The 109,401-nt window shown below is 52.5% G+C and overlaps 5 protein-coding genes and 1 long non-coding RNA gene across 18 annotated transcripts; 2 read left to right on the top strand and 4 right to left on the bottom strand.

Moving 5' to 3' along the window:
- Positions 1–1,270: 1,270 nt before the first annotated feature.
- Positions 1,271–73,075, top strand: ANK1 (ankyrin 1). Of its 9 annotated transcripts, none has more exons than XM_077191803.1 (44): positions 1,271–2,228; positions 33,143–33,244; positions 36,209–36,307; positions 37,677–37,775; positions 38,465–38,563; positions 39,060–39,245; positions 39,361–39,459; positions 40,742–40,840; positions 41,121–41,219; positions 43,629–43,826; positions 44,303–44,401; positions 44,740–44,838; positions 45,089–45,187; positions 46,071–46,268; positions 46,426–46,524; positions 46,608–46,706; positions 49,657–49,854; positions 50,083–50,181; positions 50,611–50,709; positions 51,275–51,373; positions 51,466–51,558; positions 53,046–53,118; positions 53,509–53,532; positions 54,390–54,489; positions 54,768–54,915; positions 55,099–55,196; positions 55,667–55,891; positions 56,251–56,405; positions 56,882–57,093; positions 57,204–57,408; positions 57,569–57,665; positions 58,431–58,659; positions 59,265–59,390; positions 59,472–59,591; positions 59,787–59,871; positions 60,110–60,184; positions 60,616–60,747; positions 61,545–61,691; positions 63,303–63,855; positions 65,643–65,901; positions 67,633–67,716; positions 68,236–68,403; positions 68,648–68,771; positions 70,901–73,075. In XM_077191803.1, the coding sequence occupies exons 1-43, from the start codon at positions 2,103–2,105 to the stop codon at positions 68,744–68,746; spliced, it is 5,901 nt and encodes a 1,966-aa protein (XP_077047918.1). In that variant the 5' UTR covers positions 1,271–2,102; the 3' UTR covers positions 68,747–68,771; positions 70,901–73,075. The 9 variants fall into 9 exon arrangements, 8 of the variants coding, with proteins under 8 accessions (XP_077047918.1, XP_077047919.1, XP_077047921.1 ...); XM_054650606.2 differs by lacking the exon at positions 1,271–2,228 and adding an exon at positions 25,261–25,378; XM_077191804.1 differs by lacking the exon at positions 53,509–53,532.
- On the bottom strand, positions 19,087–26,395 carry LOC129131649 (uncharacterized). 4 transcript variants are annotated; one of them, XR_013185639.1, is made up of 4 exons: positions 25,586–26,395; positions 24,121–25,406; positions 22,531–22,757; positions 19,087–22,171 (listed from the first exon to the last, which is right to left on the bottom strand). It is a non-coding gene; the product is annotated as an uncharacterized LOC129131649 (long non-coding RNA). The 4 variants fall into 4 exon arrangements; XR_013185638.1 differs by having other exon boundaries at positions 19,087–22,151; XR_013185637.1 differs by adding an exon at positions 22,843–22,951 and having other exon boundaries at positions 19,087–22,757; positions 25,586–26,393.
- Positions 73,076–73,120: 45 nt separating the features above from the next.
- On the top strand, positions 73,121–76,893 carry NKX6-3 (NK6 homeobox 3). Its single transcript, XM_054650619.2, has 3 exons — positions 73,121–74,760; positions 75,957–76,126; positions 76,195–76,893. The coding sequence occupies exons 1-3, from the start codon at positions 74,379–74,381 to the stop codon at positions 76,423–76,425; spliced, it is 783 nt and encodes a 260-aa protein (XP_054506594.1). The 5' UTR covers positions 73,121–74,378; the 3' UTR covers positions 76,426–76,893.
- A 3,248-nt stretch (positions 76,894–80,141) lies between these two features.
- GPAT4 (glycerol-3-phosphate acyltransferase 4) lies at positions 80,142–89,329 on the bottom strand. The gene is made up of 13 exons (XM_077191812.1): positions 89,210–89,329; positions 86,863–87,825; positions 84,262–84,331; positions 83,661–83,958; positions 83,502–83,576; positions 82,965–83,054; positions 82,760–82,853; positions 82,209–82,324; positions 81,927–81,982; positions 81,520–81,605; positions 81,187–81,315; positions 81,031–81,110; positions 80,142–80,503 (listed from the first exon to the last, which is right to left on the bottom strand). The coding sequence occupies exons 2-13, from the start codon at positions 87,025–87,027 to the stop codon at positions 80,395–80,397; spliced, it is 1,368 nt and encodes a 455-aa protein (XP_077047927.1). The 5' UTR covers positions 87,028–87,825; positions 89,210–89,329; the 3' UTR covers positions 80,142–80,394.
- Positions 89,330–89,442: 113 nt separating this feature from the next.
- Positions 89,443–96,925, bottom strand: GINS4 (GINS complex subunit 4). Of its 2 annotated transcripts, XM_054650618.2 has the most exons (8): positions 96,774–96,925; positions 96,599–96,685; positions 95,565–95,678; positions 95,056–95,153; positions 94,657–94,745; positions 94,235–94,325; positions 94,044–94,148; positions 90,630–90,767 (listed from the first exon to the last, which is right to left on the bottom strand). In XM_054650618.2, exons 1-7 carry the CDS (start codon positions 96,918–96,920, stop codon positions 94,052–94,054), a joined length of 723 nt encoding a protein of 240 aa, XP_054506593.2. In that variant the 5' UTR covers positions 96,921–96,925; the 3' UTR covers positions 90,630–90,767; positions 94,044–94,051. The 2 variants fall into 2 exon arrangements, with proteins under 2 accessions (XP_054506592.1, XP_054506593.2); XM_054650617.2 differs by lacking the exons at positions 94,235–94,325; positions 94,657–94,745; positions 95,056–95,153; ... (1 more) ...; positions 96,599–96,685; positions 96,774–96,925 and having other exon boundaries at positions 89,443–90,767.
- Positions 96,926–97,919: 994 nt separating this feature from the next.
- On the bottom strand, positions 97,920–104,154 carry GOLGA7 (golgin A7). The gene is made up of 5 exons (XM_054650621.2): positions 103,935–104,154; positions 102,555–102,707; positions 101,722–101,823; positions 100,421–100,484; positions 97,920–99,165 (listed from the first exon to the last, which is right to left on the bottom strand). The coding sequence occupies exons 1-4, from the start codon at positions 104,043–104,045 to the stop codon at positions 100,437–100,439; spliced, it is 414 nt and encodes a 137-aa protein (XP_054506596.1). The 5' UTR covers positions 104,046–104,154; the 3' UTR covers positions 97,920–99,165; positions 100,421–100,436.
- Between the last annotated feature and the right edge of the window lie 5,247 nt (positions 104,155–109,401).

Genomic DNA, 109,401 nt, shown 5'->3' with positions numbered 1-109,401 from the left:
TCATTAGGACCTTCTCTATATTGTCAGTCATCATATTCTTTAAAAACTGTATAATGTGCCAGGTTTTTTCCCTGATTTTAGCACACTCCTTGGTCAATGGGCGGAGCAACAGAACTGGGGGAACTTCAAAGGGAAAAGAAACAAAAGGGGAAAAAATGCAAGAAAACTTACTCTAGCAAAAAAAAGTGTGTGCACAATTCAGTTTGCATCTCAGCTTCTCTCCAGTCTAAATAACCTATGACTGTTGTGTAGCTGCTGAGGAATTGGCATTAATCCCTGCTTTACCATCTTTTATCACAAAGGGACCACGACTGCCCAGAATTTGGGGAGCTGGTTGCAGAAAAGTGCAGCATTTGCAGAGTCCCACCTGTTTTCCCGTGGGTGCTTTGCCCGTGGGTTTGCACCTTGGCAATGTTTTATCCAAGGGACAGGAACTGGGCTGGTAAAGGCAGGGATGCTCAGGAATGCCTGAACAGATCAGCACTCTTGGCTGCAGGTGATGGTGTTTGCACCTTGGCAATGTTTTATCCAAGGGACAGGAACTGGGCTGGTAAAGGCAGGGATGCTCAGGAATGCCTGAACAGATCAGCACATTTGGCTGCAGGTGATGGTGTTTGCACCTTGGCCATGTTTTTATCCAAGGGACAGGAATTGGGCTGATAAAGGCAGGGATGCTCAGGAATGCCTGAACAGATCAGCACACTTGGCTGCAGGTGATGGTGCTTGCACCTTGGCAATGTTTTTTCCAAGGAACTGGGCTGGTAAAGGCAGGGATGCTCAGGAATGCCTGAACAGATCAGCACATTTGGCTGCAAGTGATGGTGCTTGCACCTTGGCAATGTTTTATCCAAGGGACAGGAACTGGGCTGATAAAGGCAGGGCTGCTCCAGAGCACACTTTGCTGCAGGTGATGCTGTGTTCCCCCACCCCAAAAACCCCATCCTGGTTTTATCCCGCTCCCCTCACACACTGGTGCCTTGTGCAGGAGCCAAAGTCACTCCTCCAGGCCTCCAGCATGGAATTGTTTGTGCTTTTGGAAAAGAGCAGCAGGAGGAATGCAGGGCTCTATGTAGGGAAGGCATGGCTGACTCTGGGAGTCTCTAGGTGCCCTCAGAGAGGATTTGAGCTCTGGTGGTGCCTGGGCAGGCAGGAGCTGGCAGCCTGGCTTTACTTTGCTGCTGCTGCTGTGTACAGAGCAGACTGAACCCTTCATTTCTGCCTCCTGCTCACGGCTGAGATCCCTCCCCTCCTCTTGCTGCTCAGTCAGCGGGGAGATGCGAGGAGGGAAGGAAGGATGCTGCTGAGCTGCACTTTGCTCCAGTACTTGGCACATCCTTTGCAGTATCTGCTGTTCTCTGAGCAGGGATGCTGCCTGCCTGCCTGCTGAGCAATGCAGCCATTCCCCACTGCTCCCTTTGCAGGAAGATGGAATCGTAACCGGGAGAGTGAGTGAGTGATGCGGCTGCTGCTGCTGCACAGAGACTGACTGGGAGGAAGAGAATTGGAGAGACTGGAATATGTGCCTGCCTCAGCAGGCACTGCAGTGGAAAAGCCCCTGACTGAATAGATGCAGCTTGCTGCTCTTTAGGCATTGCTACAGAGAACTCGGGAGTCGGATGAAATGCATCGGCCTCCTTTTTCACCGCTTCTCTATTGTCATCATGCATTAATTGCTGGGAGTTATTTTCCTTCCTGTGGCTGACTGCCTGCATCTTTTTTTCCTACTGCAGGAGAAGCAGTGAGGGAGAGAGCACAACAACACCAGCCCAGCGTCCTGTCCCACAAGAAGGCTCCTTCCTGCGGGATGTGCCAGCACAGTCAGGGGCTGCTGCAATGGTGCAGAGAACCTCTGGAACACCTGGATTTGGGGTTACCCATGGCTTATAAAGTGGTCCCAGCTTGCATCTAGCAACTACCTGGAGACATTGGCTGTCCTTTGGGGCTTACTGACTGCTTTCAATTTTCCTCCCATCCCTGCTTTCACACTCATCCGGGTCGACAGCATTTGAGCGAGGGGAACGCGCTCCCTCGGCCAGGAATCGGAGGGTGCTGCAAGGAAAGTGCAGGTGTGAGCTCTGGAGGGGACTGCAGTCTGACCAGCCATGGCTCAAGCAGCTAAACAGCTGAAGAAAATCAAAGACATCGAGGCTCAGGCTCTGCAGGAGCAGAAGGAGAAGGAAGAATCCAACCGCAAGCGCAGGAACCGCTCTCGGGACCGGAAGAAAAAGGTCGGTGGTGCTGGGGTGAGCAGCCCTGCAGGCTGTGCCTGTGCTGAGCAGGGACTGTGTCTGTGTCTGGGGGCACTGGGGTGGGCACAGAACGGCAGAGGGGCAGCCTGGTCCCTGTGGTGTGCACGCAGCACACGAAACAGCCTGAGCTGGAACAGCACAACACATCAAGCACAGGACAACTTTTGGGAGCAGAAATCTGCTGTTTACCCTGACGGCTTGCGGGGAGCTGGGGGGAGAGAGGGAGGGAGCACAGATCTAAAAAAACCTAATCAGGGGTAAGGGAACTGAGGGCTTTATCAAGGCAGCTTGATAGACTCACTCAGCCCAGTAACAGATTTGATCTCTGAGATAAAAATGCTGTTTTCTGGTTTCCCTTCAGTTTCCCGCAATTGCTTTTTGTGTTCAGGGCTTAGGAACAAGAGACCCCCACCCCTTTTTCTAGTGAAGGACTCATTTTGTTGCCCACTCCATCCCTTGCTTAGCCTGCACCAGAATATTGAAAGCAGGGCACAGCAGACTCCTGACAGAGGAGGCATTTCAGTGCAGAGCTCCGTGGGTTCTGCTGCTCCTGGGGGAGGCTGCACCTGTGCATGGGACAGGGGTCATCCTCCCCTGCTGGCAGCAGGTGAGGGGAGCCAGGGACAGCAAAGAGGAGTCTGTCCCTTCTGCTGGTACCAGCATGCTGCTGCCTGGGGTCTGCCAGCTGTTTTGAGCTCTAGATCCTCTCTGAAAAGTCACTGGCAGTTTTTTTTTCCCCTTGCTGCCAGCTTCCTGCACGAGTGGGCATGTTGTTGCTAAGATAGCTTTGCTGCCCCTTGAAGACCTCTTGAACCTGACTGTTCTTGTCTCAGCATGGTCTGAGGGTTTATGTGCTATGCACCAGTGCAGAAAGGCAGCGAGGGGAGAGGTGAAACCAAGGATAATCGAGGATCTCTCTGACAGGAGCTTGTGATGCAGGAATTCTTAGGTGGGCTTCTCCTCTGCCTTTAAGTGCTGGAGATTTCCATGTGCCCCTGTGGGCAGGAGCCTCACAGCTGAGCTCTGCTGTTGGAGATCTTTGCAAGCTGGGCCCTGAGAGCACTGAGGAGAGCCCTGCTCCTCTTAAAGCTGGGCCAGCACAGCCTGGAGAGCTCTGTGACCACAGAGAGGGAGTCCCTGGGGGGACATGAGTGGGCACATCAGGACAGATGTGAGGTCTGCAGGCAGCAGCTGGGGGTTGAATGTGGGGCTCATTCAGCTGCCCCACTGTCGTGCCAGAGCCTCCTCCTCCTCCTCCTCCTCCTCCTCCAGTGATAATTGCTCAGTGCTTGCAGGTCCATGGCTGCTCCCTGCAGGGCCTCTCGCACTGGAAGCTGATGGAGCAGCTTGCCTGAGGGCTTTAAAGGGGGTCCCATGTGAGGAGCCACCTCATCAGGACATTTTTCTGGTGTCTCCTGTTAGCCCTGCCCCAAAGCCTCCGTGTCTCCAGTGCCAGTGTTTTCCCTGTGCACTCTCCTTGGGGCCAAGCAGAGGCCTGCCAGGGTGTTCTGGGATCTCTCACCCTGCTCTGCTGCAGTTCTGGGGCTTTGGTTTGGGTTTGGTCAGTGCCTCTTGGTGCCCTGTGAGCTGCGTGGGGCTCGTGCCGTGCCCATGCCCAGGGCCCTTGCAGTGTTTTGTTGGGATGTACTGGAACCACTGAGATGCCACTGGCTCCTTCCTCTGTTCCTCCTCTTCCTCCTGTTCCCCTGCCAGTGCCTGCCAGCTCTATCTTGCTGTGTGCACACACTCAGGCTCTGGTGTTTGCACCAGGGCAGGGTGTCACTGATACCTGGTTGAGCCCACCAAGAGATGAAAGTTAGCAGAGGCATGACTTAGGATCCAGGGCAGCCTTAGGGTGACACAAAGCAGGGGAGATGGCCAGAGGGAAGGAGATGATGGCCTCAGGAAGAAATATCCTCTCATCCCATCCCATGTTATATCCTCAGTTTAGTATCCACTGGCATTCCCTGGAATTTTTGTGTGGTTGTATGTGTCCCATGAAGTGCATGGTTGCATCCTGCAAGAACCTTGTGTTCTGTGATACCTGGAGGCAGTGAGTTCTGTTATTTAATGCTGTGTTGCCCCAAACCCTCCTCCTTGGACCGTGATTGTGTTTGTTGCTTTCCAGTTTCCGCAGCAATTTCTTGGGTTTTGTGTTAAGTGCCTGTGATGATAACCTGATTGACCTTGTTCTGTCCATTTCTGTGCTCTCTCCCTCTTGTTTGTCTCCTGGCACAAGCACAGTCCAGCTGTATAACCTTGTCATTCTCCAACGTTCCCTGCACCCAGCCTTTGCAACTGAGGATGATGACAGTTGAGTTTTCATTTGCCTGCATCAGGGATTTAAGGAATGGCTCCTTGTCCCTCACCAGGCTCCCTGACCTGCCCAGGAACAGGGCAGAGGGACATGGGACAGCCAGGCCTGTCCTGAAGTGTTCCTGCTCTGCAGAGTGCCTGGAGGTTGTCTCAATCTTAGGACGACCCCAGAGACCAAGTTTTCAATAGTTCTGTGTGTTCCCACATTTAATGCAGCCGTGAGGACTCACCAGGGCCATGGCATGGTGTGTTTGTGACTTCTGATAGAGAGCAGATGTGAGCAAAAGAGGGTGTGAGTTAACACAAGATCGCTGCTATCAGAGAATGTGCCAAGCATCACCCGGGCTGGCTCCTTGCTGTGCCTGCTGCAGGATCCTGGCTTCAAATCTCCCTGTGTTTTCTTTAGAGGGGCAGTTTAGGGGGCACCAGAACCATCCTGTCACTGCTGCAGGGCTGCACGTGGAGTTTCTGGTGTGGCCATGCACTGACAGGGAAGCAGGGATTGATAGGAGCAATATCTGGGCTTTGGATGCAGCTAAATGTCTCCTTTTTGTGGTTTTGAGAGGCAGTCGCAGACAAGAATGCTCCCTTCCTTTCCCTGCAGATGTGGGAAGGCCACCTCAGCAGGAAGGCCTCCCTGGGAAGCCATGGAGATCACGTCAAAGACAGCCCTGGCTTTGCCAGGGTCGGTGGGCAGCAGCAAAATCCACTGGAAAAGTGGAAAAGTGGAAAAGTGGTGTCCTGACACTGTTTGTGAGGCAGCTCTGTAGCTTGTTATGTGAACAGTTATTGAGATCTCTTTGAGTTGCATGTGACTGTTGTAGTTAAGACAGAAAATGGACCAAATCCCCTGCCAGGAATTCTGGCAGCATTGGCAGAGCTCCCCAAATGGGCTGTTAGAAAGGGCCCACACTGGGGCCCAGAGCCCTTTGTCTCACACACACACTTTCAAGCAACTTGCAGCTGTTCCAGGTGGTCCAAAATTGATGAACTGATGGCATTGTAATCTGACACACTTTGACTGAGACTAATAAATAAAAGTTATGAAAATCTGAATCTGTGAAAATCTGAAGTGCACTTATCCTGGGACTAAATTCAACCAAATATTTCATCAAGCATAACCAGGGGCAGGCACCTTCCTCTGCCTCTCTACAGAGGTGCAGACTCCAGCTGCACTTCTCAGTGGACACACAGGAGGCTGGAACCTCTAAAATGTCTTTGACAAGAGTGCAAATAGCAGGAGGCCTTCAGCACCAGCAGCAGGGCCAGTATTGTCCAAAGAACTCATCAGGTGCACGTGTCAGAGCACACTCGGGCTGTGTGCAGCATAACTGGGGCTGCAGCATTGAATAACAATCCAGCCAAAAGCTTGAAGGGAAATTCTTGTGATGATTCCTATCAGGGTTTAAATTATTAGTATGAAAGATGTGATACATCCCCTCAGTACATTCAGAGCAAACTTTGCTTGGGAACAAGTCTGCCTGAATTTACCACTTTTCTTCTTCTTCTTCTTCTTCTTCTTCTTCTTCTTCTTCTTCTTCTTCTTCTTCTTCTTCTTCTTCTTCTTCTTCTTCTTTCTTTTCTTTTCTTTTCTTTTCTTTTCTTTTCTTTTCTTTTCTTTTCTTTTCTTTTCTTTTCTTTTCTTTTCTTTTCTTTTCTTTTCTTTTCTTTTCTTTTCTTTTCTTTTCTTTTCTTTTCTTTTCTTTTCTTTTCTTTTCTTTTCTTTTCTTTTCCTTTTCCTTTTCCTTTCCTTTCCTTTCCTTTCCTTTCCTTTCCTTTCCTTTCCTTTCCTTTCCTTTCCTTTCCTTTCCTTTCCTTTCCTTTCCTTTCCTTTCCTTTCCTTTCCTTTCCTTTCCTTTCCTTTCCTTTCCTTTCCTTTCCTTTCCTTTCCTTTCCTTTCCTTTCCTTTCCTTTCCTTTCCTTTCCTTTCCTTTCCTTTCCTTTCCTTTCCTTTCTTTTCTTTTTTTCTTTTTTTTTTCTGTAAGGGGGGCAGGGAAGGTACAATAAGGAACAAAACTCTTTTCTCTTTCTGCTTCTCTCTACTTTCTTTGTCTTGCAAGTGTTCAAGGGTGAGACAGTCTCTTGTTATGGATTTGTAGAGCATCTCCCACAGTGCATTCTTGAGCCGTAAGTGATTCCTGACAAGAAACTCCCTGCATAAAACTCCTTGGCTTTTTTCTAGTTGATAATTTCCTGAGAACAGCACGCAGATCAGCCTGAGGGCTCCTGGATCTCCACATTACAGTCTGACACCCATCCTCAGTGCTGTATATGCAGCAGGGAAATGTTTTAGTGCTCACACTGAAACACATCCTGCCAGGAGAGCTTGGGAGGGTGCTTTGGGGAATGAGACAAGGCTTTTGTGAGAGTGGGTTTGGATTTTGTGGGGAAGTGAGAGCAAGGTGTTTCCATTTGGCAGAGAGCTCGCTCTTCCTCCAGCTGGAGTGAAATGGTGGGGAAGAGCTAAGGACAGACAGAGGATCAAGTGACCCCCTTCCTATACTCAAGCATGGATAAGGGATAAGTTTGGGTGATTAAAAGGCTGATAACAGCTGTCAGAAGAATCTCTGAGCTGAGGTGTGTGAGGCAGAGGCAGCGCTGAGCTAACTGGGGCGACGTGGAGGATGCTGAGGAGAATGTTTTACGTGGATTAATTTTTCCCTCCTTTGGAAGCTGGGGAAATGTGGTAACTAGAACAAGTCAGGCAGGGTTTGGAGCAGCAGCCACAAACTCAATCAGACAGAGGAGCAATTACAGATGATTCCTTGGAAGGACAGTCACACAGGCGTGCAGGGTGACTGCGCTTGTGCTTTTTGTGTGACAAGCAAAAGAGGTCACAGTCACTCAATGACTGTGCACTGATAGGGTGTATCAGGGTGGTCTGAGCTTAGGATTCTGAGACAGAAAATCAAGACACCTCTGCCAGAATTATGCAATAAGCACATGAGAAACTGGGGTGAGAAATCGCTGCTGGAGCGCTGCCAAGGAGCAGCCACTGGGTTTGTTCTGTCTGCATCCTTTCAAATGGCTGTTCCTGTGCAGCAGCCTTCAGCTTGCTCTGGGTTTGGAGAGGATGCAGAGAAAAGAGTGATGGAGACAGAAGGAGGGCAGAGGATTCCAGCAGACCCAGCTGCAGATGGCTCAGAACATCCCAGGGATAACTGGACTTCTGAGCCCCGCTGTGTCCTGCTCCCATGGACGGTCACTGAACCATCACTGGATTGCTGAGATTCCTGCTTTCAGTGGCTGTAGGTGCTGCCAGAGATGTGGCATGGCTGGCTGTCAGCCCCCAGGGTCTTCACTAGCTGCTGGAGGTGTGCTGGATCTTACCTGGAGCTCAGCAGCAGGAGAAAGGACCTTGCTAGAGCACAAGAGCTGCTTTGTCTCCTTTCCCCAGGATGGGGGGATAAACAGGAGCACAATATGGGCATCTGGATGTGAGGGATGTGGGGCAGGAGCAGAACCCACTGCTGCAGGGGTTTGCTGGTGGGAGAAAGCACTGGGGGGATGTTGGTGCTGTTCTGCACTGCTGCTCTGCAGGCTCTTAAATTATTCAGGTTCTAACAGCATCTGTATGTGCTTGGTGAGCCCTCTGTGCTGAAATGAGGTGAGCAGCCTCTGAAGCCTTGTAGCATTCAGAAATCTGGCTCAGGAGCAAGTTCTTTCAAGCTGTGCCCTGTCCCCTGGCCAGGACATCTGCCCCAGGAGGGCAATGGCTGAATGCAGGGATGAGCCCTGCCCGGAGCAGATGCTTGCAGGAGGGTGAGCACAAAAGGCAGTGCCTTCACAAAAATCCTGCATGTGACAGCCTGCTGGGCTTAGTCTGTCCAGCACAGGAAGCCACCTGCAGTGTGGTGAAGCTGAGGTAGGTCTGAGCTCAAAGGAAAGCAGATTTACAGAGTGCTAGAACTGGAAGTTTATTCTGAATTATGCTAGTTTGTTTTAATTGTCTAAGTGTGTCAGGGTTGTTCAGAAATGCAAACTCTCTGTCGTGGTCTGGGAAGGTGTGGCATCACCAGTGGTGTGGTGTCGCAGACATCTTTCATGAAAAATCCTTTCTTAGGATTTTTCCTTGTGAGAAGCTGCAGTTTTCAGCAACCAAAGTAAACAATGGTTATCTGCTGCTGTGGAATGCAACAGGTGATTGGTCTCCTGTGGGTGTTTGGATTTCTTGACCACTCATGGCAGAGCTGGCTCTTGCTTTGTCTGAGACACAGATCTTTGTTATTCATTCCTTTTCTATTCTTAGCTTAGCTAGCTGCTGAAGAAACCTTTCCTTTCTATTGCTTTTTAGTATAGTCTAATGTAACATATATCATAAAATAATAAATCAAGCCTTCTGATCATGGAGTCAACATTCTCGTCTCTTCTTCACCCTGAAAACCCTTGTGACCACAGTCACAGTGTGGTGGTAGGATGGATCAAGGATGGTGGAGATTTCTGGGTTCCCTGGCCTATTTACATCGTTCTTGCAGTCCTCACCTCCAGCTCTCAAAGTACCACGAGGGTAGGTTCTGAAAGCCTTAGTTCTGGATTGAATAGACCAGGCCTGTCAAAACTTTCCATGAGTAGAGGGCAGCTTCCTAGGTGGAGGGAAGTTCCTGACACCTTCTCTCCCTAAGGGCACTTCTCAGCATGACAGAACCGTCTGAAAATTCACATTTTCTTTCACAGATGATTATGTCATGTTTTGAGCCCCAACTCTGCAAGCAGCAGCAAAAAAAATTTCAAGCTCCCTTCCTATTTGCAGACCAGATTTTGCTGACTGGGTGAAACTTTAGGCCAGAGCCTTACATCTCTGTGTAGGGGCTGCAAGTGCAGGGGACAGTGATAAATCTGTGGCTTCAAAATGTTGCATCCCCAGTGAAAAATCTACAGCAGAGACAAAGCAGCAGGTATTCACTGAAGTGTCTTGGGAGGAGGAAGGAGAGAACACGGCAGCAGGAGAGCATTCAGGAAACAGATGAGGTTTCTATATTTGTGCAGAGATGAGGAAGGAGGGAGAGAGTGTGTGTGCATGTGTGTGTGTGTGTGGCCAGGCCACCAGGAGGATGCCTGTGTAAAAGAAAAGGTTCTCCAGCAAGGGAGCAAGCAGAAGTGAAGGCTGTGGTCTGTTGTATTTGCAGGGAATGCCTGCCAAAGGCAGGAATGATGCATCTGGCTCCATGTTCTCAGAAGGCTAATTATTACTTTATAGTACTATATTATATTAGAGAATACTAAACTAAGCTAAAGAATACAGAAAGGATACTTACACAATGCTAAAAAGATAACAATGAAAACTCGTGACTCTTTCCAGAGTCTTGACACAGCTTGGCCCTGATTGGCCAAAGAGTCAAAACAATTCACTTGAAACCAATGAAACAATCACAAACAATCTCCAAACACATTCCAAAGGAACGAAACACAGGAGAAGCAAATGAGATAAGGATTGTTTTCCTTTTCTCTGAGGCTTCTCATCTTCCCAGGAGAACAATCCTGGGTGAAGGGATTTTCCAGAGAGTGTGAATGCCACCATGGTCTGTCACTCCCCTGTGCTGACTTTGCAGGCTTTGTAGGGTGCATTCGTGTGCCTAAGTTGGAACCTTTAAATGGGAAATGCAGAGAGCAGCACACTGAAACCCTTTGCAGAATATAGACTATCTTTGATTTTTAACCAGTGTGATAGTCTCTGCAAAGGAATATTAAATATTGTCACCTTCTTACAGTGGTTAGAAGTTTAGTTGGAATGATGCCAATTTGTTTTCATTGTCTGAGTGTGTCAGGGTTGTTCAGAAATGTTACCATGGTCTGGAAAAGTGTAACATCACCAGTGGTATGATGGTAGGATGACCTTCTTACAGTGCCATTTCTCCAGCAAACTGAGGTGTCCAGACACTCTGCAGGAAATTCAATGTATTGAGTCCATTCATGATGCCATGCTTGGAATGAGGAGCATTGTGCCCTTTCCAGGACTTGCTGATTACAACACCAAAGAAGAAGATAAATCCTGTGAGATCAATACAGTTTGGTGGGTGTGACAGGTGTGGGGTGAGTGAAACACGAGTTCAGCTTTAACAAAATACTTGCCTGTGTACCAAGCTCTTCATTACATTGATCTGAATATGGAGGAGAAGAGTGAAGGGTCCTTCTTTGGTCTGCCTGGAAATCAGCTGTACCTTGCTGATGACTGAAGTGTGAGCTTTTACTGTGTGCTATAACCATAAACATAAATGTCTTGTAGGTTCTCACACTGCTGTTTGAATCAATAACATTCTCCTGTAAATGCTTTCCATGGCTTTGATTACAGTAGTAACTATTGTGTCCTTAAATAAGATGCTAAACTTCAACAATCCAGTTTTCTCGACTTGTGAATCTCTTCATGGAGTTTCTCTTCTTTTGGAGTGATTTTTTATTTATTTCCCTTCTCTATTTCCCTTGTGGTGAATGAAAGTACTCGGACTGACCATGGACTATAGGGAGGTGGTGGTGTACTAGAGAGTTCTGAGAAAGGTAAATCTTACTGAGTTGGCTTTTGATGTTAAAGCTGTCTTTACTGCAGTGGGGAGTTTTATAGTTCTTCCCATCTTTAATGCTGAAAGAGAATTTGTGTCTGTGGAACACTGGCTTGGCTTGGGCAGAGGGAGGGGGTTCAGTGCTAGGAGATGCCTGCATGGGATCAGCATTTGTCCTGAAGGCTTTCATTTCCTCTGCTTTTTCAGCCGAGTTCTTCAGCTCTTTTCCTGGCAGAATCCTCTCAGCTCACAGTGACAGCAGTGGGTTTGGTCCAAGCAAGAATTGCTCAGTGGAGCATGGCATGGCAGCTCTCCCTACACGCAGCTTGGCCGTGCCACTGCTCTGATGCAGAGCAATGTGCTCCTGCTAAAGAGCAGCACCATGGTCAGCAGGGAGGGCTGGGAGGGCTGGGAGGGAAAAATCCTTCTCATCAGCCTGCTGTCAAATGGCTGAGGAGCTGAGATTGCTGCAAGAGGAGCTGCAGAATCACGGGGCAAAAGTATAAAATATCTGTTGCCCACTGTGAGCGTGTTCACAGGGGTGTGAGGATGAGGGAAGAGACGAGGATCTGACCCCATGTTTCTGATTTATTATTTTATTGGATATATTCTATTAAAACTATACTAAAAGAATAGAAGAAAGGATTTCATCAGAAGGCTGGCTAAGAATAGAAAAAGAAAGAATGATAACAAAGGTTTGTGGCTCAGACTCTCTGTCCGAGCCAGCTGGACTGTGATTGGCCATTAATTAGAAACAACCACATGAGCCCAATCCCAGATCCACCTGTTGCATTCCACAGCAGCAGATAACCATTGGTTACATTTCGTTCCTGAGGCCTCTCAGCTTCTCAGGAGCAAAAATCCTAAAGAAAGGATTTTCCATACAAGATGTCTGTGGCAGCCCACCAGGACTATATCAGCAAAACTGCTTCCCAAAACTTTTAAATTGTCCCTGCCAGAGGTGAGATGTGCTTCTCAGACCTGTCAGGGAAGTCCTCTAGGGCCAGCAGCAGTTCAAGAATGCATAGCAAACACCTTCTCTCCATTTAAAAGGTGAGGCAGCAGCATTTGCTGTCTCCTGCCAACGTTTCACAGGGAGCAGCAGCTCTGGCCTGCAGGGCTGTGTGTGCTGTGGCACCACCATCATTTTCTGCACAGGGTCAATGAGGGACACCCATTCTGCCTTTCCTCTATAGCCAGATACTGTGGGTAAATTGCAGATATTTGTGTGGCACCTCCATCATTTTCTGCACAGGGTCAATGAGGGACACCCATTCTGCCTTTCCTGCGTAGCCAGACACTGTGGGTAAATTGCAGATATTTGGGAAGAGGAGCTGACATCTTTCACTAATTCACTTTGCTTTAAAGTCATGCCTTAGAGCCAAGAAAGCTGTGAAGACACTTGGAGCAGCTGATTGGGATGCTCTGTTCACAGCTGCAATAATGATGCAACTTCCTCATGAAAATGGGAGATAAGGTGCATCACTGAGAAGGGGCATTGCACACTGAGAGCTTCAGTCTGAACAGACTTTTTCTTTGCATTGGTGGCGTGGTTTTTGTCTGGTTTTTTTAGGAATAAATGCAGCATTTTGCCTGGAGAAGGTGCACTGTAATAAGACATGAACCTGTAGTTTGTTCTTGACAGTAAAAACGTATTGAAAAACACTGAGAAAAAAATAAAGAGAGACAGATCAGAAAAGGATGACGCTTCAAAGTTTCCTTTATTGTTCTTTGGAGATTTCTGGGGGGGGAAAAAAAAACCAAACACCACAAATGAAGCACGTAAGATGATTTTTGTCCTCTTTCTGGAGCTGCAGCTGCTGCAGTCAGCTCCCCACCCTCAAGCTGTCTGCTGTTTGCTGCCAAGATTTGCCAGCAGGTTGCTGGGATAATATTAGGCCTTTTTAATGACCAAAAAAAGTGCCTGGAAAACAGATATATATATAATTTTTGCATTTACATTAAAAGAGGTATGTGACATGCCAGAGATCTGATTGGGAGGTGCCAAGAAACGACAAAGAATCAAGGAATCTCTCTAAGTGCCCAACCATGAATACAAGGACCTGATTTTGGCTATGTTTTTAAAGACCAGCATCCACAAACATGCATGCAAGCGTGTTTGGAGGGTGTTATGTCCCTGAAGAGGCACTGAGGAATACAAGGACCTGATTTTGGCTATGTTTTTAAAGACCAGCATCCACAAACATGCATGCAAGCATGTTTAGAGAGTGTTATGTCTCTGGAGAGGCACTGAGGAATACAAGGACCTGATTTTGGCTATGTTTTTAAAGACCAGCATCCACAAACATGCATGCAAACATGTTTGGAGGGTGTTATGTCTCTGAAGAGGCACTGAGGAATACAAGGACCTGATTTTGGCTATGTTTTTAAAGACCAGCATCCACAAACATGCATGCAAACATGTTTGGAGGGTGTTATGTCCCTGAAGAGGCACTGAGGAATACAAGGACCTGATTTTGGCTATGTTTTTAAAGACCAGCATCCACAAACATGCATGCAAGCGTGTTTGGAGGGTGTTATGTCCCTGAAGAGGCACTGAGGGCTGCAGTAACTGGGAGGACAGAGTGAAATGCTGGAGGCTCCCAGCAGGGCCATGTTCCAAGCCATGGCCAGCAGGTAACCCAGCCCAGCAGCTGTGAAAGAGCCGGGGCTCTCACACATCTGCCACATCCTGGCCAAAATGGTTTCTCAGCCTCTGCCTGCTGGCAGGTGAAAATGGCTCGTCTTTTCTGCTGAAAAGAACTTGAAGAAGTCAAAAGAGGAAATTATAGGATTTTTTTACTGTTTGATTCCATTCCTAGACAAGCACAGCCTTAGTAGTCCCTGTAAAGCAGATACTTAGGCTCCCTCAAGAAGTTAAGAGGAGGAATTCTAAAGTCTTATGTTGAACTGCTTTTCTGAGCCTGATATCCAGCGTCCTCTATAGTTGCTGTCAAAGATGCTATGACACTTTTCACAATAAAGTGTTTGTGTGCATGGACTGACCCTTCTGCTCAGCAAAAATCCCTCTTAGATAATTACATTCTGCTTCTTTCAAGCCATTCGTTTCCCCAGCTCCTCGAGCTGCTGGAGGCTGCCTCCTCTTAGTCTGTGCATGGGATCCCTCCTTTAGCAAGAGGGGGAAAGAATACAAGGAAACTTTGCAGCTGCAGAGTGGGCTGAATCTTAAAATGCAAGTGCCAGGAATGACAAAGTGCAGGACACACTTTGGCCATGTGGAAGAGAGACTACATAGGAAGTAGTAGTTCCCTCCTTCAGGTTCCTGTGTTTCATGTTGTAAAGCAAATTCTGTCAGAAGTCTGGCATAAAAAATGTCTCAGATGTTTCAAATCTTTCTCTCTGCCCCTGCACTTGGCTTGTACTGAACCACCCTGACCTGGCAGCTCAGTGAGGCAGGGTCAGTTTAAAAGTGTAATAGCAGTGACCACCCTGAACAGGGAATGATGAGCATTGACTCCATGGTTGCAGAAGGCTGATCAGACACTTTATTGTTACTGCACTATACCATAATACACTGTATTATATGAAAAACTGATCAAACTCTTTATTGTTACTGCACCATACCATAATACACTGTATTATATGTAAAACTGATCAAACTCTTTATTGTTACTGCACCATACCTTAATACACTGTATTATATGTAAAACTGATCAAACTCTTCATTGTTTCTACACTATCCCATTATACACTATACTACATGAAAAACTGATCACTTTATTGTTACTACACTGTATTATATGAAAAAACTGATCAAACTCTTGATTGTTACTACACCATACCATAATACACTGTATTATATGAAAAATTGATCAAACTCTTTATTGTTACTACACTATCCCATATTACACTATACTTAATGAAAAACTGATCACTTTAATGTTACTACACTTTACTACATGAAAAAACTGATCAAACTCTTGATTGTTACTACACCATACCATAATACACTGTATTATATGAAAAATTGATCAAACTCTTGATCACTATCCCATACTACACTATACTACATGAAAAATTGATCACTTTATTGTTACTATATTATACTACATGAAAAACTGATCAAACTCTTTATTGTTACTACACCATCCCATACTACACTATACTACATGAAAAACTGATCAAACTCTTTATCATTACCACACTATGCCATACTACATGAAAAACTGATCAAACACTTTATTGTCACTACATTATACTACATGAAAAACTGATCAAACTCTTTATTATTACCACACTATCCCATACTACATGAAAAACTAAACTAAGCAAACACTTTATTGTTACTACACTATACCATAATACACTATACTTAATGAAAAGCTGATCAAACTCTTTATTTTTACTACCCTATCCCATAATACACTATACTTAATGAAAAATTGATCCAAAACTTTATTGTTACTGCACTTTACTACATGAAAAACTGACCAAAGTCTTTATTATTACCACACTATCCCATACTACATGAAAAACTGATCAAACATTTTATTATTACTAAACTCTCTCATACTACACTATATTACATGAAAAACTGATCAAACTCTTTATTGTTACTACACCATCCCATCCTACACTACACTACATGGAAAAACCCTTCACCCTTGCCAGACCCACGTGGATCCAGTTGGTCAATGAACCAAAACACCATCACCAGAGCCCAATTAAGAAAGGACCTTTTGGTAACCAATGTCCATAACGTGCACATTCCACAGGTGCAGAGATTGAGATAAGAATTGTTTTTCTCACAGCTTCCCAGGAGAATCCTAGGACAGCTATGTGCCTCTCTCTGCTCAGAGGATCTGTGATTACCACAGGAAAGCATTTCCTGGCACTGACAGCACTGTTTTTTTGCAAATCCTCAGGGAATCATAGTGCTAAATGCTACAAGAGTGTTAATTTTGTAAGGTAAGCCATTGTGCAGTCACAGGCTCGGAGGTGTCCTTGCCATGCACGGGATCTCTGTGTGCTGCTGGAGAGGGGATCAGACCAACAGCTCCTCCTGTGCTTGGCACAACTCGTGTGTCACATGGAATTCAACCTTTCTGCTGTGATGCAGTGGGAGATGGGGGCCAGGCTGTGCTGCCTCTAACTTGGCTCTGCTGGCTGGTTCTGGCTGTTCATGCCCTCCTGGATTCCTTATTCTGGCTGTTCAACCCCTTCTGGATTCCCTGTTCTGGCTGTTCAATCCCTCCTGGATTCCTTATTCTGGCTGATCATCCCCTCCTGGATTCCTTATTCTGGCTGTCCATCCCCTCCTGGGTTCCTTATTCTGGCTGTCCATCCCCTCCTGGATTCCCTGTTAGTGTCCATCCCCTCCTGGATTCCTTATTCTGGCTGTCCATCCCCTCCTGGATTCCCTCTTCTGGTTCATGCACTCCTGGATTCTTTATTCTGGCTGTTCATGCCCTCCTGGATTCCTTATTCTGGCTGTTCAATCCCTCCTGAATTCCTTATTCTGGCTGTCCATCCCCTCCAGGATTCCTTATTCTGGCTGTCCATCCCCTCCTGGATTCCCTGTTCTGGTTCATGCCCTCCTGGATTCCTTATTTTGGCTGTTCAATCCCTCCTGGATTCCCCTCCTGGATTCCTTATTCTGGCTGTTCAATCCCTCCTGGATTCCCCTCCTGGATTCCCCTCCTGGATTCCCTGTTCTGGCTGTTCAACCCCTCCTGGATTCCCTGTTCTGGTTCATGCACTCTTGGATTCCTTATTCTGGCTGTTCAATCCCTCCTGGATTCCCTATTCTGGCTGTCCATCCCCTCCTGGATTCCCTGTCCTGGTCCATCCCCTCCTGGATTCCCTGTTAGTGTCCATTCCTTCCTGGATTCCCTGTTCTGGTCCATCCCCTCCTGGATTCCCTGTTCTGGCTGTTCAATCCCTCCTGGATTCCCTGTTAGTGTCCATCACCTCCTGGATTCCCTGTTAGTGTCCATCCCTTCCTGGATTCCCCTCCTGGATTCCCTGTTCTGGCTCTGGGGCCAGCACTCTCGTGGTGCTCAGCTCCCAGCACTGATAAAATGGAGAACCAGCATCCTGGTTTTCATCACTTGGGGGGGGGAAGGAGGATTGTTTTTTTATTAATAACCCAAATTACCCTGTGAAATGGCACTTGTCTGATGTTAAATATTAAACTCCCTTAAGTGGGTGAGCTGGGCACAGGAGCAGCAGTGTGCTGGTAGTGATGGGCTGTGGAGGAAGATGAAGTGCTGCTGGACAGCATTAATTCTTCCTCCCTGGAGAGCCTTCCATCCTCAGGGCAGCCAGGTGCTCTTGCACGCAGCTCCCCGCCTTCCAAATGGCATTTTTCACACTTTCAACATTTTGCACGCTTTGAGCAGATCTGAACATCAAAGGCTGGTGGATCCTGGCTCTGGCGTTGCCATGGCAACAGCAGCTGAGAGGATTTGGATGTTTCTGGGATGGGATTTTGCTGCTGGGTGTGTTGGGCACAGTGGGGCTGCTCTGCCCACATCGGTGGCGCTGTGGGAGGGGATGCTCTGGCCCAGCCCAGGAGCACTCTGGTGCAGAATTTGGGTCTGAGCTGCTCACCTCAGCTCCCTCCAGCCTGGGAGAGGAGAATGGAGCCCTTCTTCCCATGCTATGGCACATGTGGAAGTAGGTCAGCTCAATTATACCCTCAGATATTCTCATTTCTCTCCGTTGGCTCTCAAGGGAGCGGAGCATTGAGCTTTGCTACAAGCATTGACTCTGTAGGAGCCCAAAACTGCTTCAGTGAGCCTGTTCAGGTGTCTCTTCTTCACTGAGCCTGTTCAGGTGTCTCTTGTACCCCTCTACAGCTCCAGATGTGCTGGACACTGGATTTTCAGGAGTGAACATGAAGCCCCAGGGCTGCTCCACTCACATCAGTGGTGATGTGGGAGGGGATGCTCTGGCCCAGCCCAGGAGCACTCTGGTGCATAATTTGGGTCTGAGCTGCTCACCTCAGCTCCCTCCAGCCTGGGAGAGGAGAAGGGAGCCCTTTCTTCCCATGCTATGGCACATGTGGAAGTAGGTCAGCTCAATTACACCCTCAGATATTCTCATTTCTCTCCTTTGGCTCTCAAGGGAGTGGAGCATTGAGCCTTGCTACAAGCATTGACTCTGTAGGAGCCCAAAACTGCTTCAGTTTTGGGTTTTCTTTGGGATATTGGCTTGGGATAGTGGCTGTCCTTGGGATGTGGCTTCAGGTGCCTCTTCCACCCCCCTGCAGCTCCAGATGTGCTGGACACTGTGGATTTTCAGGAGTGAACATGAAGCCCCAGGGCTGCTCCACTCACATCAGTGGTGATGTGGGAGGGGATGCTCTGGCCCAGCCCAGGAGGACTGGGGTGCAAAATCTGTGGCTGAGCTGCTCACCTCAGCTCCCTCCAGTCTGGGAGAGGAGAATGGAGCCCTTTCTTCCTATGTGGAAGTAGGTCAGCTCAATTATACCCTCAGTTATTCTCATTTCTCTCTAAGCATTGAGCTTTGCTACAAGCATTGACCCTGTAGGAGCCCAAAACTGCTTCAGTTTTGGGTTATCTTTGGGATATTGGCTTGGGATAGTGGCTGTCCTTGGGATGTGGCTTCAGGTGCCTCTTCCAGCCCCCTGCAGTTCCAGATGTGCTGGATGCAGTGGATTTTCAGGAGTGAGCATCAAGCTGAACACTGTGAAAATATAATATTGATCTGTCTGGGTACAGCAGCACAGTCAAGGAATCAAAACACCATCACCAGGGTCCAATTAAGAAACCACCTTTGGGTAAAAAAAAATCAGTCAAGGGGCTGCTGTTGACCCTCACAGTGAGTCTGTCAAGCTGTGTGTCCTGGGCAAAATGCCTCATCCTCCTCCTCCTCCTTGTGTGCTGTAAAATGGGAATTCATTGCTGTTCTGTGAACATTTCTCATTTGGGTGACTCTAGCAATATCTGCTGGGGGAAACAGGTAAGTGTTAAGGAACTGCCTGAGACCTTGGTTTTTGGGGTTTTTTTTTTTTGAGGTGTTTTCATGAAAATGGAAAGAGCTTTGGGAATTAAAAGCTGTTCATTTATTAGACTCGTATGTATTATTTTTCACATGTGATTTATTGGGACATGCACATGGCAGGTGTCCTTTGGGGGGTGGGAGGGTGGGGTGTGTGTGCAGACAGGCTCTGAGACAGATTGGGGGTTTGATGCAGGGAATCAGATAATTCTGAGCACCCAATTCCTTGTGCTGTCACAGCAATAGACAGAGCTCAGACTTGTGATCTCAGTGCTGCTGGCCACTGCATACTAAAGGAGAAAATATTTTGTCAGACTGCCTGAACATGACAGAGCAAGAACATTTGGGTGGTATTTAGGCACAGTGCAGACCTCAGATGATGCTGGCAAGGGGGATATTTACAGACATGAACAGAATGGGGCTAATGGGAACGTGCCTTGAGCTGTTTGATTTTCCAGCATCAGCCTCATTCCATGGTTATGACAATGGGGAGATGCCACCAGCTCACATCCCAGGCAGCAGACACAGAACTCAATGTTACAACTCACTTTATAAGTTTTTTGACCAATCCCACAAAGCAAAAGCACATTGACAGTAGTTCCATCCAACCACTATAAGCACAGGTACCTTTGGTTAAACAATGCTTGCTTATTTCAAATACAATCCCTGCTTGTGAGCCTTCAAACACAATGCACAGAGCTCCATTATTAAGCTTAGAACTTCCTAATATCTCTCTAGATAAACTTTTCTGTAGCTTAGGGAGTTATTCTAGACAAGCATTAATACACAGACCATTGTTCTATTTGCCCTTGCTTTCCTACAGTTTAAATAATTTTTCTGCTGCCCAATCTCATGGCTGCTGCTCAGCTCTAATCACAGTTCTGCTGTCTCTGAGGCCTTTTGCAGCTTTCCCAAACCCTCTGATTTTGTGGATTCCCACACTCAGAGACTGGCTGGCTGAGAATAAAGGTACACTGAAACTGTGGGGCAAGACCTGAGCTCTGCTCTCTGCCTTGATGCTCGGGGGCAGAGCAGATTCCTATTCCATCTGCCTGCCAGGTGGGGACATCTTTCCTCACAGGAGGTCAGTCTCTGCTGCCTCCAGGCATGCACTGCAGCCAAATGATGGAAATCTCTGGGTTTTGAGGCTCCCAAACAGGCAAAACGTTCAGGCCTCTCTCTGTTATCAATAGACTTGCAGTCGCAGCAGGAGCAGTGGATTCAACAGGATCAATAGCTGGGGTGGATTAAGTGCAGCCTGGGAAGAGTCTTGTTACATCTTTCAGATGGTGCCTGTCTGAATGAAAGCTGAAATCTGCACCGTGAGCAGTAATTAAGAAGTGATTTGCCCTTGGCCCATATTGTGGGCATAAAGCCAAATTCTGAGTTCCCAGACCTGGGAATTTTCAGGTTCAGGCTGAGTTAGGTGATGTTTTTGCTCTCAGAACTGCCTAGTCTCTAAGAGGGGTCAAACAGTGAGTGCTAATCCTGTGGGTGAGATGTGTTCTGGCCCACTGGATAAGAGAGCTGGATGCAGAGGTTGTTGAGCACCTTTATCTGTGCAGAAATCTTCTTTGCAGCCAGGATAGCACAGCACTAAGCTGCAGCATAAACAATGGGACGTGAATATTCCCTTCCTTTGGGAGCTTTGCAGCTCTTTCACGGCTTCACTCTGAGAATCTGACTTTCTGAAGAAGCATAAATAAGGTAAATCAGTGTGATGAGATTTTCAGTTGTGTTGCCTGGCTTGTTCAAATGATGAGCAAAAAGAACACTTGATAAGTGGTGGTAAGATGCCAGAGAGGCACATGCTATGAAACTCTGCTCTGTATGAGTGCAGGGAGGGGCAAAAACCTGCTGAAACCTCTTGGTTTGGGGCTCAGATAATTCTGAGATAATTCTCAGATAATTTAATTCTGCAAGAATTAAATTGTGGTTGTGCTGGTACAAGGCTGCTGTCTCTTGGAGCAGGAGAGCAGTCTGCTTCCTCTCCAAAACCATGCCTTTGGAGGCAACAGTGCACAGTTCAAGGAACACAACCTCAAGAAGATCTATTCAATTTGTATTTCTGGATTTCCTTTGGGAATCTCAGATTAAATACTTCTGAGCTGATAAATGACCACTAAATGGCTTCTTAGATCAGGACCATGACAGGAAGAGATTCCTAATAGCTGCTGAGCCTTGCAGAGGGTTTCTTTTCCACTGGCTTTCTTTTCTTTCATGCAGAGGGTTTCTTTCCACTGGGTTTCTTTTCATTTGTTCTTCTGTGTGCCAGTTTTTAAACTGATTTGGAGAGATTTGGCTTCCCCGTCGTCCCTCCAACAACAAAGGAGATGGAGAGGCAGCTGGAGAGCAGGGGCTGGGATATTTGTGTGCAGCAAATCCTTGTCTCCCTCCCACCACATCACATTGTACAACTCCTCAGATGGAAAGGTGAAGAGCAGGGGTCAGTGTTGACCCCTCATTGGCCCATGGCTGATGGTTCCAGCACGTTGGAAGCTGAGCACCAGTGGCACCCAGGGACTTGCTGTGACGTGAAATCACAAATCACCACGCCAGGAGCCACCAACAGCACAGGAAAGCCAAGCCTCAGCTCTGGGATGTTCTGAGGGCTGCCTGCTCTGAGCTGCAGCATCTCTCCCAGCTCTGCAGAGCATCCTTACCCACTTATTTATGCCTGCACCACTGCTGCTCTCTCCCAACAGGAGGAAGTGGCCTGACAGCATCTCTGCTTTGCTGTGTACCTGCTGTTATCCATGGCTGGGCGGCAGCAGCAGAATTGCTGAACATTTAAATTATTCAGCTTCTGTTGTTGACTCAGCTTTAAAGCCACATTGATGTTTCCTGAGATAATAGCTTGCTGACTGGAACCTGGGAGCCTGGCTGCTCCTGGGAGCCTCTGCAGGGGCACAGGGAGTGTTTTCCTCTCTAAGGAGAGAGGGGACGAGCTGGAGTAAGGTGAACCTGTGTGTATCCATGTCCTTGCACCAGGAGAGTGTGCAAGAGCTCAGGAGGGAGCAGCTCCCTTCAGTAGCTGCAGCCTGGCCTCATTTCTCATTTCTCATTTCTCAAGTGGCTGAGTTCAGGAGGCGCTGTGCTTCCTTCCCTGGGCAAAGGCACATGCAGCTTCCACAAAATATGAAAGCCCATTTTTATGCTATGTACCTTTTCAAGCCCATTTTTGTTATTTACTTTTAAAAGCCCATTGTTATATTATTTACTTTTTCAAGCCCATTGTTATGTTATTTACTTTTCAAGCCCATTTTTATGTTATTTACTTTTAAAAGCCCATTGTTGTATTATTTACTTTTTCAAGCCCATTTTTATATTATTTACTTTTAAAAGCCCATTTTTATGTTATTTACTTTTAAAAGCCCATTTTTATGTTATTTACTTTTAAAAGCCCATTGTTATGTTATTTACTTTTCCAAGCCCATTTTTATACTTTATTTACTTTTTCAAGCCCATTTTTACACGTTATTTACTTTTCTCCAAGGCGATGTGCCCAAGGTTCTCTGCTGCACACATTCCACCCCTCATTCCCTTTAAATGAGAGGAAGAACAGCTGAGGACAGCCTGGCTGGTTCTGGGCAGCCACTTCTCTGGTTACATGGCAGATACCAAAACCCAGGAAGGAGCCTTGCATTCCTTCACAGCTACATCATCACACAGCTGAGGAGTTTCTCCAAAGGTCAGAGGCAGAACTGTGTATCTTGGAAAAATAAAGAAAAAAAAGGCTCTTTTTAGCTGAAGGATTGGGCTCTGCTTTCTAAATCTCCGACAAAGCTTCTCCTCACCCCTGGCTCTGTCTGCAGCTGCTGCTGGAGTTCAATGTTTTCATCTCAGGTGTGAACCTGGAATGCAGCAGCACTGAGGCACTGGGGATGCTGAGCCTGGTCCCAGGAGCTGGCTCAGCACAGCAGAGGGAGAAATTAATTTTCATGTGGGTATGATAAGTATTATAGCATCCAAGGAACAGCACCTAAGAGAATACTGGAACCCTGGCTTGCAAAAAAATCCCTAAAGCCCACTGGGGTGCCCAGAGGTTGTTATTTGGTATTTTCACTGGAATTCTTGGTCACTTCTTCTCTATGTGAATTTGCTCTTTTTTAGACCATATTCCTGTTTTTTCTAGTGTGAATGATGTCCCTTTGCAGAGCCCCAGTTGAGCTCTGTGTTAGCTTTTGTGAGGCACTGTAGACAGTGGCTCTGTAGGTTCAGAGCAGCAGCACTTTTAGGGCCAATGCAGAGTGCCAGGCAGGCAGCAGTGGCAGTGCCCATCCTTTTGGCAACAAACATTTGAGCTCTACCTGAACTGAAGGTGGAGGCTGTTCTATTTCAAATATTAGAGGGAATCTAGACTGTCAATGGAGTGCTGAATGACTCTGGACAAAGGGAAGCTGTTTTCCCTAGACTGAGGTAAGGACTCTGCTTTGCTCTAATGCTAAACTTGGTCTTTGCTCAGTACAAAAATCTCAATTTCTATGTAATGCAAAGCATTTTGCCATCCTGACATGGTCTATTGATCTCCTTTTCCTGCCTCTCAGTTTATATAAGCTTTTCTGGTGGTGGGCTGGGCTGTTTTATAGGAATTCCCTAGAGAGATAACAGCTCTGGCAGAGCAGTTGTTTCTTTCTCCAAGCTGCAGATTCTAAAGCTGTATTTATCCCTACACTCCCCAGGCCTTTCCAGGTGTGATCATCTCATGGCTGTGCATTCACTGGTTTGACCCCAGGGCCTGGCTGGAAACACTTTGTGTGGTATTTTTGGGGTCCCCAGGACAAAGGAAGGAATTGATGAATCTGACTGCGTGTCCTTAGATGGCTAATTTATTATTATATTATATTATATTATATTATATTATATTATATTATATTATATTATATTATATTATATTATATTATGCTATACTAAACTATACAAAAGAATAGAAGAAGGATACAGACAAAAGGCTACAAAGAATAATGAAAAAGGCTACACAATAATGAAAACTCGTGATTCTCTCCAGAGTCCTGACAGAGCCTGACTGTGATTGATCATTAAGTTAAACAATTAAATTAAATTAAACAACTCACATGTTGGATAAACAATCTCCAGACCACATTCCAAAGCAGCAAAACACAGGAGAAGTAAATCAGATAATATTGTTTTCATTTTTCTCTTAAACAATTCACATGTTGGATGAACAATCTTCAAACCACATTCCAAAGCAGCAAAACATAGGAGAAGCAAATGAGATAATTATTGTTTTCATTTTCCTCTGAGGCTCCTCAGTTTCCCAGGAGAAGAAATCCTGGGCAAAGGGATTTTTCAGTGACCCACCTTGGCCTTCTTGAGCCTGTAAGTGGCAAAAGGTGAACGGTAGCTGGAAATAGAACCCAAGCTGTGTGGCTCCCCTGCAGTCCTTTGCCAGGCTGGCCCAAATTTAGCACCTGGAGCCAAGATGGAGCATCTGGAGCAAAGCAAGAGGGGTGAGCCCTGCCAGGCAGGCCATGGCTGCCCTGCAGGGTCACCCCAGGCTGGAGCACAAGGAAAGGGTGGGACGGGAGTGATCTCCAGGAGCTCTGATCCTCTGGACAACTGGTGTGACTCCCTTGCGTGTCTTTCAGAGAGGGCATGCACCAACCACTGTGGACCCCTTGCCTTCTTGCTGCAAGCAAGGATCTCCTGAAGGGATGCTGGAGCAGGAGTCTGCTGTGCAGGTAGAAGGGGGGAAGGGGCGCGTTCATTGTGTTGCAGTGGGCCCTAGGCCCTGCAGAGAGCCTGGAGCTGCTGTCACCAGACCTCATCTGCCACTTCAGTTCCATCTCGGTGTCCTCCATGTGGGACTGTGCCCAGCCAAGCTCTGCAGGGACCTGTGAGAAACCTCAGGTCTTCTGCCCGCTGTCTCCAGCCCAGCACAGACCGAGAGACAGCGCGGCTCTGGCCACAGAGCTTTCATTTTGCTTCCTATTGCTGAAGTTTCATCTTCCCTGGAACGATCTGAGGAGCAGAGTTCATGCACATGGGCTCCTCAGACGTGTTTATGAAGTCTGGCTCAGGCATGACTCTCACTAAACACTGCCCAGCCTGGCAGCTCTCCCCAGGTCCTGACGTAGGATGAGCCATAATCTCCAGACTCCAGACAGGAGCTTCCTTGTTGTGCTGCCGTGCAGTCAGGTGTGTGAGTGGTGATAGGGTGCGAGTCCAGCTGCTGATAAACCTCTTCCAGCCCGCTCATGCTTGGTTTTGGCTGCAGCACTGAGCACTGGTGGGTTGATGAGAGCTGCAGAGTGGCTGTCCAGGGTGAGCTGACCTTCTCCTGCAGTGATGACATGCATGCATTGCCTGAGGGTGAGTACCTGGGCATGGTCAGGGCTTCCTGAAAAGAGGAGAGGAATCAGCTCAGCTGCTTTACATGAGGGAGTTTAGGTATATTCTGGCTGGTAATATGAACTTCACTCCAGAGATAATGCCTCTTCTCCCCAAAGAGCTGCTGCTAAATGCACCTCAGACCAGCAGGAAAGGTTTGCTGCCCTTCTGAGGTCATTGGTAACTTACCTAAGACCATCCTTGGAGCCAGTGGCAGTGCCTGGCATGGAAACCAGGTCCCTCTGTGCTGTATTTGCCTTGTCCTCCTCACCACTGCTTTACTGGGAGAAGGGAGGTGCCCCAGGCGATGTTTTCTTTGCAGTATTGTGATGGTAAATGTTGATTCCTGTGTGGTCACCTTCCTGCCCTGGGACAGGTGCACAGGATGATGTTTCTGTCTCAGCACAGTGCTGTGCTGGCTCTGCTGTGGAGCAGGTGGCTGTGCTGCAAAGGCTTTGCTTGCATGTCCTCACCAGGGATCTGCTGGCAGGGATTTATTACCGGGCCTGTGCTTCTGGTGCTTTTCTGTCAGTGCTTTCTGCCCTGCATGGCTTCCAGAGGCTGCATCCCAAGCAAGCCTGGCTTGAGGCTCAGGACAGTAAATCTATGGTAGCCACAGCACGGGGGTGTCACCCTGGTTTTTTAAGATTTTCTGAGCCTTCTGATGTTGACATTCTTGTAGTGAACTTTCTCCACACTTTCTGTAAATAACTCATTGTTTTGCATTCCTTTATAGAGGAGGAGAAAGTTGATGGACTCTTGGTTTGCCCAGTGCCATTGGAGAGGTGGCACTGTCACCCTCCAATCCACTGCCACTTTTGGAAATCTATAAATGTTGGAGTCAGAAAGCAAACTCCCCTTTTTCTTCACCTTGAGAGCAGCAGTGTGTGTGCTCGTGTTGTTTCATGTCCTACAGTGACACAGGGGCTGTACTGTGACACCCCCCAGCATGCAGATCCCTGCAGAAAACCCCTTCTCAGCACTTTTGTGCATGCAGGGAAAGCAGGTGTGGACCAGTCCTGCTGGAGGAGAGGTAGGGAATGAACAGGGAATGAGTCAGAGCAGACTGCAGAAATCAGGAGCAGCTGATAAGCACCACAAGGAAGGAAAAGGAATCCTCTGCACAGGGCCCCAGGGCAGATCCTGATGGTGTCATCTGGGCTCCAGCACCTCACCTGAGCATGAGGGCACTGCCAGAGCCCACGCCAGGCAGAGGCAGCTCCAGGAGCTGTGTCTTAGTCCCAGGCTGACCTCAGGCACATCTCTGCTCCCCCCTTGCACTGTCAGCGTGCTGGAGCCCTCTCAGCTCCCCAGTGTTTATTGCACAGACCTGCCTGAGCCGTGTCATGGTCCAAAAAAGGCATCAGGAAAGCAGGAGAGACAAAGCTCTGCTGCTGCACCTCTTGGCAGCTGTAAATGTTGTTGTGTTATTAGCAGAGGTGTAGTGCCTGAGCAAAGAGCTCTCATGTATTGTCTTCAGTCACAGTCTATATATTTTTTGATGAGGTAAAAATAGCTTTTCTTTTTCAGGATATGCAGAGAGCAGAGGCTCCTGCTAACATCAAAGGAGAGTGACAGCTTTCCCCTGGGTGTGCGTGGCCTCAGCTGGCAGGAGCAGTAGCTCTGTTAATTCTTGCCTCTATGTGAAAGGAAAAATGTGAAAGGAAAAATGTGAAAGGAAAAATGTTCTGGTCTCCTTCTCCTGTCCAGCTCTCTGGACCAGCCTCTGTTTCACTCTCCACTGCTGCTAGAGACCCAGCACTGCACTTCAGAGGGAAAGTGATAGTTTGCAAATGACGGAACAAGATCTCGAGCGTGTTCCTTAGCAAATCCATTAGGCAGGTGCTGCAGGCTCTCACAGAGCAGGGATCCTTATCACAAACATCAGCCTGCTGGGCAGGGGCATCTCCTCGCTGCCCTGCTGCGTGCAGATTAAGCTGTTTGTGATATCTGCCCTGCTCACAGTCCTGGACCTGTTCCAGCTGAAGCAGGGGCAAAGGGGACCCGTGAGCAGGGCAGGAAGGAGTCAAATGGCAATGCAGATGTCTGTGGCTGAAAATGCTCAGCAGGGGCTGAGTTAACCTTTACCCTGAGCTGCACCAGCAGTGACAGCCCAGAACTGCCTCTCCTGCTCAGAGTGCACAAAAATGGCCTTTCCAAAAGCTCATTGCTCATGATTATGTAATGGTGGGGGACTGTGCATGGTGGAGAGGCCGGTCTGATGCTGGCACTGGAAAGCTTGCCCTCTCTTCAGCACTGGAAAAGTGCTAATTGACAGGTTGCTTCCCTTCCCACCAACCTGCCAGGGGCCTTCCCTCCCTCCTCCTTGTGCTTTGGGGTTTCTCCTTTGCCAGTTGTGTCAAGTCCTTCTCCAGCTCTATCCTTTGCACGGGAATGCAAACAGACCTTTCACTTCCTGCACGCTCTGATTCCCCCGCTGCAAGAGGGTTGAGCTCCCCTTTGCATCCTGCTCTGGGGATCTCTGCTGGGTGCAGCAGCCACCAACCCTCTTGGGGCTGCTGTGAAACCCCCACTAAGCAGAGATAAGCATGGACAAGGGGTTTACTCAGGCTGGTGCATGAAATGAGGACAAACTCACCTGGCAGATGCCTTCCAGAGATGGCTTCTTGTGCCTTGACTCTCATCATGGCTCCTATTAAGATCTGCACACCTGTGCTAAATCACGTGGGCGGAGGTGAGGGTGATGGCAGAATGGAACTTGGACGTGTGGATTTACCTGTCTTGAATCATTTGGGTAGGGGTGAGGATGATGAAAGAATAGAATTTAAGCATCTGGGTTTATCCTTTCACCAGATGAATTTTTCCAATGCTTTTTGCTTTTCTCTTTCTTCTGGGTTTGCAGTCTCTGCCTGTTCTCTGAGTCCTGCTGGCTGCCTGCCTGAGGCTTTGCTGCTGTGGCCTCTCTGGAGATGCTGTGTTCTGCTGAATGCTGCCTTCCACTCAGAAGGCAGAAACCTGCCAGTAGGTTTTGTTTCTGCTGCAGGGCCCAGTTTCTGTTAATACAGGAGAGAAAGTTCCTGCAAGAGAGACAGCATGGCTTCTGTTCCTGAGCACCTGGAGTTCACTCTCCTCTCTTCCCTGATTATCCTATGGACTCCCTAGGTGTTATCCCTAACTGCTCTTAATCTTAGCAGCTCCTTTAGTGTGTTTTGAGGACTGACAAATTCTTCTCATCTGGTGAGAAAGGACTGAGGTTATCACCTGCAGAATTGTGTAGTTGGTATCTGCGAGGCTGAGAGTTCCAAATGAGCATTGGCTCCAGAGACATCCCCAGGCTGGACAGTTCCTTAAGACTAAACCACTACACTGATGTGAGGTTTTGGGTGTTTCTGCTGGAAATAATGCCTCAAAGGTGAGGGTCATGCCCACTGTTGGGCACAAGCCCACGTGAGTAAGGAAATGTCCAAGCAAGTGGCAAAGGCTGCTGCCCTTGGCAAGGGTTTCTGACACATCCTCAGCTGGCAGTGCTGCCTTTGGGTTCCAGGACACTGGCATTAGGAACTGGGTGACCTCTGAGATGTGAGCTGGGCCTTTCCCCAGCATCTAGACAGGATGCCCACAGCAATACATGGCTCAGTGCCAGGGTTAAGGTTTGCATCTCACTGCCAGCCCTGCCTTTTTGGCTGTTGGTGACTGTGTGCTGCCCAGAATTCTGGTGATTCCTTGCTGGGCCTCCTGTCTGCTGCTCCATGAGCCTGAAGGGACAAGTGGGCAGACAGGGTAAGGAGGGCAATGCAGCAGGATGTGTGTGTGCCTGGAGCAGTGTGGGGAGCTGCTTCTTGGCTGTCTCTGTGTCCCAGAAAACACTGTGAGATCATCACCAGCCCCTGAACTCATTCGTGCTTGGAAATCATCGACACACAGCATTTAACAGCTCACACAGAGTGGGCTCCTGCCAAGTGTGGCCACCTTGAATGCTGAGACCCTCCCTTCTGTTATCAGTGATGAGCAGCAGGAGCTTGTGGGAGCTCCTCCCTGGGTGTGAGTGAGGCCCTGCTAGAGGAGATTAGAGCAGGAGCTGACTGTGACCAGACACACAGCAGGCTTACAAACCTCTGAGTGCAGCCTTGAGATCCACCCTGAGCCTCTGGTTTGACTTCTCCTTTGCTTTGTAGCCTTGGCCATGGCTACAATGCAATGGGCTCGTGTGGTTCCAGGCTAATTATTGCTGGGAGAGAAGGAGGATCTGGGCAAAGGGGCAGGAGAAGCCTCTCCTCAGGGCCAGGAGAGGGTGTCATGAGAATAAATTGACTCTGAAACCAGGACAGAGGGAAAGGGAAAATTCAGATTGCCAGCAGACTAGGGGAGATTTTTCCTGAAGGAAAAGAAAGGGAAGGAGGGTAGAAGCACAGTCTGATGTGCTGTCCCAAGTCTTTGACTTTAGAATGTCTTGGAGCACTTAACAAAGCCCTGATCTGAGGCTTCTCTCTTGTAGAATTGCTGGCAGCAGCCTCCTGACCCTTCACAGCTTGGCTGTCTGCAAGTCTGTGGAGCACAATGCCTGTGTTTAGGGTTTAGCAGAACCCGAGAGTGCAAGAGGTACACAGCAGCAAGTGAGGCGGCTCATTCTCTCCCCTGGAATATCCCCTTCCTGGAAAATGGCTGGGAAGGCGAAGGAGAACGGAAAGAAACTCTGCAAAGGAGAGGCAGCAGAGGCAGTTTCTGCATCTGGAAGCACAGGGGCACTCACACAGGGAGGGAGGGAGTGTGTGCAGGAGGCGCCGGCCGTGCTGAGCTTTGCGCCCGTCACTGGGTGGTGACACCGTGTGTCTGTGCCTGGGTGAGCTGGGCTGCTGCTGCCTGGCACCTGTGTGTGCATCTCCTTGTGCTCACGGGCTCTCTGCACTCCCTGCTGTCCCTCTTGCTGAAATCTGGGAGGTGGCAGTGACCCAGCCTGTGCTTCCATTTCCTGGGGAGCAGCTGCCCTGTGGGCAGGCAGACATCAGAAAGGAGGACAACGCGACTGTGGATCTGCTTTTCCCACTTGAGCTGAGCTGTTCCATCCTCTCTGTTGGAATGGACTGCTGGTGTCTGATGCCCTGCACCTCTCTGTGCATCTCTGGAAGGTACATGCTGAGCATGGGCAGCAAAAGGCAGCGCCTCTGACACGCCCCAGCCTTGGCATCTTCTCCAAGGCCTGGGCCCAGCATCCAGAGGGGTGGAGGGAACCCCAAGCCCTCTCCTCTGGGGCAGGAGTTACCTGTGGGCCTATCTGTGGGGCTGCTTTTCCTCTGCTGAGGTGGTACCTGCAGCTCTGACCCCCTCCCTGCTCTTGGCAGCAGCCACATTTGCTTTCCGGAGGTGGCTTGGTATTAAATATCCTGTCTGACACAATAATGGAGAGAAAATGAACAAATTCCATTAGCACTTGGCGATCCCTGCAGGGTCTGCATTGGACAGAGGACGGAGCCTGTATTTTTAGATAGAATGCAATGTAACTTACTGGCTCTCTCAAAGCTGGGGAGTAGATAACCAAGGAGGGAGAGAGGGGACACCAGGCTCAGGTTTCAGCTGAAGTGCCGGGCTATGGCAGCACGAAAGGGCAGGTCCGGTCCAGACGTGGCTGTGAGTACTCAACACACTTCTCCCCCATGCCCACAGACACCTCTGCTTTGCTTTTCTGCTCGCTTTCTGCTTGTAGTCTCTGCTGCTGGGCGTGCTGGGGCTTTGGGAGCCCCTTGGCTGCAGGGCCACGTAGAGTTTTAGCATTTAATCTTCAGAGCTCCATGTGTGTCCCACGGATGACAGAGCCTGGCTGAGCTGTGCTTTGATTTTCCGAGGGTTTGCTGCCTTGTCCTCGATCCTGACCTGAGAAGCAGAGGCTTCTAGCAGTGTCTGGAGCTGGAAAAGCTCTTTGCATTCAGCCTGTTGCTTGAAGCTGTCAGTGTTTCCTCACTGGAGCCCAGACAGCACGCAGAGCTCAGGGCGTGAATGTGCATTTCTGAGCACAGCGCTGCTGCTGCTGCTGCTGCCTCCTTGCAGCTCTGTGCGCTCAGAGCCCAGAGGTGCTGTCCCTCCTGTGCACTCACAGCCCTCCAAAGGCACAGCTCTGCTGGGAACCTGGGGGCTCTGCTCTGAGCTGGGAGCAGGCAGAGCCAGCTGGCGCGGGAGGTGATGAGCTCAGCACGTGGCTGTGGGCACGGTGCTGCTGCCCTCCAGCACTGTCCTTGTGACCCAGGGGCTGCCCCACAGGGCCCGTGGCACCTGGCCACCCTGCTGGCGGCCTGGCCTGAGCTCTGTGCCTGGCACAGCAGGGCCAGGCCACCCTCCCTGTGAGCATTCCCTGTACAGCAGGAGCAGGGCATGGCTGCCTTTCTCCATGGTGGGAGCGTCAGGCAGAAAGGAGGAGCTGGGGGAGGCAGATGGAGGAGGCCAGAAGGCATCTGAGCTGTGCTGCTCCAAAGCCCCAATTCAAACATCTGAGAGTGCAAAGAGAAGGGAAGAGAGCAGCCCTGAACCACTGTGGTGCATCATCCTCCCTCATATGCTTCCAGTGCTTTTGGCTCTGGCTGTGGTGCTCCCAGCTCCTGCCCAGGAGCTTCCTAGCCCTGGATGCTCCTCTGCAACCAGGCTGTGGGCAATCAGGATGGGCTGGGGGAGCCGATGGAGGAGGCCAGAAGGCATCTGAGCTGTGCTGCTCCAAAGCCCCAATTCAAACATCTGAGAGTGCAAAGAGAAGGGAAGAGAGCAGCCCTGAGCCTCTCCTAATTTGGATTGTCAGCATCATCCTCCCTACTGTGCCTCCAGTGCTTTTGGCTCTGGCTGTGGTGCTCCCAGCTCCTGCCCAGGAGCTTCCCAACCCTGGATGCTCCTCTGCAGCCAGGCTGTGGGCAATCAGGGCAGCTTTGGGGTGGCAGAACAGAAGCTCCCCTAGCACAGGAGGTCCCGCGGTCAGTCCTGATGTACGTGGTGGTGCAAGAGGGGCTCTGATTTTCTCTTGGAGCTGTGGACAGAGCAGTGTGTCCTGCAGCCCTGCCATGGATCTGGAGGCTCTGGGCTGCAGAGATCCCTTTGGGCTGGCCCCAGCAGGCACAGTCCAGTTTCCAGCTGGAGCTCCCAGACTCACAGACCCACATCACTGCATTTCCACCCCGTTCTCCAGCTTCCAGTGAGCCATGCCATTGTCTCCATTTGCTGCCTCACACTGCTAAGTAGTGGTGCTGAAAGTGTTGCTGTGCCTTGCCTGGGCTGGCTGTGGTGTAGCAGGGAAGCACTGCCAAAAAAACAGTGTTGGGGAAGCACTGCCAAAAAAGAGAGTTGTGGCTTCCCCAGCTGGGAGGAGCTCAGCTGGGGCTGTGTCCCTGCTGCTGGTGCCCAAGCTCACCTCTGTTGCTGCTCAGTGCCTTCTGGAGGAGGGTAGGGGTGGGCTCATGCAGCTCCATCAGTGTGGCCCAGGCTACAGGGGGGTTTCCTGGGCCAAGGGAGGCTGCCATGGTGGCAGGAGCTCCCTCCATGCTGTCCCCATAGTGTGACAGGACAGCCTTCAGACCTTCTGCCCCATCATCTGGATGCTCTTCATTTTAAGTGCAGCTCCCAGCCCTTCTTTCTCCTGTCTGGTTTGGGGCACCTCAGCCTGTCCCACTGTGACTTTCCTGGCCTCTGCCTTTGCTGCCTGGTCTGTGTAGTTGTGTTCTCTGCAGCTGAGTGAAGAGTTGAGCCAGTGCTGGTGGTGGGGGAGAACAAGGGGGCTCTGAGTTTCATGCTTTTTTCTTTTTTGTCTCCAAGGCTGATGCTGCAACCAGTTTCTTGAGAGCTGCAAGATCTGGGAACCTGGACAAAGCCTTGGATCACCTCAGGAATGGGGTAGATATTAACACCTGTAACCAGGTAGGTGGAACACACAGGGCTTCTGATCTATCTCTAGTTCAGGGAACACGTGCCTGAGCAGAGGGCAGCCCTGGGGCAGTTGTCTTTGGGGCCAGGAGGGCAGCAATAGCGATAAAGAGCATGGATGTACTGGCTGGAGCATGGCAAAGGACATTGACAGGTAAGCAGAGAGGGCTCCTTCAGTGTGACAAGCAAATGGGACAACTGGAAGAAGCTCAGCTGCTTCTCAGAGGGCAGAGCAGACGGCTGTGAGGAGCAGCCCAGTGAAGAACACCACAGGAATTGCTTGTGGGGGTTGTTCCCCTTGCCTGCAGTGCTGCAGTGCTGAGGCTTTTGGATTCCTGGAAGGTGCAGCTTACCACAAGCAGTGAATGTTTGCAAAGTGCCCCTTGCGGTGGTTTGGGAGGCGCTGGGCAGGAGGAGCTGCACAGAAATAGGTTTGTACAGGAGCAGAGAGCTGCAGGCGCTGAGGAACTGTTTGCACATCATCGTCATCATCATCATCATCATCATCATCATCAGAACATTTTGTATCTGTGTAGCTGCCAAATGCACGTGGCTGAGCCTGAAGTGGGGCAGATGCTGTAGGGACGGGTTTAGGGGCTTTAGGCTGAGCAGGGGGAGCAGAGGCTGGGCTGTCCCTGCTTTGTGGAGCAGAGGTGCTGCTGGGGAGGCTGACTCAGCAAGGAGCACAAAGGCACTCGCATCTATTTCAGTCCCCAAACCAAGGGAAGCTCAGACCTGGTTTGTGCTGCAGCAGCTCCTGGGGACTGTGAGGGTGCTCACAGGGGCTCTTGGATGAGGGAAGGGATGAGGATCTGACTCCATGTTTCAGAAGGCTGATTTATTATTTTATGATATATATTATATTAACACTATACTAAAAGAATAGAAGAAAAGGTTCCATCAGAAGGCTGGCTAGGAATAGAAAAAGAAAATATGATAACAAAGGCCCTGTCTCGGACTCTCTGTCTGAACCAGCTGGGCTGTGATTGGCCATTAATTATAAACATCTAAGATGGGCTAATCAAAGATCCACCTGTTGCAGCAGATAACCATTGTTTACATTTTGTTCCTGAGGCTTCTCAGGAGGAAAAATCCTAAGGAAAGGATTTTTCATGAAAAGATGTCTGTGACAGGGGACAGGGTCCCACAGGGCAGGCAGAGTGCACCATGGATATTCACTCATTTCCATTGCAAACCCAACAGGAGAGGGAGGGTTTCTACATCCACTGCTCCTCTAGCCCAGAGGGGTGTGGGATTCTGGAGAAGCCCCTGTAAAGAATTACAACAGGGTGCCTCATCCACAAGCTAAAGATGATGGCTTTGAACTTCTTCTTCACCAAAGAGATGGTCTGGTTCATTTTTTGAACTCTTCTTCACCAAAGAGATGGTCTGGTTCATTTTTTGAACTCTTCTTCACCAAAGAGATGGTCTGGTTCACTTCTTTGAACTCTTCTTCACCAAAGAGATGGTCTGCCATCAGCTACCTCCACTGACTGGATTCAAGTCCTGTTCCCAACCAGATTTCTGGTGCTGGTGAGGGTGTTTAACACTTTGATGGGAAGACAATGGCTACAGCAGTATGAGGCTCTCCTCTCAGTGATGTCTTTGCCCCGGTTCCTGCCATCTCCCTCAGGTTAGATGGCACTTTGGGGTTTCCTTCTGAGGAATATCAGACCTGTGGGAAAGGTCCAACCTCACATGTCCTGTATAGAATAAAGAGGGATATATGTGGTCAGACCTATCCCACAGGTCCTGTATTCTGGCTCAAGTTCAGAGACCTTGACATGCCATCTGACCTCCATCCCGCCGATTCCACCTCCTCCATCCATGGCTGCATCCGTGTCTCCATCACGCGCCTTCCATGTTCCCAATTCCAGCACGCTCCCATCTCATCCACGAGGAGCTGGAGGACTGAGGATGAGTGCCAGGACCCTCACCAGCTGGGAGCAGCATCGTGGGTGCCCAGGAGATGGTTTTTGTTGGGGTGGTCTCTCCTGATGAGCAGGTCCCTGCTTTGGGACAGGCAAAGTGTGAAGTCTCTGTGTTATTCTGTAGGGCTGCATTTTTACATTAGTGACTGGGATTTCTGGGAATTATTTGCAGCATTCAGTGAGGAAAAGACAGCACCTTTCAAATGATGCACATCCTGTGGCAGTTTTGGGTCGGATGGGCTGTCAAGACAAAGCAAATGTGCAAAACAGCTTGGATTGCTCCTGGAGCAGAAATACCAATGGGCCAGCAATGGAAACAGTCCTCTGTGCTTGTTGCACAGCTATTTGTTAGAGGTTAATGATTTGTCACAGATTTACAGCACTCAGAAGGTTATTTATGAATCTTTTGCATAAAAGGGCGTATGGGCTGAGGGGAGCAGCTGAGCATCTGTGGTCTTGCTCTGCTGCTGCTTGATGAAATCATTGTCCAAAGCAGGGCTGCTCATCTGTTAAAGTGCAAGGTTTGTATGTGCACTTACACAGCACTTGTGGTGGTGCATCCTTGCTCTGGACTGAGCACAAAGCTCAGCTCTGTGCTTTAGGTGTGAAAAACCTGACTGTGAGGAGGGGCACCCCGTGGGAAGCCACTAGAACAAAGACACAAAGGATGTGCCATGAGCAGGGAGGACTGGAGCAGCTCCTGTGCCTCAAGCACACGAACACTGAGCTGTGGTTCCACCCATCCATAGGAAATTGCCAGCGTGGGCTGCATGGTTTGCTCATGGAGAAGCCTCCAGCATTAGTCAGCAACCCAGCACTCAGCTGGGTGAAGATTTCCTGGCAGTGTGGAGCTGCTGGTGGCACCATGGCTGGTGCTGGGTGTCAGAGCTCAGGCACAGGGAAATCACTCCTGCCCCGCCAGCCTGGACTTTCTCCAGCACAGGAGCTCAGAGCAGGGTGCTCCCCATAGAGCTCCATCCCCAGATGATGATGCCTGATGCCCCTTTCCCACCTTTGCTTCCTCCAGAATGGGCTGAACGCCCTGCACCTGGCCTCCAAGGAGGGCCATGTCAAAATGGTGGTGGAGCTGCTGCACAAGGAGATCGTCCTGGAGACCACGACCAAGGTAAGGACGAGGAAGCCTGGCCACAGTGGCCACAGCTCTGCACACTGCCTGTGCTGCCAGACACACCAGCAGCAGCTGAGCAGGGTCATGGTGTTTGCTGTCAGCCCCTGTGAGTGTGTCCACAGGGGTTTGAGGTTGAGGGAAGGGACGAGGATCTGACTCCGTGTTTCAGAAGGCTGATTTATTATTTTATGATAGATATTACATTAAAACTGTACTAAAAGAACAGAAGAGATTTCATCAGAAGGCTGGCTAAGAATAGAATAGCAAAGAATGATAACAAAGGTTTGTGGCTCGGCTCTTTGTCCGAACCAGCTGGGCTGTGATTGGCCATGAATTAGAAACAACCACATGAGCCCAATCCCAGATGCACCTGTTGCATTCCACAGCAGCAGATAACCATTGCTTACATTTTGTTCCTGAGGCCTCTCAGCTTCTCAGGAGGAAAAATCCCAAGGAAAGGATTTCCCATAAAAGATGTCTGTGACAAGCCCCCAGAGTGACTGTGCCAGGGGCAGTGCTGCTGGGCTGGGCCCTAGGACCAGGCTCTGCTCTTAGCACAGGTTTGGCATTTCTTGGTGGCTGAGAGGTGCCTCTGCCCTGTGGGGGCCATTGTGGACTTCAGAGAGGAGGAACATGAACCACAGCAAGGGCTGGTCCTGCCTTACCAGCATCTCCTCCAGGCACTGCCCCAGGGCAGCCCCTGCACGTTCCGGCACTGAGATGGCCTCAATACCATTGTCACAAGCCTGGAGAGCTCTGGTGCTCTGTAAATAACACATTGTCCTCTCATGCATCACCACAGCAGGTGTGGCTTTCTCTTGATGGTAATCAGGGCTGACAAAGGAGCCTCTCAGCACTGGCTGAAGGGCTGTGAGAACAGGAGGAGGCTCAGTTGCCACCTCCCTGGTGCCCTCACAGGGCTCTGGACACAGAGCAGGACCTGGCATTCTGCCACACCACCCAAAGGCACGGAGTCAGAGGAGCCTGTGTGTGCATCTTCCAGCCTGCTCATCATCCCTGCTGTCTGCTGGGATGCCTTGGCTGCCAGGGTGCACACTGCAGCCTTGCCTGAGCACTGCCAGCTCAGCTCCCCCGTCCTCCCCCCTCTGCTCCTCTCTCAGTGCTCAAGATGCACAGCACCTGACAGTGCACACAGCTCCTGCTGCCAGCAGCTTCATGGCAGAGATGAAATCACTCTCTTCTTCCCTGGCCAGCAAACGGGGAGGGTTTGGCTGGTTTACAGCAGGGATGGGACATGGAGTGAGAGCTGCACGGCCTTCTAAAGGTTTTTAGCATGTCAGGCCCATCTTTCCCTGGCATCCTGGGTTGCTTCAGCCCCTGAGGGCTGTTCTGTGGTGTCTTTCAGAAGGGAAACACAGCCCTGCACATCGCAGCCTTGGCTGGACAGCAGGACGTGGTCCGGGAGCTGGTGAACTATGGGGCCAACGTCAATGCACAGTCCCAGGTAGGGTGAGCTCTGCTCTGACACAGGCAGGCACAAATCCTGTGTGATGGTGGTGTCCTCGTGGTGGGAACTGTGCCCAGCAGGGCTATTTCAGCAGCCCTTGGCAATTTCCCTCTAGTCTTGCTCAGGACTGCTCTGCCAGGCTCCTGAAAAGAGGCAAACGTGCAAATGGTGTGGAGGGATCTTGAGGCTCATGGGGATTCCAGGATGGTCTCTGTTGAGGGAGTCCCTGTCAACACATGGATACCAGAGTGCTGAATTTACCCTGGGAGGACTCATAGCTGGTGCCCCCTAGCAAAGCTCTGAGATCTCCAGCAGCCCCTGCAGTTAAACACACTGTGCTTCCCTCACTCTCTCTTCCTAGGGCCTGGTAGGGCTGAAAGCTCTTCAGGTTTTGCCTGATAGCAGAATTGTCCCTGAAGCTAGGGACAACATCACCAGTGTTTCCTCTAAGCTGACTCTTACAAAGCACTGTTTGTTTCTGGATATGTGGAGCCTTGGGTTCCATCTCTCTGTGATTGTTCCCCTATTGCCAGGGTGTTTTTTTTGTCTTTTTCACCCACACAATGGAGGCTTCTGCCCCTGTTCACTGACCTGGGAGAGTGGGTGTTGATGGGGGTACAGGTGTTCAAAGAACTCAGATAACACGAGGAAGAGTTGTGCTGATGTCCATGGCCCTGTGTTTGCAGAAAGGCTTCACACCTCTCTACATGGCAGCGCAGGAGAACCACCTGGAGGTTGTGAAGTTCTTGCTGGAAAATGGAGCCAACCAGAATGTAGCCACAGAGGTGAGATGTGACCGTGTTCACAGGGGTTTTTGGGTTGGGGAAGAGACCAAGATCTGACTCCATGTTTCAGAAGGCTTGGTTTATTATTTTATGATATATATTACATTAAAACCATACTAAAAGAATAGAAGAAAAGGTTTCATCAGAAGGCTGGCTAAGAAAGGAATGATAACAAAGGTTTGTGGCTCGGCTCTCTGTCCGAGACAGTCGGACTGTGATTGACCATTAATTAGAAACAACCACATGAGGCCAATCCCAGATGCACCTGTTGCATTCCACAGCAGCAGATAACCATTGGTTACATGTTGTTCCTGAGGCCTCTCAGCTTCTCAGGAGGAAAACTCCCAAGGAAAGGATTTTCCCTAAAAGATGTCTGTGACAGTAAGGTCCTCGGGGAGGAGCCCGTGGCCCTGCTTGTGTGGCTACTGAGGGATGCAGTCCCTGGCTGATGGCTGGGGATCCATGGCTCCTGGACTCTCTCCTTTCCCCTTGGCAGGATGGCTTCACTCCCCTCGCTGTGGCTCTGCAGCAAGGGCATGAGAACGTGGTTGCTCACCTCATCAACTACGGCACGAAGGGCAAGGTGCGCCTGCCCGCCCTGCACATCGCAGCCCGCAACGACGACACCCGCACGGCCGCGGTGCTGCTGCAGAACGACCCCAACGCTGACGTCCTCTCCAAGGTGGGGGCTTTTCCTCTGCTGTCTCTGGCAGAACAGCAGCTCGCTGGGCTGTATTTGTCCATGGTTTCAGCAGGGAGCTTGTGTCTGGCTGGCTGACCCCTCCTTCTTTCCCCAGACTGGATTCACCCCTTTGCACATTGCAGCCCACTATGAGAATCTCAGCGTGGCCCAGCTGCTGCTGAACCGTGGGGCCAGTGTCAACTTCACACCCCAGGTGAGTGCAGAGTGGGGAGACACTGGGGCTTGTGCTGCTCCAGCGCCAGAGGAGGACGCTGTGCCTCTTTATCCATGATGATGTCCATGGCCCTGTGTTTGCAGAAAGGCTTCACACCTCTCTACATGGCAGCGCAGGAGAACCACCTGGAGGTTGTGAAGTTCTTGCTGGAAAATGGAGCAAACCGGAATGTAGCCACAGGGCATGGGCATGCTAGCTGCCAGGGCATGCTAGTGGGGCCATGCAGGAGAAGTGGGACTATGCAGACTATGCAAAAAGCAGCACAGATTCATGGGGAGTTGCAATCAATAACAACCATGGGCCTTTTCTGCTATGGATCCCTGCTGTTAGAAGCAGCCATGCATCCCTAAAGCTCTTGGGGACCTTGTCTCCATGCTGGTGCTGCTGCTGCAGGGCAGAGCTCGTAGAACCTGCAGTCAGGATGCTTCTTCCAAACCTAAAGGTGAAGCCCAACCCATCAGCTGGTGTGTGGGAATCCACAAAATCAGAGGGGTTTGGGAAAGCTGCAAAAGGCCTCAGAGACAGCAGAACTGTGATTAGAGCTAAGCAGCAGCCATGAGATTGGGCAGCAGAAAAATTATTTAAACTGTAGAAAAGCAAGGACAAATAGAACAATGGTCTGTGTATTAACACTTGTCTAGAATAATTCTCTAAACTACAGAAAAGTTTATCTAGAGAGATATTAGGAAGTTCTAAGCATAATAATGGAGCTCTGTGCATTGTGTTTGAAGGCTCACAAGCAGGGATTGTATTTGAAATAAGCAAGCATTGTTTAACCAAAGGTACCCTGTGCTTATAGTGGTTGGACAGAACCACTGTCAATATAGAATATATACTATTCAGATATAAATACTGTCAATGTGCTTTTGCTTTGTGGGATTGGTCAAAACACTTATAAAGAGAGTTGTAACATTTAGTTCTGTGTCTGCTGCCTGGGATGTGAGCTGGTGGCATCTTCCCATTGTCATAACCATGGAATGAGGCTGATGCTGGAAAATCAAACAGCTCAAGGCACGTTCCCAGCAGTCCTGTCCTGTTGGTGATTTGTGCAGAGCCCCTGGCTGGTGATACTGGTGCTTTCCTCCAAGCTCTGTGCAGCTTCTGTCTGCAGCCCTTAGCTCGCTGCCCTGTTAAACAAGCTGTTCCCCAGTGCTGTCCCTGGGCAGAGATGCAGCTCTCCCCGCCCTCTCTCCTTTGTTTGCTGCCTTCTTGAAAGAGGAGGGAGTGCTCCTTCTGAGAGCCTGTTCATTCCTCCTGACAGAATGGGATCACTCCCCTGCACATCGCTTCCCGCCGGGGCAACATCATCATGGTGCGGCTGCTGCTGGACCGTGGGGCCCAGATAGAGACCAGGACCAAGGTGAGGGCACTTCTGAGCACATCCATCTCCCTCCCTGAGCTCCCCGTGCCCAGTGCTTGCCCTGCAGACACCCTGCTGGCACTGGGAGAGCTCTCTGGTGCACTAAGGGTTTTTTGCTGGCGCATAGAGAGGTGAGGGAAATCTGCACGGCTACAGAGCTGAGGCCAGGCTCGGTTTTGCCTTATTTTTCAACAAGTCCACAGTCCCTGTTAGCCCTCTAGCTGAGGGAACCCTGCCTTTCCATGCCATACTGAGCCCTTGAACCCTCCTCTTTTCCCAGGATGAGCTGACCCCTCTCCACTGTGCAGCGCGCAATGGACACGTGAGAATTGCAGAGATCCTCCTGGACCATGGGGCTCCCATCCAAGCCAAAACCAAGGTACCCAGGGACGTGGTGGGGCTGTGGTTGGTGCCAGGTCCCAGGGCAGCACAGGGGTAACAAGGTGTGCACAGCTGCTGGATGGCACCCATGATTGGCTTGGGGCTGTTTTTGCCCTGGTGAGGGGTAAGAAGCCTCCTGCCCTACTTGGCCTGAGCTGGAGAATCTTGACTCCATGTTTCAGAAGGCTGATTTATTATTTTATGATAAATATTATATGAAAAGAAAATGATTTATTAAAACTATACTAAAGAATAGAAGAAAGGATTTCATCAGGAGGCTAGCAAGGAAAGGAAAGAATGATAATAAAATCTTGTGACTGACCAGAGAGGCTGAGACAGCTGGACTGTGATTGGCCATTAATTAGAAACAACCACACGAGACCAATCAAAGATGCACCTGTTTCATTCCACAGCAGCAGATAATCATTGTTTTTCTTTTCCTCTGAGGCTTTTCAGCTTCTCAGGAGAAGAAGGTCCTAGCAAAAGGGATTTTTCATAAAATGTGTCTGTGACAGTCTGGGGCTGCAAGGTGTGGTATTCACAGGCCCTCTGAACAGAGAGAAGCTGTGAGACAAGCAGAGAAGAGGGAAAACACAATTCTGATCTTGCTTGCTGTGCTAAAGTAGAATGCAATATGGAGATTGGTCACCCAAAGTGAGGATGTTCTGTTCCCTTGGTCTGTCAGGGCCAGGTGTGTGTGTGTGTGTGGGGCTGTCATGGGACAGTCACCAGAGAATCAGAGATGAGTGCAGTGTGAGCAGCTGTGAGCAAGAGTGAGTGCAGGGCAGATTCAGTTTAGATGAAATGTACTTAGTATAGTATAATAAAGTCATCAATTAGCCTTCTGATGATGGAGTCAGATGCATCATTCTCTATCCCCTTCATCAGAGTCACCTTTGATTTACAATATCAAGGCAGGGGCAGGGTAGGATAAGGTCCCCTGCCCCAGAGCAGGCTTTGCCTCCGGGTTTGCTCAATTATAGCTGCTCATAAGTAGCTCGCTTGGGTTTCAGGATGGCAAACTTAAAATTCATTTTGCTTGGTTTTTCTTGCTAGACCATGATGCAAAAAGTACAAGGGTTGATCTTTGCTATTTATAGCTTAGTTTTCATTATTATTTCACCTTTCCCTTATGGCACATAGGCCTATCTGGATAGCTCAGTCCCTCTTGGAGACAGAGTGCCCGAATACCCAGGCCACTTGTAGCTGTGGCTGCATTAACCAAGCTTGGTGGATTTCAGCTCTTTAGTGATTATCAGCTCTCTTAGGACTCCAGCTCTTGCTCACTAAGGCACCTGTGGGCTAAGGGGAGAAGCAAACACAAGAGAGGAGAAGAACAAATTATCCTGGGGGTTCCACAGCGATGGTTTTATTGAGGGGTCTGTGAAGGGTTCCAGCGATGGCTCTGCTTCTGCCAAATGGGCTAAAACAGCCCCTTTTTATAGGGTACAGAGGGATCCAAACTTGTCCAATAGTAGGGGTTAGGGAAAAGGGAGCTATGGGATTACAGAGATAAGCTGGGGTCTGAGAGGTGGAAGAGACGAGCCTATTTTGCTGTCTCATCATGACTCAGCAGTTCCTACTGTTAGGTCTCAGCCCTCCACGGAGCCTTGGTCAATTCTATGGGGTCTGCTACAGTGGGATGCCTGGACCCCTGGTGGCCCAGCAAGGCAGGGGCAGGGAGGGATGCCTGGACCCCTGGTGGCCCAGCCTTGAGGCTCTGCTCCATGGTTCTCCATGGATCTCTATGGTTCTCCATGGATCTCCATGGTTCTCCACGGTTCTCCATGGATCTCCACGGTTCTCCATGGTTCTCTATGGTTCTCCGTGGTTCTCCGTGGTTCTCCATGGTTCTCCATGGTTCTCTATGGTTCTCCGTGGTTCTCCATGGTTCCCCACGGTTCTCCATGGTTCTCTATGGTTCTCTATGGTTCTCCGTGGTTCTCCGTGGTTCTCCGTGGTTCTCCATGGATCTCTATGGTTCTCCATGATTCTCCATGGTTCTCCGTGGTTCTCCATGGTTCTCCGCGGTTCTCCATGGATCTCCATGGTTCTCCATGGTTCTCCATGGTTCTCTGTGGTTCTCCATGGTTCTCCATGGTTCCCCACGGTTCTCCATGGTTCTCCACGGTTCCCCATGGTTCTCCATGATTCTCCATGGTTCTCCGTGGTTCTCCATGGTTCTCCGCGGTTCTCCATGGTTCTCCATGGTTCTCTGTGGTTCTCCATGGTTCTCCATGGTTCCCCACGGTTCTCCATGGTTCTCCACGGTTCCCCGTGGTTCTCCATGGTTCTCCATGGTTCTCTGTGGTTCTCCACGGTTCTCCATGGTTCTCCGCGGTTCTCCACGGTTCTCCATGGTTCTCCACGGTTCTCCACGGTTCCCCATGGTTCTCCACGTTTGCAGAATGGCTTGTCGCCCATCCACATGGCAGCCCAGGGTGACCACCTGGACTGCGTGCGCCTGCTGCTGCAGTACAGCGCCGACATCGACGACATCACCCTGGACCACCTCACGCCCCTGCACGTGGCCGCTCACTGCGGGCACCACCGCGTGGCCAAGCTGCTGCTGGAGAAGGGGGCCAAGCCCAACTCCCGAGCCCTGGTGAGGAATGGAGGGTGGCCTCTGACCGTGTTCACAGGGGTCTCAGGTTGAGGGAATGACTTTATGTTTCAGAAGGCTTGATTTATTATTTTATGATATATATTACATTAAAACTATACTAAAAGAATAGAAGAAAGGGTTTCTTCAGAAGGCTGGCTAGGAATAGAATAATAAGGAATGATAACAAAGGTTTGTGGCTCGGATTCTTTGTCCGAGCCAGCTGGGCTGTGATTGGCTATTAATTAGAAACAACCACATGAGACCAATCCCAGATGCACCTGTTGCATTCCACAGTAGCAGATAACCAATGTTTACATCTTGTCCTTGAGGCTTCTCAGCTTCTCAGGAGGAAAAATCCTAAGGAAAGGATTTTTCATTAAAGATGTCTGCGACAGTGGGGAGGCTGGGCCAGGGGAGAGGGAGAGTTCACACAAATGACTGTCCGTCTGTCCGTCTGTCCGTCTGTCTGTCTGCAGAATGGCTTCACGCCCCTCCATATTGCCTGCAAGAAAAACCACATCCGAGTGATGGAGCTGCTGCTGAAGACGGGTGCCTCCATTGATGCTGTCACAGAGGTAGGTGGGCTGAGCCCATCCTCAGCTCTGCTGACTCTGCATGGGCAGTGTGGGCAGCATGGCAGGATGTGGTGTCCCTGCTGCTACTGCCATGCCCCCAGCACTTTTCTTGGTGCTCTTTGCAGCTCAGATTTAGTCTGGCAGTGCCTTCCTGAAGGGCAAGGAGATGCAGGGGAGACAGCAGCTCCCTGTGTTTCCTCCACACTCACCTGCCAGGGTCCTTGGGCAGACTGGAGACTCAGATTTTACCTGTCCTGGGGAGAAGGAGAAGGGGACAGTAAGAGATATTGCCAAGGCCATAAGTCCTATCTTGTTTTTTGGCCCCTTTCTCTTCACAGTCTGGCCTGACCCCCCTGCATGTGGCTGCCTTCATGGGACACCTGCCCATCGTCAAGACTCTGCTGCAGCGTGGAGCCTCTCCTAATGTGTCCAACGTGGTGAGTCCCACCCTGGCTGGGGCTTTGGAAGCTCAGAGTATTGGGGTCCAGCAGGGTATCCAGGTCCTGCACCCTCTGTTCACCTGAGCAGTCCCTGGTGCCCTCTGCTTTGTGCTGAATCTGCCATGCACTCACACCATGCACAACGAACCAGTAGGGGTTGCAGGCACTGCTCTCCTGTGTTCAGAATGACTGCAGAAAGGCATTTCCCCTCCTTTGGCCTCACCACTTTATCCTGTCTTTGGTGCAGAAAGTAGAGACTCCCCTACACATGGCAGCCAGAGCTGGGCACACCGACGTGGCAAAGTACCTGCTGCAGAACAAAGCCAAAGCCAATGCCAAGGCCAAGGTAGGTGCAGAGGAGCTGCTGATAATCAGCTCTGGGAACAGCTGGTGCTGGGTTTCTTTGCTGTGCCCAGAGTGCTGCCTACCAGGGGCTGTGCAACAGTGGGAGCAGGGCTGGGGTCCCTTTGGCATCACAAGAAGGGACTGGTCTGCCCAGACTGTTGGGAAGGAAGAAAGTTTGGCAAGAAAGTCTCACAGATATGTGTGCTTAGCAGAAAGATTTTTAAATGTAGAGTCTGATGAAAGAATAGAGATGGAAGCAAGTTTTGATATGGAAGAAAAGAATTGCTGAGCCAGTCTCACTGGATAACCAAGGAGGCAAAGTTAGAAGTTAGAAGAAGTTTTTATAGCTTAGAGCAAAAGATAAACCCACCTCAAACAAGAAGATGTTTTTACCAAGCAGAAAGCACAGGCAAACAAGGCAGCAAATGTGGCAAGTAGAAAAAAGGTCTCAGAATTTTCCACTGCAAGAAAACTGAAAAACAACTTCCAGCTTAAACTGCAGTGTACTGACTGTTAGTGACTGGAGAACAGTAACATGGATATGGTAATTATAGTAGCTATGAGAGGCTATAGATAAAAGTTAAGGTATAGATTGGTTTTACTGTATGAAGATGCTCAGCAAAGAAAAGTATAGAATGCATTGTAACCAAAAGAAAAGTAAATAATGCATTGTAACCAAAACCAAAGGGTTTCCAGGCCTGCCTGCAGCTGGAGCTGGCAGCTGTGGGCACAGCTCTGTCACCCACCAGCCTGGACTGCTGTAACCTCTTAGATGGAATAAACTGCATTTTGTGTACAATAAACTGCATTTTGGTGAGCTGCCTGCAGTCCCACATCTCTCATTTAAGCTCTTACACCAGACAGCTTCTTTGCCACCCTCACAGGATGACCAGACTCCTCTGCACTGTGCTGCACGCATCGGCCACACTGGCATGGTCAAACTCCTTCTGGAGAACAACGCCAACCCCAACCTGGCCACCACAGCAGGGCACACGCCCCTGCACATCACTGCCAGAGAGGGGCACATGGACACAGCCCAGGCCCTGCTGGAGAAGGGAGCCTCACAGACCTGCATGACCAAGGTAGGCTGCTGAGCCCGCTGCTGTGGAAGGCTCAGCTGGGGCAAGGCTGGTGGCACAGTGTCCCTGTGGCAGGAGGGGCAGCCTCCTCCTGTGTTGCAGCAGGTGCCAGCTCTCTCTTCATCTCTGCCACCCTGTGATGGGCTGCCTTTCTCCTCAGAAAGGATTTACCCCTCTCCACGTTGCAGCCAAGTATGGAAAGGTGGATGTGGCAGAGCTGCTGCTGGCACACGACGCTCAGCCCAATGCGGCAGGGAAGGTGAGAGTTGCTTCTGTGGGAGGAGTGGTCTCGTGTGGGGACAGGCTCTGTCTCACCTGTCTGTCCTCTCTCCCCCACTACAGAATGGCCTGACTCCACTGCATGTGGCTGTGCACCACAACAACCTGGAGATTGTCCGGCTGCTGCTTCCCAAGGGCAGCTCCCCACACAACTCAGCCTGGGTGAGTCTGGGCTGGGCTTCCCTGGGCATGTGGGGACGTGGGGATGTGGGATTTGGGGTGTGATGGTGTCCACAGGGGTCTCAGGTTGAGGGAAGAGACGAGGATCTGACTCCGTGTTTCAGAAGGCTTGATTTATAATTTTATGATATATATATTACATTAAAACTGTACTAAAAGAATAGAAGAAAGGATTTCATCAGAAGGCTAGCTAAGGATAGAATAGAATAGAATAGAATAGAATAGAATAGAATAGAATAGAATAGAATAGAATAGAATAGAATAGAATGATAACAAATGTTTGTGGCTCAGACAGAGAGTCCGAGTCAGCTGGGCTGTGATTGGCCATTAATTAGAAACATCCTACATGAGACCAATCACGGATCCACCTGTTGCATTCCACAGCAGCAGATAATCCATGTTTACATTTTGTTCTTGAGGCCTCTCAGCTTCTCAGGAGGAAAACTCCTAAGGAAAGGATTTTTCATAAAAGATGTCTGTGACAGTGGGGATGTGAGGATGTGGGGATGGGGAGATGTGGGGATATGGGGATGTGGGCATGTGGAATGTGGGCATGTGGGGTGTGCTGTGTGTCCAGTGCCAGCCTGGGGCCAGCCCAGCCCCTCAACCCTGGCACTCAGGGAATGCATGAGGGCCTGATCCCCACCAGGCTCTCTCCATGAGGCACAGTGATGCCTGCCTGTCCTCAGAGCGGGTGGAGCAGGCAGGCAGGGTGCCAGGCCGTGGTCCTGCTCCAGCAGATAGGGCTGTGTCAGGGATGGTCCTGCTAGCAGCACGCTGGCTGCTGCTGCTGCTGCTGCTGCGTGGGGAACGTGTTTCCATGGCAAGTCCTGCAGAGCAGCGCTGCAGTCTGGCAGCTTGGGAAAGCACAGGCAAATGTTTGCATGCAGCTATGAAGCAGTGAGTCACAAAACCCACAGGCTTGTGAGAATCACCCAGCTCTGAGCCTGAGCATGGCGAGCATCTCCCCACAGAGCCCACCAGCAGGCGCCTTGCTTCCCGTGCTGTTTGCAAAAGCTGCGTCCTCAAAACAGCCAAGTGGCTGCTGGTGCCAGCCCTGCCCATCTGGCACTTCCCTCTCCCCTGTGCAGACATGCTGGTGAGAGGAACGGTGGATTTGTCTTTGCAAACAAGCTGTGGGTCTGCTGGGAGATAAAACCAGCACTGGGAGAGAAAAGAAACAATGGGAAGGATTCCACTGATTGATGAATGGAAAAAGAGATTTGCTTTTACAAATAAACTTTAGGGTTGCTGGTAAATGAAATTAGACATTGAAAGATGAAAGAAACAATGGGGAAGAAAAATCCCCTAAATTCCATAAGAATTAAAAAATTTAAAGGGAGGGTTGTGCATTATAGGGGAATCTTGGGTATCAGGTGTGTTTGCAGGTCTGAACCTCTCAAGTACCTCAGAAATGGGGAAAAACCCCTAAATTCCATAAGAATTAAAAATTAAAAGGGAGGGTTGTGCATTATAGGGGAATCTTTGGTATCAGGTGTGTTGGGAGGTCTGAACCTCTCAAGTACCTCAGAAATGGGGAAAGAGAGAAGGGAAATGCAGACGGGAAATTGGGATAAAAAGGGAGGCTGCATCCTCCAAAACTGGACAGACCCCAGGGCCTCTCCCTTGATTGGAATAAAGTAAAAAGACTCCTCTGTCTCCTTTTTGGACATAAACCTCTGGTGTTTGTGGGTAATTTCCCTGACAGCGGGCAGGCCCGGGGAGCAGCTGGTGCCAGCCCCTGGTGTGCCTGTGTGTCAGCCCGGGCAGTGGGTGGCTGCCAGCTGCTCTGCTCCTGCAGCCTGGCACCACGGGCAGGGCTCGGGGCCCTGCAGGCTCTGCCTGAACGCTGATGCCCTGTGGTGCTGGGAGGTTGAGCTCCACACCTCAGCCAGGCTCATCCCTGTGCCTGCCCCAGGAGGGTGCACACTGTCCTGGTAGTGTGACCGTGCTCACAGGGGCTCTTGGGTTGGGGAAGAGACCAAGATCTGACTCCATGTTTCAGAGGGCTTGATTTATTGTTTTATGATATATATTACATTAAAACTATACTAAAAGAATAGAAGAAAGGATTTCATCAGAAAGCTAGCTAAGAATAGAATAGGAAAGAATGAATAGGCTTGTGTCTCAGACAGAGAGTCCGAGACAGTCGGACTGTGATTGGCCATTCATTAGAAACAACCACACGAGACCAATCCCAGATCCACCTGTTGCATTCCACAGCAGCAGGTAATCATTGGTTACATTTTGTTCCTGAGGCCTCTCAGCTTCTCAGGAGGAAAACTCCTAAGGAAAGGATTTTCCATAAAAGCTGTCTGTGACATTATAGGGCACCAAACAACACAATTGCACACACGGCTGCTCTCACGGTGAAGAAAATTGAAGTTTATTTTCTGGCTCCAGCATTTATAGTTTTCTAAAAGTGGCAGTGGATTGGAGTGTGACAGTGCCACCTCTCCAATGACACCGGACAAACCAACAGTTTATCAAATCTCTCCTCCTCCATAAAAGAATGCAAAACAATGAGTGATTTACAGAAAGCGTGTGAGAAAGTTCGTTACAAGAATGTAAACATCAGAAGGCTTAGAAAATCTTAAAAAATCAGGATGACATCACACTGCTGCAGAAATTAATGTGTAGAAAACTCCAGGACAGCCCACCCCAGTCACACCTGAAGCAGGTGGTCCTTGGAACCCCCCCTTGGGTTCCAAAGGGAGTTCCCTTGCTGACTTGGCTTGAAGGGTGGGTGGGATTTGGCATCAGTGCCAGGGCTGGTTGCTGTCAGAGAGATGGTGCTAGGGGGGCACCCCTGAGCTCTGGAGGCAGCCAGGAAGGGCAGGCCTGGCCTGCAGAGGGGTAGGGTGGCACCTCCTGTGCCTTGAGCTCTGCTTGGCAGGGCTGAGCGCTGCAATGAGCCTCTCTCTCCCTGCAGAACGGGTACACCCCCCTGCACATCGCTGCCAAGCAGAACCAGATGGAAGTGGCCAGCAGCCTGCTGCAGTATGGGGCCTCTGCAAATGCTGAGTCCATGCAGGGAGTCACTCCCCTGCACCTGGCTGCCCAGGAGGGGCACGCAGACATGGTGGCACTGCTCCTCTCCAAACAAGCCAACGGCAACCTAGGCAACAAGGTAAGCTGTCCCAGAGCATCCTGCCAGGCTGGAGGCAAACCAGCCAGCAGAGAACAGCAGAGAACAGCAGAGAACAGCAGAGAACAGCAGTCTGGAGGGTGGTGCAGCTCCTGTGCCTCCTGCCTTTGGGCAGCAGGGCACTGTGTCAGTCAGTTTGCCAGGCTGCAGACCAAGAGAGTCCCTGCTGTGGTGGCAGTGCCACTGTGCTGAGACCTCCTCTCTTTGCAGAGTGGCCTGACTCCTCTCCATCTCGTGGCCCAAGAGGGGCATGTGCAGGTTGCTGACGTTCTGGTGAAGCATGGAGTCACAGTGGATGCAGTGACCAGGGTAAAGTAGTGCATTGACCATGGCTTTGGTGAAACACATGGGGGAGCTACCTCTAGGCCTGCTCAGGGAAGAGCATTTATTTTCTTTTTATTTCTGCAAGAGACTCCCTTCCAGCAGGCATCCTTACCACTTTGCCCCTGTGTCCTGGGGGCTTTTCCTCCTCTTCCCCCCCTGTGTCCTGGGGGCTTTTCCTCCTCTTCCCCCCACCTCTCTGGAGGGGTGATTCTTGCCTGCTCCTGTAGCTCACCTCTGTACCCACAGGTACAGCATGGTTTGAAGCCCTGTGCTTTGGCCTTGGGCTTTTGGGGAGCCCCCACATGCGTGCCTCATCCTTCATGCACGGGGGCTTGCCTGTGGGAGGAGCATATCCAAGGCAGAAGGGTGGAAAGAAGTGGTGAGGGCACAGAGAGACCTGATCTTGTCTTTCAGATGGGCTACACCCCGCTGCACGTGGCCAGCCATTATGGGAACATCAAGCTGGTGAAGTTTTTGCTGCAGCACCAAGCACATGTCAATGCCAAGACTAAGGTACAGAACTCCAAGGACCCTTCTGCCATGGGCAAATGTGGTGGCGTTCACAGGGGTTCCAGAACAAGGGAAGAGATGAGAATCTTGACTCCATGTTTCAGGAGGCTGATTTATTGTTTTATGATATATATTATATTTAAAGAAAATGATATATTAGAACTAGAATAAAAGAATGGAAGAAAGGATTTCATCAGAAGGCTTGAAAGGAATAGAAAGGAATGATAACAAAACTTGTGACTCTCAGAGAGTCCGAGCCAGCTGGACTGTGATTGGTCATTAATTAGAAACATCCACATGAGACCAATCACAGATGCACCTGTTGCATTCCACAGCAGCAGATAACCATTGTTTACATTTTCCTTTGAGGCCTCTCAGCTTCTCAGGAGAAAAATCCCTGGCAAAGGGATTTTTCATAAAATATCACGGTGACAGCGCAGGTTGACGGGGAAGTGGAGCTGTGCTCATGCTCCAGGCACGCAGCCCTGTGTGCGAGAGGCCTGGGGGGGCCATTTCTGGGGCAGCACCTTCCAGAACTGATTGCAGCGTGCTCTGTGCTCCCCTGCAGCTGGGCTACACCCCCCTGCACCAGGCAGCGCAGCAGGGCCACACGGACGTGGTGACGCTGCTGCTGAAGCACGGCGCGTCCCCCAACGAGATCAGCACGGTGAGTGCCGTGCCCCCCTGCTCCTCTGCGCTCCGGGGCAGCTCCCTGAGCTGCCCTCTGGCTGCTGCTCACCCTCTTTCCCCCGCGCACAGAATGGCACCACTCCCCTGGCCATCGCCAAGCGCCTCGGCTACATCTCTGTCACAGACGTGCTCAAGATTGTCACAGAGGAAACCGACATCCCGGTGAGCCCCTGGGTGCCAGGGCCAGGATGCTGGGGAGGAGGGCTGGGGCTGGGAAAGGTCTGCAGCTGCGTGCCCAGCCCGAGTGCAAGGAGTCAGCTGCAGGTGGCTGTGCAGCAAAATATTGGTCTCCTCCAGCCAGGTCTCACAAGCTCTTGGAGGTTATTTCACACCCAAGATAGCTCAGCTACCTCAGAAGGTATAGAATCAGCAGGATGGCTTCTGTGGTACTGTTGGAAACAAAAAGGTTTTATTGAAAGGCAAAATCACAAAACTCTTTACAGAGAAACATCTCAGTGCCAGGACATCTTTGGCTCCAGTAAGGAAGGCCACAGGGTTGCAGTCTTTCTAAGAGATGTAACTAAAGAATACATGAAATATTGGTCTCCTCCAGCCAGGTCTCACAAGCTGTTGGAGGTTATTTCACACCCAAGATAGCTCAGCTACCTCAGAAGGTATAGAATCAGCAGGATGGCTTCTGTGGTAGTGTTGGAAACAAAAAGGTTTTAATGAAAGGCAAAATCACAAAACTCTTTACAGAGAAACATCTCAGTGCCAGGACATCTTTGGCTCCAGTAAGGAAGGCCACAGGGTTGCAGTCTTTCTAAGAGATGTAACTAAAGAATACATGAAATATTGGTCTCCTCCAGCCAGGTCTCACAAGCTCTTGGAGGTTATTTCACACCCAAGATAGCTCAGCTACCTCAGAAGGTATAGAATCAGCAGGATGGCTTCTGTGGTACTGTTGGAAACAAAAAGGTTTTATTAAAAGGCAAAATCACAAAACTCTTTACAGAGAAACATCTCAGTGCCAGGACATCTTTGGCTCCAGTAAGGAAGGGCACAGGGTTGCAGTCTTTCTAAGAGATGTAACTAAAGAATACATGAAATATTGGTCTCCTCCAGCCAGGTCTCACAAGCTCTTGGAGGTTATTTCGCACCCAAGATAGCTCAGCTACCTCAGAAGGCATAAAATCAGCAGGATGGCTTCTGTGGCAGTGTTGGAAACAAAAAGGTTTTAATGAAAGGCAAAATAACAAAACTCTTTACAGAGAAAAACCGAGCCAAGCGCAAGAGGTTCTTGCTCCTGGTAAAACACCTCACAAAAGTGATTAGTTTCTTTGTTCTCTCCTTTTTCTAGTAAGTTGCTCAGGCAAGACTTTTTGGCTTCTGTGCAATTAGTTATCCTTAAGTTTGAGGCGAAGGTTCTGTGAGATGTCTTTTCACCTAATTGAGGAGAGGGCTTATTTCCTTCTTAAGGGGACAAAGGATAGTTTTGTCATTCTGTCAACAGGGAGCACATTCCTGTACAAGACTTTCTGGCTCCTGTCCAATTGGGTATCCTTAAGTTTGAGGTGAAGTCCCCCAGGTCCTATGAGGTGTCTTTTCACTTAATTGAGGAGAGAAATTTCTGGGTTCTTTACCTTTTTGAGGGGACAAAGGATAGTTTTGTCACATTCCTATAGGCTGACTCTGCTCTACTCCCACAGTCTGTTGGTGACAAGCACCGCATGAGCTTCCCAGAGACTGTAGACGAGATTCTGGACGTGTCAGAGGATGAAGGTGAGGGGTGGGAGTTGGGTCCCACCATCCCAGAGATCTGCCACACGGCTGGGTCAGTGTCAAGGGGATGGCACTGGTGTTCCTGCTGGAACAGGGACACCCCCAGGCCAGGGAGCTGCTGAGGCCTTGCAGAGAGGATGAGGGAAGCCCACCAGGCTCCTGAGGTGGCACCTCCTGCCTTGGGTGCTTCCCTGCACTATGCAGGAGGGATATATCTGGACATCTCCGTGATCCCATGCCCCAGGGGCTGTGCAGAGAGCCCCTGGGCATGCAGAGCCCGCACTGTGCCTTGCTCAGGCAAGGAGGGTCCCAGCTCCCAGCCCAGCTGTAGCTGGTTTGCTCCTGCACCCTCCCACCAATACCTCACTTTTGCCTCTTCTTACTTTGCAGGCACTGCTCATGTCACAGTAATGGGTATGAAATGTGTCCCCTGCCCCAGCTCAATGGCCCATTTCACCCCATGGCCACTGACCATCCGCACGCCATGTCCATTGCTGAGCCTTGCTGCTGCTCCGGGGCTCTGCAGAGCCAGCCCTGCCATCCTGCCCTGCCAACCCGTGTCCGTGCTGCTTGCTGTGGTGTGACTGCATGAATGGGCATCCTCCCACTCAGGAGGGCCCTGACCCCCCGTCAGACCCAGGCCCTGTCCGTGGCAGGTGGAGGAACCTGGTCCTGTGACAATCCCTGGTGCCCCTCCACAACTGCCCCATGCCATCCTGGCCAGAACAGGGATTATGAACCTGAGAGCTCAAGGGTCTCTGTGCTGCTGTGGCCCCCTCCCCATCTCTGGGGCACTCTGTCTGCTGCAGGAAGTGCAGGACACCCTTCCCACAGGGCACAGGCCAGAGCCAAACCCTCATCAGCTAATTAGCAGGTATTAATGAGGCCAGTGGTCAGCATTGGCAGAGCTCTGTGCCTCCAGTGAGGGGTAGTGTTAGGGCAGCCTCCTGCATCCCAGTGGTGCCTGTATCCCTGTCCCAGGCATCCCCTGCAGTCTCTGCACTGTGTTTGGTGCTGTGAGAAGGAGGTTTCCCAGTGAGCAGCCAGATTCCCAGTGGCTCCCACAGCCCCTGTCCCCCTGTTCTGCCCTGCCAGCAGAGCCATCCTGGCAGGCAGCAAAGCCCTCCCTGTGTCTGGCTGAGACCCAGGGGCCAAGAGTGTGTGCGTGTGTGTGTCCAGCAGTGGGAGCAGGGATGGGCCCTGGCAAGGGCTGGGTGTCTGTGCTCCCTTGTCCATCTGCCTCTGCTTGCTGAGCCAACTCTTGGTTTCAGAGGAAGAGCTGGTTGCAAAGCCCAAGACTCCTGATCTCAGAGAGCAGGAAGGCAAAAGAGAGCTGCTGGAGTTCATGACCACAACGACACTGGAGCAAACGTAAGAGACACTGCCTGGTGGGGAGGGAGCTGGCACAGGGCACAGGACCAGCCTTGTGCTGGGCAAGGGGCACATAAAACTCCAGGCAAGGAACAGATCACTGAGCCCTCACGGGCTGGCACAGCAGGCAAAGCTGCTCAGTGCTGTTCCTGCAGCGGGACATGGGGCTGCTGCTTCATTCACTTTTCTCCAGTGGCCCCAGGACTCTGTGGGGATGGATGGGCAGGGGTTGAGGGACCCTAACACTTCCATGGCTGTCACTAACCCTCTCCTGGCAGGGTGGAGTCTCCAGCTGTCCTGCAGGTCCCCTGCGTCCCACCTGAAACTGTGGTGACCAGAGCTGAGGAGACTGAGCAGGTAGGACCTGTGGAGACAGAAGCTGAGCAAGTCAGCCTGCTGCATGCACCCTCGGTGTCCCCACAGGAGGTGAGCATGAGAAACAGCCTGCCATGGCCTGCCCCAGGCTCCCCCAGCACCACAGAGCTCAAGTGTGTGGTGGGTAATGGGCATTGACCCGCTGGTACAGGACGGTCCAGTGTAAGGGTGGGCAGGCTCAGCACCCCAAGACAGGACCCTTTGCCCACAAGGTCTCTTCCCTGCCTTTCACAGCCCTCCAAAGAGTTCGATGAGGACTCTCTGATCCCCAGCAGCCCAGCCACGGAGACCTCAGATAACATCAGCCCAGTGGCCAGCCCCGTGCACACAGGGTGAGTGCCCAGCCTGTGCAGCACCTGCATGTGATGGTGTTCACAGGGGTTCTTGGACTGGGGAAGGGACGAGGATCTGACTCCATGTTTCAGAAGGCTTGATTTATTATTTTATGATATATATTGCATTAAAACTATACTAAAATAATAGAAGAAAAGGTTTCATCAGAAAGCTGGCTAAGAATAGAATAGCAAAGAATGATAACAAAGGCAGCTGTCTTGGACTCTCTGTCTGAGCCAGCTGGGCTGTGATTGGCCATTAATTAGAAACATCCAACATGGGCCAATCCCAGATGCACCTGTTGCATTCCACAGCAGCAGATAACCATTGTTCACATTTTGTTCCTGAGGCCTCTCAGCTTCTCAGGAGGAAAAATCCTAAAGAAAGGATTTTTTCATAAAAGATGCCTGCGACACACGCATGCTCTGGCCGCAAGATGCCCACACTCCCGTGATTCTGTCCCCTCCAGGTTCCTGGTGAGCTTCATGGTGGATGCTCGTGGGGGCTCCATGCGGGGCAGCCGGCACCACGGGCTGCGCGTGGTCATCCCGCCCCGCGCCTGCGCTGCGCCCACCCGCATCACCTGCCGCCTGGTGAAGCCCCAGAAGCTGCCTGCACCCCCTCCCCTGGCTGAGGAGGAGGGTCTGGGCAGTCGGATCATTGCTCTGGGGCCTGCTGGTGCCCAGTTCCTCAGGTGAGCACAGCTGGGAAGAGAAGGGCAGACCGGGCTGCCCACACCAGGACTGGGAACAGATCTGGGTTCTTCTGGAGGGCTTTACCGTACAGAGCAAGATTTCTGCCTCTATCTGCTTCTTGAGGTTGGCAGGGGAGAGATCCCAGCTCTTGTGGGGTGCAGCATGTTTCTGGCATGGGTCATTCAAGAGTTACTGAATGGTGTCACAAAAGCCCTGAGCAGCCCTGTCCACCCAGGTGCAGAGCTCTCTTTTATAGAGAGAGGGAGGTCAGCAATCCTTCTTCCCCAGGGCCACCTTGCTGCCTGCGTGTCCCTGTGGCAGCTTGTGGGTGCCAGTGGCCTCCCTGTGCTCTCTGCAGCCCTGTCATCGTGGAGATCCCACACTTTGCCTCCTATGGGCGTGGAGACCGTGAGCTGGTGGTGCTGCGCAGCGAGAACGGCTCCGTGTGGAAGGAGCACCGCAACCGCTACGAGGAGAGCTACATGGACCAGCTGCTCAACGGCATGGACGAGGGTGAGGGGGCCAGCAGGGCAGGGGCTGCTCACCTGGCAGCTCCCTGCAGGCTGCAGGTGGCCTGGGAGGTGGAGTGGGGCTGGGTGGTGGGGTCAGTGAGGCGTGGTGGGGCATTGAGTGACATCCACGGGCTTGGTCTATGAGCACCAAGTGACATCCACGGGCTTGGTGTGCCAGCACTGACAGCCACAGGCTTGGTGTATGAGCACTGAGTGACACCCACAGGCTTGGTGCATGAGCAGTGACAGCCACAGGCTTGGTGTATGAGCAGTGACAGCCACAGGCTTGGTATATGAGCAGTGACAGCCACGGGCTCAGTGTATGAGCAGTGACAGCCACAGGCTCAGTGTATGAGCACTGACAGCCACAGCCTTGGTGTATGAGCACTGAGTGACAGCCACGGGCTCAGTGTATGAGCAGTGGTAGCCACAGGCTCAGTGTCTGAGCACTGTTTGATGGCTGTGCTGCCCCTGCAGAGCTGGAGAGCCAGGAGGAGCTGGACAAGAAGAGGGTCTGCCGCATCATCACCACAGACTTCCCTCTCTACTTTGTGGTCATGTCCCGGATCTGCCAGGACTGCGACATGATCGGCCCTGAGGGAGGGTGTTTGAAAAGCACACTGGTGCCCATGGTACAGGCCACCTTCCCAGACGCTGCTGTCACCAAGAGAGTGAGGCTGGCCCTGCAGGTGAGCCTCAGAGAGCCTGGCCTGGGGCTCAGACGCGCTTCTGCAAGCCCGGGCTGTGCCCCAGCCTGGGGAAAAACCATCCCTGATGCCCATCCTTGTGCTCCCCACAGGCACAGCCCGTGCCCGATGAGTTGGTGACCAAGCTGCTGGGGAACCAAGCGACCTTCAGCCCCATTGTCACCGTGGAGCCACGACGGAGGAAGTTCCACCGCCCCATTGGCCTCCGGATCCCGCTGCCACCGTCCTGGAAGGACAATCCCCGAGACAGCGGTGAGGGTGACACCACCAGCCTTCGTCTGCTCTGCAGTGTGATTGGTGAGGCTGCAAGAGTGCTCTCCATGGGGAAGGGCTGGGCTGCCTCGGGGGGTGCAGCTCCAGGGAGCTCATTTCCCCTGTGGAGAAAGCAAATGCCCAGGGGATGCAGACCCCAGGCTTATGGAAAGACAGCATGTTCACCCCTTGCTTTCTGCTGCAGGAGGGACAGCCCAAGCCCAGTGGGAAGACATAACTGGCACCACAAAGCTCGTCTACGAAAATGAGTGTGCTAATTTTACCACCAATGTGTCTGCCAGGTGAGTCCTGGGCAAAAGAGTGCCCACCTGAGGATATCTGGTGCTCCTTGGGCCTTGCTACAGCCTTTGCCAGGAGAAGCCCCTTACCCCTGGTGCTGTGCTGCCCTATTCCTACATGCAGGGTGGTTTCCTCTAACTTTGAGACCCCCCATGCTGCCTGAGCAAACTTCAGGAAACAGACAGCTGGGAGTGCAGGAGGAAGGGGATCATTATTTGTACTTGGCTGGGTCCCCATCCAAGATGGGGCTACACCTGCGTCCAGAAATCTTGGGGCTTCCTTTGCAGTCCAGTTGGCTGTTGAGTGTGGTGTTTTCGGGGTCCCCTGGATGGAGGAGGAATGATAAATCTGACTCCATGTTTTTAGAAGGCTAATTTATTATGATATAATATGATATGATATGATATATGATATAATGCTATACTAAAACTATACTAAAGAATAGAGAAAGGATACAGACAGAAGGCTGCAAAGATTGATAATGAAATCTCGTGACTCCTTCCAGAGTTCCGACATAGCTTGGCCGTGATTGGTCATTGAGTCAAAACAATTCACATGTTGGATAAACAATGCCCAAACGACATTCCAAAGCTGCATAACACCGGAGAAGCAAATTAGATCATTATCGTTTTCCTTTTCTCTGAGGTTTCTCAGGAGAAAAAATCCTGGGCAAAGAGGATTTTTCAGAAAATATGATGGTGACAGTTGAGGGCTGTTGGGGGGCAGCTGCCACTGCCCAGCAGCCCCCTGACCCAAATCTCCTGCAGGTTCTGGCTGGCCGACTGCCCACGCACAGCTGAGGCCGTGCACTTTGCCACCATGCTGTACAAGGAGCTGACAGCCGTGCCCTACATGGCCAAATTCGTGGTGTTTGCCAAGATGAACGACGCGCGGGAAGGCCGGCTGCGCTGCTACTGCATGACTGATGACAAGGTTGACAAGACTTTGGAGCAGCATGAGAACTTCACTGAGGTGGCCCGCAGCAGGGACATTGAGGTTGGTCCCCAGCAGCATGTGCGGAGGGGAGAGGGATAACAAAGGGAGGGGAGAGGGATAACAAAGTGAGGGGAGAGGGATAACAAAGTGAGGGGAGACTTGTGATGGTGTTCACAGGGGGGTCCCAGGATGAGGGAAGAGACGGGAATGTTGACTCCGTGTTTCAGAAGGCTTGATTTATTATTTTATGATATATATTGTATTAAAACTATACTAAAAGAATAGAAGAAAAGGTTTCATCAGAAGGCTGGCTAGGAATAGAAAAGGAATGAGTGATAACAAAGGCTTGTGGCTCAGACAGAGAGTCCGAGCCAGCTGGACTGTGATTGGCCATTCATTAGAAACAACCACATGAGCCCAATCCCAGATGCACCTGTTGCATTCCACAGCAGCAGATAACCATTGGTTACATTTTGTTCCTGAGGCCTCTCAGCTTCTCAGGAGGAAAAATCCTAAGGAAAGGATTTTTCATAAAAGATGTCTGCGACAGAGACTGATACCAGTGGAAGGGGCTGGCCCTTGGAGAGTCAGGGTTGCCTGCCCTGTCCAGCAGCAGGAGAAGCAGCTCTGCACAGGGTCTGAGCGTATTTTCTGCTCCTGGCCAGGTGGTAGAGGGAATGCCTTTGCACGTGGAACTCTCAGGGAACCTGGTGCCTGTCAAGAAGGCTGCTCAGCCCCGCACCTTCCTCTTCCAGTCCTTCCGGGAGAATCGTCTTGTCATTCCCATCAAGGTAAGGCCAGGGTACAAGGCTGAGCAAGCAGTTAGGGCCCTTGGCTGGTGCCAAGGAATCTAACTGGGCTCTGGCTCTCAGGTCAGGGACAGCAGCAGGGAAGCCAGTGGCTCCCTGTCCTTCTTGCGCAAGGCCATGAAATACGAGGACCTCCAGCACGTGCTCTGCCACCTGAACATCAGCATCCCACCCTGCAGCAAGGTCAGTGTAGGGCCTTTGGCACTCTGGTAGGGCCCATCCCTCCCCCAAGTGCAGGGGACAGCCCTTGCTGTCCTCACCTGCTCCACGTGGCCATGCCATGCCACTCAGGAGGTGAAGGAGAAGCAGCGGTGTCAGGGCAGAGCTGCTGCCCTCTCTTCAAGCTGTTGACCCCTTGGTTTGTCACCACTCTCACAGGGAAGTGGCAGTGATGAGCGGAGGAGGACACTGACCCCATTGTCTCTGCGGGAGCGATACAGCATCCTAAGTGAGACCAGTTTTGGTATGCAGCCTGCTGGGAGCATCCCAGCCCACTCACCACCTGCACCTGGGGTGCCCAAACCAGTGCAGAGCTGGGATGGTCCTGTCATAGTCGCACTCAGAGCAACTTCCCTTTCCCTGGAGGTTCCCTTGGTGCTGCCTGCAGGGTCTGTGTGACGCCAGGGCCAGCACCCCCTTCCCCTCACTGCTCTGGGGCAGGGCCCTGTGCAGCTGAGCTGTGACTCCTTCTCCTCCTGCAGGCTCCCTGAGCAGCACAGACAAGGCAGACCAGAAGATGGTTGACATAGCAGAGCAGCTGGGCCTCAGCTGGGCAGGTGAGTGCACACCTGAGGGCTCTGAGGATGCACAGCACTCCTGGCAAAGCTGGCACTTAGGGAGGCTGGAAGTGGCTGCTTTGCAGTGCAGCCCTGCTGCGAGCATTCCAGGGCACTAAAGTGAACCTTCCCATGGCTGTGCACATATTCACGTGCATGGCTGCCAGGCTAGGGCTTTGTTAGGAGTTGTACACCTTGCTGCTGTTCATTGCAGCAGAGCCCACACTTGAGACCTTCCTGTGCTAGTCACAGCCAGCCTGAGCTGGGGGGCTTCAACCCCTGCCCCATCCCAGCTCCTGCATGTCCTGCTGTGTTCAGCTGTATGGAACAGAGGGTCCCTGCACTGGTCCTTCACTGGCTGAGCCCTTCACAGCACGGCCAGCCTGGTGGTGGGCACTGAAGGTGTGGTACTGACCCGGTGCTTTCCCCAGAGCTGGCGCGTGAGCTGCAGTTTGGCGTGGATGACATCAACAGGATACGTGTGGAGAACCCCAACTCCCTCCTGGAGCAGAGCATCGCCTTACTCAACCTCTGGGCCAGCCGTGAGGGCAAGAATGTCAAGAGTGAGTAGCTGTGGTTCCCCTTCACAGGCACAGAGGTGCCTGTGCATCTTCAAGCACCACTGGCTGCCTTTGCAGTGGTGGTCCATGCATATCTGCCTTCCCACACCTGGAGGGTGCCTGGGACATGGCTGTGCCTCCCTGTGAAAAACGCCAATCACTTGGTTTTGGAATTTTAATAGTTTAATAGTAATAAAATGGTTATAAAAATAGTAATATAATTAGAGTAGTAATAATTTGGACAATTTGAATTAGGACAATATGAGACAACAAATACAAAGAGTTACAGACAGTCTGGGTACCTTTTTCTGGGCAGCAGGAGCCCGAAAAAGGACCCACGTTAACAGAGGATTAACCCTTAAAAGCAATAGCCTGTTGCATATTCATACACCTCATACATGATGTATAAATTCCATTCAAACACAGGGTTCTGTCTGGGCAGTGTCAGCTTCTTCCTTCTAATCCTAACAGCGCCCTTCGAGGCAGGAAGAAGTTCATTTGTTCTGATAAGAGGGCAATAAATTCTCTTTCTCTGAAAGATTCAGGTGTCCTGTGGCTGCTATCTCACTGAGAGTCCTTTCTTTAAAAAAAGTACCCTACATAGCATAGTTTCTATTTTAACAATTTTTACCACCTAAAACTATATTTAACACAGTACTTAAGAGAATTAATACAGCCTTACTTTCTATCACAACACATATAATATTCATTTGAATATTTGCCAGAAGCCAATCATAAACTACGAGCATTTTTCACACTCCCCAAGTGCCTGGTTTGCTGACACCACCTTCCCCCTGCAGTTGAGAACCTGTACACGGCGCTGAGGAACATCGACCGCAGCGAGATCGTCAACATGCTGGAGGGCTCGGGCCGGCAGAGCCGCAGCCTCAAGGGGAGCTGGCGCTTCTCAGACAGAGACTACTCCCTCTCACCGTCCCAGATGAATGGTGAGCCCCACCGTCCGGCAGGGAACGCAGCAGGGCCCTGGGGGCACATTCTGTGCGGACATTGGGGCTGGGGTCTTGCCTGAGCAGGTTGCACCCACTGAGAAGGGAGTGGGCACTTGTTGCTGGCAGATGTGGCCTCTTCACTGGGGCTTGTGCTGCAGGAAGCTTGGCTCTGCCATAGTGCTTTCTCAGAGACGCCCCAGGTGGGGCTGACATGTGTTCCTCATCCCAGTGTGAGAGGTGAGAGGCGTCTCTGGCTCTGCCAGTGGAGCTCACTGAGTCCCGGCTGTGCAGCCGGTGGTGGGTGCCAGGCAGAGGGGACCTGGATGTGGGGACACAGCCAGAGTCAGCTGTGGCACACGCTGCTGGGGAGCCAGCACAGCAGGCAGGGGCAGGGCTTTGTGCTGCTGCAGCCCTGCACTGTGGCTGTGGCCCTGCAGCGCTGGCTCATCGCTCTCTCCCTCTCTGTCTCTCCCCTTGTTCTGTTTTCTCAAACATGCCACCTAGTGCTGCCAGGTGCGGGCACTCCTGTGGGTCACTTCTTTTCATCTTTCTCCTCTGAGCTCATCCTGGCCTCTCCTTCTCTCATCTCCCACTGCCTGTCTCCACTGTCTCCACCTCAGCTAAGCCCTCTGGGAGCCGCATCCTGCTCCAGCGACTGCATGTCACCAGGGACTGCCCCTCTGAGAGCTGGCATGCTTGCAGGCAGCCATCCCAAGCCTTCTTGTGCACAATCCCAAGCTCCTTCCCTTGCTGGCACTGCACTGCATGCCCCTGGCCAGGCATCCTGATGCCCATGGGTGAGGTGCCCTTCCTGTGCCAAGCTGTACCCTGTGCCTTGGCTGTGGCTGGCATTCCCTGGCTGCCAGGGCAGCAGAACGGGTTCACTGCTGAAATCCAGGGGTGAAAGAATGGCTCAAAGCTGGAAAAGGCTGAGCAGAGCCACCTGCATGGGTGGGAGTGCCTGGCTTGGTTGTGGCTCATATGGACGTGCCTGAGCTGTGCACATGGCCCTGGGCATGAGACATGACAATGGTTTGTAGCCCTGGAGACACCAGCGGGGTTGTGAGGCCCTGGCTGCCTTCTGCAGGGCCTTGGGGTTGCATGGCATGCTCTGGGGCCATCCTTCTGTGCTCATGGTACTTCCAACCCGCTCCTCTGTGCTGTGGAGAGTGTTTGGCTTTGAGAGTTGGTGCCTGCCAGACTTGGCTACTTGAACTCCAGGCTAATGGCCAGCTGATGCTGGATGGGGGCTGTGGGCAGGGGCCAGGGGGGCTGATGGAGCAGGGTAGCAAAGAGGGCACTGTGTCCTGCAGTGTGGATGGAGAATCGTGTGAACACCAGGCCAGTCCTCCTCACAGGGCGGAGGCAGCCCCAGGACCTGCCCAAAGCAGCCCCAGGATCTGAAGGGAGGCATGGCAGCATTCGCAGGGACCTTGTGAAATCCGCTGTGAGCACAGCCCTGCTCAGCCTGGCCACAGGGGCTGGGGCATGCCCGTTGCTGTCCTTGGGGCTGCCATTCCTCCCAGAAGCTGTTTCCCTTTTGCCCCACCGTGCTTGTGCGTGCGTCAGGGTGGCTGCTGGACATGATGCCTCTGTCTGCCCATTTAGGTTACGCTTCACTGCAGGACGAGCTGCTGTCCCCTGCCTCCCTGCATTACACACTGCCATCCCCGCTGCGTGCCGACCAGTACTGGAATGAGGTGGCCATCATGGATGCTATCCCCATGGCTGCCACTGAGCAGGATGCCCTGATGGAGATGTCCGACATGCAGGTGTGGTCCTCGGGGCTCACCCCCTCGCTGGTGACTGCTGAGGACTCCTCTCTGGAGTGCAGCAAGGCTGAGGACTCGGATGCCACGAGCGAAGGCCGCTTCCCAGGGCAGCTCCTAGCAGATGCTCATGGCCCAGACCACATGGGCTCTATGGACCTGGTTGAGGATGACACAGTGGACTCAGATGCCATGAATGGGCTGATTGACCTTCTAGAGCAGGAGGAGGGGCAGAGGCCAGAGGGGAAGATGCCATCTGGTGATCATCAACCAGGGACTGGGGAGCAGGACCCGGAGAGTGAAGTCTCTTTTGTTTCAGTTCAGGAGAAGGTGCAAACCAGGATCTTGACATCACCTACCTTTAGCCATGATGTGGAGAAGAGTGCAGACAGGTACTGCAGCCTGGGTGAGCGTGGCAGGGGAGCACAAGTGCTTTGCCAGCTACTGCCCTGTGCTGGGCCAGCTGCAATGATCTCCCTGCTTTGCTTGCTTCCCTGCTGCTCTCCAGCTCTGCAGCCCAGGCATCTGCAGTACACAGAACCATGGCTGGGCCTCACTCCTCTCTGCCAGTGCTCTGGAGGGCTCCTGGAAGAGACCCCCAGTCAGCCAGGCCCTGCATGGAGGTTGTACTTAGGAGAGCCAACCCTAACCTGGGCTGCCTCCTCCCACATGGTCACTACAGGACACAACACGAGCACACACACTGCTGCTCTCAAGGTGAAGAAAAAGGGAAGTTTGCTTTCTGACTCCAACATTTATAACTTTCCAAGAGTGACAGTGGATTGGAGGGTGACAGTGCCACCTCTCCAATGACACTGGGCAAACCAACAGCCCATCAAATTTCTCCTCCTCCGTAAAAGAATGCAAAACAATGAGTTGTTTACAGAAAGCGTGTGAGAAAGTTCATTACAAGAATGTAAACATCAGAAGGCTTAGAAAATCTTAAAAAATCAGGGTGACATCACATTTCCAGTGGCACTGGACTCATGAAATCCTTGGCAGCACCCAGAAATGCTCCACAACATTAGACCACATTAGAATTAGAGCTAGACCACACTAGACCATGAGAGCACAGCATGCTCTTGCCTCAGACCCTGGCCAAGCTGTGAGGCTGCGGGAGGGGCAGGGAGCATGGCATGGAGGTGGCCTGTGCCTTTCTGCATCTGTGCATCTTGTGCTGCTTCTGCTGGGCTCCCAGCAGCGCCAGTGGGGTGCAGGTGTGGTGCAGGTGTGCCTGTGGGGTACAGGTGGTGTCTGTGGGCTGCAGGTGTGCCCATGGGGTGCATGTGTGGTGCAGGTGTGCCCATGGGGTGCAGGTGTGGTGCAGGTGTGATGCAGGTGTGCCCATGGGGTGCATGTGTGGTGCAGGTGTGCCCATGGGGTGCAGGTGTGCCCGTGTGGTGCAGGTGTGGTGCAGGTGTGATGCAGGTGTGCCCATGGGGTGCAGGTGTGCCCATGGGGTGCAGGTGTGTGCCTCTGTGGTGCAGGTGTGGTGCAGGTGTGCCTGTGGGGTGCAGGTGTGCCCGTGGGGTGCCCAGCAGTGCCTGTGGGGTGCAGGTGTGATGCAGGTGTGGTGCAGGTGTGGTTCAGGTGTGGTGCAGGTGTGGTGCAGGTGTGCCCATGGGGTGCAGGTGTGGTGCAGGTGGGCCCATGGGGTGCCCAGCAGTGCCTGTGGGGTGCAGGTGTGGTGCAGGTGTGCCCAGGGGGTGCAGGTGTGATGCAGGTGTGGTGCAGGTGTGGTTCAGGTGTGCCCAGGGGGTGCAGGTGTGCCCAGGGGGTGCAGGTGTGATGCAGGTGTGGTGCAGGTGTGGTGCAGGTGTGATGCAGGTGTGGTGCAGGTGTGGTGCAGGTGTGGTGCAGGTGTGGTGCAGGTGTGCCCATGGGGTGCAGGTGTGGTGCAGGTGTGGTTCAGGTGTGGTGCAGGTGTGGTTCAGGTGTGGTTCAGGTGTGATGCAGGTGTGGTTCAGGTGTGGTGCAGGTGTGGTTCAGGTGTGGTTCAGGTGTGGTTCAGGTGTGGTTCAGGTGTGGTGCAGGTGTGGTTCAGGTGTGGTTCAGGTGTGGTTCAGGTGTGCCTGCCGGAGCTCGGCTGCTGCTCAGGGTGCAGCACTCCGTGCAAAGCTGACTGCCCCTCTCTCTCTCTGTCTCTCTCTCCCTATCCCTGTCCCTCTCTGGTGCCCAGGCTGAGGGACTGGAATGCAGAAGGCTCCTTTATCTCCTGCCTACAGGACCTGACAGCGGGCTCCTGGCAGGAGGGAGTCACCCGAAGGCTGCTCCCAACGCACACCACAGCCTCTGGGGCACAGGGCCAGCAGCAAGAGCAGGTCCTGGTGGCAGCCACGGAGCTGATGAGGGTCAGCTCTGCAGAGGACAGCGACTGGCAGCCCCAGCACCCCACAGGCGGCTGGCAGGAGGAGCCCCACAGCCGCTTCTTTGGGCAGGTGAGAGCAGGAGCAGGGGAGTCAGCCCTGCAGGAAGGTGTGACCCTATGGACAGCCTTTCCTGGAGCCTGCTGCAGGGCCTGTCAGGCAGACCAGGTGACAGCAGACCTCCTCAACTCCCCTGGCATACTTCCTGCCCTTTGGGGTGCCTCTCAGCCCAGAATAGCCTGCTGTGCTTGATACCTGAGCTCTTGCTCTCCATTTATAACCCAGTCACCCTCCCAGAGTTGTTCCTATTGAGTATCTGCCCTGGCTGGCAGCCCAACAGCCTGCTGGAGCCAGAAATAGAGTTGGCCTAGGGGCCAGGCTGGGTGGGGGGCTTGATGCCAGGGTCACACAGAGCCAGCAGGTACAAGGTGAGGGTGAGCACCTTTCCCCAGCCAAGGCACACACGGCCACGCTCGGAGGTGACTGCTCAGCCCTGCATTACCTGAGTCAGGTGTGACTCCAATGACACCCCAAGGCTCTGGGCTTCAATTATCCTGTGAGCCGGGACTGCCCACCATAGTCAGGGGGACAGGCTGTTGGGAAGGGTGACAGAGGGACAGATCACTGCTCACTGCCTGGCCATGGCACAGGCTGTTGGATAAGGTGACAGAGAAGAGGGACAGATCTGTCCTGCTCCCCTTGGCCATGGCACAGGCTGTTGGATAAGGTGACAGAGAAGAGGGACAGATCTGTTTTACTCTCTGCTGTAGTCATGGGGACAGGCTGTTGGGCAGGGTGACAGAGGGACGGACCTGCCCTGCTCTCTGCCTGGCCATGGGCAGGGTGACAGAGAAGAGGGACAGATCTGTCCTGCTCCCCCTGGCCATGGCACAGGCTGTTGGAAAAGCTGACAGAGGGACAGATCTGTCCTGCTCACTGCCTAGACATGGCACAGGCTGTTGGGAAGGGTGACAGAGGGACAGATCTGTCCTGCTCCCCTTGGCCATGGCACAGGCTGTTGGATAAGGTGACAGAGAAGAGGGACAGATCTGTCCTGTTCTCTGCCTGGCCATGGCACAGGCTGTTGGAAAAGCTGATAGAGGGACAGCCCTGCCCTGTACTGCCTGGCCGGGTGACAGAGAACAGGGACAGATCTGTCCTGCGCTGCCTGGCCGGGTGACAGAGAACAGGGACAGCCCTGCCCTGCGCTGCCTGGCCGGGTGACAGAGAACAGGGACAGATCTGTCCTGTGGCTGCCTGGCCGGGGCAGTCCCGGCCACATGACCGCACAGGACGCTCCACCTGCCCGCTCCCTTCTCGCCGCCCACCGCCGGCGGGGCTGCGGCTCCGGCAGCTCCCGGGAGCCGCGGGCAGGCGGCGGCGCGGCATGGCCGGGCTCTGACAGCGCGGCCGGGCACGATGTGGGCTTTCCTAGCCCAGCTGCTGATCGCTCTGGTGCTGCTGGCCTTCTTGCTGGTCAGCTGCCAGAACGTGATGCACATCGTCAGGGGCTCTGTGCGCTTCCTGCTCAAACACGCCCATCGGGAGCTGGACAAGGAGCTCGGGGAGAGCCAGGGGCTGGCGGATGATGAGGAGGCTCTCTCCGCCAGGGTCGTCCGCCGGCGAGTCCTGCTGAAGGTAACGAGAGCGGAGAGAGCAGCCCCGGGCAGATGCAGAGGAAAGCAGGGACGGGGCAGGGCAGGGAGGGATGCGGGGTTCGTGTCAGGTGTGTTGTTCTGCCAGGTGAACCACAACCCTCACCGCCCTCACATGCCCTGATTTCCCCCCGTCCTGTTCCTGCAGGGGAATGAAGCCCTTCATCTGCCTGGGGAGCAGGTGACCGAGGAGCAGTTCACAGACGATCAAGGCAATATCATCACCAAGAAGGTGAGTGAGTGATCGGGGTGTGGGTAAGGGCACGCTGCAGCCTTTCCCTTCTCTCCCTTCCACTCTGCAGCCTTTCCCTTCTCCCTTCCAGCCTTTCCCTTCTCCCCTGCACCCTGCAACCTTTCCCTTCTCCCCTCCAGCCCTGCAGCCTTTCCCTTCTCCCTTCCAGCCCTTCCCTTCTCCCCTGCAACCTTTCCCTTCTCCCCTGCACCCTGCAGCCTTTCCCTTCTTCCCTCCAGCCCTGCAGCCTTTCCCTTCTCCCCTGCTCCCTGCAGCCTTTCCCTTCTCCCCTCAACCCCGCAGCCTTTCCCTTCTCCCCTCCAGCCTTTCCCTTCTCCCCTGCACCCTCCAGCCTTTCCCTTCTCCCCTCCAGCCCTGCAGCCCATGTAGGGCATTGCTGTGCCGCTGTCTTGGGTTACACTCACGGCATTTCTCCAGCTCACAGCCGCGGGCTGGGTGCGCAGGGACTCGCGGTGCCCTGGGGCTGGCTGTGACACGCAGCTCTGTGGGTCCCCGCAGATTATCCGGAAGGTGGTGCGCCAGCTGGGCCCTGGTGACATGGGTGACAGGCAGGAGCAGGAGGAGCTGATCCTGGAGGGCTCCCTGCAGGAGCCCCAAGACCTGGAGGCTGAGGATGATCACTTCATGAAATACTCCATCTTGCACCGGGATGGTCTGGGTGCCAAGGTACAGTGTGGCTCATAGCCCTGGGTTTCTGCAGGACTCTCACCCTCTGTCCTTCCTTTGCCCCGCACTCCTCTCCTGTTTCCCCTCTAAGATTTCTAAAGCAAATCGTGCCCACTGCGCCAGTCTTCTTGCTTGGTGTTTTCTGCCTGCCAACTGACTCTACCTTTCCCTTTCCTGTCCTTTTCTCTGTGTCTGTCTGTCCACCCGGGTGATGTCCTGCTCCCCGCCCCTTCGGCTCCCTCAGGAGGAGATGCGAGTGCGCGTCCCGAAACCAGAGGTCTCTGGGGGCAGGATGGGGGCTCAGATAGTGAAACGAGCCAGCCTGAAAAGGGGGAAGCAGTGACCCCTCAAATGGCCTCTTTTTTGAGGTAACCCTGCCTTTGCTCTTCCTTCTGTCCTGGCTGCCTGCACTGAGCTGCTGGTCATGCACATTCTCCTGGGGGAAGTGTGGTGGGGCAGTGCCCAGCTCCTGGGGGCACTGAGGGTTTGCTGTGCTGCAGAAAACGACCGAGGGTGGGCAGCAGTGTGGCCCTGCTGATGCTCCTGGGTGCTGTGGGCACAGGGTGCCCTGGTCTGCAGTGATGCTGCAGCCAGCTGTGTGCACAGCACCCCCCTGCAGCCACAGTGCCAAGGGCTGCTCCTGCAGTGACAGCACCTGGCGTGCTCAGGGGTGTCACTGCAGGAGTGGCTGGGGGTCCCCAGTGACCTGGGCTACAGACAGAGGGATGGTCTTTGTCCAAGTCACTCCAGGGACTGGATTGCATTTGCATGGGGTCTGAGCAGAACTGCCCCCTCCATGCATGAGCACTGACTGTGCAGCCTTGTGGCAGATGAGACCAGCCCTTGGAGCTTGTGCCTCGGAGTGCCCCTTCCCAAGGGGGGCAGCTGAGCCCTGGCAGAGCTGGGGGTGAGATGCAGGGTGGGTTCTGTGGGGCTGTGGCTGCTCCCTGTGCTCACAGCATTGCTGTGGGACGTGCAGCTGCTCCCTGTGCTCACAGCACTGCTGTGGGATGTGCAGCTCCTCCCTGTGCTCACAGCATTGCTGTGGGATGTGCAGCTGCTCCCTGTGCTCACAGCACTGCTGTGGGATGTGCAGCTGCTCCCTGTGCTCACAGCACTGCTGTGGGATGTGCAGCTCTGCCTGTGCTCACAGCACTGCTGTGGGGCTGTGGCTGCTCCCTGTGCTCACAGCACTGCTGTGGGATGTGCAGCTGCTCCCTGTGCTCACAGCACTGCTGTGGGATGTGCAGCTCTGCCTGTGCTCACAGCACTGCTGTGGGGCTGTGGCTGCTCCCTGTGCTCACAGCACTGCTGTGGGATGTGCAGCTGCTCCCTGTGCTCACAGCACTGCTGTGGGATGTGCAGCTCTGCCTGTGCTCACAGCACTGCTGTGGGGCTGTGGCTGCTCCCTGTGCTCACAGCACTGCTGTGGGATGTGCAGCTGCTCCCTGTGTTCACAGCACTGCTGTGGGACGTGCAGCTGCTGCCTCTGCCAGCCATGCAGAGGAGAGCACTGAGTCTGCTGAAGGCAGGATGGGGCAGGCCTTGGCAGGGTGCTGCAGGAGTGGCAAGTGCAGGAACGTGACACCTGTAGGGGCTGACAACAGGGCACCCACCTTTGACCGAGGACATTTCTTCCATTGATCCTCACTGAGCTCAGAATGACCCCTGAAGCCTTGTGCATTCCCTGATGCCCCTGTGGAGTGGGACTAGGCCAGGATGAAGGCAGGGTGCTTGGCACAGCACATTCGAGCCGAGCTGCACCATTTTTCTCTGCATACTCACTGCTGGGCTGGCAGTGTAGCACTGGGGGAAGCTGTTGCATGGTGCTCCCCAGCTGCCCTGCCCTGCATCCTGGCAGGAGTGGGGGCAGTTGGTCCTCTGGCCTCTGTTGTACATGCACGACTGGCTCTGTCCTCCTTCCCCTTCCCTCTCTACTCTCTTAGTGAGCTCTCTGTGGGTGTATGAAAGTCAAGAGCCTTATGCTTGTTCATGCAGGCTCTGTCCCCCCTGCCTGCCCCACTCCCCAGACACTCCCTGGCTCTGCTGGCTCTGGGGCCCTGCTCCTGTCTCTTTGCTTTTGCAGTTTTCCACCGTGTGAAAGTGGCCCTGGGTGTGCAGTGGGGAAGGTTTTCCTCACTGCTGGGAGAGTGGGCTGTACCTGAAGGCTCAGGGCTGGCCTCCTCCATCCCAGGTCCTAGAGCAGCCCTCCCAGCTCCCTCCCAGTGCCACGCTGGTGCAGCTCAGCTGCTGCTTGCTGCTCTGAGCAGACGGGGCAGCACCATCAGTGCCACCCATGTCACTGACCCTGGCTCCAGGCCTGCCACTTAATGGTGCTCTGTCACTGTCTGACAACCCCCCAAAACTTGCCTTGTGGTTGCATGGGTGCATGTGGGACAAGCACAGTGTACAGAAGGGGCTTCTCAGCCCCCACCATTAACCCTGGATGTGCCACCACGGATCCCTGGTAACCCCATTTCTGTGTCTCTCTCTCCAGGATCACACCTCAACACCAAACCACTGAACTTCACCCACGTTCTGACACATACCTGAGGAGAGAGGAGAGGAGAGCAGAGAGTGGAGGGGAGCAGGGCTGGCTGTACATGTTTCTATAGGCTAATGGCATGATTCCTGTATGAGATATACTTACCCTCCTATCCGCATGACTGACTGACTGCAAGACGCATGAGCTACAGTACTTCAAACAGATGAGGGGCCTCCATCCTTGCCCCAGAGACAGCACCACACACCAGGGGCGTGCTCTCAGCTCCCTGGGGAGGCAAGAGCTGGAGCAGAAGAAAAGGAGAGGGAAGGAGATTGCACCTCCGTGTGTAGATGCATCCCCAGGTGTGAGCTCCAGCTGCAGGAGGAAAGCTGGGACAGCATGGCCCAGCTCAGCGTGGAAGGAGAGGTGCTTGGCCCCCCCTGCAAATGCCTGTGCTGCCTCTGCTGGACTTGCTTCTCATCCCTCCCTGTGAGTGTTGGGCTTTGGGGAGGGCAGCAGTGGCCGGAGGGTGCAAGGGGAGGCCGCAGGGAGCACGGCTGCCCTGGGCAGAGGGGCTGGTGCAGGGCTGCCCTTCCTCTCCCCAGCACGTGCAAAGTCTCCCATCAGGGCAGAGCACTGAGCTCGTTGCTTCTGTTGAAAGTGTAAACTGTACAGCAATCAGCCTTGTGTATATGAACCAATAAATACTATGCAAACCCCTAGGGACACTCTAGCAGTATGTACAAAGCACTGACAGCTCTGCTCTCATATACCTCTTCAGGCTGCAGGGTGGGCAAAGCCTTTGGAATACGTGACCAGGAAGGCTGTGGGAGTGAGAGGGCAGCAGCCTGCCCCTGTCCTGTGCCCCTCTGCCTGAGCCTGGCCCCTTCCTGGCCTGAAGAGGGGGGGACTAGAGGTGCAGTCCCAGGCTCCAGCCCCAGTTTGTGCTGGCTCCAGCTGGGTTGAAGCTGTAGAGCTGCGCTGAGGTGCTCGGGGCCCAGGGAGGATGTGCAGAGAGAGAGAGCAGGAGGTGCTTGTGCCACAACGTGGGGTTGTGCCTAGCTCTACTCAGCACAATATCTGCTCAGGAGATGAGCCAGGAGCTAGCAATAGCCAGCAGCTGTGCAATATGCACCCCAGGCAAGGGCTTTGCAGGGACCCTGGCCTCCCTGCAAGGGGGGTGAACAGCCCTGGATACTGACTCTCCCGGGACCAAACCCAGAGCCACGGGAGCTGCTGCTGCCCCGGTGGCTGCATTTTCTCCAGGTGGAATCTGCCTGAGCCCTGGGCGCTGGGGCAGCCTCCAGGCTGCTCTAGCAGCAGGAGAGCTGTGCTGGGCAGAGCTGCCCAGGCAGCTCAGAGCTGGGCAGGACATTGACCCTCTTGTAATACTTGAGCCCAGGAGAGCAGGGAGAAGGTAGTGGCACTTGGTCCCAGGTCCCTGACCCTGTCCTTGACCCAGCTGATGTGGGGACCTGGCCCTTTGTAGCACAGTGATGTGGGGACCCCCTGCTCTTTCTCCTGGAAGTGGCCACGGCCCTGCTTTGCAGAGTCTGAGATTGTTCTCTGTGGCCAGGTGCAGAACAAGCGCCCCTCCAGCTTCAGGCTCCGTGCTGGTGGCCTTGGCAGGGCAGCCCTGCCTTTCAGTGGGTGCAATCTGCTGGGAGAGCCCCTGGCTGCCCTGAAAGCCTCGCTGCAGCGAAGCCACTGACCCAGCTTAGCCTCGGAGAGCAAAGCAGTCCCCTCCCCGCCCCAAAGCTGAGCCATACAGGCACAGACTCTCCATCCATCACCCTTGCTGCGTACAATAACCTCCCTAGACCCACTGCAACAGCTGACTCCGTAGCATCACCCTAGAGTTGTGTGTGGGTCCAGTGCTTTGGCCTTGTGTATGCCGTAGGGAATGTGCTGTGCTGCAACCGTGCCAGGCACCTGCAGTGACATTGCTTTGCGCTCAGATTGCTTGTAGGGCTGGTAGGGGGAGGCTGCACCCGACATTGAGCCTAGAGAATGCTGCAGTCTGCACACTAGAAGCTTTTTAGAAGTTTTAAAGATTACTTTTATTTTCTTTTTTTAATTGTTATGGAAACAAGCCTTTTGGATCTCCCTGTCTTAGGCCCCGATGTATAGATCATTTCCCTGTACACCAGCTATCAGAATATGAATTAATAAATAAATCAACACAAACAGTGTCTCGTCTCTGCTTTTCCAAAGGTGGAGATGATGGAGAGCCCGGGGCCGGGTCCCCTCTTGCCGGGAGGGCGGGGGCGGCCGCGTCTCTGCCGTTCCTGGAGCAGCTGAAGGGAGCAGGAGCCCCCGAGGGGCTGCGCCGGCCTCTCCCGGGGTGGGCGAGCAGGGAAGCGTCCGCGCCGCCCCGGCGGGGGCTGGCCCGGGGGCCGCGGCGCTGCTGAGACCGCACCGGAGAGCACCGGCCCGCCCGGCGCTGTCCAGGGTCCGCGCCGCCCCGCGCTCCGGTCCTGTATGCCACCCATCCCAACCCATCCCAACCCATTCCGTGTCCTGACCCGTCCCATCCCGACCCATTCCCGTGTCCTGTCCCGTCCCGTCCCGTCTGTCCCGACCCGTTCCTTCCCATCCCATCCACCCCGACCCATTCCTGTGTCCTGCCCCGTCCCATCCCACCTATCCCGACCCATTCCCCCTATGCCGACCCATTCCCGTATCATGTCGTGTCCTGTCCCGTCCCATCCCATCCATCCCGACCTATTCCTGTGTCGTGTTGTGCTCCGTGTCCCATGTCCCGTGTTCCATGTCCTGTCCCGTCCCATCCCATCCCGACCCATTCCGACCCATTCCCGTGTTCTGTCCTGTCCCGTCCCATCCCATGGATCCCATCCCATCCCAACCCATTCCCGTGTCCCGTGTCCCATATCCCGTCTCCCATGTCCTATATCCCGTGTCCCGTGTCCCGTGTCCCATATCCCGTGTCCCATATCCCGTGTCCCGTGTCCCATATCCCGTGTCCCATATCCCATGTCCCGTGTCCCATATCCCGTGTCCCATATCCCGTGTCCCGTGTCCCATATCCCATATCCCGTGTCCCGTGTCCCGTGTCCCATGTCCCCTGTCCCCTGTCCCGTGTCCCGTCCCCGCCGCCGCCGCTGTTCAAAGCCCCATTTGTCTGGTCCGCACCAATCAGGCGCTGCCGCCCAGGCTCAGCCAATGGGAGGCGCGGCCGCCGAGTCCTGGCCAATGGGCGCGCCGCCCGCAGCCGCGCGGCCAATGGGAGCGCGTTATTCTAATGGACCCCGTCTTTATCAGAGAAATGTTGGCGCTGCCCGAGCCCAAGTTGAGGGGCCGGGGCCGGAGCCCCCCGAGGTCACCGGGAGCATCCCGGGACCGCCGTGCCAGCCTCACCCCCGGCCAGCGCGGACCCCGGGGCTCTGCACAGCCCCCGGGCCGCCGGTAATGGGCCAGCCGTCGCACCTCCGGGCTTGCGGGCTCTGAGTGCCGCCTCGGTGCTGGAGCCATGGATGCCAACCTGCCGGGCACCTTTCTGCTCAACGGCCCCTCGCTGGGCCCCTTCCCCGAGGCCAAGGCGCCCGTTTGCCAGTATTCAGTGCAGAGCTCCTTCTACAAGCTGGGACCCCCCGGGCTGGGTGCCCAACTGGCTGCTGGCACCCCCCACGGCATCTCCGACATCCTCGGCCGGCCCGCGGCGGCGCCGAACGGCAGCATCCTCCCCGGTTACCCGCACGCGGGCGGATTTAACGGACTGAGCTCGCCGGGCGTCTATTACGGGCCCCAGGTGGGCGCCCTCCCCAAGGCCGGTGGCGAGTACCTGCCGCGGGGCCGGAGCTGCTGGGCGGAGGCGGCCCCGGAGTGGCGGGGGGGCCGGCAGTGCGGCGGCCGTAAGTACGGGGGGCTCGGAGCGGCTGCTGGGGCCGGGTGGGTGCGTGGGGATGGGCGCCGTGAGGCTACAAACGGACCGCAACAGGGCAAGGGCATGGGCCAGGCTGTGTCTGTTCCATTGCCCTGCATGAGGTTGGCCAGCGGGCAGCGGGAAGGAGCCCAGCGCTGGAGATGCTGGACCTCAAATGGTCACAGAACTTTTTGGCTCTAATGATAAATACTGGCCACTTTCACACAGTGGAAAACTGCGAAAGCAAAGAGACAGGAGCGGTGCCCCAGAGCCAGCAGAGCCAGGGAGTGTCTGGGGAGTGGGGCAGGCAGGGGGGGACAGAGCCTGCATGAACAAGCATAAGGCTCTTGACTTTCATACACCCACAGAGAGCTCACTGGGAGAGGGAGGACAGAGCCAGTCGTGCACGTACAACAGAGGCCAGAGGACCAACTGCCCCCACTCCTGCCAGGATTTGTCATTAGAGCCAATTCTTTGCACCCAGGCAGCCACAGCGGGCAAGGACAGGCAGAGTGCTCTGACTCACAAGATCTCCCTGGCTCTCAGGCAGCCTCAATGGGGGTCAGTGCCTGGGTAGTTCATGGCAGAGATAGGCAGGACCAGGAGCCCCAGGCTGGCAGCACTGGTGGAGAGCTGTCAGGAGGAATTGCAGGGCATGTTGCTGCTGTCCCACAGGGTAGGTGGGACAGGTGCATCTGCTGTCCCGTGGGAAGCCTCAGGAGGCTGCGAGCAGCTGTTCAGAACCTGCAGCTCTGGTCCCCTTCCCCCCTTTGCAGGTGATGATTTTGGAGCAGATGGGTTAGGCAGCTACGAGCCAATGACCAGCTCTGGCTGTCATCTGTCCTGCATCCTGCAAGGTGTGGGACATGGGGGCACAGTGTTCCCACTGCTGCATGGCTCTGGAGTCAAGCACTGCTGATAGCAACCCTTACCCTCCCAGCAGAACCACTTAGCACTGTCCTTGACCAGGAGGTGCCTATCCCACCCCAGTGGGACCTCCACAGTGGGCAGCTCAGCCCTCCTGGGACAGGGCTGAAGCCCTGAAGTGGGAATAAAGTTTTAATTTGGAGAGGAGCAGGTGTGGAGGGACTGTTTGGTCACTGAGGGCTGGTGAGTGCAGACAGAGAGCTGTCCAGAGTCGTGGGCTGCCCAGAGCTCACCCTCTTGTCTCTTCCTGTCCCGTAGCCCCTGCTCACTTGGCTGACAGCATCCACAAGAAGAAGCACACGCGCCCAACCTTCACAGGACACCAGATCTTTGCTCTGGAGAAGACGTTTGAGCAGACCAAGTACCTGGCAGGTCCGGAGAGAGCACGGCTGGCCTATTCCCTGGGCATGACCGAGTCCCAGGTGAAGGTGAGTATGGCTTCCTGCGTGGCACGGGGCGTGCAGCGTGCTGGCTGCTAACTGAGCTGGGGCACCAGGTCTGGTTCCAGAACCGACGGACCAAATGGAGGAAGAAGAGTGCCCTGGAGCCCTCCTCATCCTCGCAGCGGGCGGGGGGCTCTGGCGGAGAGCGGGCGGCCTCCGAGACCGAGGACGATGAGTACAACAAACCCCTGGACCCAGACTCGGATGACGAGAAGATCCGGCTGCTGCTGAGGAAGCACCGTGCAGCCTTCTCAATGCTGGGCCTGGGCACTCACAGCGGCTGAGCAGGGGCACAGCCTGCCCCTCTGACCCCCCTGAGCAGCAGAGACCCTGCCTGGCTGCTGGCGTGGGCTGGCTGAAGCTGCACGGGGAGCACGGCTCACAGGGCTGGGAGCAGCACTCTGGTAGTGTCAGGTGCAGCTGTGCCATCCTGCACGGCTTTTATTGATGAAATAAAGGTCCCAGTCAAGTCCCAGCACTTGTTTCGTGGGCATGTGGTCCAGGGTGGCCTTGTGAGGCTGGGCTAGAGAAGGATTGGGGATAGGATGGATGGGGCAGGGTCTGCATGCCAGGCAGGGTGGTGCTGCATGTGGGACAGGAAATGCCCAGAGAAGCAGGGGAGCCCTGGAGATTTTCCCAGGGTTTTCTCTGGTTTGGGTGTGTACCAGCAGCAAGAGCTGCTGGTTCAAAAGTCACTCACTGGGGCCTCTTATTGGAAGCTCTTAGCAGCAAATAAATATCATTTATCTTAACAGTGTGAGTGAGAGCCCATTCACCTGTCGGGGCTGCAGGATTGATGTGGCATCAATAGCCCCAGTGTGTTTGCCTGCCAACCTGTTGGGTCCCCCCCTGCTCTGTGCTGCACAGGGGGCTGCACACACAGATATTTGTGTGCACCTGGCTCTGCACACCCCCTGTTCTGGCTCACCAGTGGCATGCCAGCTGTGGGTGCCAGCTGCCCCTACCTGCTCAGGACACCAAAGGAGCTCCAGCTGGCACAGACACAGCGCTGAAGGCTGGGCAAGCTTGGCAGTTGTTCAGCCAAGAGCCAGCTAAGTGCCAGCCAGGTGTGAGCAAACACGTGGGCTGTGTCTTGGAAGGAAATCGATAGCAGATAAGGTGCTGCCGGCCCACCAGGCACTGATAGCAGCATGGCAGAGGCACAGGAAGGGGCTGGAGTGGGGCTGGGGAAGGGCTGCCCCTCCCTGAGGCTGCAGGCAGCACCTGCAATGTGGCTGAGTCCACACTTGGGCCACTGGGACCTTTCAGTGGCCCGGGCACCAGCCTTGTGTGGGGCTGCAGATCATTGCTGTGCAGCCTGCCAAGGCCCACGCTTGGCTTAAAGCCCTCCTGAATCTCTCACTGGGCTCTGGGCACTTTGCAAGGAGACCTGAGTGCTTGGTGCCACTTTTCCAGAGCTTAGGGGACTGCTGTCCCTGCACAGGTCCCTGTCCAGCCCCTGCAGGGAGCATGGGGTTTGTAGTGCTCCCCTCTCAGCCATGGGACAGATGCTGGGCCAGGACGGAGCTGATGGAGCCTTTGGGATGGCAGGGATCTCCCAGGGGAGCACGGTGGCAGTGCCACCAGGAAGGGACACATCGCTCTGTGGACAGAGCCAGCGCTGGGCAGGAGCAGGTTCCACATGGTGGGAGAAGTGAGGGGCTGCTGGTGGGATATTTTTTTAACATTTTCTAAGCTGCCCAGCTTGGCTGACAATTTTTAATGTACTAACTGCCTGGTCCAGTGAGCTGATTAATTGGTGCTGTGGAGATCAATACAAAACAGAAAATTAAAACAATTTTAAAGTGATTAAGTAGTTTAACACCTGTCTGATGCCACGTCAGGGCTGGGAGACAAATAAAGCAGGTGGCAAAGGGCCTGCTGTAGCCAGGGAGAGTGACAAATGGCTGCTGCAGCCTGGCTGCCCTGTGCATCCCCACATTGAGACAGGACCCCAAAGAGTGCTGATCCACGCAGGGACCAGCCTGGCAGGCAGGACTGCCCCTTCTCCTTGCGCTGCCCGCTTTGAGCGCTCGCTGCTGCAGCAGAGCTGTGCCCCTCAGTGCTGGCAGAGCCGGCAGCAGCAGCTCTGCCCAGGCTGGCCCCGGTGCCAGGCAGCCTCAGGCTGCGTGGGCAGAGCCAGGAGCCACGCAGGGGGTGCAGCACAAGGCAGGCCAGGCTGGCAGGCAGATGGATGGCAGCTCCGCTTCAATTCCGCATCCCTTTTCTCCCAGACAAACCCCGTCGGATTTTCATAAATCAAAGCGCCACACTGTTTAATAAAAATTTATTGACTTACAAGTGATTATTTATCAAAAGGCCATTAATAGCAGCTCCGGGAATGATGTGCTACTGGGTGGTGCGTGGAGACTAATAGCAAATCAATGCCAGCATCCGGGCAGAATGCATATGAGGGCTCCTGGCCCCAGTGGGGTGCACGGCTGCTGCAGCCAGAGCCAGCAGCCCCTACCCCGTGGGCCACCCAGTGCTCCCCCCTTGGTTATTTATGGCTTACAAATGAAATGATCGATACTTTTAATCTAGAGCTAAATTTATTAACTTTCTCATCGGAGAGAGACATATTGACTGGGGGCATGGGGTGGGAGAGCCAAGGAAAGATGGATGTGTGCCTCCTAACCTGTCCAGCCAGCTCCTTGCCTGCTGTGGAGTGTCCTGAATGCTGCTGGGGACTGTCCCCAAGCACGGCAGGGTGGCTGGATGTCCTGCAAAGCTGAGGAGGGCTCTGCAGATTGCTGTGGCATCAGGCACAGGGCACCCAGCTGCAGGCAGATTTGTGGGCACCTGCAGCTGGATCCAAGTGCCCGAGGACGTGGCAAGGGCTGAGCACCTGAAGGAAATGTCCATGGCACCCCCAGAGAGGAGAGCTCTGGGGACACAGCCTTTGACAGGGCTCAGGAGGGGCTGCTGAACGGGGAGGAGAGCCTGGCAGCAGTGTCCCTGTCCCCAGCTGCAGCCATCCACAGCACACAGTGAGCACAGCACTGCCTCAGCAACCCACAACTCACTGCAGCTCCCCCCAGGGCTCCCCACACCACAGGCAAGGTGCAGGGCTCTTCATCCAAATGGCCCCTGAGCTGGCAGCCAGAGCAGCAAAGTTCCGTCAGGTACATAAAAAAGTTGAAAATTCAGATTTAAGGCCACTTACACAGAGCAGCTGTCCTCACCTGGCATAGCAGATGCCCTTCCCAACAAACACTCAAGGTACAAAGGAGGCACTTGGGTAACTGCCTTCTCCAGAGCACTAGGAAATGCAAGCAGGCTTCAGCAGGTAGCAGTGAAACAGCTCTTGCTTGTAAGAGCAGAGAACCCAGTGTAAGTGCTCAGGTTTGTAGGAATGTAAGGAAAATGGGAAAGTACATGGGAGAAATGCTCAAATGCAAGTTGTTTTACCAAATAATTTACATGCAGAGCAAAAAGGGCCACAAGATTTCAGGTCTCGTGTGTGCATGACAAAGTCAGATACCACTGTTTCCCTCAGGAGACATCTGAAAAGGGATTTGCTGCCCTAGCCATGAAGTCTTGGGCTCTCCTACACACTCCAGGCTCCTACTATAGCACGTTCAGATTCCTCAGGAGCCCCACCTGCCACTCCAGTGACACCTGGCACCCCACAGCCCCCCCACAGGGGACAGAGGGAGATTTCCAAGGAGTCTGATCCTTACTGCACCAGGAGCAGTGGAGAGGCTGTTACTGACACTGCAGAAGCAACAGTCTGGGTCAAGCTGACAGGAAGGTGGCAAAAGAAAAAGATTTCTCCTGGAAGTGGATCTGAAAATGGCCTGAGAGGCACATTCTGCTCCTAGGGGGCTTATGCCTCACACATGAGTGGGACAGGCTGATGAGGATTCCCTTGGTTGTCAAAGCAGCCACTTTCAGCACAGCTCAGCAGCTTTTGTGTTGTGAGAGACTTGTGACTGACACACATGCACATCACACCAGTCCTTCCCTGGGGCTGGACACACCAGATGGAAGCACAGGACACCGTAAGAGTTTCATTTAATACTGCCCCTGCAAGGGGCTTCACTGTAACAGTAACAAGAAGGCATCTTTGCCATGAGCTGCCAAAGGCCTAGAGACTCCAGGCAGCAATAGTGCTCCTCAAAACAACAGCCAGAGGATGAAAAAGCCAGTCCCAGCAGCTCTGGAGTAGCCCAAGTCCAAAGATTGAGAGGTGCTCCAGACAAGCCCTGGCTGGTGCTGGAGGCAGGGTGGCAGTGCTGGAGGCAGCGCACTCAGGAGCGGCTCCGGTCTTCATGGCTGCCTACAATCATTTTGCTGTAGAGTTTCTGTTGCTCCTCCTTGAAAGCATCTTTCACCTTCTCCCTTTTCAGTCCTCCATCCCTGGGGAGAGAGTCAAATCAGAGAGGCTGCAGGCAGGCAGCATCTTCATCTGGGAGTGTTCAGGGCAGGTCAGAATTCCAGTTGCCCTGGTGGCACACCTGGCCCCAAAGAGCATCACTTTCTCACCTGGTTCTGCCTGGAGCTGCCCCCATGGCCCTGCACTGTGCTCAAAATAGCAACTCTGCCAGAAACATGAGCTACTCTAGCAGGGCTACAGGAGACTGCCTGCCTGCCTCCTGAGCTCTGAGACCTCAGGGCCTAGGAAAGCAAGTTCCCAAGCTGAACACACCTTGCTGAGTAGGAACAAGTCAAACCCAGGGCATCCCAATGAAAGCTACAATCAGAGAATGAAGCTCTGATGCCCAGCACACAGAAGCAGCAAAGACTTTGGTCCCTGCCACAGAAGGATATTCCTCCAGAAGCCTGCTCTACCCTAAGCAAGAAACAAAAGGAGCTCTACAGCCCATGAGCACATCCCAGGACAAGGAACTCTGGCACCAGGAAGAGAAAAGCCTGCTTGGACTCACCAGAGCAGATCCACAAGGCCCCCCTGCCTGGCAATGGCTGACTTCACTCGATTGGCAAACTGCACTGCGTCCTCTTCAGGCTGGGGCAAAACAAGAGTGTTCAGCAGGAGCAAAGGGCACAGGAGCACAGTGATCAGACAGGCTGCTTCACCTTACCTGCCTGGTCATTGGGGGCAAGTACCAGACACTGCAGACAATGGCCCAGCTGGTCATCATCCTCAGGAGGTAGGTCACCATGCCATACTTGCTGCTGTTCCAAAAGGCATCTCCAAACTGGGGGTCATACTACAAAGGCAGAAGAGTTCATGAAGTCAGGAAGGGGCTGCACCCTCTCTGAGGCTCCAACTTCCACCCCAAACTGAGCTAAACTGAGCTAAACTCAGCTCACTACAGGGAGTGACCTCAGCTTTCCTGTGCCCTCAGACCAGGCTGGGCTGGGCTGCCAAGACAGAGATACAGAGGGACAGACAGACTTGTGCCTTGTCATACCTTGATGGCTACAGGGTAAACTGTAGCTCCAATTTCGAAGCTCCCCTTTTTAAACATCATCACAGATGTGTTGTTGATGCATGTTCCTGTAAGAGACAAGCACAATCTTAACTTTCCTCTGCAAGTCAGTTCAGAAGTCTAAGCTACAGGCTTAAGGGCAGAGTAACCCTGCAACTCTCCCCTAGCTCTCCATCCAATCCCTGCTCTCTGTGTGCACAGAAAGGGTCACTGGGACATCATGTGTGTCTCCTGCACTCTGGGCTCCTCAGTTCTAAAGACACAATGTCCCTCTTGTTTCAGTGGAGGGGCTCAAGCCCTTGGCTGTGTAAGAAGGAAAGGGACAGAGATGTGGTGCTATCTCAAGGTGCCTTCTCCACCCTGTGCTTTTCTGGCCTTGTTGCACTCACCTTCTGGAAAAATAAGAATGGGCAGTTTGCTTTTGTCCTGGACATGTTCTGTGAGCCTAAAGAGAAGAGTGTCAAAAATTAGCAGAAGGGACAGATGCTCTCAGTAGCAATCCACAGAGCACAATAATCCATACCCTGCAGTCACCAGGGACTGTCAGGGTGCCAACAAAGGGGCACAATCCCCCAGCACTTATGAGGCCTCACCCAGGGGAGGTGCCCAGCCCTGGCGTTCCCCCAGCCCTCAGAGCCACCCCTGCAGGCAGCTGTCACACACTGTCACACCTTCTGGCCACGAGGTGACGATCCTTGACCTCGGAGCGCTCGAACCAGACGTGGGGACAAGCTTTCACCATGGCCCTCTGGATCACACCCATGAGCCCTCCATGGATCTGACCCACCTGACCAGGACAAGAGACACAAGTTACAAGACCTGGGCACACATGGAAGTCAAGGCTGCATTCACAGCCAAACTGAGGTTTATCTTCCTGCCTCTATCCTGGAAAGGCTAAGAGGGAAAGTCCCAGGCTGTGATCTGAAAGACAGATACAGCAAACCCCAAGTGCTTTCCCCATGGCAGGAGGTCCAGCACTTTGCTCTTCCAGCAACAGCAAAGCCTAGAGCTCTTCTTGCAAAGCTGCACCCACAGAGCTCTGGTGCTTCAAGCTCCAGAGCTCTTTGAACACCACAGACAACAGAGTCTGACAGTGCCCCACCATGTCATGCAGGGCCAAGTAGTTCTACATGCTCCAAAGACTCTTGCTGCCCACTTCCTGCCCCATAACAAGCTCTGCTGCTCCCTCCATGCAGGTGGCCAGGCAGAGCTGATACCTTACCATGGCATAGTAGCCATCACTGGCCAGGATGATCACATCAATGGGGGAGGTGTGATTGGCCACACAGATGCCTCCATTTCGGGGTCTGTTTTCTCTACAAAACAAAGGCAGAGGTGAAGAAAGAGGGAAGGAAGCATGAGAGCTCCATAATGGCCAGCATGGAGCACCCCCTGGGCAGGGACAGCCTGGAGCAGACAGGCCTTACCTGTCGTGGTAGGTGATGATGGCTGTGAGGGCACGCACACAGATCCGGTAGCACATCAGGTGCACGTGTTTGCTCAGGAAATCCTTACACCTGCAGCCCAGGACAGAGACCATCACTCCTATTATATATATTATATATACAATATATATTGTACATACTACAATATCCCCTGTAACAGTGCCACTCAGCCCAGTGAAATCCAGCCAAGTCTTCACATCTCTCCTACAGAAACACAGCATATCCTGAGCTTTGCTGTCAGCTTATGATCACTGATTCTTAACTCATGAGAATAAATTTTTGGCCTTTTCTCTTTTCTGTTATTACTCCTTTAAGAGGCCAGGGCTGAGTGCTCTGCCACAGGCTTAGTGCTCACATCTAAGCCCCTTGTTGAAAATTACAGGGTGCCCATTCCTGAGAGACCACCTGCTCTGCCTGCAGGTGGTAGAACAGAAAGCTTTGTAGGGAAATTTCAGAATTATAAAGTCTCAAACTGCACGGAGCGCTCCCCATCTGCTTCTCCCTCAAAGATGCACTCACCTTCCATTTGGCAAATATCCCACCACTGTGGTACCAGTCACCAACAAGCTGATGCCAGTGAATGCCAGTGCTATCCTGCAGAAAGAGGGAAACCACATGCTAGAAAAACCCAGGCCACCAGCACCTTCTGGGCAGGCAGGTGCCAGGAGCAGGAGTCACCTGAGGGGCAGAAGGAAGCAGTAGCGGATGAGCACACCGAGCCCCCAGAGCACAGTGAGGCGCAGGCTGATGTACTGGAAGTTGTAATTGGTCCTGCTGAGCAGGTTCCAGGACTCCAGCTCTTCAGCTGAGAATCTCTTGGTCACTTCATCATCCATGATGGTCTCGATGCCTTTGCGGCAGAAATAGAAAATATCTGAGAGCTCAAACTCAGGGGTGTCCAGGGCTTTGCCGCTGCCGCTGCGGCGCAGCTCCTTGATCTCCTCCTCCAGGGACGTTGGCTCCTTTGCAATGATACCTGCAACACAGCACAGGCAGCTCTCAGCAAACTGGGACTTGCCCACTCAAAGGGAGACAAAAGTCAAGGTCCTCCCTCAACCACCCTCCTCAAAGTCCCCTTCCCTTCTCCAGGGCAGACAGGCAAAAACCTCCCCACTCCCAGGGTGCTTCCTGCCCTCCCTCATGAAACAGAGCTCTCTACAACTCCCTCCTGCATGGAAAAGACTTCCCAGCAGACCTCAGCTGCTCAGAGACACCACATTCACCCCACCTCCCCACAAGAATGTCGAACTCCATGTCCCCATGCAGGGCAGGATCTCACCATTGACATAGGGCTTGTACAACGGATGGTTCTTCTCCTTGGCACCACGCTCTATTCTCAGTGTTGCCCACTGCAAGACAGACAGGACAACCAAGATTGGAAGTAACTCCACACTACTACTGCCCATTTCAGAGCTGACTTTCAGGCAGGACCATAGTGCAGGGGAGAAGATGGGGCTGAAGTAGGAGGCTTCCATACAAAACAGAAAGAGTGAGTGATGAACTCAACTGAACTGAGGTGGAAGCAGAGGCTGGCCTGGAAGTGCCAGAGGGAGGAAGAGTGCTCAGTGCTGAGATGGCACAGCAAGGTTTTCTGCAGTTTCTGTGACCTCTCAGCTCTGCTGCACCTTGCACGTGGTTGCCACTGCACAGCTGCTGTCTGAGCTGTGCAGCCTGCTGGGGTGTCTGCAGCACAGTGCAGGAACTGGTCAGGGCACCAGTGCTACTCTTCAACCCTTGTTTCTTCCAAATTCCAAGCAGAGACTGTGTTTTCAGGCTGCTGCTGACACATCAGGCTGATGATGGGATGGGATCCTTTCCCCTCTGATTCAGCTGATGGCTGCTGCTGCTTCTCAGCTCAGCAATCTGCCCAAAACAGCAGCAGCAAGCACCCTCAGACAGCTGGTTGCCAAATCCTGTGCCAGGACTACTTGTTCTATCAGCTAATTTTCAAGGGCACCAGCACAAACTGCAGGCTGTATTTCTGTGCAGTATTCCTGCCTGCCCTCCAAATAACCTTCACAGCCTGTAATTCATATAGGTCTGGAAGGAGAAGCTTCAGAAGAAGAAGGACTGGTGTACAATCTGCTTCTCTGTGTGGAGGGGAAGCTGCTGTGAACTCTGGCCTCCCAATCTCAGCCCATTCCAGCAGCAGATCAGGAGGCAGCAATGAGGGAATGCTGACTGCATACAGAGAGTCCTGCTCACCTTGCAGCTGCCTCTGCCAGCAGCCACACTTCAGCATTGCACAAGATTGCCTGGATGCTGCCAGCCCAGAAGTCAGGAGAGGAGCTCTGACCTCACAGGAGTTAAGCAGCCTATGGAGAAGGCAGTGCTTGCAAGGCCAGCACATCTCCATCCTGACTGTGGCAGCAGCAAACTCAGGCTCCCACCTGAGAGCCACCAACCAGACAGGTGCCCTCCCTCCCACCAACCCAGGAGTGCTGCTGCCAGCCAGGCCTCACAGCTCTGGCTGTGTCCCACAGGCTGCCAGACTCTGCCACACTCCCAGCTCCTGCCCCTCTGGGTTCCCAACATTGGCCTTGAGTGCTGGGAAATAGCCCCCCAAAATACAGTACTGAATGGTCAAACTTAATGAGTGAATTTTCCACCAAATCAGTGACCAGTTGTGCATGAGTGCTCCTCTATTCAACCACTAAGATCCTTTAATAAAACTGGAATAGACTTCCCAGTCTTTTCAGAAAAACAGTTTCAAACACCAATATAGGTGTTGAGAGTAAATGTTCCTGAATTGAAGGAAGAGGGGGAAAAAAAAGAAAACATTGTGAAAAGTTCTATTTAAAACTTTTTTCTCTGCCAGCTTCAGTCAGTAAATTTGTAGTCAGGTCTTCCAATATCTGTGTTAATGAAGCCCCTCACAAAGCCCAGGGTCTTCCCATTTATACCTCAGGCTTTTGGGAGGACTCAAGAGTTTAAAGAGCTGAGCTCCAGGGCTGTCTTGCCAAGCCAGCCAGTACAGGGATACTCTGGGGACAATCATGGTATAATCATATATAATCATGGTATAATCATAATATAATCATGTTCCAACAGCAGTAGCTATACCATACATCCTTTAGCAGCATGAACTCCATATTTAAGAGCCTAAAACCTCCCTAGCAAACACTTTGCCTTTAACCTGGGCTGCCAGGATAGGGTGGTATAGGCTTTACCTACTACTCCTAGTAGATAAAAAATTCTGGTCTGGTCAGGAACTTGCTTCAAGAGGTGTTGGCTCAGAGACAGCCTATAAAATTAGTGCACCAAAGGCAGGCAAGGGAACAGCATGACAACAAGCTGGAAAATTCCACTTGGCCTCTCTGTGCCAAGAGGGTGGGCAAGGGCTGCTGGTTGTCCTCCAAGGCAGCAGGTCCAGACAGGGCTCAGTAGGTGACACTCCAGGACAGAAGCATGTGGAGAGCTCTGGGTTCTGGCCACAGACCACTCAGGGCTTGCAGCACAAATGTCCTGCCTTACCTCCTCTGCTCTTGCTTCCTCCCAATGTGACTCAGAGAGGAGCAACATGGTTGCTGGCTCTGGTCCCTCCCCATCACAGCTGGCACCACTGCAGCAGCACCCTGCCTTGCCTGGGACACCAAGCCCTCCAAGCTCCCCCTCAGATCCTGCTGACTGCACCTTGCCAGACTATTGCTTTACTTGAAGATTTACTAGATTAATTACAGGGAAAAAACAGCCCACAAACAGAGGTCTCAGCAATGGCATTTAGCTGAGATGAGCCAAAGAGGTCAACTGGCAGCAGCACGACATCCACAGCCCTGTATTCCACTCTATCACCCAAAATCCCCTCCTGAGGCAAAAGCCTCTCTTCCATGCTTGGACAAACCTCTGCAAACACAGAGAACACTCTGAAAACATGACTTACCTGAAAAATCTTTAATAAAGTTTTCATGTAAACCTTGCGGATGCCAAAGGAGACTCCAAAAATTGCTGGCACGATGATGAAAACCAGAAGCAGAGTGAAGAGGACAGTTATGGAAATCCCCAAGAGATTAACCACTAGGCTGTCAAAGGGGAGCAGGAGGAACATGGTGAAGGGCCCAGGCAAGGCTGGTGCCCTGCAGCCAGACAGAAGGGCTGCTCACAGCAATGAACCAATCCTCCTGTTACTCAGCAACAGTGTCACACATGCACCGAGTCTGCAGCGTGCTCAGAGACCCCATTCCAAAGTTCACATCCTTTCGGGGCTCTGAGAGAGGGAATGCAACAGGATCAGAGAGAGCACTTGGGAAAACAAGCCAAGAGTCTGCCAGGAGCTCAGGTGACTTCAGACGATGCAGGCCAAAGAGCTCAGAGCACACACACACGGGTTTGTCCACAGGCAGGGCAGCAACACGAGCGCAGGAACTGATCCCCTCCCAGGCTGCCACTGAGCAAGTCCTGCTGCGGGGCAGCTTGTGGAGAATCTGGCAGCACAATCCCCTGGTGGCTGCTGAGAGCATGCAGAGTCTCTTCAGAGGGACAAGGTGGAGTCCATCCCTGAGCCTGCATTGGAGGAGATGGAGGGAGTTGGCACTCACAGGAGCCTACCGTGTGTGGAGCTATTATTGTTCTGGCCACGAGGGCACGCGCACCAGCACGGCCGCTCCTCGCATGACGCCTGGAACAAGTTCAGTTCTGGAGGCCCCTGGCATCCACTCACGCTGAAGGGTCATTACAGACACCACTGAAAGCTTGTGCTCCTGGAAAGCCTTCAAACAGCACGTTGGCTTCTTGGCAGATGTGGCACTCACATGCCAGCAGCAGCAGCAGAGGAGGAGAGCCACTGGAGTCAGCAGATCGGAGATGTCAACGCAGGGAGTGTGGCAGAGGCAGTGGGCTCTGAAACCTGCAAGGCAGTACTAGGGCTGAGGTCACACCGTTCACAGCAGCTCCCCAGACAGCAAGACTGAGACTCTATATCAGCAACTCTGATAGTCTAGCTACTGCCTGTCACTGTCACAGACTGGGGAATCACCTCCTGCTGCCATTCATCCTCTATTTTCATACCATGCACACCTCAGAGGGAGCACACTCATCCAGAACCACGCCCACGGCACAGGATGCTGCAATCAGGTCTCGAGTACAGGAAAGGAGTGACAGAAAACCCTTCCTCATGACAAAGACCTTATCATGTCTCTCATTTCAGGGGCATCCGAGAGAAGTGAGGAAGCCAGGTACCCAGATTCCTGGGTAGGCATCACTTCCTCTGCTCCTGTAAGTCTCATGCCCAGTGACAAAGGGCAGATTTAAACAGTTCAGGACAGGAAGTTAGCCCCTAAGGGGAGAATTACAGCTGATGATTAGTCAAAGAAGAACTTGCTGGGGCACAGGGACCAGTCAAAGGTCACACACCCACAGGGTCAGCGGTGCCTTATGATAAAAAATGAGTCTGCTCGGGGGAGCCTGCCCTCTGGACATCACCTTCACCAGGCTCTCAACCTGAGGATGGGATTTAACAGGTACCTGACAAGCACACAGGGCAAAGGAGAGTGTGTAAAGATCCTCTTCCTCCCCTGTACACAACGTTCCAGCTGCTGGTTAAACACTGCTGTACCAGTAACGCCAAGAATAGTATTAGTGCTTCACAGTCACACACAGACCGGGCACCGGCAGAGGCAGCTCGTCAGCCACACGTGCCCAAGATGCCACAGCTGTCACCCATCACAAGCAGGACCGGTCACACGGGGCCCTTGAGGCGGCAGCCGCTCCGTGAGGACTCAGCCATGACTCCCCTGCCCCGAGTCACCGGCACGGCAGAGCCCACGTGTGCTGCGGCCCTGCCCGCGGGCTCCCGGCGCCGGCAGCCGCCCCTCCGGCCCCGCCCCGGGGCTGAGGCACGGCCGGGCGGGCCCGGCAGGCACACAGCCCGCTCCGCCGCGTCGGGGCTGCAGCGATTCACCGCTCGGCAGAGCAGCGGAACGGCCCGCCCGGGGCGGCCGCGGCGAGACCGGGGGCGGCGGAGAGGGTGGATCGCAGCTCTGTTCCCCGGGAGCGCGGCGGATCGCAGCAGGGCTGGGCCCGGCCCTCCCGACGCCCTTCGTCCTCGGTGCGCGCGGGGCGGGGACGCGCGGGGCCGGCGCGGGGGGCACTGCGGCGCGGCCTGAGGGAGGCCGCGCTCCCGGGGATAACGGCGGGCGGCCAGGCCGGGCCGGGCCCTTTCTGCCGGGCGGGAAGGGGCGCGGAAGGCGCCGCGGTCGGTCAGTCGCTCACTCCCTCCCTCGCTCACTCACCTGCTGCTGCCGCCGCCGCCGCCACCGGGCCCCGCTCCGCCCCGCCACGTGCCGTGCGCGCCCCCGCACCGCGCTGCGTGCGTGGCGTCAGCGCGCCGCCCGCGGGGCCGCGCCCGCAGGGCCGCGCCGCTCTCCCGCCGCCGCCGCCGCCAGGGGGAGCCCGCGCGTCCCTCCCGCCGCCCGCTGAGGGCCCGGCCCCGCCCCAGCCCCGGGAGGCGGACAGGAGGCAGGAGTCGCCAAACGCCGTCACTTTATTAACTCCCCGTTACAGCACCAAGCACCGCAGGCACCCCGCCGCTCCTGGCACAGTGAGCCCGCGGTGAGCTCTTCTCGGGAGCGCCAGGATGGTGCCCCCTCCCTCCACACAAGGCACTTGGGCAGCACCGGCTACCGCGGCTCCCGGCCTAGCTCAGAGCTGGCCGCGAGTCCCAGCTCGCAGCCCTGCCCCTGTCACTCCCCTACTCTCGTGTTGCCCTGAGAACCTACACGAAGGAGTTGCTTCAAGCAGCAAGAAGTGAAGAAGCTTCTGCAGTGACTGGCGGCTGCTCATGGAGCAGCAGGCCATGAAGGAGCTAACAAAAATGTGAGGAGCATCTTCTGCAGCTGACCCCTCCCCAAGGGACAGGGAGGGCACCTACATGTCCCCACACTGCCTTCCTACCAATAAGGAGCCCGGGTCTCTGAATGCCGCCAGGTCTGCAGGTGAGAAAGGACTAAAGCGGCAGCCCCAGAGGTGCCAAGATGCTCCCAGGCCCTGCTGGCGCTCTTCACAGCACAGGAGGCAGGGCGGATCACGCCCACCTGGCAGATCTTGTAGTTCTTCCCATGGTTGTTGTCCCAGTGGGTCTTTTGTCCACACTGGAAGGAGATGCAGAACTCTGCGCCCCTATGGGAAATGGATGGTTTGGGCAGGGTAAGCTCAAAAGTGAAGATGTCCGTGTCGGCTGAGCCGTACGTGCTGTGCATGTACTGGCAAGGGATGTCCCGGAAGCTCTTCCAGCCATCAAAGGTGATGCGGACCATCACTTTCTTCTCGTACTCGATGTTTCGAACCTTCACTGTCCCTGACAGAGCACGGCCCTGGATCACACAGCTCTCCAGGCACACCAAGTTGCTGTGCAGGCTGTTCCGGAAAGCCACGTAGTTTGCAGATGGCTGTGGGAAGTCCAGCACGTACCTGCCTGCTTCCCAGAGGGGGCTTTTCTTAGGTCTGAAACAGGCAAGGTCTGACAGGGCATGCTGCAAATCACAGAGGTCCTCCTCAATCTTTGAGAAGAAGCGGACAGCTGTCAGTGAGAGCCCCTTCATATCAGCAAACACAACCTGCTTCTTCTTCTGGCCCTTGGAGCCCTTGTCTCGCCGCTCCGGCTCAGGTTCTGCGCTCAGCTTCTGGTTGAGACAGGATCGGAGGGGTTTGCGGCCTCGGTTGCCCCGCAGCTCCTCGTAGGAGTTCAGCAGTTTTCGGATGGGGGGCGAATGGCTCAGGCAAAGCCGCACGGCCAGGTCCACGGGCATGGCTGGCGGGGCGACAGCCCGCCCGCTGCACACCTGGAAAAGCCTAGAGACGAACAGGGAGGGTCAGGCGGCGCGGCCCCGGCGAGCCCCCCGTCCCACCCGGCCCGGCCCCGCTCACTCGCCGCAGCTCATCCCCGCTCCGCTCCGCTCCCGCCGCCTCCGCATCAATGGAGCCGTGGGAGCGCCCGCGGCCGGGACACCCCGCCCCGGCCAATCAGCGCCGCCCCGCGCTCCCGGCTGGCCAATGGGAGCGGGCTGTGCCGCCTCGCCCCGCCCCCTGGCGGGGCCGCGCTCCTCCCGGGCCCGGCGGTGGCGGCAGCGCGTCCCGGAGAGGCGCCGGTAGCGGGACTGGCCCGGGGAGAGGGCACAGAGCGGCTCCTACCGCGCCAGGCAGGGGGAACAGAACAGAAATGGGCCCTGGGGCCAGAAAAACACGAGTGCTTTCGGAGGAGCAGCAGCTGTGCAGTGTCAACACCGGGAGGGAACTCTGGGAGAAAGGGGGGCATGTTCCTCTTACCCAGGCTTTAATATGTTCCTCAGACCTAAGCTTTAATGTTCCTCTTACCCAGGCTTTAATATGTTCCTCTTACTTTGGACTTTAATGTTCCTCTTACCCAGGCTTTAATGGGGGAGGCTTGAATTGGTTTCATACACCCCTTCTCAGATGCTTCTCTAAAGACAGCTATTTCCAGGGTGTCTAAGAAAACCCCAGACCTCCAGCTCATGCTCTACCAGCTCAGAAGTTCTTACCCTGGATGTGTGCACTGAGAAGGAAATTTGCTCACACGCAAGAGACACTGTGGTGTCCCTGACATCTATAATCAAAATCACCCTCACTGTTCAGGTCACATGTGACTCCTTGACAGTAAAGACTGTCACCTAAAGCAGATCACCCCTGCCTTGTTCTCCTTGCTAATCTCCCCAGAGCTGTCGAGCCATTTATGTTAAGCAGCCCTGATTGTTCCTGCTGACAGCACAGATTTCCTTCAGCTCATGACACAGCTGACCGACCTCCCAATATTTCTACATGGCCTTCCATCACCACCATGTCTGAATGTCTGCAGCACAATGCAAGGCTGGCCAAAGTGAGCTTGAACCCAGTGCCCAGCTGGCAAAAATATGATGCAAAAGCATGCTTTCCACACATCATCTTAATGCAAACCCCCCAACTTCAGCCACCTGGGGTAGCCAACACAAACAGGAGTCTTCCTAGCAATGAAAGCTGTCCCACCTTTCTCTTGCCCCCAGGAGAGCAGTTCTGGCTGAGGCAGGGAAATTGCAGTTCACCATCAGTGCCCTCCCTGTGACCTCTTCCACCATCCACCTACTTTTAGCTGTTCAGAGCTAACCACTGAGTAAACCCAAGCTATTCCCACCTGGGGGAGAGCAGAGAATAAGGAATGTATTTGCCATCAACAGCAGAACCCACGGACACTGGAAAAGCTACCCCTACTCTTCCCATTCTGTCCCAGCAGCACAGATTAAGGTGGATGCCCTGCTGTGTCTTCTCCTCCATTTAAGGACAAGCCAAACCCATCAATTTCTCAATAAAGTTGTGGACATTTCTCCTTCCCCCAGCACAGACAGAGCAGAGGTGCAGTGTGAGCAGTTCCACAGATGTTACACAGGTGTTTGGTCATGGAAGGACACACAAAATTTGCAGGTGGCATTTTCAGGTGTGCCACAAGTGACTCTCACCTGGAGCCTGGCTGATCTCAGCCATCTCCACTCTCTGCCCAGCCATGAAGACACAGCCATGTGCCAGCTGCAAGCTGCAGAGATGAGCTACACCACAGGCACTCTGGAAACCATCAGGTCAGTTCAAGTTCAGCCCCTAGGAGAGGACAGATGCCCCTCAGGCTCCCACTGCTGCAGCCATGTGACAAGTACGAGCTGTCAGGACAAGCATTCAGACTGAACAGGGCCAAGGAGAAAGGCTGCAGACGTGCCACCTGCACACTCCTCAGGCAGATCCTGTGGAGCACGCTTCCACAGCAGCAGATTAACAAGGATTTTGTCTGGAAGCTTCAGTCACCTCTGTGGAGTCGTCTGGCTGTAAATACACAACTCACAAGCCCTTCCTGGAGGGCTGTCCAGAGGAACATGCTACTGATTCCTCAGGATTAAACCCAGCCCCCTCTAAATGTCTATACTTGAAAGAATCTTCTTTACCTAAATGGATTAATTAGGAAGACTATAAACCACACATGCAAAGCCACTCACACTACAAGATGCCCTGTGTCACCCCCAGCCTTGCAGAGGAAGATGCTCCTCAGACACTCCTCATGCAGGGAAGAGAAACCCTGCCCCAATGAGTCCTTGTCTGCCCACAGCTTCTGAGGTACCATACAACACTCTGGCTTCTCCTCCAGCTACAGGAGGCCTTCATGGGGCAGCACTGCCAGAGGAGCTTTTGCTTTGTGTGACCAGCAAAAATGAACTCTGTGAACTCCCCTTAGCAGTGGCTTCTGCACAAGGGAGTTTGACAGTGCAACCTGAAGGGGTACCAGAGCCGCTCACCCTCTGCAGGGAGGGCATTCACATGACACACAGCAGAAACTACTTTCTCCTGAGTCCATGACCACAGCTGCTCCATTTTAGTGATGCCACCTGCCACTGCTCTTAAACAGGCACTGCAGCAGCTTCACTCTGGAGCTTTCCAGACACTGCCCTGTGACACAGCCTGCCCTCACCCAGGAGTGCCACAGGAAGGATTGTCTGCTGGGCATGTCACAGGCAATCAGGAGCTTGAGGAGCTGTGGGGGTAGTAAATGCCTCTGTGGTAAAATGTCACAGACATCTTTTATGGAAAATCCTTTCCTTAGGATTTTTCCTCCTGAGAAGCTGAGAGGCCTCAGGAACAAAATGTAACCAATGGTTATCTGCTACTGTGGAATGCAACAGGTGGATCTGGGATTGGGCTCATGTGGTTGTTTCTAATTAATGGCCAATCACAGTCCAGCTGGCTCGGACAGAGAGCTGAGCCACAAACTTTTCTTATCATTCCTTTCTATTCTTAGCTTAGCTGGCCTTCTGATGAAACCTTGTCTTCTATTCTTTTAGTATAGTTTTAATGTAATATATATCATAAAATAATCAATCAAGCTTTCTGAAACATGGAGTCAGATCCTCGTCTCTTCCCTCAACCTGAGACCCCTGTGAACACGGTCACAGTGCAACCCTGTGGTACTCACCTCCAGTGCCACCATGCTCTGTCCTGGGAGGGGACCCAGCCCCCAGGCAGCCCCACAGGGACCCCAGTGTGCTGAGGTGGGCAGGGGAGGTGCTGCTGTAGCTGCTCCCCCCACCAGGTGCTTACCTGTCCCCTCAGATGAGCTGCACAGCTCCCGAGGCCACCAGAGGGGCCACGGTTCTGTAGCGGATCAGGTGCTGGGAGCCCTCCTCCAGGTCGATGGTGTATTCCCTGCAGAGACAGGGGCATGAGAGCTGCAGCCCACAGTGACACTGCTGCCCATGACACCTGTGCCACACACAGAAATGCCCACCTACCTCTGCTCATCTGTCTCTGGCTCCACTAGGATGTTCTCCTGCCGCTCCAGCACCCTCAGGAACACAAAGGAGTCCAGGTTGGGCTTTGGAACTGCAAACGAAACATTGAGAGCACAAGCTCAGCCCTCACTTATGTTCCTCTGCAGAGCCCCGAGGGCTCTGACAGGTAACAAACAAACTGACAGGTGAACAAAGGGAACACCAGACCCTTGTAACCAGATGTGTGTGCTCAGCCTCAGTGCAAGACAGGAGTTGGCAGCAGCAGCATGGAACCATGCTACAACACTACCATCACATCACCTTTGCTCAACTGAGCAGCAAGTGGAGGGCTAGCCCTTACATTTGGGGCTCCCTGGAGCTTTCCCCACACTTCCACCCGCTTCTACAGTTTTCAGATTACCTTGGAGTCTGGATAGACTCACCTGACTTTAGGAGAGACACTTTCTGCAGGTTAGGTGGCATGTGTTTTAGGGCCACATTTTTCAGGTAAGCCTCTGTGTTTGCCATATACCTGAAAAAGAATTGAGTTGGTTAGTCAAATACAAATCTGCAGGGAGAGTATTGACTCAAAACAAGGGTAAGAGACAGCTCCTCATCCCATGGGCACAGCCAAAACCAGCCCCTTGGCCTACCCTGGGAACTGACCCCAAGTCACCAGAGTTATTTTCAGCTCCTTTCTTGCCCACAAGGAAATCTCCTGGTAAGACACACTGATTCTTACTTCAAACTGTCTGCTCAGTCTCAGGAACTTCAGCAAAAACACATAGGTAAGTTTCTATAATCTATAAAAGGGGAGGAAGACACATTGAAAACCTACTCACTCTTTAGCAAAGGCAAACTCCTCTGGTGATAAAATGGAGGGCTCCCCTTCAGCTCGAGACTTCTCCTTCTCCAGGATGTGGGGAAAAAACTTCTCTATCTAATATTGGAACACAACCCAAAAGAATGACACAGATCTATCTCCCAGGAGTTCAGTGTTTAAACCCCCACTCCCCACTGGATTCCCTCCACGCTGCAGGAGCAGCTGCAGGCCTGCCCAAATCCCTGCTCCTGAAGTGACTGTGACACCAGCAAGCCACACAACCAGCAGGACACAGGGACAGGAGTGGGACACATCCAGCAGTGCCAGCAGCACTCACAATATTGTCATCAACACTGCTGTGATCTTCCTTTGTCACAATACCAAAGTGTGTCCAGGAAATTAATCTGAGTTACATTTCAGAGAACACACTTTAATTAAACGCCGTGCTGAGGCAGGAATCCCTGTGCAGGTAAAAATCCCCCCTGAAATGAGCCTTTTTCACCCTCTGGGCAGCACAGCAAGCGTTACCTTCACCAGCCGACACCTCAAGTAGCTGCTGAGCACAAAACGGATCCTCTCGATCTCCATGTGATGAACACTGACCTTCAGGTCTCCTCTCTTGGCCCGTTTCAGGTTGGCTTCCTGCAAGAAAAAGCAACAAGAAGTTAAAATTAAACGGTTGAAACATCAAAGAAGTAACAGAGGAAGACAAGTTTTGTACATAGAACCCAGAAAACCAGACTAAGGCTGTTTGTGATGACCCAAAGCACACTGCCTCCTTTAGCATCAAAGTGTACTTGTGTAATTTGTGTGCTTGAGCCCCTTTCCAAGACAAGCTCGAAGAAGAAACTCAGAGAAGTTTTGTCACAGAGGAAGGGGAGCAAACGAGCCCAGCACTCCCAAAGAGCCTCAGGTGAGCAGGACCTGCCCACAGCACACCTGAGCCAGGAGCACCTACTGTGAAAAACGCCAATCAGTTGTTTTTAGAATTTTAAAAGTTCAATAGTAATAAAATGGTTATAAAAATAGTAACAATTAGAGTAGTAATAATTTGGACAATTTGAATTAGGACAATATGAGACAATAGAGACAAAGAGTTACAGGTACCTTTTTCTGGGCAAAATAAGCCCGAAAAAGGACCCACGTTAACAGATGATTAACCCTTAAAAGCAACAGCCTGTTGCATATTCATACACCTCATCCATGATGCATAAATTCAAACACAGGATTCTGTCTGGGCAGTGTCAGCTTCTTCCTCTGAATCCTGACAGCATCGTTCTGCCCCAGCGAGGTGGAAAGAAGGTCGTTTCTCCTGATAATGGAGCAATAAATTCTCTTTCTCTGAAAGATTTAGGTGCTCTGTGGCTGCTATCTCAGTGCGAGTCCTTTCTTTAGAAAAAAAGTATCTCACATAGCATAGTTTCTATTTTAACATTTTGTTATAACCTAAAACTACGTTTAGCACACTATTTAAGAGAATCAATACAGCAGCATCACTTTCTAACACAACACATATAATATTGATTTTAATATTTGAGAAAATACTCATTTTTCACACCTACCATATGGTCCAGCTGCTCCACAACGCACTCGATGATTTCAGGTTTACTCTCCAGCAGCTCCGGAGCAAATTTCTCATTCAGCCAGGCCTGAAAGAAAGCACGCTGTGAGTGAAACCGAGGAAATCCTCAGCTCCACAGCCCAGCCAGCCCAGCCCGTGGCTGCAGCCCGCGGTACCTGCTCCAGGCTGTGGATCAGCTGTGCTGGGGTCAGCACCAGCTCCTCGCTGTCGCCGTCCGAGTCCCCGCCGCTCGCGGCCGCCATCGCTCCCGCCATGACCCGGCCGGCCGCGCCACTGCGCATGCGCGGCATGCACGGGAACATGGATGGGGACCGGCCCTGCGGCCGCTTGGCCAATCGGGAAACGGAGTGGGGCCGCCGCTCCTCCCTCCGACCAATCAGGAGGCGAATTGAAAAAAGCCATCTTCTTCAGCCAATCAAGATAAAGATTGGAAAAGCCATCTTCTTTAGCCAATCAGAGCGCAGATTGAAGCTGCTAGGCCAACCAGGAGGCGGATTGAAATGAAGCTTTCTCGGCCAATCACGGTGCGACTGCAGACCGCAAGCTTTTTCAGCCAATCAGGAAGCGGGTTGAAATGGCCAATCAGGAGGCGGATGTAGCCCTTTTGGCAGTCAGGTGGCTCGGGCTGCAGCCTCCTCCACCAATCAGGGAGCAGCGTCCAGCTGCAACTTCTGGGCCAATGAGGAGGTGGGCACTGGCCGTGATGGAGCCCGGACACAGACACAGGGGGACAGCCCCCAGCCAAGCACCCGGTGGCCACCGGCCCTAATGGAGCCAGAGCCATGGAACCCACACAGTGGGAGAACAGCCCCCAACTCGGGCACAGGGACACAGCCCCCAGGGACACACAGGGACACAGCCCCCAGCCTGTACACAGGGTCACTGCCTCCATCCCGGGCACAGGGACACGGCCCGGACACAGGGACACAGCCCAGACACAGGGACACAGCCCAGACACAACCCAGACACAGCCGGGACACAGGGACACAGCCCCCAGCCTATACACAGGGTCACTGCCCCTATCCCGGGCACAGGGACACAGCCCGGACACAGGGACACAGCCCCCAGCCCAGCCTGGACACAGGGACACAGCCCCCAGGCACAGGGACACAGCCCGGACACAGGAACACAGCCTGGACACAGGAACACAGCCCCCAGCACCAGGTGGGCACTGGCCCTGATAGATCCAGCACCATCAAGCCCAGACACAGGGACACAGCCCAGACACAGGGACACAGACACAGCCCCAGCCCCGGAGTCACCCTGTCCCCACAGCACGGCGCTGCCAGAACACACCTGCACACAGTTTAAGAAAAGGTTTACTGATCCATCAGTACTTCTGCCAATATTGCAACAGCTGTGAAAGGCAAACACTGTTACAGTTTAGAAAAAAAACAAATTTATACAATGAAAATATTAATCAAATCTCAACCCCCCCCCAGTGGCTGAGGAATGAGCCTGGAGTTCCATATCCAGTATTAGCACCTGCAGCACCACCACCAACCAACCCAGCCCCTGCACCCTGCAAAGCATCTCCTCTGAACTCCTGAGTTCCTTCCACAACTGGACACTGACACTCGGCCCCTACACCAGGACACCTGGGCTCTGACACAGGAAAAGGATGGAAGAGAAGGGATTCAGCCAGCTTGGATTGTGGGGAGCTGCACTCGTGCAGGTTCTGCTGAGCAATGCACGGGGACGCTGAGGAATGCACAGCTCAACTCCTCAATGCGTGCCAGAGACAGAATTAAGAAATCCATCTTACACAGTATCTTACAGTTTGTCAAATCAATGTTTTCCTATAAATTATATGTAAGAAATCCATAAAGAAACAATTTTACACTTCACATATTAATCAGAGAAGGGTGGGAATCATTATTTTTATTGGCTCAGCATCCACTTTGCTGTGCTCATTGTTTGATGGCTGACCAGGCCAACAACAGCACAGACTCAGGGGCAGAAAAACCAGCAGGGTTAAAGTCTGGCTACAGCCCCCTCCCTCCAGGGACAACCAAGACCTTAACTCAAGGAACACTTTTGCCTTTTGGTTTTCCACAAGGATCAGCACAAGAGACGCTGCCTTGAGTCACTCCTCACTGGGAAGAGGCACTGTGTATCTCTGCACTCTTACACTGAACTGGAGGGAAATTCCCAACTTGGAGCTGGAGCTTTCCAAAGCCCAACTGACACACAGAAGGGTTTAAGAACCAGGGACAAACAGCACTGCACTTACAGGACTAAAACTAAACCTCTGTTGGGCTCAGAGCCCCATTTCTTTCAGGAGAGAACACAGCTTAACCACTTCTGCCTTTTCTTGAGGGAAAAAAATAAATCCCAAACCAAACAAAAACTAAAAAGTGATCCTCTTGCTTCCAAATCTACTGGAAAGTGGATGCTGACCAGCTAGGTCACCCCTTGGGGAGCAGTTGGAGGAAGTTAGTCCTTGTAGTAGATGGCACTGTGGATCTGGCAGCAGAGAAAGGAATGATGCTCTAAAGTAGGAGGTAGGGGAACCTTGGTACAGCAAGTCCACCGCTGAGCTATCATCTAGGAAAGAAGTTCCATATGGTTAAACTCCTCCTAAGTCAAGCCAAAAGCTCCCCCACACAAACCTTTCTGCAGTTACCATGTGCTGTGGTGAGCAGTGGGAGCAGAATCCAGAGCTCTCGATTCCATTTGTCCAAACAAAAAATAAAGACTTCCACTATTTGCTTCTTTTACCATAACAGGCATAAATATTTCCCACTCTTTTCTGCATATACTGCCAACAATCTGGATTTGACACTCCCATCCCAGGGCCTGCAGAGCACCTAACACAAGGGAGCCAGTCCCAAAGTCAGCTTTTCAAAAGCTGACAGTAATTTTGGTGGTCTATATTGGATACAATTAGCATGAGCCCCTGTCACTGTTGTATTTTCTGAAAAATCTCTTTGCCCAGGACTTTGTTCCTGGGAGGCTGAGAAGCCTCAGAGGAAAAAAAATGAAACCAATAATTATCTGATTTGCTTCTCCTGTGTTTTGCTGCTTTGGAATGTGGTTGGACATTGTGATTGTTTCATTGGCTTCATGTGAATTGTTTTTACTTAATGACCAATCAGTGTCAAGCTGTGTCAGGACTCTGGAAGGAGTTACAAGTTTTTAATTAATATCTTTTAGCCTTCTATAAGTATCCTTTCTCTGTTTTTAGTATAGTTAGTATAGTATTCTTTTCTATAATATAAATCATAAAATAATACATTAGCCTTCTAAAAACATGAAGTCAAATTCATCATTCCTCCCTTCGATGGGGGACCCCAAAAAAAAAACCAAAAAACCCAAAAAACTACCACAAGCCCCAGTCCTGCAAAAACCCCTCACTTTGTGAGAGCAGCATCAAGAGAGCTGAAAGCCTCTCAGCAGAGCTTCTCAAAGCTGCTGGGCTCTCTTACCTGCAAACATCACAAGTAAAGACATCAGCATGATAACCAGAACAGCAGCCAACTGAAAAACTGCAACAAAAAGTCTCTGTATGCTAGAGTACACCCAGGGACAGAGCCCATTTTTACTGACCTGAGAAGAATTTTGGACATGATATAGCACAAGTTAGCATATTTACACAATCAAGACTCAAATCTCTCCTAGGTTAAGCAACATCCTGCCCAGTACTGATATTTTTACTTTCAAGAAGAGCTGGTCCACACAGGATTTATGTGAACAGTCCTTGATTATGTACAAGGGTGGGATAAACTCTCAGCATGACAGCATCCAATCCTCTGAGCACAGACAGATGGTGAGACTGATTTGAGATAAAGGTAACACATACCTGACATTCCACAGTTTTATCTTCCACTGGTCAAACCTCTGTCTTCATAAATGGTAATTTCAATCTGCACAGAAAAGCTGTTAGGGAAACACACTACAGAGAAACTATGAAAGCATACCTAGAAAAAGGCAGAACGACATTAAGATGATGGGATTTTTGATATCTCAGCTGTTTAAAGGCAGGTCCCAGAGCTCCAAAGCAAAGGGAACAATCTATGTGAGATGCCTCATCAGGTAAGAGCACTGGCTCCCAGCACAGGAACTCGGTGTGGCTTTGAGCCTTGACCCCCTGCTAAATTTTGGGGAAGGCTGTGCACCAAGCAAAAAAAAAAAGTTAATACTGCTAAAAAGTCACCTACCAAACTGAAAATGCTTTTACTCAAGTTGAATGTTGAAGGTGTATGCACAATGGAAAATACACTGAGAAAAATGAGTCACGTGGGTGACAGCTCTGAGCTATTGGGACAAGGACACAGAAAACCCAACTGCAAGGAATTAACATTATCATCCATTGGGTTCCAAGTTGCTGTGGTTTCAATATTTTCAAAGAAAAGATGTGTTGCTCATTATACTTCCCCATTTGCTATGAGAGGTCTTTAGAACTTCAGGCAATAACCACATAAAATGTCTGGTACAGCAAGCCCACTAGAAAAGAAGTTTCATTTGGTTAGAAACTCCTCCTAAGTCAAACCAAAACTCCCCTACACAAACCTTTCTAGGCAGGACTTGCCTTGCCTTGCCTTGCAGGCATTTCTCTTAACAAGTTTTTATTCAGAAAAGCATTAAATGAGACCTTAACTTTAGTAGAATTTGAGCATAGGTGGATGCTGTACCTGGTGGCGAGGGGTGACAATGAGAAGTGGGGCAAGTTCTTCCTCCAGAGGGGGAAGTGTGGCTCAACAGCTGAAGAAAAAGGGTTGAAATAAGCCACACTGGGAGCAAGAGCAAGTGCTGGGCTTGCAGTGATGTTTGTATGTCAAAATCTTCACCAGAACCTGAGCTGAGGGTTGCACATTAACAGCCAGGTCTTGTTCTCACAACATCAATTTCTGTCCTATCAACATAGTCAGAAAACCAGAATTTCTGGAGGTTACTGGCATAGAGGAAGGATCTTGAGTCACTAAGGTCAGGTTCCACATCTTCATGGGCTCCCCACGTACCAAACCTTAACACACCAAAGCCTGACTGGGGACCAGGACACAGCAAAGAGCAACAATCACTGATTCTATATCCCAGATCAAGCATGAGCAGAGGTGCCTCACTGAGACACACCAGGAGACAACAGAAGGCACAGAAGGATACAACTCTTAATCCTCTTTCAATGGGGTCTGTCAGCAGAAGGCCCTGAGGAGCGTAGATCTTCTCATTCTGTTCCTGAATGAACTTAGCAATTTTCTTTAGAACCTGGGAATGAAACAGCACAGAAGTCACAGCTGTGGCAGTGTGAGCACTGACACACAACTGCTCTGGTGGATCCACAGTGCAGCATTCAGGGTGACCCCATGGGACCCAAACCAGCATGTCTGAGGTACACTAATACATAATATTATATTATATTAAAGAATGCTACATTAAAACTTCCTGAATGAACTTAGCAATTTTCTTTAGAACCTGGGATTGAAACTGCACAGAAGGCACAGCAAGGCCAAGGTGAGAACTAACACACAACTGGTCTGGTGGCTCCACAGGGCAGGATTCAGGGTGACCCCCATGGACCCAAACTGAGCAGTACCAGCATGTCTGAGGTACATTAATACATATTCTATTAATTCTATATATCATATCATAAAAATATCATATCATAAAAATATCATATCATAAAAATATCATATCATAAAAATATCATATCATAAAAACATCATATCATAAAAATATGAATCTTCCTGAATAAACTTAACAATTTTCTTTAGAACCTGGTCATGAAACAGCACAGAAGTCACAGCTGTGGCAATGAGAGAACTGACACACAACTGCTCTGATGGCTCCACAGTAACCCCCATGGGACCCAAACTGAGCAGTACCAGCATGTCTGAGGTACATCTGCACAGAATCTGCACCAAAACACTGCAAGCCACAGAAAAGCCACCAAGAACCAAGTGCTTGCCTGCAGGATGGAGGGGGAAACAAGCTCATACCTTTTCATAGTGTGTCTCCATGCACAGGAAGATGGTGTAGGCAGTCAGGCAGGCAAGACAGCCCTCAAGGTAAGATTGGCCCCCAAGTTTTTCAGCTTCTGCATAGAGGTTGTTCAGTGTCCGGACTGTCTCCTCAAACTGCTGCCTGTCAATCTGCAGGAAAAGCAAGTGAGGGTGTCAGGAGAACACTGCAGAACTCACCAGCACCCTTGGACATCCAGCTCCACCCAGGGATCACCTGTGCTGTGCTCAGAGCCTGGAACACACAGAGTTACAGAGCTGCAGCTCTGTGTTAGACACTGCACTGTGCTCAGGCTGAGTCTGAATTCAAACACAAGAGGGACACAAAACTGTGGTGTTTGTGAGGTCTTCAGCATGAGGTGAGAGATGAGAATCTGACTCTGTTATTATATTATATTACATTATAAAGAATACAGACAGAAGGTTTAACAAGAATGAACAATAAAAACTCATGACTGACTCTTCAGAGCTGATGGTGATTGGTCATTAAGTAAAAACAATTCAATGAAACCAATCAAACAATCTCCAGACTACATTCCAAAGCAGCCAAACAGAGGAGAAGCAATCAGATAATTATTATTTACATTTTTCTCTGAAGCTTCTCATCTTCCCAGGAGAAGAAATCCTGGTGAAGGGATTTTTCAGAAAGGATGACACAAAACCATTCAGAGCAACACGCCTGAGCAAATGTGCAATTCAACTGGGAAAAAAGCAGAATTCACACACATTAAAATGAATGTGTTAAATCACACTAAAATGGTTAAAATGAACAGGAGCAGAATGGAGGGACACTCCACACCCACAGTGCCTTGGTGCTGCTGCAGTGCTGACCAAACACACCCACAACACAGAAACAGGGAAGAGAAAAAAGCCAACCAGAGAAAGAAAATAGGGTAGGAATGCGTGTTTGTTTCTCTGTCACCCTAAGATACCACCTCTGATAGCGCTGACCACAAGGAAAATACTTGGGACAGCATTTGGTACTCGGGACAGCATTTGTGAGGCCGCTAAGCGGGTTGGGCAGGATTTCAGGGGAGAGGACAATGCCATCACTGAGAGCACAGAGCCGGCTCTGCTCTCACAGACACAGCGAGTCCATTCCGCTCTACCGCTGCACATCAGCCGCCTTCCCCAGCACCGACCACGGCCCGGGGACACCGGGCAAGAACCGCACCGGAACGGCCCCGGTCAGAGACTGGCGCAGGAGCTGCCACCCCGCCCTCGGGCAACCCGCGGAACCGGCTCCGACCGAGGCAGGGCACCTGCGAACGCCCCCCGAGCGCAGGCCCGTGAGGCCCGGCCCGGCCCTGCCCGGTGTGCGGGCTCCGTGCGCCGCGCCCGCCGCCAGCCCCGCCTCACCCGGTTCTCCAGCTCGGCCGGGAACTTGCTCTGGAACTGGCAGCGCGTCCCTCCGCTGTAGTCGCGCTGGATGAACACCTTGCCCGACACAGGCGCCTGCTGCGGCCTCATCGCGCCGCCGCCCGCTCCCGTCCGCTCCGCTCCCGTCCGCTCCGCCGCCCGCCCCGCGCACTTACGGCTGTCGCAAAACCGCCGCGGCTCCGGCTCAGGGCGGAAGTGCCGCTAGGCGCCACCAGGCGCGGCAGCGCGCAGACGCAGCCTCGGAGGCCGCAGAACCGCAGGAGGGCGCATGCGCAAAAGCGCCCGTATTCTATTGGGCGCACCGCTCACCTCAGCTCACGTAACACCCCCCCCCCCCCGGCCGTACTTGGTACCGCCCAGGCCCACAGGCAGCGGCCCGGTGCCCGCCGCTGTACCGGGACAAGGCGTTATCCCGGCGCCCGGTGCTATCCCGGGGCCCAGCGCTGTCCCGGCGCCCATAGGGAGCGGCGCCTGGCGCTATCCCGGGGTTCAGCGCTATCCCGGCGCTTGGCGCTTTCCTGGCGGCTCCCCCCGGCCGTACTTGGTACCGCCCGGTCCCTCAGGCACCGGCGCCTGGCGCTGTCCCGGGGCCGGGCGATATCCCGGGACACGGGGGCCGGTGGCGGCCCGGTAACCTTTGCCCAGAGCTCCGGGCGGCAGCGAGGGCAGCGGTGCCTCAGGCTGAGGCAGGGCTGGGAGCGGTCAGAGAAGGCAGGGCCGTGTCGGTGGGAGCTCATCCTCCGGGACCCGTCCTTCAGGAGTGGCCCTTGGGCTGCTCGTGCTGACGGTGCCCCTCTGCTCCTGCTGAGAGCTGTTAAAAATAGGTTAAATACTGTCGTAAAATAGTTGCTAGATCGTTAAGCATGTAGTGTTTGTTTGGTTATTCTATTGTAAAAGGGGTTAAAAGGGTAGTTGTAAGAAATCCGGTACTCAAGGTACCATAACACACCTCAGTACAGTGCACCATGAGCTAGCCTGGACAGAACTGTCACGGCCAATCAAGGCCTAAAACCTTCATGCAGATGAAGAATCCAAAAAGAAACCACCAAAGGGTTGGAAAACCAATCCAAGGGTTGGTACATTTCTGCTGAAAAGAAAACCCAGTGCTGCAGCATCCTCGACAGGAACACTCCTGCTCAGCCCGGGCCCCCTTGCTTTAGGCCTTTCTTATTTTTATAATAAGTGCTGAAATCACTTCAGTACCAGGATCCTGTTCCCGTTTTTATCAGAGCCACGGGCAAATCCAAGGTGTTGAGCAGCCGCTGATCCCTCGCTCTTCATGGGCGTGGTGTTTTCCAGCCTGACCAAGCATGGACACTTGTGGCTCTTAGAGGAGACAAACACTTTGAAACAGAGTCTTTCAGTAGAGATGCAAGAGGACAAATCAAATTTACAGACGTGGCTTAGGCTGGGAGATAAACTCACAAAGCCAATTTGTGTCATTTCATGGGCTTGAAAGATTCTAAGTCAGAGGTCCCTGTATCGTTTGAATTAGGTTGGGACAGGGGTATTCTGGAAAGCCAGATCTGGAGAAATTTTTATTCAGGGCATTTGAAATTGAGTAGGGGCCATCCAGCATTTCTGTAATAAATAATTATTCTCTCTTAAATAAAATATTATTGTCTCTTAAATAAAATATTCCAGAACACAAGCTTCCACACGACAAAGAAAAATATGAATACCTGAAAATGGATATATCTATCTTGTAGTAAATATTCAAGAATAGGATTTCATATGTGTATCAACAGAGAAAGGGTGCTGGTTTCAAAAGAAAAATTAAAAAAAAAACAACATAAGGAAGATCTAAGTAGCACAAAAAAATGAAGTTTTGTTGTTTGGTTTTTTTTGTGTCTACCAGCTTGTGCTATCAGCAAGGTTATCAGTTTTATTGTCTGAACAGGAGCAGATTGCAGGGTTCGGAAGTGGCAGCTCCATGTCCTGACAGCTCAGGTGACCCCACTGGGATGCTCCCAGCACCCTGCCATGCCTGGGGCTCCCCAGGCACCCCAGCTTGTGCTGGCTGTGAATCAGGCAAGCAGCAGCTTCTTCCTGGGCTGCCTGGAATCCTGACACAAGGAGCCACCAAGACTCAAACCCGAGGGCTCTGCAGTGCCTTTTGTGCCCTGCAAGCCAAAAGCAGCAAGAAGACCTTGGCAGCAGTGAGTTAGTTAATGGCTGGACTCAGTGATCCCCGAGGTCTTTTCCAACCTTAGTGATTGTGTGATTCTGAGGCTATTTCGGCAGAGGGATAAGCCCCTGGCTCCCACTGCTGAGCTCAGCTGCCAGAAAAGTTCCCCGGGAAGTAGCACAATCTTTGTTTGGTCATTAAAGCAGAAAAAGAGAGAGGGAATCTGAGGAAATGCTTGAAACGATTAGGTGATCTTAACTCTAAGGAGCTAAACAAATGCAAAGCAATTCCCCCCTCAGCCCCTCGTGCTGCTGTAGAATGTAATCTCATTTCTAAACACACAATTACAGAAAATAAAAAGAAAAGAAAAGAATAATTAATTTCTGCTTCCTCATGCAAATCCTCTGACCAATCATTTAGGGATCGGGGCAATTCAGCTTCTTGTGCAAATTCCAAACTGAAGGCCTGAAAAAAACAAGTGAATGGATTTACTTTTCTAAGAACCAGAATTAACAAAGGTTCCATTTTCCATGGTTATGTGCCTGGCCAGACAGCCCTTGCTGACAAGCTCTCAAAAAACATGTGTTGGCCTGTTGAAAAGGCCCCAGTGTTGACTGACAGACAATTGAAGTGACAAATTGTTTCATTGTACTTGGCAGGGAGAGCGCTGTATTAGATAATTATGGCGAGGAGGGAAGCGACAGGTCACAGGTCAGAAGACACGTCTGACCCTGTTTTCTGAAAGCCCTGAAAGGAGCCCATGCCCTTCAGGGAGAGCAGCGTGGTGCTGGAGCTGCTTCTCCTTTCCGTTGTGCTGATTAGGAGCAAATGAAGATGGAGTGGGGATGAGCTGGCTCTGTTCTTGCCCCACTCGTGGCTCCCAGGATGGGCTCCCAAGATGGGCTCCCAGGATGGTTGTGTGGCTCCCAGGATGGGCTCCCAGGATGGGCTCCCAGGACAATTGTGTGGCTCCCAGGATGGGCACCCAGGACAATTGTGCGGCTCCCAGGATGGTTGTGTGGCTCCCAGAATAGGTGTGCAGCTCCCAGGATGGGTGTGTGGCTCCCAGGATGGGTGTGTGGCTCCCAGGATGGATGTGTGGCTCCCAGAATGGGCTCCCAGGATAGATGTGTGGTTCCCAGAATAGGTGTTCAGCACCCAGGATGGGTGTGTGGCTCCCAGGATGGATGTGTGGCTCCCAGGATGGGCTCCCAGGATAGATGTGTGGTTCCCAGAATAGGTGTTCAGCACCCAGGATGGGTGTGTGTGGCTCCCAGGATGGGTGTGTGGCTCCCCAGCAGCACCCAGCACCCCTTAATAAATAAAAATAATAAATAAGCCCAGCACCCTTTATTAATAAAATGGCTCCAGGGGCCCAGAGCATGGGCAGCTGCCTTCACTGCCACCTTTTGAGCAGCACCAGACCCCTGGGAGCACCTCAGCAGTCCATGTTCTGCACTGGCAGGAAAAAGCACCAAGAAAAGGCCCTGAGTCCTGTCCCAGGCACTTGGGCACCTTCCTTTGCCAGCCTGCAAACACCAGCCCAGCCCTGCTGGGGCCTGGGTTTTTTTGCAGGCTACAACAGAGTACAACTAATAGTTATTGCAGCTTCTCTCCTGCCACAGAAATAAAATATGGCATGGAATCACAGCACAGCTACTCCATTGAGAGCAATGCTACACTGAGTAATACCAATAATTCAAAACAGATGAGCCAAAGGCTTGAGCACTATGGGCTCAGTATCCCAGTCTGCCCTGACCCCTGGAATTCGCTGAAAGTTACCTTGAGACTCGCCAGAACTCTTTTGTAACTTCTGTGAGGGTTATTTATTGCAAAGTCATAAATATTTGCTATGGATTTTCTCCATCAATCTACAAAATGAATTAGGTTAGAAAAAAATGTATGTACTTGGATTTTGGGCATGTGTTTCCCAGGCAGGGGAGAAAGCATTGGATCTCCATTGTGTAGAAGACAGGCTGCTGCAGAGCTTTGGGCTCTGCTGCCTGCACTAATTAATTCCCTTCCACAAACAGTTTAAAAATGCACAGTACAGTTGAGAAAGGGGGAAGGGAGGAAAGAGATTCTTCTTGAAATCTCTTTTAAAATCTTTCATAAAATTATTTATGGGGAAAGGAAAATTCTGCTTCCCTCCCCTCCCTCCCAGACACCCTGCCAGTCCATTAAAACCCTGAAACTGAGAGGCAGCATGTTGTGCCCCAGGGAATCAGCCTTCAGTCAAAGTCTACCTCAGGAGCCAGCACTGGCAGCTGGATGTGGCCATGGAAGGAGAGTGCCCAGGCTCCTCTCTCTTTCCATCCCAAGGCAAAACTGTCTTGGGGCAAAGCCACCCCATTTTCTCACTGTTAAAAAGAGGAGGGAGAGCAGGACTTGCCTTGCTTTGCAGACATTTCTCTTAACAATTTTTTTTTCAGAAAAAGCATTTAAATGAGACCTTAACTTTGAGGATACTACAGTAGAATTTGAGCACAGGTGGATGCTGTACCTGGTGGTGAGGGGTGACAATGAGAAGTGGGGGAAGTTTTCCCCCAGAGGTTGGTCAGGCACTGAACAGGCTCCCCAGAGCAGTGGTCCCAAGCCTGCCACAGCTCAAGTGTTTGGACAACACTCTCAGCCACAGGGTGGGGTCCTCAGGCACATGAGCAGAGCCTGGAGTTGGACTTTGATGATCCTTGTGGGTCCCTTCTAATTAAGCCTCCAGGATCCTGCACCTTTTCAGGCACTGTCAGGTGCTGCACCTGACACAGGGCCCTGGCAGCCTGTGTGTGCAGAGAGCAATTCACACCCAGCCAGCCAGTCCTGCCCTCCTAGGGCTGGCCATCCTGCCACCAAAAGCTCCTGAAAAGGTTTGCATGAATGAGCTGACCCAGCTTTGTTTCTGCTCCCATGGTTTGCCCTTTACCCTTTGGCCTTTGCCCAGCTCTGTGGCCACAAGAGCAAGGGTCTGGCCACAGATGACTGCACAGCTGCCCAGATGTTTATTGTGCATGGCACAAAGAGCCATTCTGGGGGCTCCTGCTGCTCCTCACCCCAGCCACTGCCATGCTTGGCAGAACACCAAACCCAGCATTTGTTCCTGGGAGCTGAGGCTGTTTAGCCTGGAGAAGAGGAGGCTTAGAGGTGACTTTATTGCTGCTCTCTGCAATTTCCTGAAGGGAGGTTGCAGACAGGTGGGGTTGGTCTCTGACAGAACCAGAGGGCACAGCCTCAAGCTATGGCAGGGAAGGTGTCACAGAATCCCAGAATCCCAGAATCCCAAAATCCCAGAATCACAGAATGATGAGGTTGGAAGAAACCTCT

The sequence above is a fragment of the Agelaius phoeniceus genome, chromosome 30 (assembly GCF_051311805.1).
Source record: "Agelaius phoeniceus isolate bAgePho1 chromosome 30, bAgePho1.hap1, whole genome shotgun sequence".
Classification (NCBI taxonomy): domain Eukaryota; kingdom Metazoa; phylum Chordata; class Aves; order Passeriformes; family Icteridae; genus Agelaius; species Agelaius phoeniceus.
Note: the sequence above shows the minus strand (reverse complement) of the source record. Positions and strands in the feature narration are given on the sequence as shown.

What these genes read in the sequence shown, in the direction of transcription:
- ANK1 (XM_077191803.1), top strand. Translation starts at nt 2,103, where the DNA reads ATGGCTCAAGCAGCTAAACAGCTGAAGAAAATCAAAGACATCGAGGCT. An exon ending in CCATTGATGCTGTCACAGAG is followed by an intron (nt 44,402 to 44,739) that starts GTAGGTGGGCTG and finishes TTCTCTTCACAG; the next exon opens with TCTGGCCTGACCCCCCTGCA. An exon ending in ACCACCAATGTGTCTGCCAG is followed by an intron (nt 57,666 to 58,430) that starts GTGAGTCCTGGG and finishes AATCTCCTGCAG; the next exon opens with GTTCTGGCTGGCCGACTGCC.
- NKX6-3 (XM_054650619.2), top strand. Translation starts at nt 74,379, where the DNA reads ATGGATGCCAACCTGCCGGGCACCTTTCTGCTCAACGGCCCCTCGCTG. An exon ending in GGGCCGGCAGTGCGGCGGCC is followed by an intron (nt 74,761 to 75,956) that starts GTAAGTACGGGG and finishes CCTGTCCCGTAG; the next exon opens with CCCCTGCTCACTTGGCTGAC. An exon ending in TGACCGAGTCCCAGGTGAAG is followed by an intron (nt 76,127 to 76,194) that starts GTGAGTATGGCT and finishes CTGGGGCACCAG; the next exon opens with GTCTGGTTCCAGAACCGACG.
- GPAT4 (XM_077191812.1), bottom strand. Translation starts at nt 87,027, where the DNA reads ATGTTCCTCCTGCTCCCCTTTGACAGCCTAGTGGTTAATCTCTTGGGG. An exon ending in GGATATTTGCCAAATGGAAG is followed by an intron (nt 83,055 to 83,501) that starts GTGAGTGCATCT and finishes CCTGGGCTGCAG; the next exon opens with GTGTAAGGATTTCCTGAGCA. An exon ending in TGCCCCCAATGACCAGGCAG is followed by an intron (nt 81,111 to 81,186) that starts GTAAGGTGAAGC and finishes GTTTTGCCCCAG; the next exon opens with CCTGAAGAGGACGCAGTGCA.
- GINS4 (XM_054650617.2), bottom strand. Translation starts at nt 90,724, where the DNA reads ATGCCCGTGGACCTGGCCGTGCGGCTTTGCCTGAGCCATTCGCCCCCC.
- GOLGA7 (XM_054650621.2), bottom strand. Translation starts at nt 104,045, where the DNA reads ATGAGGCCGCAGCAGGCGCCTGTGTCGGGCAAGGTGTTCATCCAGCGC. An exon ending in CGGCCGAGCTGGAGAACCGG is followed by an intron (nt 102,708 to 103,934) that starts GTGAGGCGGGGC and finishes CTTTTCCTGCAG; the next exon opens with ATTGACAGGCAGCAGTTTGA. An exon ending in TGGAGACACACTATGAAAAG is followed by an intron (nt 101,824 to 102,554) that starts GTATGAGCTTGT and finishes TTTCATTCCCAG; the next exon opens with GTTCTAAAGAAAATTGCTAA.